The 143,031-nt window shown below is 44.0% G+C and overlaps 7 protein-coding genes across 17 annotated transcripts; 3 read left to right on the forward strand and 4 right to left on the reverse strand.

Annotated features, from left to right (window-relative positions):
* Nucleotides 1-755: 755 nt before the first annotated feature.
* scaf8 (SR-related CTD-associated factor 8) lies at nt 756-21,987 on the reverse strand. 3 transcript variants are annotated; one of them, XM_084676271.1, is made up of 21 exons: nt 21,801-21,987; nt 20,705-20,788; nt 19,198-19,288; nt 11,841-11,885; nt 11,244-11,405; nt 10,878-11,034; nt 10,397-10,524; nt 10,005-10,181; nt 9,616-9,695; nt 9,344-9,464; nt 8,900-9,028; nt 8,588-8,703; nt 8,031-8,224; nt 7,604-7,704; nt 7,112-7,225; nt 6,701-6,857; nt 6,110-6,240; nt 5,164-5,302; nt 4,992-5,048; nt 4,572-4,796; nt 756-4,423 (listed from the first exon to the last, which is right to left on the reverse strand). In XM_084676271.1, the coding sequence occupies exons 6-21, from the start codon at nt 10,954-10,956 to the stop codon at nt 2,304-2,306; spliced, it is 4,068 nt and encodes a 1,355-aa protein (XP_084532397.1). In that variant the 5' UTR covers nt 10,957-11,034; nt 11,244-11,405; nt 11,841-11,885; nt 19,198-19,288; nt 20,705-20,788; nt 21,801-21,987; the 3' UTR covers nt 756-2,303. The 3 variants fall into 3 exon arrangements, with proteins under 3 accessions (XP_084532397.1, XP_084532406.1, XP_084532390.1); XM_084676280.1 differs by having other exon boundaries at nt 19,198-19,291; XM_084676264.1 differs by lacking the exon at nt 19,198-19,288.
* Nucleotides 21,988-22,748: 761 nt separating this feature from the next.
* LOC146299809 (interactor protein for cytohesin exchange factors 1-like) lies at nt 22,749-34,093 on the reverse strand. Of its 7 annotated transcripts, none has more exons than XM_084676351.1 (12): nt 34,061-34,093; nt 31,679-31,721; nt 27,559-27,612; nt 26,991-27,030; nt 26,039-26,208; nt 25,637-25,710; nt 25,188-25,259; nt 25,029-25,093; nt 24,794-24,909; nt 24,358-24,664; nt 23,746-23,933; nt 22,749-23,196 (listed from the first exon to the last, which is right to left on the reverse strand). In XM_084676351.1, exons 3-12 carry the CDS (start codon nt 27,580-27,582, stop codon nt 22,993-22,995), a joined length of 1,260 nt encoding a protein of 419 aa, XP_084532477.1. In that variant the 5' UTR covers nt 27,583-27,612; nt 31,679-31,721; nt 34,061-34,093; the 3' UTR covers nt 22,749-22,992. The 7 variants fall into 7 exon arrangements, with proteins under 7 accessions (XP_084532477.1, XP_084532460.1, XP_084532453.1 ...); XM_084676334.1 differs by lacking the exons at nt 31,679-31,721; nt 34,061-34,093 and adding an exon at nt 29,071-29,271 and having other exon boundaries at nt 24,358-24,520; nt 24,599-24,664; XM_084676327.1 differs by lacking the exons at nt 31,679-31,721; nt 34,061-34,093 and adding an exon at nt 29,071-29,264.
* A 1,142-nt stretch (nt 34,094-35,235) lies between these two features.
* LOC146299810 (connector enhancer of kinase suppressor of ras 3-like) lies at nt 35,236-67,620 on the reverse strand. Its single transcript, XM_084676313.1, has 13 exons — nt 67,260-67,620; nt 54,058-54,221; nt 47,901-48,103; nt 46,519-46,606; nt 42,843-42,884; nt 41,634-41,753; nt 41,417-41,476; nt 40,660-40,728; nt 40,424-40,570; nt 38,896-39,020; nt 37,949-38,136; nt 37,769-37,855; nt 35,236-36,715 (listed from the first exon to the last, which is right to left on the reverse strand). The coding sequence occupies exons 1-13, from the start codon at nt 67,318-67,320 to the stop codon at nt 36,420-36,422; spliced, it is 1,650 nt and encodes a 549-aa protein (XP_084532439.1). The 5' UTR covers nt 67,321-67,620; the 3' UTR covers nt 35,236-36,419.
* A 2,567-nt stretch (nt 67,621-70,187) lies between these two features.
* Nucleotides 70,188-76,713, reverse strand: qpct (glutaminyl-peptide cyclotransferase). Its single transcript, XM_084676425.1, has 7 exons — nt 76,527-76,713; nt 74,006-74,152; nt 73,589-73,870; nt 72,440-72,607; nt 71,873-71,972; nt 71,577-71,693; nt 70,188-71,455 (listed from the first exon to the last, which is right to left on the reverse strand). Exons 1-7 carry the CDS (start codon nt 76,641-76,643, stop codon nt 71,274-71,276), a joined length of 1,113 nt encoding a protein of 370 aa, XP_084532551.1. The 5' UTR covers nt 76,644-76,713; the 3' UTR covers nt 70,188-71,273.
* Nucleotides 76,714-77,097: 384 nt separating this feature from the next.
* On the forward strand, nt 77,098-82,179 carry mocs3 (molybdenum cofactor synthesis 3). Its single transcript, XM_084676411.1, has 13 exons — nt 77,098-77,358; nt 77,469-77,601; nt 77,724-77,816; nt 78,149-78,269; nt 78,802-78,876; nt 78,982-79,099; nt 79,245-79,353; nt 79,457-79,519; nt 79,879-80,042; nt 80,361-80,408; nt 80,981-81,077; nt 81,281-81,388; nt 81,953-82,179. The coding sequence occupies exons 1-13, from the start codon at nt 77,266-77,268 to the stop codon at nt 82,108-82,110; spliced, it is 1,380 nt and encodes a 459-aa protein (XP_084532537.1). The 5' UTR covers nt 77,098-77,265; the 3' UTR covers nt 82,111-82,179.
* A 707-nt stretch (nt 82,180-82,886) lies between these two features.
* prkd3 (protein kinase D3) lies at nt 82,887-117,043 on the forward strand. Of its 2 annotated transcripts, XM_084676390.1 has the most exons (19): nt 82,887-83,127; nt 83,637-84,319; nt 100,853-100,991; nt 104,423-104,554; nt 105,401-105,558; nt 106,309-106,501; nt 106,634-106,711; nt 106,807-106,984; nt 107,133-107,256; nt 107,641-107,718; nt 110,645-110,921; nt 112,166-112,218; nt 112,570-112,642; nt 112,754-112,860; nt 112,952-113,113; nt 113,887-113,985; nt 114,080-114,347; nt 114,903-114,988; nt 115,292-117,043. In XM_084676390.1, the coding sequence occupies exons 2-19, from the start codon at nt 84,032-84,034 to the stop codon at nt 115,463-115,465; spliced, it is 2,667 nt and encodes an 888-aa protein (XP_084532516.1). In that variant the 5' UTR covers nt 82,887-83,127; nt 83,637-84,031; the 3' UTR covers nt 115,466-117,043. The 2 variants fall into 2 exon arrangements, with proteins under 2 accessions (XP_084532516.1, XP_084532525.1); XM_084676399.1 differs by lacking the exon at nt 82,887-83,127 and having other exon boundaries at nt 83,628-84,319.
* Nucleotides 117,044-127,054: 10,011 nt separating this feature from the next.
* On the forward strand, nt 127,055-129,307 carry foxa2 (forkhead box A2). Of its 2 annotated transcripts, XM_084683251.1 has the most exons (3): nt 127,058-127,126; nt 127,844-128,039; nt 128,091-129,307. In XM_084683251.1, exons 1-3 carry the CDS (start codon nt 127,058-127,060, stop codon nt 129,011-129,013), a joined length of 1,188 nt encoding a protein of 395 aa, XP_084539377.1. In that variant the 3' UTR covers nt 129,014-129,307. The 2 variants fall into 2 exon arrangements, with proteins under 2 accessions (XP_084539375.1, XP_084539377.1); XM_084683249.1 differs by having other exon boundaries at nt 127,055-127,126; nt 127,844-129,307.
* Nucleotides 129,308-143,031: the final 13,724 nt, after the last annotated feature.

Raw genomic sequence — 143,031 nt, forward strand, 5'->3', positions numbered from 1 at the left:
AAAAATGCACCAGGGACCATGTGCTCGCTCTCCCTTACCGTGCTGACTAAGCACCTCCACTGGTCATAGCAGCTCTTAATTGGCAGAGCAGTGAGTGCCGTGTGGTGGAGGTAGGCAGCTCGAGCTCCCCCCTCCCTCCAGTCTCCACCCTCTCTTTGTTCTGCTCTGACTGAGGCCAGGCAAAAGCTGGACGGCTGATTAAAATAGGAACTTTAAGTCGCGATGGGAGTTATTTTTCCTCCTTTAAGTGAACGAGAGATCCTGCAGACTAGCTCGTGTCGGCACACTGGAACGACTAGCTGACACCTTTATTGTGAGGTGACACAGAAGTGTTTCTAACATGAGTATCAAAGGTGATAAAGACTCTGTGTGACATGCTTTTAACCTGAGTGCCAAAGGACGCGCTAACGTCTAACGTACGCTCGGTCAGTGAAGTCCAAAGCCCTATCCCATTAGCTCTGGTAGGGACCTGAGAGGATTGTACAGGTGTACGCAACATGGCAGCAACTCCAACCAACCAAACACAGGGCAAGTTGAAGCTTTTACCACACGGCCTACAGCTGATGGAATCCCCTCCGATGACCACAAGTGCATTGTGGGTCAGGGCAGAGGAGTAGTCTTACGACGTATTCATCCTACTGTCTTGTTCAAGGCTTACTAGAGGCAATAGCAGTGTGTGTGTGTGTGTGTGTGCGCACGCCAGTTTCAAAAGTACCTGGCCAGCCCAGGCCAGGATTCATGACAAGAGAAAAAGCTGATGCACCAACCTTTATTTGACTTCACAACTGTGAGTAAGAGAGAACAGTTTGTCTGAAGGGACTTCCAGACTATAGAACCTTTCCTGGTATGTCTCAACAGAAATGCACTGAAGTATTCATGTAGTTAAGATACAAAAAGTGTGAACATGGCTACAGGCCTTCATGCACAGAACAACTATGGAGTAAATAAGACTCGCCCCCCCTATCCCCCTATCACGGCAGAACTGTATAGTGTTGCCAGCTGTGTCAGGGGGGAGGTCACCTGGATGCAGACCGCTTGTGACAGTGCATTGTTGGCCTGTCTCAGATCACAGAACAGTGGACCATGTATGTATGCATGTATGTATGTATTAAGTGGCATCATGCTAAACTATAATCAATTCAAAAAGGCACAATTCTATCTGTAGTAGTCCCCCCCCCACACACCAAAAGCACAGGAATATATACAGGCTAAGATGATCAGAAACTAGACAAAGCAATAGGTCCTGTGGTTGCAAACAACGAGCATTAGACAGCTGTGGGAGGTGATATTGAAGCAGGGGTTTGAAGTGTTATGAGGGTTTTAAATGAACGGACGATCTACAATAGTCTTCCCGGTGCTTATATGCACCACCATAAATATAGGCCGTTTAAAGTCCTGGTGGCCAATTAGGCGCTTTTATGTATCCTAGTTCAGGGAGTCGTCATTAAGCATGGATTAAACAGCAAAACATGTTTATTTAAACTATATTGTAATTGACCTTTCAGTCACCCGTCCATACATCCATCCTCAATGATCCTTTTGTTTCTACGATTAAATTTGTTTGTGGAATAAACTGCATTATGGCAAAGAAAATCACAGACATTTATTGGGAAATATAACAGGTCATATTTAATCCTTTAAAATGTTCCTTTTTTTTTCGAAGCAACTGTACTGGTCTCACTGTACGCACGCTATTAGCATTCTGCTTTAAAGACAAGAAGCATAGGACACCACAAAGGCATTCGATTAAAACGTTTGCAGCAGCATTTCAAAATAAGAGGAGACAACAGGCCAACGAGTGCCTTTTTTTTTCTTTTTTTTTTCTTTTTTCAAGTATTCCGCATATCTGGAGTCAATCCATCCGAAACAGCCAGGATCCTTACAGTCTTCCATAGGAAGCCCAAAGCTCTCTGCCCACCCCACCCCATTTCACAATTATTGAAACATTTTGGCAAGCAATTGTCATGAAAATATATCAAGCTTTAAAACTGGGGGTGGCATTGAAAACTAAAAAAGAAAAGTGAATGAAGAGAAATAAAATAAAATAATAAAAACAAAATCCCCTATCATTTAATCAGCTAGCGAGTCAACTATTTTTTTTTCCTGAAGAGCACTGCTATAGAGAAGAGATAAAATCAAAGGGTCGGGTTAATCAGTCAGTATCGTGTGTGAGATCGACTAGCCAGCCGGGTCCCATCAAGAGTTTGTTTTTGTTGTGTTTTTGTTGTTGTTGCTGCTGCTGAACACGAGTACAGAGAGAAGAGACAACTTTACAAAATGATCTTTTACCTACTGAGTGATGATTATGTCCCCTCAGTGTCTGTATGCTCTACCACTGGCTGTTTCTCAGCAGGGGCTTCCTCCAGCGGCTCACCCACTTCACTGTCTACGTCCTTGGAGGAGCCGCGCTCCTCCTCCTCCTCCTGCTGCTGCTGCTGCTGCCGGTCTGCGGGCTCCGCCAGGCTGAGGGGCTCCTCCAGGCTGAGGGGCTCCTCCAGGCTGAGGGGCTCCGCCAGGCTGAGCGGCTCCTCCAGGGTGGGGGACTGGGCCGGTGACATTGTTGGGGTTGGTGTGGGGGAGAGGGTGGGGCTGAGGGCCTGCTCAGGCACAGGTTCTGGTGAAGGCTCTGGGGTGGGCTCTGCCACTGTTTTAGTGTCCATCCCAGCGCTCCCACTGCCCCAGTGGGGTTCTGGTTCGTCCTGTGGCTCCTCCTCTGAGGCCTTCTCTGGTTCCCTGGCCCACTGGGGGGGGTCCTTCTCCCTGGGGGAGTCTATAGTCTCAGCAGGGGGGCTGGCAGACATGGGGGAGTGCTGGGGAGAGGCCTGCGCTGGGGGTGGCGTCTGGGCTCGGAATGGGGACTGGGCTCCGGGTGGGGACGGTGACTGGGATGTGGTGTCTGATGGGACCTGGGGTGGGGCCTGCGTCTGAGGGGACGCATGGTCCTGGAGTGGCGTCTCCGTCCGGGGTGGGGTGTGGGCCTGGGGGGGTGACTGAGGCTGGGGCGGAGACTGAGCCCGGGGAGGAGTAGTGTGGTCCTGGGGTGGCGTTGGAGCCAGGTCCTGGACCAACGTCTCTGACGGCTTAGAGGCTTGGCTCTGGGCTGGAGGAGTGGAGTGAACTGAGGCCGGGGGTGGAGACAGGGTCAGGGATGGAGGTGAGGTCTTGGTTGGTGTTGGGGTTTGAGCTAAAGGCTGGGGCAACAGTGGGGGTCTAGTCTGGGGCTGCAGTTTCAGTAGCGTCAGGGGCTTGGTTTGGTTGAGGGTGAGGTTGGGGTTGAGGGTGGGGGTCGGCAGTAGAGGGGTGGGCAGCGGGAGCAGGGGCATCCAGCCTCCACGCTCACGCTGTTCTCTCTCGCGGTCTCTCTCCCTGTCCTTGTCCCGGTCTCGGTCCCTTTCCCGCTCACGGTCTCTCTCCCTGGTGCCGCGCTCACGGCCTCGATCTCTCTCCCGCTCTCGCTCTCTCTCCCGCTCACGGCTATGGCGGTTGCCGTTCAGTTCTCGCCGGAAGTCGAACTCTCGGTCGTCCCGATCCCTCTGCCGGTCCCAAGGGCGCCGCCGGTCGTCCAGGTCTTGGTGAACCTCGGGTTCGAAGGGCGCCGTGGCAGCGGAGGTAGCGGTGGCCGTCCCGCGATTCCAAGCCGGCCCGCTTCCACTCGCCCCAGTAGACCCAGTAGCCCCGCCTGCTCCGCTAACCGCTGTTCCCCCCGCACGGCTTTCGAAGCGGCTGGGGAAGTTCTGTCCTGGGCTGGGCCGCTCCTCTTGCTGGAAGCCCTTGGACCCCCCGGCCTGCTGGCCTCTCTGCATGCTGTCCCGCTCGTCAAAGTCCCCTCTGGTCTGGCTCCAGCGGCTGTCTGGGGTGAAGCCTGCCAAGGCCTGGAGACGGCCCACCAGGCTGTTTCTGGCTGGCTGGCTGACAGGGGTCTGGAGCAAGGCTGGTCTGCCTCCTCCTCCACTACCTCCACCAGCACCTCCACCAGCCCCAGCACTAGCAGCACCCAGCGGCTCCCTGTGCTCGGGGGGAGGGGTCCTCAGCAGGCCCGTGCTGGGCTTCTCAGGTGGGGGAAAGCGGTAGTCCTGATCCCCCTCCTGCTGGCTGCTGTCTCCTCCGGAGGAGGAGGGCTCCTCCTCAGCCTTGTCTGCCGGGGCGCTGGAGACCCTGTTGAAGAGGTCCATCTGGGAGAAAGGCGCCCTGGCACGGGCCTGGGCCTGGGCCTGGGCTTGGAGGGAGGCATCTAGCAGGCCCTGCTGCATGAGCAGGGGGAAGCGGGCCCCAGCCCCCTGGAGCAGGGTGGGACGCATGTCCATGGGCAGCAGGTTGGGCATCCTCTGACTGGCCAGGCCTGACTGGTGCAGGGGGTGGGTGAGGGAGGCGGAGGGGTGCATGCCCAAGAGACCCATGCCACTCCGTACCGCGTTCTGCATGCCTGGAGAGAGGGAGGAGAAGAAACAGACATTATATACCAGTACAGTACACAGCAAGCACCCGTATACAGTGCAATGCCATCATGAACATAAGTCATACACCGACAAAAACGGCTCCTGTAACACATGACACGAGGAGCATGTCCTGACCTTGCAGGGTGATCTCGGCCTGGGCGTCCATGCCGTCGGCTGACTGGCCCGTCTTGTCGTTAGCGCTCTGCTGGGGCTGGAGGCCTGCGGGGCTGTACACCCCTCCTCCGGGCAGGGCGGAGGGCATGTAGCTGCCAGGGATGGTCCCTGCGGGGGGGATCATGGCTCCGTAGGGGTTGTCCTTGACGCCGTCCTGGCTAGCGGACATGGAGGGCTGCACCAGGGCTGGAGGAGCAGGGGGAAGGGGACACATGAGCACTTAAGCCTAGCAGGCCAACAACTCAAAGACAAACAAAGCAAAACACTGAGCCAGAGCAGCAGTGAGGGATCTGAACTGGCAACCTCTTAACCTGCTGCCAAACTCAACCACAGCGCTACACCCATCCCCCGTTTACTGAGTCAGTGTGGTGAAAGACCTACATGTAGGTCCGGAGGCCATGCCAGCTGTCTGTGGGACGCCTGCAGCCTGCATGAAGCCTGCAACACAGGGAACAGAGCTGCATCACTGTCTGGCTACAGGCAAGAGGAACAACCACGTGTTGACATTTGGGGGGGTTGGGAGGTGTGCTCGGGAGCGCGTCGGCGTGCCTACCCGGGGGAGGCTGCGAGGCGTTGAACCCTGCTCTGAGGAAGGGCGGTGGAGGACCGTAGCCTGGCGGCGGCATCGCCATGGACACAGGGAAGGATGGAGGCACGAGACCCACAGAGGGCACAGCCTGGGCCACCGGGAGCTGGAGGGAGGGAGGGATGGACAGGGAGGGAGGGATGGAAAGAGAGGGAGGTTTGGAAGGAGGGAGGGAAAGAGAGGGATTGAGGGAAAGATATAGAGGGGGACGAGGAGGAGAAAAGGAGAGAGGGGGGATGGAGGGATGAAAGTGGTAAATGAGTACAAATAACATAACATACAAAATAAGCATTACCAACACCTCATGAGTGATAGTCTGTGAAAAACGGCAGTGACCCCAGGTTAGAGAAGCAGCGAGGTCTTGACCCGACAGCGTGATGACGTGGACGGGCATGTGTCCCACAGATAGGGCCCGATGCTCTCTGAGCTGCGTACTGAAGCCGCAGTCTAAACACACACTCGTCCCACAGAGACCCATGTGCTCGGCAGGGCCCACCCAGGAACAGACTAACACTCTGCAGCGGGCCAGGCACCGCGGGGGGCCAGGACGAGTACAGCTGGGGCTGACAGAGACAGGCGGACAGTCACAGGAAGGCCTCTGGTGTTGTGTTTCACACTGCTGAGACTTAATGAAGGCAGGGAAATAAGTGGAAGTAGGTGGTCTGTACAGCGGCTAGGCGACTTATAAGATACAGATAAGATACAGGTCTTGGTTGAGCTGAACGGTGGTGTTTTAGTGTGTCGCATGACCACACAGTTTAAAGTCCAAGGGGTGTCACTGTTACCGAGTTCTTTGACCACACAAACACATCTGAACATGACTATACTGGGGAGGTTGATGGCAAACTCTTTCCAGAACATGTTGTACATTCCTCCTCCTGCTTAGTCTGAAGTGTGTGTGTCTTCTGTGTACCTGTACAGGCATCATGGTGACCTGCTGGCTGTAGGCCTCGGTCTGGGCGGTGCTGGCAGGCAGGGGCTCCACACTCACCACCTGGCTCGGAGGCTCCTTGGCAGGCTCTGCGTTCTTGGCTGCCTCCCACTCTGCAGCCGGAGAGAGACCGAGGAGGAGGAGAGAGGGAGGGGGGTGAAGTGAAGGGACACCGTAGGAGGGAGAGTTACAGGAGGGACACATAAGAAGGGAGAAGGAAGAAGAGGAAGACATCAGAGGAGGGAGACAGAAAGAGGGAGGGATCCAGGGATCAGAGTTTGAAAACATTCCACAACGTGGAAGGGGGTTTTTAGTGGGTGAAGCCCCTCTTTATCGCTCAAGTGTTGGGTTCCTCTGTGACTTCCTGTACGCGTGGCTTCGTAAACAACTCAGTAAATGAGTGTGGTGGACAAATCCACATGGATAATGCAGAAATGCCATGGATATTTGTGTGGGGTTTGGAGAATGTTTATGTCCTGTTTATACATGCTGAGCTTTAGCACTGAGCCAATAATCCCAGTGCTTGGAGTCTGTGTGGAGACGTGTGTGTGTGTGTGGGTCCTGTGCGCTCACCACTGTTGACGGTCTCCTGGTCGATCATGCCCCCTTCTGCGAAGCCGTCCAAGTCATCCAGCTTGACCTTCTCCCAGGGGATGTAGGTGACCCCCAGGTCCACGTCCCAGAACTGCTTATACTCCTGCTTCACGCCCTTATTCAGAGCCCACGCAATCTGGACAGGACGGATCAAAGTGAGTATGCACGTGTACTTACGCCCTTGGAGACAAGTGTAGGATATGTGACCGGGTTGGTAATAGAACAAAGGCAGAAGGGTAAGGTACATTGGATGCCTCTGAGAATTTCAAGTAGGACCTTATTTCAGCGGGTGGACAATTCCATTTAGTTGAGTAAAAAAATGAGGACCTTGATTTGACACGCGTGTAAATGTGATTACGCTTGGGGGGGGGGGGGGGGGGGGGAGTGTACCTTGATGATCTTGGAGCCAATCTTACAGGAGCCTGTGCTGAGCTTCTGTCTGGCCCGGTAGGCATCCTGCCGGTGGACCATGCAGATATAGGCACAGCCTCGGGGAGGAATCATCTGGAGGAGGAGGAGGAGGGAAGGTGAGGTGGAGGAGAAAAAAATATAGATGAAAAAAGGAGTTTAGGATAGGGATGGGGAGGGAAAAGGATGAAGGCAGAGGAGACGGGGATGGAGGAGAGGAGTGCAGGAATCGGGGAGAGTGTGAACGAGTGGAGAGAGGGTGGGGAGTTAATACAACACCAGGAGGTCAGACCCCAGTAATGAGAAACTCCCAGGCTCTCAACGGAGATGATTAATATTTTCCAGAGGTCCATGCAGTTAGGGAAAGGTCTGAATTTTTAAGGGGGGGCAAAGAGAGAGGGGGAGAGCCGAGAGAGAGGGTTGGAGCCGAGAGAGAAACTGCGAAAAAGAGACAGACAGTGAGGTAGTCCTTACATTGATGGATTCTATCTGGCCAAACTCCTCGAACACGTTGGTGAGGTCCTGCTGGTTGGCCTTCTTGTCCACCTGGCCAACCCAAAGAGTAGTGCTGCACACTATACACACACACGCACACGGGTAGGCAGGTTAGAAACACCACACTCAAACAAAGAACACCAACATGTCTACCAACGACAATTTCAACCCTCTTTTTTACACAATTGACAAATTCTAATGTGTATTCACTTTCTACACAGAGGACAAACTGTGGAAAGTACACACAAAGAAACACCATACCATACAGAGAGTCCTCACTATTAGGGTTTATATTACGATGATGATGAGGGTTAAGATGTTCAGGAGATTCAGAATACACTGAGCCGCGTTGCCAGTCCTGGCTGGAGACAGACATCAGGGTGTGTGACAGTGCCAGCCTCCTTACCGCTGAGGGTCTTGGAGCGGATGGGAGGAAGGCCCTTCTTCTGCCGCTCCTTCTCCCTCTCCCGCGCTCGCCTCTCGCTGGAGTAGGAGCGCGACGACTTCCTCTTGCGGTCCCTGGAGCGCGACCGCGACCGCTTGCGGTGCTTCCGTTTCCGGGAGCCTGAGCGTGACCTGGACCGCCTCCGCTTGGGAGATCTGGAGTGGAGACGACAAAAACAGAGCCAGATAGGAATCAGTTAAAAGGCTTTAAAAATGTACTTGCAAAACACAGGCTCTTAATTGTGGGTTTATGCTGGCAGCTGCATTTTTTAGGCATTCATTCTCTGCTGGGGATTGCTCCACAGTAAGAACAGGCTAATCAGCATACTGGCCTGGTTGTTAAATCATAAGTGGCGACTGTGGCCTATTTAGAATCAACACCATTTAATCTCTGTTAAGTAGGTGTAACTATCCAAACCTATTAACTTGATGGGGGTGAGATCTGGAGGTGCTAAACTCCATGACATGACGTTTATTCACACTGGCAACACATTCAAGACAACACTCATCCATTCAGACCTGGAGCGTGAGCGCGAGCGCGTTCTTGACCGCGTGCTGACCGCCTTCTTGTCGTCTGTTTCAAAGATGTCCTCCTCCATCCCATCGGGCCCCTCGTCCAGGTCCATGTCCATGTCCTAGAACACACACACCGCCGTCAGAACACAGGCCAGGCGCCCGCACAGAACAACCCCACACAACCACCCAACTGTGCCACGCTCTCATCTCACGAGTATCATCATCATCATCATCATCATCATCGTCATCATCATCATCATCACAGGACCATCGGGTGGACACGAGGCAGCGAGGGGTCAGAGTTTGAGGTCGTACCTGCTGCTGGTTGTCTACGGAGTCGTCCATCTTGTTGTCGGACTGGGAGAGCTGTGGTTGGCTGCTGCTTTGGGGCGTGGCCGAGTTCTCCATCCCGTACATGGCCTCCTGGCTCTCCATGTTCATGGACTGGAAGGAGCGGGAGGGTCAATATGACACTGACCTCTTCATTTAGCTTTTTATTCATTTAGCTTTTCATGGGGAAACTAGGATAAACTAGATGGAACATGGACTCTTCTTCAAAAGTTCACAATGACAAGCTATTTGTCATTTGTCATCTATTTTGGCGTCCAGTAAGTCTCAAGTCTCCCTAGAAACTGTGTCTGCTGACCCCATACCAGACTGTGGGGCATGATTGTGTGTGAGCGTGCACATTTGTGTGTGAGTGACAGCGGGACTCTGGAGTGACTCAGACAGTGTGTGTGTGTGGCCCTGCCGCCCCACCTTCTGCTGGTGCTGCTGGTGCTCCATGAGCTGCTTCTGGAACTGCTCCAGGTTCTGCTGCTGAAGCTGCTCCGCCAGCTGGTGGAAGATGGAGCTGTTGAGGGACTCGGACACCATGGGCCTGGGGTCACACAGGGGTCAGACGTTAGTCGAGGGGGGAGTGAGAGAACAGAAAGCGGGGGCGTTTCTAGGTCCGCCGGTTGTTGTTTACAGCGCAGACTGAACCACAGTGGATACATAAGGATACTGGAGGGGTAAGAAACTCTACTCACATCTGAGAAGACGAAGTGTCCTTTTTCACATCCTCGACTCGTTCAGAATCGTTGCCAAAGTCAAACTGACCCAAAAGTTTCTGTAACAAATCGTACATTACAAAACATTACATTTTTTGGGGAATATGACTTTGCAGGCCCTGACCAAGAAGCGAAATGAATCCAAACCAACATTTCAGGTCTGCTTAACCGGCCGCTGCACTTGTTATCCTATAACACCCACGACTAATCCTTTGATGTGATAGTGGTCCCAATTACTGAATCAGTTGTAGTTGTAATAAAACATAGAGCTAGCCAGAATAAATATTAAACATTTCAAGAGAAGTCTGACTTCAATTCAACCATGTGTATACTTGCAACGGAAGTGCTGGAAGAGAGTGCAGCCTCACCTTGTTGAAGGAGGACACCCTCTGCTCCAGGGGGTTGAGGGTGTTAGCGGTGGCGGCGGCCGTCAGCTGAGCGGTCAGGGCCTGCAGCTGCACCACCAGCCCAGCGTCCAGAGCCTGGAGCAGGGAGGGCTGGGGCTTGTGCTGCTGCATCTGGAGACTCTGCACCAGCTGCTGGAGCTACACACACACACACACACACACACACACGGATGAATATGCGGACGCACGCGCACACACAAGATTGACACAAACAAGGTAAGACTGAGAGCCAATAAAGAAATAACCTTGATCATAGTGCTATTATCCAACTGCTACTAACAGCAAAGGGTGACAAGGTGGTTGTGTGTAGAGGGGTTGTGTGGGGTGTGGTTGTGTGGGGAGGTGCTGCCCACCTGCTGCCCCTGAGGGCTCTGGAGGATCTGGGCCACAGCAGCCACTGTGTCTGTGTTGGAGATCTGGGAGGCCCAGTCAGGGAGGCCCTGGACCAGGTTGGCGGGAGTAGCAGGGGTGGCTGGAGTACCTGTACAGACACACAAGAACAGGGTCATTAGAACAAGAACCTAACCTGTAATGTAAGCGAAATCTAGCTGAGCGGAGAAAGGCCACTAATTAGATGACAAAGGGGAAGATAAGGTAAGAGGTTCAAAAGTTGAACCACAAGGTGTCAGTATACAGCAGTGATTAACTGCACTGGTAGGGGAGACACCTTGATCACATAAAAGGTTCATCCAAGGTGAGGCCATTACTCTTCAGCTGTGCTGACCCCTGTGAATTCCCCAAATGTGGCGACTGCAGCCCTGCACACATGTCACCAGTATGATCAATAAATGTTTCTTTTTAGTCTGTCTGGTGTGTGTGTGTGGTCAGACTGACCGGGGGTAGTGTTGTTGACAGGGGCGGAGCTGCTGGACATCAGAGGGGTGACGGTGGGAGGGGGCAGTCCTGCAGCCATGTCCAGCAGAGGTTGGATGAGGTCACTCTTGAACACCGCATTCTTCTGCCACAGGTTGAGGACCCGAACTATCTTACTCTGTAACACACACAGAAGGCATTACAATCCCATCAATAATCAGACAACAGTACAACTCAAGCAAATAAAGCTACAGACAAAACAGTATGTATTAGCAGAGACTAGGACATTAGTAAGGGAATAACAACTTGGGTAAGGAAGATGATATCAGGACAATGCTGACGATAAGAAAATCAAGAACCAAAAACGGCTGGAAATCTGTGACCTACCTTGTCATCTGACGGGCAGCGGTAGAGATTCTGGAAGGTTCCGATGATGTTCTTGCTGAAGCGTGGGGCGAACACGTCCTTCTCCTGGCCAAACTGGTGGCGTGACTGCCTGACTATGGAGTCGATGACATACAGCCCTGGGACCTTGTATTCTGGTTTGCACTGCCAACACACACACACACACAGGCATTGAGGGAGTCCATCAAGGGGTTTACTCACTGGAAATGAGCAGGTTTACTAATCTGACCTTCCCAGATGTTTACCCGAGGAACAAGGCTGAAGAGTCCTGGTACAGATCACAGCAGTAGTCTGATGTGTCTCTAAGGAACCCTCAGATCTCATAATCTTACCGCTCATTGGGACAGTACTATGGAAGTGAATGACTTTGGGGGGACAGGATAGAGAGAGAGAAAACAAGAGGGGGAGAGAGAGAGGTAGAGTAAGAGTGCCAGAGCCACTCATCCCACAGCCTGTGAACCCTCTATGCGCTTCATGATCTCATCATCGGGTACAGACTGCTGTTCCATGTCAACTCTAGTTTCCTAGGTTTCTAATCAGTGGACCTGAAACCTCAGGGCGAACAGCACAGCGACTCACTTTTTGTACAAACTTCTCCACACTCTGGACGACATGCTTGTAGAACTGAAAGACACAAGAACAAGAAGACAAACACTGTTATATTCCAATTACAACCACATTTGTCTCTCAGGGGAGCGTTCTGAGACTGGTTCAAGACCAGTGAAACCTGACTGGATTGTTTGACAGACCGCAGACAGCTGCTGGGGTCAAGTAGAGGTAAAGGAACCTGAAACAGACCCAGACCAAAACGATACACATAACAACAATCCAGACAGGAAACATTTGTTTTGCACCAGCAATGAAATTCTCACAACTTGGCTGGGTCAAAATGCTGTGTATCCAGTGGGGGGAAAAAAACTAAAATTGCAACAATGCACAGACAAACAGCACACCCATCCTGGGTTTTCCCTCTAAATAGAACAGACTGATTCTGAACAATAGAACAGAGTCTGTGAAGGACCTCATTTTCTTGGAGGATTTGTTGATTTTGTAGATCTAACTATTGTAACACATAGGTACACACTTACTGTCTAGACAGCTGGAATAGTAGAATTAATGTTGAGTTACATATTTCCTTCTATGTTTTACATTAAAAGTTATTTAGCTGTTTTAATGGAATAGTGGCAGCATTTGTAGCAGCTACTGTGGATCCACAATAAACAAATCAACTTCATGATTGCTCGCTGATCCATTGATTAGCTTCAAGAATGCTGATTAGGTCTAATTCTATATTGTAGAAATCGGCCTTGAAAGTTACTATTTCATGAGAGCTGTACAGATGCACACACATTGGGTGCTCATAGGATTTGAGAGAGAAGGAAAGCCGGGTATCCAACAGTCAGAGCACATTTCCATCCAAAAAGGCTATGCTAGAAATTACATTATGCTATTATCTCTATTATCAGTTTGACAGGGAAGGTAATTGAAAAGCCTAGGCACGACCTAGACTGTTTAGTGTGAGGAATGTGCAGAATAATTTCACTGGGATTACTATGCTGGAGGAGAAAGGGGAAGAGCACGTCTTTGGGCAAGGAACCCATAATGAAGAGTTATGAGGCTAACTTTGACATTATATTGTGTTTTTCCTCATTTAGTTAACTCATTTTCATCAGTTGATTTAGAGGATTCATTACTTCTTACAGCCTAGAACATATGGCAACAAACATAACTACTGGTAGCAATCACTGATGAAGTGTCTTAGCCTAATACGCACTACAGTCACAAAACCAAAGACACTCTTTTACAAGGACAAAATGAGAGGCATTAAACTCTTGATTGAGATGTGCTGTGCAACCAGTTGGCCTGATTAGCATTGGCCAGGAGCAAGTCCTGGCCTTCCTCCACCAGCAGATGGACCCAAACACCATTGATTGTGAATAGCTCACACAGAGCTGAGCATTTGTCTTCCTTGACCGAATATGCTGAACAGTATTTTCTAAGAATCTGGAGCTCTACTGAACAAGGTTAAGGTATGGTGTACCATCATGTTGCATTAGCTGATGCTTTACTATGAGTGTGTGCACGCAAGTGGAAACCAGGGAGCACATTTCAAAGATACATTGTGAAGAACTACCGGTAGATTAAATGTATTAGGCACTGAGGTCCAGAGCACCTCTCCACCAAAGACTCAATTCAGAGCAAGATCGTGTGTGTGCGCACGCACATGTGTGTACAAAGAATATGCAAATTTAACTTCAAATCAACACTGCTTCTATCAGTGAGTCAATGTACAAAGTTACCAAAAGAAACATCCCTCACATTACTATTGCTGTATGATACAGTCTGAATGGAGTAAAACACTCTTACAGAATGGAAGCTGATGTTCCCTGCACAATTTGGGGGGAACTATTCCAAACCTTTTATTGGTGATGCATTCATAGCTATTGGATTGAACAGTAATTTTAAGGAGGTATTTTCATCGTCCATGGAAGCCAATTCAATGTAAACTTGAAAGTTAAATTGTGACATGCAGACTAAGATAATGCCACTCCAATGACAGCAACCAACCTTGAATATCAAACTAGCCTACAATCCATATGAGACAAAAGTATATAACAAGTAGGCTTCACTGTCCAACTACTCACACATGCAGTCTGTCCTACACAGTGTTACAGGTCTATGATGGTTAATCGTGAGCCAGTCAGGACCGCTACAGCATTATATTTAGCATTGGAGGTTGATAGGGAAACAACAGGGAGATAAACAGATTGCTCTGAAGCATTTAACACACTGGTGGGTTGGGATGCAGGTACAATAATAAAGAATATAACACTAAAAACATGTTATTAATGTGTGAAAAATCTCCAGTCAAGATCAAAACTATGCCACCTGTCTGAGGGCAACGTGTGCCAAGATGAAAAATGGTTCAGCTGAAAACAGAAACTGCCAATGATAACATCCCCTTTAACGCAACACTCAAAAACAGTTTATACGACTGTAGTCTTGGCAACCACTTCTTTCTCAAAAGAGAGATGATGGCAAAATTGACTCACACAACAACGTTAATTTACACAGTAAACAGGACTCGCATTGTGTTGTTTACATTACAGACTTGCATTTTCCAGAAGCGTTTAAGCTAAGATCACCATTCTCCATTAAAGACTATAAGGAAATGTAATGTAATAAAAATCAAATAAGGAAGTCTAGCGCTCTACTTATGCAACCCAAGACCAGAATGATATGTATACGGCAATAAGACCCAGCCCATGGCCAGATTCTCCTCATAACACAATAACATGCTGCGTAGCCTAGCTAGACTGGCCAGCACAGTAGCTGCTGCAGAACCAGTGGAGGCAGGATTCAGAAAGGCCTGCGTCACATGACCGAGCTCCGGTCTGTTCGTGTGCTCTGACTAATATGCCCTGGCTCACAGGCTGCTGCACACAGCTCCTGGTGCAGAAGACACTGTAGATAAGGCAGACAGACTGCAGAGGACAGGAAGAGGAGGTCGGACAGGGGAGCCTGATCTGAGGGCTGGAAGAGAGGTGGGGGGCGGACTGGCAGGGAGACTCCCTGGCTGGGGAAGCGTGTTCTGGCTTGGGGGGGGGGGGGGGGGGGAATTATCCAATCGTATACGTGTAGCATTTTGTATGCAGTGTCACAAAGGGCTTTACATATGCCCAGAGAACAGGACCTAAACCCTCAAACAAGACCAGGAAAAAAAAAACAATGAACTCTATAATGATTTGCACGATCCCACCCCCACACACAATTTAAGCGTCTACGAGTAAGCCTGTTAACACACTGACACACACACATATATATCCTTTGTTGCATCCCCCAGAAAGATAGACTCCCCTCGACAGTGAGAACACACCTTGGGGCCAGAGCTCCTCTGCCCCCCCCCCCCCCCGACACACAAACCAAACCCACCCTCACTATAAATCCCTGTGCACATACACAGTTTATCCTTTGCCTTCAGCACACAGCACCTGCCCAAACCCCAAAAGAGTAAAGCTGTCTCCAGGTAACAGCTCCAGCAGTTGAGCTCTGCTCAGGTTGCAGACAGTCAGTATGTGAAGGGGGGAGAGAGCTGACAGGCAGGTCATGTGCTGGCCTCTGTGCTTCAAGGTCAGTGTGCTCTGACTGTGTGAAAGCCAAAACCTACGAATCGGCGCAGTGCTATAACAACATTTGGACAACTAGTTCAAAGAAATGTGAAATGGTGTTAGTGTGACATCCTGCTCTATCTGTAAAAGCATGGTTGAAGGTTCATGTTCTCAAAGGCAATAGTACTGTACCAAAACACCACCAGGAGGACTGTCCAAGGTGATGAGAACAACTTACTCACATGGTAAACTTATGTTAAATTATAGCAGACACCAGATGCAAACTGTTTCTGTTTGTTGATTAACAGTTATGAAAAGCAAAGAAAAGGTAGTGACACCATCATTATACCTGCTGAAACCTTTTCACTGTACACATGTACTGGCTGCTATTGGCCATATTGCCATTTCTCAATTGCTTCTCTCTATAAAAAAAAAGGTCAATTGTATTTTTACCTTTCTAAGCATTCTTAATCAGCCAAGAGAGGCACTTTACCAGCAGCATGGTAACTAACTGAATCAGCTGAAACTACAGAAGACAAATATAAATTGCACTTGATCTGTGAATGCCTACACTGGCCAAAATCAACCATTAACATGACAGTAGTGCTACAGGGCATCCTGACATCCAGGTAAAGACAGAGCTAGAAAACTGCAGGCTGTGAAACACATTGAGCGTTAACTATAAAATTGAAAAACAAGAGAGTGTGTGTGTAATGTGCCTTTACAATGTGCTCAAATACACTGTATCCTGACCAACAGACATCTGGAGAACTTAAACTCTTCTGGATGTTGAACCCTCTCTCGTCTCATCCTCACCCCCACAAACATTACTTGGTTACTACATGGTTTAAATAATACCCCCCAAAAAAGGTGCTTATAAGAAGGCTAAATGCGGTTCAAAAGTGCTGTGCATGTTCTGAGTTGAGAAAGCCTGACTTCAGTAAATTTACAGACTTAAACTGTGTGGGAAATGTCTTTATAACACAAATATTTTCGTTTTAACATTGAAAGCTGTTAGAATAATAGCAGTGCTATCTGGGGAAGTCTCCTCCAGTCAACATGACTAAGCAGTATAATACTAGAACCCTTGGGATGTAGATACGTGCTCATGAGGCAATCCTACCTCCGGCGACAACAGACCAGACTCTTAAGTCTCCTGTGTACTGGTGGGACCCAGGTGGTGTTACACAACCACTCACCTATTCTACACTTCAAAAGGGTTTGCTGACTGCAGCAATCTGCAGTGTGAGTAATGTGAGTTCAAGAAGATGAGAGCCAAAGTCCTCCTGACAGATAATAGGCCAGTTTACAGTAGCACTTTTTACCTCTCTTTTCATGCAGTTTTGTATGGACGATGCAGATCTAGTCATTCAAAAAGGTTTGCAAAGGACGAATTCTTCTGATGCGATTGTTTTTCAATGAATTTGGTGCATTCAAACTGTTTATTAATTATGGCTGTATTATGACAAAATATAACTTCACATTGAATGTCAAAACATTCAAAAATCTAGATTCATTGGACAAACTAATGAGGCAAGGTTAAAACAAAACTACTCATGAAACTGAACTGAAAAACAATCTCCACATAAAATATGTTTGTATCTCTGAATGAGCAGTCTAGGGAGTCCTAACCAATGACTGTGGGAGAAATCAGACATGGGGCCAAGGTGTTAAGTAGGCTTCTCCTGACTAAGAGTCAGCATTAGCCTTCAGTGCCCACACACAGGCTGTGATTGAAACACTTGAACTCCAGACTGCACCCAGCAGGTCCAGAGAGCATCAGCTGGCCTGTCTGTCAAAACAGTCCCTCTCACAGAAGTGAAAAGGGTCCATGGTGACAGCAGATGCTTGTCATCAGCTCGGTTAATTAAGGAGCGATTCCACTGATTGGACCTAAACTTGTTTGACAATTTTCCCCTTAAAATCATGAATATTCAGGCTTGAACAAGGATTTTTCTGTCTGTTAACTTACTTTGAAATCAAATGTATGCTTCAGAACTGAAATGTTTTGCGTCACCTCATAATATAACCAATGTATCTCTAAACCTAAATGATGTCCTGGTTTGAGTGGACAGTACACTTTTTCTTTTTTAAAGGTTCACTTTTGAGTAAATACCAACTGCTACTTAAATGAGTACACCTGAGCTTACAGCTTTGACTGACTAAAAGACAGTGAGTAAAGATGCACTTGGCATTCTAAATATTCCAACGATCACTGCCACAGACAGAGCCTGTCCAATAGGAGTGGGAATCTTTTGGTACATCACGATTTGATTCTTGGGGTCACAAATCAATAGAATAATTTTTTTTGCGATTTTACATTTGTGAATTGCTAGAAAACTGAATTGCGATTCAAATGTGAATTAATTTTTTGGATTGTCCAAACACAGCCTGCAAACACGAAACAAGACTATGACCAGTTCTTTGGTCCATCGTTTGTGGCAGACTGGGTTGGGTGTCACAGCTTTACAAGTAACAATGTTGTAGAATTGCGTTTACCCCGTCTTTTCAATAATATTGAGTCAATAAAGTTACTTTTCTCAGAAGAGTAACTTCACAAGAAGTTACAGAAATGTCTTCTGATCCACCTTTACAATTCTAAATTGTCTGGCAAAACGTTACTCAAGTTACATAGGTGTTTTATAACAATCTACGACGGCTGTCGCGATGTTCTTGAAGGAGAAGCTTTGCATGACTCACTTGCTCATCTAGATAAAACAGGCGTTATGTCTCTTATGATGCTTCCGCTTTAGCAACAGATTATTCGGTGATCTTTTTTAAGTGCCTGGGATGCGGCACATAGGCTAGGGTCTAAAGAATCGTACTAGTGAATCGAATAGCATTGAGCGGTACTGTAAGATGAAAACCAAGTAGAGTAGCAGCGCATAACAGAAAAATGGATTACCAACAGTTGGAAGTTACAAGTGCACTAATGTTAGGCTATACACAACTTTATCATTTGGATAAATGTTGGATTTTTTGGCCACCATATATATCCTAATACGTGCACAGGGGTCCTGTGCTGAAAGCATCATACTGCATTGGTACAGCACCCAGCCACCCTTGTATATCCCTCAACTGAAAAGTGAGAGGTGCATTAAACTCTGAAAACAATCCCTCAACAACAAGCCAATTCACTGACAACTTCTAACCAACCACCATGAGTGTTGAATCTGCCCAAACAATTCTTCTGTACATTCCTGTGCATCCCTTCTCCGACAACTGTAATTACCATGGTAACAACACTGTATTCCATTTACCTCAAAGTTTAGGTATATCCAACTGAGTGAACTGCATAATTACAAAAAAGGCCAATGATGTAAAGTGGTACTCTAATACCGAGAGAAACACTATTCTTCATCGCAAGGTGTTTAATTATGTGTCTACCACCATAAGCATTCAGACTAAGAGGATTTCACTGAAGATACCCTGCTTAGCTGTAGCCTATAGCTAAATGAGAGGTGGCTAGTCTACATTTCCAGACTACGGCAGAAACCAGCCAAAACAACCATTAATCGACATTACTCATTAAACAATGATGGGATGGCCTTCTGAAGTTGAAAGGCTCTCAAAAAGACCTCCAAAACCCATTTGTCCTTATCGCAGACCAAAATCGACTGGTGTGTTCAAGCAAGTAGCATCGTTAGCCATTCTTCTTAGACAAATTTGATGTGCAAAGACACTAGAAAGCCAGGAGACTCAGGTTTGCTATAGATATCCAACAGCCAACCAGTCAGCCAACCCTGTTCTCTTTGCATGTGGCAGCAATTTGAGATTTATTGACTTGGCTTTGTCCATCTTCCTTGTGAAACAACCCATACTCCTACCTAAGCTGGTTAGGGGTTCTCTTATCTCCCTGTAACTCTCTCCACCCCATCCTCCTGCTTCACTTTCAGTGCTTTGGGGGAGCTGGGAGAGCTGCTGAGGCAAGGGGAAAGAAGTGTTATTCACAGGAAACTCAAGAGGGAGAAACACAAACATCACAGGCATAATAACAAGAACATAAAAGACAAATAAAAGCGCTAAGAACTCCAGAGAGGCTGGTTTGCTTGTTGTGTCGCATCTTTTGAAGGGGAGTAATTAATTACTCAGAAATATGGAAAGACGTTTGTGACGAAAAGTTAGTCGGCTCGGTGAAGTAATGTGGCACCCCAGTAAAAAAAAAAGGGCCTATACCTATTTAATTGATATTTGTTTCATGAATTAAACCTGCCAATGTTGTGCAGGATTTTACTCAAACATTTGGAAATTCTGCATTTATTTTTGATATAATGACAAACCTGTCTCTATTGAAGTTGGAATTTTCTTTAAAACAAAACTAAATGTATGATTGTGTTGTCATCTTTCATACTACCAAAATAATCTGAATAGAATGATTTAAATACATTTCCATTATGTATTTATCTTCAGCATTTTCATAACCAACACAGTTTGAGATTGCTGCCCAACCTGACATGAAAATTGAGTCTGTCAGGTACACAGTGTGTTAGGCTCACATCATCACAGTGTTTAAGCTTCCAAGGTATAGCTTCAGGGAAGCGTGCGACAGTCTGTAGTCAAAAACATCTTCAGCAAAGGTTCTAAGATCAGAAGAATAGGCCTTTTAAGAATTTAAAATTGATGGCACAGGAGCTTTTGCTGTAAATAGGTTTATTTCATAGCATCTGTGCCTATTTAACAGTGCATAGTCAGTGGTCTATCTGTAACGATTCAAGTGATAATTTAGGAGCTAGTGAAAACGTAAAATCTTTAGAACTGCTACTTGAGAAGCCGATTGGCCATGTTAAAAATAGAACATAAGCAGAGTGACTAGAGTTACCTCACTGAGGTTCGAGAGGCTGTCAGAGCAAAATGACAAGGAAAACTACATGGAAGCAGAGTATGCCCCAAAGCGGTAGACTTGTAGAAGGTAGTCAAGTAAAAATGAAGTGTATATAAGCTGAACTAAAGCATTTGTTCACTTAAAAGTGAGGTTATTGATTTGCAGAATAAACAATTTCTCCAAGCAGCAAAGAGAAGACAAGGCATCTTGTTCTGCTTGAAAACAATTGCTACAGTCCCACACTTTGATGTGTCAGTAGTATTAAATATGACCTTTGAGTAAGAGAATAACAAAGTGCTTCCTAGTATTAAAACACTGGCATTTAGATTTTAGTTCTTCATTGAGGATCTAATCACGATGTAGGCAAATTAGTGGGAAAGAGCTCAGAGTCCTTCGAGATGATGATTCACAACGCTGGTAATGTGTGCGCTAAGAGAGAATGGGAGAGAAGCTCCCTATTACTAGACCAGTAAATTTCACCAGTAGAGCATGGTCTCTTTCTACATACTTACTTTTATAGCTTTTATTGCAGACTTGGTTATCTGGGTCATCTTAGCCTTGGAGATGGGAGGCTTGTATTCATTGAGCGAATACAGCTGAAAGATAAACAGCACAAAAAATATATATTTAAACGCCACTTAAGCGGAGTAACCATTTAGAATATAACAGGGGTAAATTATTGTTCATCAAATGGCTTACAGTAGCTTATGTTTCCATGTTGGTTTTTGTAAATTCATATAGCATCGGTAAAACTGGGGCTAATAGAACACATAATTTCAATACTTGGCCAGGCGAGATGGCAGTGGCAACCTGGTTGGCGCTCGCGCTATACCGAGGACAAGTTAGCACCTCGGAATGTCAGCATTATTTCGAAAATATTTAGCAAGAGTTACAGTATGCTTTTTCTAACGCAATTCAATGCCTGAACTACTATAGTAAGTAATAAACTGCATGGATAAAATATCTGGGAGCATCAGAATTCGACAATCGTTCTGAGACAGTAAAACTTGGCCTGCAGATAGCTATAACAAATGCTTTGCCTCGCGAGCACTTGACTTAGCTAAACTAGCTAGCTCAATCGACTAGCTGGCACCCTTGATTTTAGGTTTCATTTTCAGACAAAGAAATTGACACCATTGAAACAATATTAACATAAATTAATGTAGATAGTTAGTTTGGTAAAGTTGCGGTACGTAATAATAAAGACGAGAGGTTATACAATTGTACACACAATTACAAGCTAGCTAGCGTCGTTGTTACGGTGTTGATTTAGCTTGTTAGCCTTAGCTAGCTTGTTGGATAACGTTACTACCTGGTAACAAATACTTTTAGATTTTCCTGGCTATCTATGCTCTTTTATTTATAGACCATTGGATATATAACCAAGATTTGTGCAACATAATGGCAGAAAGGAAAATAACATTTGACGACACCCTGCCACCCTGCCCCAACTTAAACTAGCTAGGCTAGATAACATAGCTATTATGCGGCCTTGTCTGGTTGCCCTTTTCCCTTTCTGGTAACGATAAAGGCAAGGCTGAGAAGGCACATCGTTCTCTGCTATAAGCATCGATTGCATTCAAAATCTCGGCGGAAATTCTAACAAACCTCGCCGTTAAATGCTTTGACGGCCTCCATGATGTTAATTTTCGTCTCGCTGGTGGCTGAGAAATGTTTACTTAGTTCTCCTCAATAACCGGCTTGACGCATGCATGCTCAGGTTTTGGTGAGATGGAGGAGATTGCCAATATGGCGAACAACTCTAACGAAATTCACTAACAGACGAAGGAGAGCAGCGAACCCAAGTGACACACACACGCACTGCAAGTCCCTAACGAGCGGCGACGGGTGGCCAAAAACAGACATTACAACAAACAATATTCATATCTCTTTCATGTTTGTACTGTCACTCACACGAGCTGCTAAATGTATTCCAATGGAAAATCCAGTTGTTAGGTAAATGGTAAAATTATACTGCCTACATATTTTATGCATAAATGCATTCCTTTATTACTCTAATTACAGACACTGACAGAGCCCGCAGTATAAACATTTAAACAGAATCGCTGTAACAGGCTAAATCACACTTTACAATTATTTACAATGTTATTTACAATGCTAAAACAATGTAGAAGATTCATCAAAGCTAAAACATATCCAGGCTTCATTATTCGATTATACTAGACATAGGCCACTTGCAATCTTGTCCATACAACTGGTATTTGCTGCATGAAACAACTATAAATGTAGATATCACCAGCTGTGCTGAATGGTAACACGTAGACACATTATGACACCAACAAAACCGGATCAAATTAAGTTAAAAGCCAGGGTACTTCCAAAGAGAATCGTAGCTACATAAGTTATAAGGCGGTAGTGCTCCTCTGAGGTGTTAATATGAACATACAAAGTCAGAACCTTGTTCAATGCTATTATTTCTAGTACTAAAACACTTACTCTACAGAACAAAAAGTGTTTTCAAATGGAGTGAATGATGGATACATATTCCCAATATGTCCAACAATTCAAAATATCAAGCAATTCATATTCTTCAGATAAAAAAATGTGTCACACAGCCTGAAAACATTTGTGTATCTTACTAAACATTCTTTATATCTCAACAGTAAAAAATAATACTCAAACATAAATTAATACACCAAAATGCTTGCACCATCTCAGCTAAGGGAAAAATAGGCTCATTTAGATCAACTGTCCACATGTGTCAACTTAAGGACCTTAGTGCTGGGTCCAGGCAGATTATGGCAGTGAGTCTGACGATCTTTATGGTTTCTAACAGTCTTTATAAACTGGTCTCCACCACTGGGACATAAATGGCAGCTGCTGCTGCTGGAGCATGTTCCTCTGCTGCCCTCTGGGGGCCATGGCTTTGACATATATCCTGCAGCAAGGGGGTGTTGGCCTCTTTCCACTCCCTGAATCTGTCTGATGTCAGTTCAGGGTCCGCAAGCACCTGCTCAAGTGTCTGCAAGTCTGCTTCCTTAGACTGTCAATAGCAAGAAGAAGGAGGATGAGTACAAGAGAGAAAATAGTAGAGAATGTATAAGCAAGCATTGTATGCACACTCAGAAACCATGCATCTACATTCTTCAGTTACTAAATAATGCTACCAAGTGTGATGCATAGGGGTGTAACAATATATCGTGGAACAACATATTGCAATACAAAATTGTTACAATATGTATCGTAGAGGTATGGCAATATTTTTCCAATATGACGTCCGTTTGATCCTATTGGTTGAGCTAGGAAGCGACCTACTCTGCACCTGCGTCATGCTTGCATTCATTGCATTCACAGAAATTGCATTATCGGAGTTAACTAAATTGCATGTACAACAAAGAAAATGATTGAAAATGTTTAATGTTTTGGAAATAAATCTGAATTAAATTTCAGTTTAATTTAAAATGTTCAAAACATTGTGATACGTATTGTATTGTACACCCAGTATCGTGATACGTATTGAATCGTGAGCTGAGTGTATCGTTACACCCCTAGTGATCTATGTAGATAAAAGTTCCCATGCTGACAACCCTACCTTGAGAGTGCTGTTCAGTGTTCTGATGACGTGCAGTTTGTCGTTAATAGTCTGGTTCTTGCAACGCTTTATAAACGAGGCTCTGAAGTCCCTCTTGGTGGATGGTTTGCGTTCTCCAATTGGGGAGAGACTGGCCTGTTTGAGATGGATGTAGAGTCTCTCCATCTCATCTGAGTTGGTTTGACACTCTGGGAGAAGATATATACAGGGCAGTGTCATTATGGTCTACAAATGCAACCCCCCCCCCCCCCACACACACAAAATAAAAGTACAAGAATAAGATTAACACAAAAAGTATTAAAATTATTTTGGGTTTTCTTGATTCTAGTATTAAAACTGATTGTCTGTTTTGGTCCGTGCCCTAACCATAATTTGCAAGCAAACAAAACAGACATTTTTCTGGTCTTAAAAACAGAAACTGTGATATTACGCAAGCAGGAAGTGTGGTGTGCTTGTGCTTCTCCTTACTAGTCTGATAACAGTCAAATGCCTCAGGCACCCTTCACATGTAAGTAAGTCCAATTGTGGTTAGCGAATGGTATGTTCCCTCTGCAACATCCCCTACAAATTCAACACAGCAACAATGTATTCCTAAGTGTCCAGCAGTCTTACCTTCTCCTGAATTCAGTGCTGGCACCTGAGTCTGACCGTCAGGAATGGCAGTGTCTTCGCCGGCTGCATTTTCCAGAGGCTCCTCTTCTTCTTCCTCATGTGGAGGGCCATGTCTGTGGACCTCCACCGAACACACCAGCGTTTCCCCGGCAACAGGGGTGGCCTGCGAAACAAGGTCCAGCCATGACTGCCGGTGCTTGGCCAGCGAGGAGGCGGAGCTCTGCGATGTCATGGTGCTTACAGGTGAGGATAAGGAGCCATTGGCTTCACTGGGAAGGGGGGAGGAGTAAGGAGGAGGGAGAGTGCCCTGAGAGAAACACAAGTATTGTACGTCAGCATTAGCCAAGAACACCGTCTCTGAAACTAGATCTGAAATTGAATTTGGGAAGAATTAGTCATTAGTGATTGAGCAAAGTTAACTCTTGTGTCAACCGACCTGGCCAGACGAAACACCCACATCCATAGATTGTTGACTCATCTCCTCAGAGTAGGGTGGAGGGGGGGCTTCCGTTGTCTCAGCCTCCTCGTGATCACTGGCCTCGCTGTAACACTCTTGACACACAAACAAACGCATGCACAATCAGTCAATGAAACTGTCTAAATCAACAGAATGGCCCATAGCTAATAAAACCAGTGTTCTGACTGATGTCTACACAAAGCAGAGTCCTTACCAGCAGCAGTGTTGCTCTCTGTTGACTCATACTGAATTGATGCAAGTCCAAGCTTATTCAACCATCTGCAAAAAAAATAATCTATAATAATCCACTCTACTGTACTTCTTAGGCTTTGTTTACACAAAAAAACTCATTCATTGTTGATATGTGACTTACATATTCATGTCCTCGTTGCTCTCTGCAGCAAAGTAAAACATCATGACTTGTGGGTGACAGGCTTTGATGGCACTGGAAATAAAGGGGGGTTAAAATTAGACAGAATTGTATTAAGAGTTCCAAGATCAATGCTAAGATTACTGTGTAATATTAATTTACACTATGACTGTAAGAGAGGAGATAATTCCAACTTGGAAACATTTACATCTTCAAGTTTATTGTGTTGTGAGTGTTGTGTTTAACCATTTAACAGTGTTTTTCTGTAAGACAGGGAATAGGTGATATTTGACAGTGAAACTACTTCCTATAATTGTTTGAGGTACTACCACTGTTTCAGTTTGTGGTTGTAAAACTAGATATTTAAATCTCCTGTGATCTTATGTATTCTTGACTACAAACAAAATAGCAAATGACAGAAAAATAGGACAGATATGAGAGTTCAGTCATACTATTTCTTCTTGCACTCCATAGCTCTGTCTATCATGAAGTCTGTTAGGTTGATGTATCCTTCTGCTTTCTCTGCCTGAAAAATAAAGCACATTTCCAAAACCATTCATAAGACTGAAATATCTTTATTTACTTGAAATGTTAATGTTTATCCAAATGCCTTCAAATACATTTTCACACAAAACCCTGGCTATATTTGTGTATCTAAGACAGTAATCCGTAGGCATCCGTTTCAGTAACTCAGGAAGAAAACATTGACACATCTAGTTGCAGGAAATGACCACATGTCAGTCTGATTCCTTTCCAGCAGCGCTGAAGATAGCAGTGGAACTGACAACTGAAGCAATGAAGGCCTGTGACTGATCATGAGCCAGGCTAGCATTTAGCCTAGCAGAAGTACTCACCAGCTGGCTGGAGTACCAGTACAGAGAGGTCTTCTTCAGGACAAACCAGTACTTCTTCCATTTCAAGCCTAGGAAGCCTTTGCCCTCCTTCTTTCTGTAGAGCCAACCCTGGTGGTCGGGCTGGCCCAGCTCTTTGACCGAGATCCTTCTCCTGCTCATTGTCACATTGCCTGCACATATACATTTGATACATTTCAACATTATATGCACAAGATACAATATCAACTTTGTATCTTTTCAAACATCAGTTTTAATACAGTTTACTTTAGTTGGATAGACTCATCAGTTGAAATGGTCCTTAAAGCACATATACAGTTCAGTGCTGCACAACCCTGTTCCTGGAGAGCTACCATACCATGTAGGATGTTTTCATTCCAAACCTGATCCAGCACACGCTATTTTAATAATGTTCTAGTTTATCTAAAAGTTGCTCATCATGAGAAGAGGCTGCATGGGAACAAATACAACACCCAATGAAGTATATCGTAAATTAATGTAAATGAATCCACTTATGATAACTGTACATTGTAAATAACCCTGCTCACATCAGACCGCACAGCAGACACATCATCATTACTCATGTTGACAGTGCCTACACAGCTACTGACATGTATGACTATGCTACCAAACACAGCAAATGCAGAAGCTCTTCAAGCTAAGTTCCACCTACCTGTGTAAATTGATAACATTGAAATATAGCCAAAGTCTTCCAAGAAATGTGTCAATATTCACGCAATAAAACACAAGCACCAAATCAACCACAACCAGTACACCAGAAGCTTGCTTTCTCTTTCTGTTGACTAAATGCATCTTCAACAAATGGCTCCATGCACTCTCATTTCAATGTGACTTAATACACGCCCACATAAAGACAAATTACAGTCGAGTGCACAGCCACAGGCCCCCACAGACAGCACAGCAGCGGATAATAAGGACTAAGGTGACAACTTACCTCCTCTGGCTTTTCTTCTGGACTTCTGTCTCAGGGAAACCTTGAATAGTAGGAGGATAAAGCAGGTGGTCAGAGGGTTAGCAGTTAGCAGATGCCATCAGGATTGGCTTGTTTATGACACATTGGAGGAAGTACAGCCTGATAGTCCTTCTCTCTACTAACCTCAGCGCAGTTTTCAACAAAGTCTGACTGGAACATCCTGTTTCTCACCCCAAGTGTCAAATGCTTCTCTTTCAGCTCTCTCTGCCTCTATCTCTCTCGTTGACTGCATCCTCTTTTGCTTGTGTGCACCCCCTCCCTTTTCTCTTTCTCTCTCTGTCTCTCACAAAATATGTATGAGCACAGACACATGTATGTCCACATACTGATTGTGAGTCTACAAACAACCGTCACCTTAATTAGCCTGCTTCATTCAATTGGCAGTAACCAAACATCATAGCAGAAGCAGTCACCGGCTCAGCATGTTCCAGAACTAAAACAACTTATAAATCAAGAGCACAACAGACAGCAAAAGGAAAAATTCTGTCAAAAACCTTTTATTTTGTTCCTGCATTCAAATGTTACTTACGGGATTGTAGTCATCAGTAGCCATAGATGGAGCCAGAGATATGGGGAAGGAAGCCTGTTGAAAGAGAGCTATTTCAGCTTATTCCTTGAACTCACAGTATCTAAACAAATTCTGCACATTGTAGCATGTATATCTGTGTGGGGATTAACCTCTAAATTGGTGCTTTCAACACACTGACAGGATGTGATGTCATAAATAGAAAGGGAAATGTATCTGCCTGTGTATTTTTCCCCTTATGGGGCCTGCCACATGTAATCTACAAATGGAAACTTCCCTTGTCAAAAAACACAATTTGAAACATTGTTATTATCCTTCAGAGAATCTATTAAAAAAAACTACAAATGTGACAATGGAAATAATTGTGTAATCATTTCCCAGTGAAGGCTAATCGAAACTGTCACTGTTCCTCAACGATCAATTGAGTCAGCAAAAAGAGGAAATGTTCAATTGTCAATGACAATGTTCATGTTTCATCCACTCAATATGACATTCCTACCTGGAATCCACCCACAGGTCTAGTACTTTACATTTTCAATTCTTGATTTGAGCAGATATGTTCACCTTTACCCCTGGTCTTGACCAATAACATAAACCAGACGTTATCAAATCATTTCTGTTGTGCCCATACCTTTCTGGGGATTATAATATTATGACTCAAATCTGGTAGCTTCTAGAGAGTGAGTGGCTGACCTTCGAAATCCACTCATACATGGCCAGTAACATGGTCATGATGTGCTCTAGGGTGCCGCAGTCCTTCATGTAAGGGTATCAATAAAGGGAGAGTCAGTCCATACAATTACGATTCCTCATGGTTAAAAGTAAGACCCAAGGTAGCATAAGTGGACACCACACAAAAAGCCCAACTATAGTAAACTACTGTAATCTACACGATCGGGATGTGTCTCAAACAAACCAAAGTAAACAATTTCGCCCACTTCCGATCTCCTGATTTCAGTTATAACCACATACCTCTCACTGCTTTGCAGCCTAAACGCAACCACTGGCTTGAAGTATTATCTCGCCTCCACCCCTGTCTCTCATTATTCCTCAACACGTATATTGTTAACGGAAGCACTGGTGACTGGGGCCACATGGTGGTCGCTACTGTTTCAGCTACAGGGTTGCACGTGTAGGCCTAATGGAAACCCTCTGAATAAAGAACAAGATCAATTAGATTTAAGTGGAGTTCAGGAAACTATTTTTTATGTGAATGAAAACGCACCTAGATTGCCTTGAGGACAAGTGAGAGGTGAATAGGCTACTACTTCATAGATAGCACAGTCCATGCTTCAACATGGCAAGGCCAGACTGGCAATGAAGCAAATAAAAGCACTGTGATTTAAGTTAATGAACTTAAATGTCTGTAGATGGATTCTGAAAGTGATTAAGCCTAGCTCTAACTCCCAAATATTTAGCACTAGGCTCAAAATAAGTTCCCAAATTACATGTTTGTTCGATTTACATAGATTTGTTAACTAGGCCAGCTTTCCTTTGTTATGCGAGTAAACATACCTGCAACCAAATTCTGAAAACGCCGATTTTGACGGAAATGCATTGGCGAAGGTTAGCCAAAACTTTAGTAAACATGACGTTTGGCTGCAACACCATAAACAAGAACTTCCCTGGGGAGTGACTCAGGCAGTGGCATTGGAGCGACACCTCCTATCAGTTCCTGTTACGGAGCATGTATCATACTACAGTATGTAATCACAATTTCTCAAATAATAATGATAGACTTTTTTTGGTGGCAAATTGTACTGACCACAAGATGTCACTCTCGCACCGCCTAAAACCTACTTCAGCCAATCTGAACGTTCCACACGTCAAAATCTAATTAAGTTTGTGAGTTATTTCTCCCACCGTGCCAACTTCGACCAATCATCTGTGCAAACAATTTCAACAAAATGTCCATTACCAGGAAAATATTCCAATCTGCTAAACCCATTAATACAGTGGGATAGTTTACAAAATATATTGTTACGGAGGTGCTTCAGGATAGACGAAAGAAGACATTATGTTCACATCAGAGTCCTGTAGGCCCACTTATGGCTTTCTGAGAGGAAATTTGAGAAATCGGAGCTTGCAGCATGGCTATCAACACCCCTCCGCTTCTACTGTGGGGAGCTGTAGTTCTAGCCATAACACAGTCTGTGTGCATGAGTGCTCTGGGGCTGCAGGTTGTGTGTGTAAGCAGGGCAGCAGCTATCTACATTGTGAATCGGATGTGGCAGGCTCTCCCTGTGTTGGGACAGTTTGTGGTAACCAGGCACATTCCTGAATCCTGGAGCTGGGAAGGAAGGCTTCTCACCGGGCTTTTCATATCACATGAATCCCATAGCGATATACTTTCCTTGTCCTTCTTTCCTGATTTTCTCATTCTCTCCATTTCTGGTTTGTTTCCGTCTCCTATTCTTATCCCATTCCCTCTCTCTCATATGCATATCAAGTAAACCTATTGTCCACACCAAAAAACAATAAAACAGGGCATTGCCTTTTCACATGGATATATCGAAGGAATCAGAAGCTTCACACTCAATGCTGTTTCTGGTCTCATTCTTTCTAAAACAAAAGACTCTGTATGTCACATTACAAAAGATGTAACAGACTGTGTTTTAGGTACATGCAAAGACTGCCCTCAGGGGAAATGAGGTAATCTCACCACAGCTCATGTGGGAGCCCCGTAGTCTTCATGAGAATGTGGATTGGTCACACAATTGTAGGCTGAGTCTCCCATCACGTTCCATGCTGGGAATTGTCACGGCACTTAGCTAATATTCCCCCTGGGTCTTGCTCTGGAGCAAGGAGGCTCTCACTGGTAGACACAGAGAAGCTATTCTTTGTGTCCATCTCACACTAGGCAAGGGGGAGCGGGGAGCGGGGCCAGGGGGAGATGGTATCAGGTTCTCTGCTGCCCAGTGCTATGGGACTGCAGGGAGACTAGCATGGCCTCCTCTCCTCCATGCCCACTGTAGGAAGCCTGTTTGTGGTAATTACCTGTTCAGCAGTGACACAACCCCTGTTGAGGTCATCGTGGACAAGTTGAGATACAGTAACTCGAGAGCTGTGTTAATCATGTGCAACTGGCTGTAAGTACACACATGAATACCAACACAGACACACTCACAGACACATATAAAACCCAATGAATACACGCCGACACAAAACAAAAACAGAATGGTTTTACCCGGCATTCATCTTTCTGAAACCCACCATCCATCTGATCAGGTTTGGTACAGAGGGTTGGGGTCAAGGTTGTCTCGTTTGGCACAGTAATAAGTTCTTCATACCATCATCCAGTTTACCAGTGATTTGTTCCCTTGTCACTAGTGACTCTGTGGTCATTTATCTGACCTCGGTGGAGGTGCTATGACCGCCATGTGTGACTGAGGGGCGGACATTAATTCATGGCAAGCTGGGATATTGGGGTGGTGGGGGGGTAGGGATCTCATGTCTCACTGCATGCTGTTGGTTAGGGCCAGGTAATCCAATCCCCACGTCATGCCCAATAAGTACTGAATAGGTTTCCACGACTGCACATTCCAAAGAGGTTTAGAGAGACCAATATGTCTCTATTGACAATATACTTTAGATGATCTGCTTTATTGTACCTAATAACTGATATGATTGACTTTTAAAGAGTTGCAGAGGATGATGTGTGTGTGTCCATGTGTGAGAGACAAACAGATGTGTGTTTGAAAGAGATGGATAAGTGTGTGTAGTGTATAGGAAAAATAAATAAAGGGATTGTCATGGTTGACAGAGGTGTAGAGTTCAAGGCCACACACATTCCTTGCATAGCAATATAGATTCTTTCTTATTTCCTGTGTGTTTATGACCATGCACCAGTACCTGTAGTTAAAGGGAGGGACCCAACCACTAAAGTTATCCAGTCTTCCCTTGAGTATATAACCAGTTGTTTTTAAACAACAACAAATTTGTCCAATCAGATAATACAGAATGTGATGCGCAAATTTGTTTTCCCACAATATGTTGAGAGAGAAGCATAATGGTTGCCACAGAACCCAGAAAAAGTGTGACATCTTTACTGTTCCTTATGATCTCACAATCCTTCTGAGAGCCCCCACCGTATGAGGACAGGATCATGGAGAGTGGTTCTTACCGCTTGGGAGAAGGACCAGGAACGGATGTGTGGTTGGCTGTATCTGGAGAAAGAGACAAACCGATTAGATCCCAGACAAATGACACTTGCTCAAAAATAGACCAATGGCAGGGTCACCAAGGGGTCTACGTTGTAGTGTTAGTGTGATAATATTCACTGTCCACAGATAAAACACTTCACAAGTCACAACAAAGTTGCTTGTTACCCCCTTTATTGACCCCCTGCATTACAAAGGGAATAACCACTGAAGCTTTGAGCTGGCAAATGAGGTGAAGCAAAACTTCCCAGACACATATTTAGTGTAACTTACACACAGGCTCTCATTATATATTATCTATGTTTCATTTTAGTCCACTTTGTAATTTGGCTCAAACAAAACCAACGTTGTGGATACTTTTGGAGGACAGACATTCTTCATGTGCTCTGTCGAGACACTGATGATTGGGCAAACAGCCACAATGCTGTGGTGCTGAGCTTCACAGCAGAGCCTGCCTGACTCTAAATACATTAGATTTACGTCAGAAAACGTCTGGCCTCGCCTTGCAATTTCAGAGTACAAAGTCATCTGGAGTTTGTTTTTCCCGTTCTGACTGATTCCTTAAATTCTACATTCCTCGTCAATACATACGTGCAGTTCACTGAACCCTTAAATGTTGCTTTACGTTATCAGAGGAGATAGGATGGTTACATTTATGACAGGCATTCCTATGTCTACCCATGAATACTTTCTCATGAGGCACTTAATAACCTGTTAACATTATAAAAGACATTCAAATATGAGAAACAGCATCCCTAATTCTTGTCTGAACTTCTCTTTCCTCTAACTCCAGTTTGATTGAAAGTGGTTTCACCAAATAAGCCAGGGCGGAAGGCCGGCCTCGCCAAAGGCAAATTGTTGGAACAGGATTGCAGGAACATATTTGGCTGGAAAGTAGTGGGCCGCTCCAAAATTAGATATTGACATTAGCAACACAGACAGCTCAGTTCCGAACAACTCTCATAGGGCCTCATTAGCTTACCTAATATGTTTATGAGGGACACTTTTTCCCCCAACAATCTTACCTACCTTTAACCGTTTTTAGATTGATAAATAAAATGCGAAGAAGCTGAATTGATATGATACATCTAAATCTCCCTGTTTTGAATCAATGTTATTTGAAGTGCTTGCATTTAGGTTTTGTTTGTAGCAGTCAGAGGCTTTTGCCCGTACAGCAGATGTCATTCTTGTTCAAGAGTGTGACAAATAGGCAGAGATAGCGACAGAAGTGGAGGGGGGGTGTCTTAAAATAGATGGATGGGGGTGGCGTTTAGTCATCAATCAACGTGTTAATGAGGGGACTCACCCCCCCCCCCCCCCCCGGGTTGGTAAGAAAGCAAAGACCCCACCGGAAGGACGGGGGCGATCGCCGTTTCCTCTGACATCACCACCACAATGGCGAGGAGGGGGGTGGGTTGGTCCTATTTATAGAGATTTATGAGGGGGGAGGGAATCAGGATTTGAAGACCGACATGCTTTAATGTTCTTTCAACCAGTTTTGGTGAGAGTGATAAAAAGAAAAGGGTTTATGACAGGGTTAGTGACACTTAGATAGGACCCGATGCAAAAGTAACGTTGGGTTTGTTATTTCTGTTCATTCATTCAATTGAAGAATGCTATGCTTGTGGATGGCATGCTATTAGATGTCAGGTATATGGTTAGTATGATGCTTCCAAGTCGCCTGTCTGTTTGTTATCTTGCAGTTGACACCGTGACACGGAGGATCACTTCTGACGGCATACTTTCCCTGGTAATAAAGACCAGGCCAGCAGACCTCTGCCCAGAACTGTTTGAACAGCCAGATCCTTCAGTGTTCTTGAAACATCTCACTTAAACCCATAGATCAAACTTTTTGAGTGCCAACTGTGGGAGATGCATCTAACACATCCTTAATTACTTTCAAATACTTTCAGGTAATTGATCTGTGTAATTGACCCAGGTCTGCAGGCCACCCACCTTACTAACTAGCTTTAAAAGAGATTCCTGCCTCACAGCTGGCTTTAATAAGGTGTTAGAGCCACAGGCATGTCCTCTCAATTAGCACCATACCCACAACACCAATGTAGATCTGAGGGGGTTGGATAGGTATGGGGGACAGCTCCTCCATTAATTGTAAATATGATCTTCCTACAACCCATCTGATCCCTCAGATATGTCCAGAACTGACTGTTTGTTTACAACCTGTCAAGCCTCACACTCTCCAGACATTTCCCCTAACGATGCACTTGTGATCCTGGATCTTTTGCTGTAATTTCTGTGTATGCACCATTTGTACATCTGCTAAATGAAACTATGCAAGTGCAAATGTTGTATGACGTCATATAGCCGTATTTGGCCATACCCACCTGTTGATGATGTCACTGCTGGAGCGCCAGTTAGACACCTGAGATGGACACAGAGCGTGATGGGTTAACATATCCTCAATCCAGTATATCCTCTATCCTACACAGATGTCTACACTATATGGCTCAAATCATCCCATTTTAGTTTTTAATTATGTTTTAACACTAGCAATATGCATTGCATACCATAATGGGACTAGGTAACTATCATCTTTAGAGTGATCCGATGATGTTTAATATTTAGCAGATTTAGCTTCAAAAAACAGTATCTTCTCATTTAGACATCTGCGTGGCTAAATTGCCATTCCCCAAAGCTTTAGGAAAAAGTGAAAAGCTGTAAATATCACTCAACACATTCAGTCAAATGAAAGCAAATCATCATCAGCACAGAACGTCTTTCTTTACATATCAGCATGCAAGACCTGTGGCGTTATAGGGAACCGGCAAGCGTGGGGGAAGGGTAAAGCAGAGCACAGGTTGTGTTTAGTTCAGGACCGCAGTGAGTGAGCACATGCAGATAAGTACAGACCACAGGCAACCATAGCAGGGTAGGCTAGGGCAGGGTGGAGGAGAGGAAGGGAGGGAAGAGAGGGGAGATTAGAGAAGAGGCCCCAGTCAATTCATGCATGAACACAGAGAAAAAGATAGGATTGGAGGGATAAAGTGAGCCAGACTGATGAGTTGTTGACAGTTGTGGCTCTTCATTTTCATGTGGAAAAATCACTTTTGTCTTCTCAACATGTTTTGAACGTCTAATAGTCTTTCAAGAATCTTTTCCAACAAATATCTTTAAATCCCCCAAAAGAATTAAAAGACAGTATTATATGTCAAGCAAAAAGATATCGGCACTGCATAATTATCTAAACAATACAGTTGCTTTCAATGAAAGTTCAGTGAGAAGTCTAGTAAGGGTGACAGTAGATTTACCTGCAGACAGAGAGAAGGTAACCTGAGCTGAGCTATCCAGTTTCACCATACACTTCAAAAACTAAAGTCAAGTTCACTCTGAGAGGGCAAAGCATATTCACCAAGTGTCTGGTAATTCAAATTTAATACATTTGTACACCAATGTACTGCCTGTCTGGTTGAGATTCCTATAATTTGTACATCTATTAAATACCCCAACATATGTAAGCTTATTATATTAAAGTAAAAATAAAGACATTACAAACAAACACTGTATTCAACTGTACCTTTAATAAAATACTATTCAAATTACAAAAGGCATATAAGGTACAACTGTATTTCTATTGACATTTCTCTTGACATTTGTTTTTGTATAATACTGTCAGTCTAACTCTTGAGCTGTAACACCAGACAGATGCTAAATATAGCATCCTATGCTAACCATGTAGCTAACGGAGAAGCGACCTAGCCAGTAACTCTAAAGAGAGCTCTGACACATCTATGGTTCAAAGGGCTAATTAGTGTCAAACTGCTCTGTGTGCGTGTGTTCTGATCACAGAGCAGCCTGTCTGCAAGCTTGACAAACAAGGCAGTAGAAAGAAGCAGGGAAAGCAGAGTGCATAGATTTGCTGTGTACCCAAAGTATTGGGGACAAACCATGTCACCTCCCTTCTATACCTGGCAGTGCAGCATCAACCTGTCCCAGTGACAGTCCACAACAGTATAATGCATAGTTCAAGAGGCAACCTTTGGCAGTGTGTATTCAACTGACTAGTACAAAGGCCGTTACATAAGAAATCAACAGCTACAATCAAATAATGGTTGAACAAAAACACCTTAAGTTTTTTCCTCTTTGATGATAATCTATTTGAAGCAAATGTAGCACAGCACTTGAAACAGAGCAATATATATATATATATATATATATTAAAAGGAAAAAAAAAACACTGGCTAGTGAAAATCAAAAAACAAGGAGCAGAGAGAACCTCAACAGTGACATGAAGGTATAAAAAATTTACAAAATAAACCATACAAGGCCTTCCGGCCCTAAACCTGAATCATTCCTCCTGTCTGTTCATTAAATTATATTCCTTTTGGTAAAACTACCTCCAAAACACACATTACAAAAGCTTCCCTACAAACTGAAAAGTCCTCCCTCAGTTTCTGTGAAACATTACTGATTGACGGGGTATTTTGGAAGTGGGATTGACACCTTAGGGAGACTGAGGGCAAGGTTAAGAGTCAATGCAACATGGTGAGTTCTAATGAAGCAGGTTTGGTTGAGGAGGTGTGGTAGTTGTAACAACAGGTAGGTAGGTAGGTGGGGGGTGGGGGAGGGGAGGGGAGAGGTGCGAGAGAGAAGTGTGAGCCCACTGCAAAACAGCCAACAGTAAAAATAGGCACGGAGGAAGACACAAGACAGGATACAGGAAGCCCCAGGGCAGGAAGCGCATCATCAGTGAGTCAATAGCTTAAGCCGCGTGATCCAACTGACCAGTAGCGAGGGCTCGGCTGGCGGGCGTTTGGTAGCGGAGGCTACTGGGGTCTTTTTGCCAGGGGTGTCCTGGTAGGGGATGGTGGCGCTGTTGTGCAGGTCTGCGTTGGCCAGGTAGAGGCTGCCCCGGATGTGGTCCACCCCCCTGACCAGCTGTCGTTCCCCGGCTGGCCTGTAGGGGTGCGCTGCTGACGACACCTCCTCGGCGATGGTTGGGATTCGCTCGTTGCTCAGGTATCTGTACAGGAGGTCTTCACCTGCAGGGCAGACCACACACACACACACACTCACTCAGGGAGCTAGTCAACATTGGCCGCGTTTCCCAGATTCATCAAGAAGCTCATAAGAGCTTCTTAACGAATCTGGGAAACGTGGCCATTATCTGTACCAGAGTTACAATGTGCCTGGACAAGTGGGGAGCATTTGCACCATCTATCTGCACTACTTAATACTGTTCCTCACTTTAAACATGGCTTATTTCTCACTTTTATGTAATGTATTTATATTCTTACTTGACTTTCATATTCCACTTAGTTACATTTTGTATTTTATACTCATATCTTCAGCTGTTTGAAATGTTGCTACTTAGTTGATTGGAGTTTAAGCTGAAGACTTTGGCTTTGATTTGACTGAAAATCAAGGGATTGCAGGTTCTAATCCCCCTCTGCAAGTTTCTCTGAAAAGTGTCTGATTAAAAAAAAGACAAAAAAATGACTAAATGTCATAAATGACGACTACATCAATTATTGTTCCATTATACAGTAGATGTTAGACATCAAAGAAACCTCAAACATACAGGTAGCTTAAATGTTCATAACCTAGAATGACCTCCAGGATTCACTAAAGAATGTCTATAAAGCATAAGGGAAGACTACACATTGTCTCTATTGGTTAGGTTGACCATGGAGAGACAGAGGTCTGCATTGGCATCTGGGGCAATTAAAGAATTCTTCCACATCTCACTGCAGAGTAACTGGACCACAAGAAGAAACACATTGTTTGAGAACGGTGCATAGCTAGCTCTGCCTCTGAGCAGACCAAGGAGACCAACGTGTAAGACTAAAGCCTTTTTTTTTTTACAGTAGCTATGGACCAGGTAAGGAAAAGCAGTGACGTTATCAGATTTGACAGTCTCAAGGCAACACACAGAGCAGATCCTATGTTTTGGCAAATGTTTGTGGTTTCTTGCTAAATGTATGCATTGGATCATCTGATTGTATGCAATTACATTTCTGGTGGTTAAGTTGTAATACTGCAGTAAGGGGTGACCTACACGTGTGTGTGTGTGTGTGTGTGTGTGTTTGAGGTACCTTTCCGTCCTTGTGCGAAGGGCCTGGCATAGGGATCCCCCACTCCGAGGCAGGTGTCCACGGGCATAGAGAGAGGACGTTGCTTCCCTAAAAAGCAAGAGCAGGATGAACCAATGCACATCCTTCCCTGATGAGGAAAATGTTCCCCCTCCATTCTTTGACTAATGAGATGGTACTGACCACGAGATTGGTTGTGCTCCCTCATCCTGGGTTGTACCACGTTGGCCTCGATAGGGTAAACCACAGCCAGCTTGTCGTGGTCACTGACGGTGACGCGCCTGCGACCCTCCAGGTCCAGGAAGGAGTTGGGTGACTCTGAACCCTTTGGTTTCTTACTGATGCTGATGTATGAAGTGGTCCTCCCCTCTCTGGAAGGAGGAGACAGCCATTTATAACACAATATCACTTCAGTATGGGTGAAAAGAGAGAGAACAGAGGGAATAGTAAAAGACCATTGTTCCTGTATGTGCCAATCCACTCACTGTAACTGTAGGCAATTACCATCTTTAGTTATTAATGTTGAGCTAGTATCAACAAATGAATTTGAGTTTGAATCGGCTCTCCTCTCTTCCAAAGAGAGAGGAAGAAAAACAGAGGGGGAGAGAGAGAGAAGCAGAGCAGAGTGGAGCGGAGCGAGGAGGCAGATAAAAGGCAGGCAGTTGCATAACGTCTGCGGCGTGAGTGAGAGGAGGACGGTGGAACAGAATGTGCTGTGGGGAGGTGTGTGTGTGTGTGCACGGGCATATGATTTGTGTGTGTGTGTGTGTGTGTGGGGGGGGGGGGGGGGGGGGTTAACATCTAAGGGGCAGGCGAGCCATTAGAGGGACTGCTGAAACACACTCATTATCCCCCAGAACCTCAAAGACAGGGCCCAGTAATGTGGTTGTGCACCCCTGAGCAGCTCACTGTAACTGCTGGTTCTAGCTGCCCTCTCACCTGGTCAGCTACACAACTACTCACACGTACTTCACAAATACCACGGTCTCGGGTACGCCCTCAGGCTGCTTTGATATTACAATCAAACTTTGACCGAAACAGGCCGTCAAGGATGCTGTATGTTAGCATGAATGCTATTTTGGATCATTGAAAGTGTTGGGTACTCTGTTCCTATGGCTACAACTACTCACCGTGGGGTGTAGGGCACTGAGGGAGGAGGGGGGATGTACAGGTCCAAGATGGCGGGCTTCTCCTTCTTGGTTGAACCGTTAGCCGAGCTGGCGGGAGACTGTGCTTTGGTCAGGGACGAGGTATTCTGGGAAAGACAAGACGAGTTTGTTTCTAACATGCCTTTCAGTGTCTACATCTGGTTATACTACTTGCTTCAAAATGTATTTACGATTCTAAACATACAACAGACTTGTTGGAAAGGATACATGAGGCTCCCTACATATGGAAAGTCCTCTATAATAACCTCATACCTATGGGATTTTGATTTTATGATCTCATAAAATCCCGAATGATCAATCCTCCTTCCTTCCCTTTTGCTACAGTTCCTATTTACCACAGAATTCCATTCAAAGTTCCTGAATCCTAGATAAACTAAAAGATCTGGGATCAAAGTAAAGAGACAAGAAAACCTTGCAATTCTACATATTCAAACTCCCCAGTAACTGAAGAAACCATGAAGAGCGGTCTACAAATCTTTCCTGTATGAATCACCTGTGTGTGATCATCTTTGTTAACCAACCTGGAGCCCATCTTATCAAAACCTGAGATGGAACACTTTGATTCCTGACACCTTGTTCAAACAAGGACTGGCTCTCTCCTTTATGATGAGAGATGCTTTGTTCTGCGGCGAAACCCACTCTGATCTGCTATCGTCTCATCTGGCCTTCCCAGGGTAAAAACAGCCTCTGGAGGCATGACGAGGCGATGCCAGAGCCCATAGTTGAGACAGTTAGGGTTACAGCAGCTTCATTGTTCCTCCATTGAATCCCAGTCACCCAGCTAGGCCTCAGGTGCAAGTCAGTGGATAAGAACTATGCCAGGGCTAATTTGTCCACACTGGAGTGAGAGCTGAACATGATCACACATTACATAACTTTATTAACATAGGATTTTGCCTGGCCCCTTTGGAGACTTGATTTTATTCTCCTGTTATACAACCCAGACAAATATTTATACTTTTCAAAAAAGCAGGTGCAACCAAATTGTTGGGGAACTATTGTCGGAGATGAAAACCTTGCGGGCAAGGCCAAATCAACACAACCTGGCCCTCTGGGGATCCCCAGCCAGACAATTAGATGGTGATCTGCATATCTCATGAAATCACTTCTGTATCAGACACTCAAATCCTCTCCTTCCCAGTCAAGCAGATTCCATCTCTGTAGACTCATCCAGCACTGTCTCGTGACTGCCACCACACACACACCATGACACCCTGGATGGAGTGACATCATTAGTTGTTTATTCTTCCTAGTTTGTAGAGAACAAGTTTACTTTGTCTTCCCCAGGCAGAACACACAGGGTGGTTCTCCAGCCAACACTTGTCTGTGCTTGTTGTGAACTCAGAGCCAACTCCCTCTGAAAGGTTTGTTTGACAGTTGGTGCAGTTATATGAACGTGATGAACAATAACTCTGAGTTAGGACGGCTGATAATGAGATGATGGAGGTTCGAGGTGTGTGTGTGTGTGTGTGTGTGTGTGAGGGTTTACCTGTGCTACGGGGGGCTTCCAGCGCATGTTTTTGAGCGGGGCCGGGGTGAAGCCTGTGGTGCCTGTGGGTCTCTTCTTCAGGAGCAGCACCACACCTTTAGGGTCCTCCCTCAGTTTACACACCAGGTTCTTCAGCTGCCAGCCCACCTGGGAACCACACAGGAACACGACTGTTCGTCCAAGTGGGACAACCAGGAAGTGCGATTTGAAGCAGTCACTTGAAGGGTAGTGCTCACCACTGTTTGCTGATTGACCTGGATCACCTCGTCGCCGGCGTGGATTTTCCGCGTCATATCAGCTGGAGACTGGGAAAGAGACATGGAGAAGACAGAGGCAATTAACTACCACTGAACTACATTAAGGCATCATATTTAGAGAGTGTGCATGCTTACGCAATTGAAACTTTTTCTGTTGGATGTGTCTTCACGAGTTTAGTGGCAAAACGTTCCTATTAAGCCAACTATTCAAACCATACACAATATATATCTAGACAGATTCTTACAAACACAACACCCTCTCTAAGAATGGGTGGTTGAATTGGGCGTGCAAAGTATCAAACTAAATAATGAGTCACGATTTCATGATGAATCCAAGAGCACGGTCCACGACTAACGAGTGGAGGCGTGAGAATCCTCAAACTGTGGCAACAATTGTGCCGTTGGCCATTAGTCACCGTGTTTGAGTGGGAGGTTCAACGGTGTGGCAGAAGTCTACTGGGATTCTCCAGATACACTTCTGAGCTGTACATTTGGAGTCTAGATATATGATGATGAATGCCTGATTTAATGCTCTACAATTACTCTGAGCATGAGAGGCTAGGATCAGAACTACCATTAATGATTTGTGAGGATGCCAACATGGTCCGAACTGAAAAGAACTTGACTGAAATTCCACCATGTTGCTTCTAGGTGCCAATCAGGGTTGACTTCACTAATGGATAATTTCAGTCTTAAATTGTAAAAAAAACAACAACAAAAAAAACAGCAAACTTACATGTTCAGTTGTACCAGTGATGACGTGTAGACCGTCATATGTAGACTTGATGTACATACCCTAAAGGAATTTGATTTAACATTTAAAAAGAAAACCTTAAACTCTCAATTCACAAGCCAGATAATTTTAAGACAAACTTAACCAAAAGGCTTTGAACTTGTGATGTTAGAAAGTTGTAACATCGGATTTAAGGGCAAAAACTCCCAGCATTCCTCACCAGTCCCTCCCCAGGTTTAATGTTAGAGAGCTGGACTTCATCCAGACATGTTGATTGGCTCATCAGAGGGTCAGAGGTTGTCCTCACAGTCTGGTCACAGATGCTGTTCAAGACCTTGGACTGCAACGAGAAAAAAAAAAGAAGAAAGAAAGAAAGCCGTCAGCGATAAAAACTGACCGAACCACAAACGTGAAAACACAGTCTCACAACCCTCTGCCCACTTTTGACAACAGGGTGTGATTCCACAATAGCAAATGTCCAATCAGACCATGAATCTAGCCCTCATCTTCCAAAGAAAGTGTTGTGTGGCAGTGTTCTGTGTGACAGAGGAGGGGTCACTTAAGTGTTCTACCCCATCTGTGGTCACTCACACTGAGGTGATTATTCCCATGTTCCAGGGGTAGGACCAGCATGGGTATGAAGGGTCAGGGAGTCATTAGAGTGTCATTAGCTAGCTCTTTAGCTTTGGAACCCCTGACCCATAGACACACGCACACACACACACCATTAAGGACAACCTAAACAATTTGTCATAATTAATGGGGCCTTTTTGGTGACGTTTTGATGAAGAAAAGGCCTTTTCTTCTCGAATAAAAGTAACAAGCGGTGCACTTGAATATCGCTCGCCACCCTGTACTGATGCTTCCACGCAGACATTGAACAACCTTGCATTAGTGCAAATTCAATGTTCTATTCAATTTGAGCATATTAGGCGTGACTCACACTTAAGGCCAACATTAAAAACCAAGAGGGGGGAGTAAGGGGGAGAGATAGAACAGAGACAAAGAGAAAGAGACATTCATAGAGAGAGAGAGAGAGAGAGAGAGAGAGACAGAAAGAAACAGCCAGACAGAAAGACACACATACAAAGGAGAGGCCCCTGCTAATCAGTCAGTCACTGGCCACAGTGGACAGAGTGCACCGGGTACAAACTGAGCCAGACAGGAAGTGCAGTGTCACTACTAGAAGTCTGGAAAGTGTCAGCAACAGGAAACACTGATGGATAGTGAGGGGGATAAGGCAGGAGGGGCTCAACTAAAAGTCTGGGGGATCCTTCTGAGTGCCTTCACTTCAAACCCAGAGTCGGTGCTGAAAGCATGTCACCTAATCTCCATGTAAAAGATGGTCGATTGACCCTAAACGTCCACAGTGACCTTCTCTTGAAGTCTCTGGGAACTCATACTGTAAGGAGAAAAGAGATATACTCACAACTTCTAGAATCTTCTCCTCCATGTCGTAAACGGTACAGTCCTGGGACAAAGAGGACAGCATTGTTAGATACTGTACATGCACATTCTGAACAGTAAACATCAACAGTCTGAAAGGGGCTCTTCTTCAGCTTAGGAAAGTAATCAAACTAAGTATAGGGGGCCGGTAAATATGTAAGCAGATATGTAATCAAATACGTAAATCTGAAATCCGTATACAGCAGAGGAGGGAGATGGAAGGCCACCACAAATAAACATATTTTAGAGTGAGATGACATCTCTGTCTGTCATGTTTATAAACTAAGTGGAGAGTGTAATTGCAGTACAGCTTAGCGTGGAGTTTACAGTAAACCATAGAGAAGTTTATAGAAAGGCGCCTTGCATCTAGACTTACAGTACTCACATTTAGGACAAGCACACAGAGACCTAAACACAGAATTCTTGCTTCCTCAAAGCAATGTCTTTGAGAGACTTGAAAAGATGCCAGTAAATACACATAAGTGACCTATGTGAAGGCCGTCTAATGGTATGCAAGTGGAAAGTCGCAACAGTTACTGTAGTCGAGGGACAGACACAAAAGCAGAAGAACCAGGAGGGGACAGCCATCACTGCTTTGTCAGGAGAGAGAACTGCCACTGCCCCTCCCTCCACATCTCTCTGAGTCCACCCAGACCACAGCTGAGCTAACAGGCCTGTCTGACAGCTGGGAGGACGGCTGTGCATCTGTGTGTTGTGTGTGATAGTGGAGGTGGGTTTGGTGTGGAGTTGACACCTGGTTATAATCAGCCGGTTCGGGCTCCTGTTGTTGTGAGGTCCTCCTGACTGGCCTCTTACTCTGGGTCTGGCCACAAAGCTGCGTTCTTTTGCCACAGGTGAAATGTCTCGTTCTGTGACAAAGACTGCTTCGAGAGGGTATCTGACTAAAAACACCTTTAGTCATTGCTACAATGGTGCACTGTTAAGGTGAACGAAGAAGATTCTAATTTGTAGCCCCCGTGGAAAATGTGTTGCGCATAGACATATCTACAAAGCTGGTTCAGTTGCTCTTGACAAATAATTTGTGCACATCATGTATGGGCCCGGCCAAGCATTTCCATATTCCCCTAGCTTGCACATTCCCGGGGTGGGCTGGGGGGGTGGGATCTATGTGCAAGTTAACTTGCCTGGTTAGCTTTTTGTTTTGTTTGAACCAACCAGATTTGCTAATCTGTCTTGTGAAGCCACAGAAGCTAGCTTCACTACGAGCAGCGTGCTACTCATACTTAAACTACCAAATCCGACAGGCCAAAACATACACTGAGGCCCATCTAATACGAGGGAAAGACCAGCAGTGGTCTCAGTTTACATTTTTGGGGACCAGAACACATTGTTTTCCCCTTAGTTACTTTCCAAAAACGGCCAAGGACGTGTGGCGGTTTTGGAAGGAATCTGGCAAGAACGTCTTAAACACACCAGTACATTTTTGACAAATAGCATGTCTGTGTTTGGATGACTGCATTGCTGCTCACGCCAAAAAGAGATATGCTATAAAAGACACTTTGTAAAAGTGAATACATTACAAAAACATGGACTAAACCAAAAAACAAAAAAGGAGCATCTCTAGGCAGCAGGTTCCAAGTTCCAACTCCAAACCTCAGCTCCAGACTTCGTCACATGCAATGACTTGTTCTTCTCACATGCAGCCCATCCTCACATAATCAGACTATAATGTCTTTCAGAGATAATCCCTTCACGATCTGTCGGAGCCATCCAAATTAATCCCACAACTCCATCAGCGGCAGACCCCAGGCCATCCTAACAGAAGCCAGATACTGAAGGAAAAACAACTAAGACCAGCGTGAGAGAGTTTCCAGCGTGTAGACTGATCCCTCATGACACAGCCTTGCATGCGTCCACACTGGGCAGGGATCAGATGACTCCCTGGTCGGCCTGCGCTCTCCTTTGATCTGACACCAAAGAGGATTTGTCTCGCCGTGCGATGAAGTGGAAAAACGTGGCGCTGGCACAACATCCTGACGCTCAGCTGTTGAGGCAGCAGCCACCAGCCAGGGACAACCATCAGGAGCTCACAGGCACATCTCAAAAGCACATGTGAGGACCCTAGCCTATGACGGAGTCACATCACAGATACTTCCAAAAGAAACGTTACGTCTTCCATCTTCGGATATCTTCATCCAATCACACCAAGCGTGAGCTGCGTCTGGTTTGACCGCCGTTACTCTTCATACCCACTGTGACCCCTCACCTCCTGGGTCGGCCGTAAAGGCAGCCTGTCCACTGTTTTATTGCTGTGTTCTATTGTGTTCATTCAGCCGGGGAACATAAATTGTCCAGGGCTGAAAAGGCACCGTTCCTGGCTGAAGTTCATGAACAGGCCGCCCAACCTCCCCCACAGTAAAACTAATCAGTGTGTCACTCCCTGCAGATCAGCCCTGCCATCCATCAGTGTGTTGCAGGATGTGGAATGGGACATAGGAGGCTGTTCCAGCGGGCTGCTGGGCGTGCTAGCTTCCTAGTCCAGACCCTGACAACTTGATTTCACGTATGATGTCGCATTCAAAAGCCTTCACTCTGGGTGACCGTCCGGACCAGAGTGAGAAGCGTATTCTCTAGTACAAGACAAGCCAGGACTAAAGGGTGTTGTGTTTGCGTCCCAGGTCTAGGTGGGTCTTGATGGAGGGGGTGGATAACAAAACCCAACTCTCAACCCCACCACCCCATACCTAAATTCAAACGCCAGCGTGGGAACTGTATCGCCCCCACCTCCCCTGGACACCAAGGGCAAGACCCCCTCACAGTAAATCACACAGGCGCTGAAATCACAGACATCGGCAAAGCAATCGGCACTCTGGGAAAATAATTTATTTGACGCAATAGTCCTTTCAAAAATGTCACTTGCAGTTACATACGTGATTTTCAGTACGGGTCTGTCGGGCGGGGGGCAAAGGAGGATGAAGAGAACCACTATACCCTATAAAACTAGTCCTTTGTTGCTCAAGAAAAGTCTATCACCTGGGCCTCTTTTTTTCCTTTTGCACCTGACATATTTATAACCAGAATAATAACCTTGAATTTGACAAATTTTGCATAAACCTGAGGAAACCTTTCAGGGCGTCGGAGCCAAATGCCCAATCAAACACGCGTTGACAATGGCAGGGTTTCATGTTGCAAGTATCTATTCCCCCTCTCATCTCCTACATAGTGGATTGTGAACAGGAAGTACACACAGACAGTGGGGTCTCCGGCAGGGAACAACCACAGGAACTACATGGGCTAAGCCAATAAGGCTGCCTGCGGAATGTTGGTAACCACTTTTTTTAAAGAGCGCCAGTTAAAAAGAAGAAACAAACCCCACTGTAAATGTGAAGCCTACGATTTCCGTGAAACTGCCTCCCAGTTGGGGCTCTCCTCATTAGCTAACCCGAGGACCCAAATAACGTGCTCCAAACAAACCATCCACAGGCTATAATGTGTTCAGACTGCTGGCTGCAGGCTTATGTCATGGTTGCCTCGCCACATTTCCCACAACCCCCCTCTCCGCCACTTAATCCTACATGTTTATGCCCTCGGGTCATTCTCTCCACAGTGGAAAAGAGTAGTGGGTTGTGTGTGTGTGTGTGCTTGCGTGTTTTCAGCGATAGCTATGCATGTGCTGTTGAGCTGACAAGCGTGCTGACCTGTTGAACTGTGGTGGTGAGATCCAGGCAAAGCTGAATGATCTTGTTCTTGGTGGCAGTGAAGTCACTGATCCCTGTCAGGGGTGTCCTGCAATGAGAGTGAGAGAAATAGAGAGTCAGAGAAAGAGAGTCAGAGAGAGACATACAGAAATAAACAGAGAACCAAAGGAAAAGCACAGAGACACAGACAGAAGGACAGAGAAAGAGACATAAAGGAAAATCAAAACAAACAGAGACCAAGCCAGAGAAACAGAGACAGACGTAAGGAACATTTACATGACCATTAGGATGACATCCCCAAAAAGCCCTTGATCATGTTGCCATTTCTACCATACTAAATAATGAACTTTCAACCCCCCAAATACTCCAGACATAAGTAATACGCATTCTATCTGATGTACAACATATTTTGAGCTAATCTATACCAAATTCTGAATGGGGCTGGAAAAGGCAAAACCTCCCATTGGGACAACCAAGCGACATTGTATGGCCCACGGGAGACACTAACAGGCAGTTACACAATAGGCCAGCTGAACCCTGCCCTGATGGCTGTCTCTAGGTGACAGTTTGTGGCTAGCCGCGATAGAACTCAGTGTCGCCAAAGCGGCGCCTCTCTCTGCTCTTTTACATCCCTATCCTCACAAACGTACACTTGTGAACTCTAACAGAGTTATTTAATGTGCTCTAGACCACTACACGGTACCCAAATATGTTGGTGGAACCGATCTTATTACACTTGATCTGAAAGTGAACCTCAGAAACAACATCAAAATCATTTCAACTGTGAAGCTCAGTGTGTTGACTTAATAAAATACTACATTTGGTTTGGATGTCACTGACAATCTGGAAGGAAGTGATCTTTGAAATGTACATTTGGGGAAGAAATCAGTGTAGTGCACAAAACTCAAGTGTAGTTTAGAATCTCAATGATTGATTTCTAAGACCTCATGTGGATATTCTCTGGACAGTACTCCACACTAAAGGAAACCAACGAGACTGTATCCAATATCATACATATGTCCATGAAGTGCTTCTACCATGCTCTCTGGAGAGGAAAAAGCTGTGTTTCAACTATAGTTCCTATGTCTGAGAAGAAACCAGGGCTAGATGAATGTTACCCAAGCATTCTCTGAGGGTCATGTAAGATTATTCAGAGCGGTAACAGTTCTTATGTGTCGGAAATGATCACATTTCTGAAACCCCTGTGCTGTACTCCATGGACTTCAATGAGTTTAGCAGATTATCTGAAGCTATGATATTTTTTCGTTGTCTTGCACCAAAATAATTTAAAGGGACATGGAGTAGGATGGATGCGCAAACAGCAAATTTGAATATCAGTGAATTATGCTACAACTTAATTTCCCAGGATGCAGTGGACATACCTGTCCAGCCAGGCCAGCAGGCTCTTTGCAGCTCCAATGAGCTCCACCACAGAGGTGAGAAAGTTGTTGGGGGGCTTGCGCGAGGTGCTGCCGTCATAAGAGGGGCTTTTGCGGCGCTCCGAGGTGGACATGTGCAGACCATTGGTGGCGGCTCGCATCCTCACCACCAGGGCCTTCAGGTTGTCACTCTCCACACCATAGTTCTGGAAAGAGACAGAGAAAGAAGGTAAGAATGGCAGTGAACAAGGTTGAAATCGTTGTCATTTGGGCCATATTTCTTGTTTGGTTCACATCCACCGTTCCACACATATGTAAAAAAGTAAAAATGTACACCAAACAATTGTTGGTTTGTATCATTACAAAACGAACTGTAATGATGAGGATAACATCAAAAACGGGTTATAAAAAAAAAAAAAAAAAATGTTGGCCCAAATTCCCTGGAAAAACATGTTGCTTCCTGCAGAGTTAATGGCTGTTATCAATCTGTGATATGCTCTGACACACATGATTTAAGATGGTCTGTCTGAGCACCTCAGGGGGTGAAATCCCCACATCTTTCACCCTCTTCCATCATCCAATGTTGGCCCGACCCAGGGGAGGTGTGCACGTCCCATCACCTGATCAACCAAGGCAAAGTTTGCATTCCTGGCCCCTGCTCCTTCCTCCTGGCACATTCCTCTTGTCTACAGGCCCTTGACAGGCAGAGCTTAGCTCCTGTCTTCTAGACTTACCATGGGTGTGTGATCATGAGCCATGCTGTGCTGTAATAACTGTTAAGATCTGGGGGATGTGAGAGGGGGTTTGTGAGGTACATGGACTGGTCACACACCGACTGTGAAGGAATCACTTTTGAGGGAATTCTGAGGTGAATGTTGGTTCTGTGTCAGTGGATCTCATGTGTATGAGCTAGTGGCCACTGAGGGAGAAACCATTAACCAGAGATCAATGAAGAGCCCAGCTCAGTTGTCAGCTCTACAGATCACAGTCTGTACCGGCAAAATATCAAGACTGCTCCTCATAGCCAAAGGACTATCTTTATCGTCCTTCCTGGTGTCTTGTTCTTAAACAACTCAAACAATGTTCTGCTTCCGAAGACACACATTCCAAATATGCCCTCGGTTTGATCTCGTCACTAAACAGAACCACATAGCTTGGATTCTGAGGCATGGAAGCCTTCCATGTACCTCAGCGTTGGGTTACTGCATTTCTTTATGGTTGCATTCCTTTAGGTGAACACAGAGCCATGCAAAGCCTGTCCTGTCAAAACACTGGCTGACTGTAATTCAAATGATTGCTTTATCACCTAAGGGACTGCAGAGTACATCTCTATGCAAGTATTAAGAACATAACTGGCTTATGTCCATCAGAATGAGGATGGGGGGGTAACTTTTCTCTGGTCAACTTCATACACTGTAATACTCCTGTCAAGAGACCCAGCTTCTAGACCATGACATCAACTGCCCCATCTGGTTAGTGTCTCACATAATTTAAGGAAAAACTTGAAGTCTTTGGGTCAAAAAGAGAGGGACGGGAGGGGGGGCTTAATTTTAGTCGTTAATTCAAGCGACTCCACTTATAAATATCTCGGAAAGAATGTGTTTTGGGCCAGGTGCCAATACAGGGGGACTGGAGTGGGTCAGAGACGAGAGGAGGGTGTAGAGAAGAAAAAGGAGAGGAAAAAGAGAGAGACCAAAAGAGAGAGCAGGGGTAGCCTAGACTGTCATCTTGGCAAATATCAGTTTCCAGAGTGTTGCATCGCTGCCAGCTGCACACTGCCCTCCCCGACTTTAGCTAACCGCTAAAGTGCTGTGCGACGAGCAGAAAATAGGCTGTGGCTAGCTGGCCAGCCAGCCAGCTACACCTTTCAGAGGACACCTGCAACTCCTCACCGGCTAGCTTTATTCAGCTGCCTGTACATTATGTCAGCCTAAAGTTGTCCCTGAGGAGCAAGGGTACGCAGTAGCCATATGGACAAGTTCATAGCTCATTGTAAATCCACCCTCTTCTCTCAATCTCCGTTGATAAATCAAACATCTTGATGCTTCATAGGAAGTCCTTATGGGACACTTCTAACACGGTCTATTCCAAGAGAGGAGATGTGGGAGAATAGAGAACACGACTGCTCCAGACATTCATCTTCAAAGGGACACAAAACTATTTTGTAGAAGCCAAAGAAAAACAGTTGACACTAAGCTTAAAAGAACCAATTAAGATCCAACAGCTCTCCTGGCTTTGCCATTAGTGGTGAGCTAATCACACACACACACACACACACACACACACACACACACACACACACACACACACACACACACACACACACACACACACACACACACACACACACACACACACACACACACACACACACACACACACACACACACACACACACACACACACACACACACACACACACACACACACACTTTTAAGGCCTGCACAGATGTCCAACACCTTTGTCTCACATACTAGAAACTGAACCCTAACCCAGACCAGGAGTGGTCTGAATCTGCTTAAAATGGAAGTCACTTCATGTTAACTAATTTTAAATCAAAATCTCATCATTTCACACACTTTTTATTGGTTCGCTAACCTAGGTTCAAGATGGCTTGGAAGTAGCTGTTCTGAATAGAACTTTCTAGGGCGTCACAAAATGGATGACTGTCCAGCAGGGGCTGAGTGGTATGAACACCTGACACTGACAGAGGAAAAGCTTTAACACCATAATGTCACCTGCCCTGTCTGGTTAGTGTACCACAACAACAATCTAAGGAAAAAAAGAGGGGGAAAAAAAGGGGGGATTAATTAATGAACACGGGTTTAAGGGATCAAATATTGAGAGTCCTATTCCAGATTTCCAGATGGGTCGGACAGAGCCGAGAGGTAATCAAACACTGTTGATAAGCTTTGAGTCTGGCTTATTACACCTGGAGGACAAATCCATTGTTGGAAAACATACACAACACACGTGAACTCGGGTCACTTTAGTAATATTTACTCCGTTTGGCTGTGGGACAGTGGGGGGTCTATGAGTGGGCCGCAAAGGTGAAGGAAAGAACACAGATGTGTCAGATTTCTGGATGGACTCTGCAGAAGTCATTTCTGTTCGGGGGGTCCCAGTATGATTCATTGAAACGTTCTCCCATTGACTCAAGAGGGCAGTTTGCACCGGTAGCTTTCACCTGGCGGGGAATGGGGAATGCAAGCATCTACTGGAGTCGTTCGACAAGAGGAAAGAAGACAAATGACGATAACCCAGCACACAGTTCTACCGCACCATTAAACAACTGTGCTACTTGCTTTAAACGACTGCTACAGTATGCAAGCCAAATTCACAAAGCTTTGTAATTCAGCACGTTTGAAGATGTAAAATATCCATGCTCATTCTGCATCTGCACGCTGCAAATATGTTCTCAGGCTGACGTCAAGGTCAAGTTATTGGGTGTCTCCTGCCTCACCAGACGTGTATAGACTTTGCCCTTAGCAAGGAGGATATCCTGTCAGAGCCCCCTGAGAGGGGTCTGAGAGGGGTCACACTGCCCAGAATGCAGTTCTGAGAGGAACTGCTTGACCTCTGTGTGCACAGAGAGAGGTTGGGGGCAGCTCAGTGGGTTGTGAGTGTGAGAGGAAGAGCTGGGGGGTGTGGGGGGGTCTGGGGTTAGTCGGTTCTGTGTCACCTTCAAAAGCTGTGACCGTTCAAACTAATTGAAACGAGGGGATCTGGTTTCCTCCCGTGGGTGCTGTTGTGTGTGTCCGTGTGTGAGTGTGTGTTTGTGTGTGACAGAGGCCCTCTCCTGTTAATAAGGAAAGCATAAGGCAAACTCATTTACCCAGGGTTCCTCAATCAGAGGTGTGAGGTTCATTTCCCTTGCCCCTGACACCAGGGCATTCCTTGCACAGGGTCAGGGGAAAGGAGGACATTGGTGCTTCTAAACACCTTTGAAAATTCTGTCCAGATAAATTGCGTAAGCCTCACATGTGCGCGCTAAGCACACACACAAACACAGACACACACACACACACACATCTGACTGGAGAAAGGCCTTGCGCTGGGAAAAGGATTTATTAAAAGACAACACAAGCTGGGAGGTGCACATGGGCAAATTGATGAAGCCCATCGTGAGGAAACAATCTGAGTCTTCGCTAGATCCAGAAGGTTTGGAGAACGGGGGGCACGGCTAGAAATCTGGGCCCAATTACTATGACCATAAAAAAGGAGGATGTTGGACCCCATAGGATGTATGGTATGGTACATGAGGTATGACACGTAGATCTATCAAAGCATTCGAGGTGCCCATGGCCTCCCCTTACAAGTGTTTCCATGTGTCATAGCATGTGTGTGTTTCTAATGGTCAGGCAAAGCAGCCTCAGGCCAATATCTGCAAGCTGGTATCTGCTGACAGCCTCTCATCTTCACAGAGAGTACTAGGAAACTAGCTCATGATGCTTATATCATGCACTGTGTGAATCCTCTAGGAATGTGGACTGTGTGTGTGCGTTTGTGTTCAGTACGGGTCACTGAGTAGGGGCAGTGAGATTTTAAACTGTTCAGCTGCAGGACAGAGAAGGAGTCAGAGGAAAAGAGGGAGAAAGTAAGAGAGAGACACCTCTCAGGTATTGTATTTGCAGCCCAACCATGTGCGGGCCTGACAACTGGGTTAAACCGCAGACCAACATCTGAACTCCACTACCCACAAAACCACTGCGGCGTTCCCAGGCTCTTAGGTGGTGGTCCATTGCCTGCCCAATTACATCAGTTTGTCTGCATGAGCTGGTTGGTTGATTTCCTCTAGAGATATTAGCTGACTTCTCCTCACGAGAACAAATTCCATTTGGCATGCAAGGGAGAAACTTTGTTTAAGTTTGAAATGAGAAGGGTACTTGTGAACTTGAAAAGCATCTCAGATTGTAAAAAAAAAAAAAAACACTAAACCATTTAAAGGCGCATGAGGATCCGAGTAAAAAGTGCTGACAGTGATCAAACCCACGACCGCAATCTGGTATTTTATGACACAGGAAGTGATAAAACTCCAAACCTATCCCATCTGGACTCCAAACCTGGTCCTGTTTCAGTTGCTGCCTGGTAGGGTTCCTGATGGTCTCACTCTCTTTCATTTCTGTCTTCCCTCCATCACAGTGCTCCTTCCTTTTTCTCAAACCAGTATTTCTCTTTCCATCTCTTTCTAAATCCTCTCTTTCTTTCCCAGCCGACTTTCATTCTCAAACTCCCCACCTCTCTCTCAACTCTGTTTACCACTCCCTGTACTCCCTCTCTCTCTCCCTCTCTCAGCTGTGTTCTGAGCCTGACTCGTAGCCAGTAGTGTCGATCCTACAGTGAAGGCCCAGCTCCATCTTCTAAGATGGACAGCCTGTGACCTGGTCAGGTCCCTGCTTAGCTTGAGGGCCGTATGGGGCCTTCCCAGGAGCCACTGGAGCGCCATGGAGTGCTGACGCAGGGACTACTGTAGGAATGGATGCTGACCTGACAACTGTGTGTGTATACACGTACTCGTATGAGCTGGAGTTGATTTGAGATAGCTAGAAAACGAGAGAAAAATTTAAGGGAGAGGAATACATAGTAAAAAAAAAAAAAACGTTTCATTCATCTACACAACCCACTTCTCTCTCCATCCGCTACACATCCTGTCTAACAGGTCGAGCTGATGATAGCTTTTTGCTAATGTTCCAGGGCTGTGCATCCTCCATATTGCATTTGTGTGTGTGTGCGCTGGGATTTCTCTTGTGCGTTGGGTATTCTGTTTGTTTTGGGTATTCTGTTTGTGTTCCACACCCCACTGGGCTCTGTGGGAAGTGATGGGCCTTGTTCTGCATCAGTTGCTCAGTTGGCTGGCAGACCAGTCACTACAGTCTGGGGCTTTTTCAAACTCGCTGTCTCTACGGGGGAAAGAGGAAGGGATGGCGGGAGAGAAATAGGAAGAAAAAAAAGAAGAGAGGGAAACAGGGGGGGGGGGGGAGAAAGAGGTACTAACTAAAGATACAGTAACACAGAACAAGAGAAGAATAAAAGTGAGCCAATGAGAAAGGGAACAACATTTAAAGAGAGAGAGCGAGCGAAAGAGAACAGAGAAGAGAGAGACGACAGAGACCCAGACAGGTAAGCTGGGCCGGGGGTGTAGGGTGTCTGGTCACTGACCAGGGCACACAGCAGGTCCACAGCCTCCAGCACCAGCTCCTGGTGCCCTATGCGGGCCACGCCCAGCTCCTCCAGGTCCTGGTGGGAGATCTTGAGCAGCTGCTCACCGCTGATCTTCTCCTTCTCAAAGTTAGGAACGTACTGCTGCAGGCTGTCATCCAGACCTGGGGAGGGAGGGAGGGAGGGAGGGAGGGAGGGAGGGAGGGAGGGAGGGAGGGAGGGAGGGAGGGAGGGAGGGAGGGAGGGAGGGAGGGAGGGAGGGAGGGAGGGAGGGAGGGAGGGAGGGAGGGAGGGAGGGAGAGGGGGGGAGAGAGGGAGAAAAGAAGAAGGGGGCAGGGGGGAGAAGGGGTGAACGTTAGACTAACCTGCAGAAATTAAACTCTCACATTGTATGGCAATACCTTTTAGTATTTAGTGAAGAACATACAAATCCACTGCCGTTTGGGACCCTAACGTTAGTTTGCTTAACAGACAGGGAAGCAAGTTTCCTAGTAATAACCTGTATGTGACCCCTCCCAATCTGTGTGTACACAACCCAACAGAGAGGTGTGGAGCGGACAGGTGTGGCAGATAGAGCCCAGATAAACACACAGATAAACACACCGTAATCAGAGAACTGTTAAACCCTCTGTTTAAGTCTGTTGGCCCAGTGAAACAACGGATAGCTCACTGCTTACTTGGCCTCTCATTATAGTAATGTGTGTGCGTGTGTGTGTGTTAGTGTGTGTGTGTATAATGTCCCTTTGCTGCTATTTATGTCTGCAATGTGCTGGATGATCTTAAGTATGACAATTCCACCCTGCCCACTCAACTGACGTGTGTTCCAGACAATACTACGGTGCACATCCTCGTGTAAAAGCAATCCGTTCCATCCGATGGTCCAGTGCAATGTTGCTGGTAGTCACAGTGTCTCTTGACAGGAGTATGGGACTACTTGTTTTTCACCAGTCACACATGTTGTGTGAGTACAGCTTTAATGACTCTATGCATTCTTTACAGAGGCATCGAGCACTTGTCAATAATAGGGCTGCACAAGCAAATACTGAGCAATACAAAGACTTTTTGTTCAGAAACACACAGTACTCTCTAAACTGCAACAGCAATGAGAGGGGCGTGCACACACACACACACACACACTGCCCCCATTCGTTGGGCCTGCGAGCCATGTTGTGAAAACAGAGTGAAGAAGGAGTCTGTGTGTATGTGTGCGGGGGACATGGGCGGGCTGGCAGTGTGGGGAGTGAACGCCCTCCCCCCATCAAAGAGGGCACTGAGAGAGGGCAGCTGTGGAGCAATGGCCCTGCGCCCTGGTTCTCTGAAAGGCCTGTCAGCTGCAAGACCCCCTGCCCCCCCCCCCCCCCACACACACACACACACACACACACACACACACACACAACCCCCCACCCCAACCCCCCCCCACCCAAACAGATCCTAATACACGCACACACACACACACACACACACACACACATTAGACACAGAATCTTGGCATCAAAACCCCTCAATCTATCAATTTTCCCATTGACAGCCAAGTAGAGGAAAGAGAGCTTTGGTTTCCTGACATTCTTTCCTCAATCTAGAACAGTGGTGGGTGCTCCCTATATGAATCCACTATGTGGAGCTGCCAGTACAGTATACAGTACATGCACACAGACAGGGTGTGTTCTGTGCTCATCTTTGTGAATGGCATCTCATATCTTCTTCACGCCTATGTGACACATGCTGTGTGTGTCTGTATGAGGGGTTTCCTGTTGCTACAGCAGAGGACTATATGTGTGTGCATGATTACATGTGGTGGGGGGGAAAAAGAGAGAGAGAGATAGTGAGTGTGTGTGTGTGTGTGTGTTAGCCTGCTAGTGAATGGCTCCGTGCTGCAGGAGATCGTGTTGCAGATACCAGAGCAGACTGTTAATCTGTGTGTCCTACAGAGGATCTAGGGCTACCAGAGCCTCTGAATCACTGCCACAGACATGTGGACTTGATCTGCACACACACACTGCAACCACACACACACACACACACACACACTTTCCCACATTTCAACGAACAAAAAAAGAGTGCAAAAGAATCCCTTATCAGACCACTAAAATTGCATTACTGTCTTTAAGTTCACTGGTAACTTCAACTTTGGAAGCTCTAGAAAGGCAAAAATATGTAATATTTTCTAAAGGAATTTCAACATAATAAAAAAATGAAATCCTATAAAACGATTAAGGTCTAGGGCTAGTCAATTTCATTTAGCCTAAAAAATTTTTTCACATTCCTTGGCTTGAGAATTCCCAGGCTAGACATTTCAGGGCTTCAGCCTTAACCCTTCGTTGGACAGAGTTCAGGCTGAGAAGGGTGAACTCACTTCAAAAGGCCCAGAGGAGAGATTAACAGTACTGGACTGAACACAGCCCAACACAAACAGAACCCAGTTCTTAAATGGCGTTAGGAAGAAACCAATGCAGTGGCATAAGAGAGAAAGGGTTCAGTTTCTCTTTCCTGTGCTACCTTGTATGATAAGAAGGCATTTCCTGTGGAATGAATGATGCCTCCATTTTAGCCGTGTAGCTTTGCCAACAACAAGGAAAACCTTAGCAGCCTTAGCTCAAACAAAGAGATAGACTAGACACACTAGTTATCAGAGGCCCCAATGAAAGCATTTAGCAGAGGCTAGAAACATGCAATTTCTTATTTAATTAACTGTCAAGTGCTCACATATTTCTCTACTTTTCCCCCAGACACTTCCCACAACCAAACCCCTCCTTTCCAACCCCGCCTTCGAAATTCCAGGTCATCCATAGGGGTCCAGCCTCGCAGGCCTCAGTGTCTAATTGGGAAAGTTTGAAAACTTCAAAAAGCCACCATGTGTGTGGACCTGTCCCCTCTCATGGACTGAATGGATCCCACACCAGGAGACAGGGAAACACTGGCTCCCCCTATTAAAGTGTATCACACTTCTGTAGGTAGCAGGGGCCCCTAGGGGACTGGCCTGTACCATTGGCACCTTCTGGTCAAAAGAAGGGGGGTTTTCACAGAAGGCTGGTAAAACATTTATAAGGGCCAGATCAGTGGACAAAGGTGTGAGTGTGGGTTTGAACGGTTTGAATTAAGGAAATAAAACAAGGGAGAAAGGGTATCACATCATTGTGAATTATATGGAGTGTGTGTGTGTATTGTACTTTGTGTGTGTGTGTGTGTGTGTGAAAGCCTTTCAAAAGGAAGGCTCAGTAAAAAATAAAAAATAAATGTTTTACTGCCATACCGAAAACAGCAACTGCCACCAATAACAAGTACCAGAGTCTTGTGCGACATGCATCACACTAAAATCACACGTGCATTAAGTGTGGAGTATAGAAAAAAACGATTTCCAGTGATGTGCGTGTGTGTATGTGTTGGATATATAAGTGTCACCAGGACACAGCTGAGACACACTCTAATTGACGTATTGTTCGTGAAGAGCCCCATATGGTTCAGGGACACAGGCTGGGTTTGAAACGGAAATCTACTTCTTAGGTTACAGGGCAAAGCACTTTGACCAAGTGATCAATTTTCAACAGAGATCAACAAACCTTAGCCTGATGTCCCAGCCCTGCAATTATCATCTGCTTTAGTGTGTGTGTGTGTGTGTGTGTGGCACCTGCTGTTTACTGTGGGGTCTTGCTGCATGCCACCCACAAACAAGCCATTCATTTTGGGCTGATTCTGTAAAACAGGTTATCAACACAACAGCTTCAAGTCCAGTTGACGTGCAAGCCTGGCAAGTTTCAGGCCAGCTGGGACAGCAAAGATCACTTGAGTGTTGTCCGATGCTCTTAGAGCTCAAGACCTTGAAACCCTAAAGCTTCCTGACAACCCACACGCTTCTGGCAACACAAACACCGAGTGCTTCCTCTTGCAAATGCTCTTACTATTCCTGTTATAATCTCAAAACTTCCTGAATCACATCCGTACAGAAGCAAAACACATCAGGTTCCTGTCATGCCGCCAGGGCATGAGAGTCTGGTTGGCTAGTGGCTACTGAGGAGTAATAGAGAACTTTGGAAAAGCTCCTGAAAAGTGCTGGTGTAGAAAACTAAACGTAAAGACAGACGGCAGCTGAAATGTTGTAGAGAATCAATTTACACACACACACACACCCACCAAAACCAGGATCTCGGCTACCATGCCTGGTGTATTCAGCCAGGCTACCAACAGTAGAAGGTTCCCAGGGATTTGATTACATGAGAGAGAACGCACTCTTTCACCTCCCACAGAAAGAAATTGCCCCCACCCGCCACCTCCCCCTCCTCTCTATCCCCACTGACCCCCCCCCCCCCCCTTCTCCAACTCTGAGCTCTGTTAAAACCCTGGGTGGCGAGTGGGCAGTGGGAAAGCTAGCGGGGAGTACAATGGCCAGCGCCACTGTAACTCTCTCCCTCTCTTAGTTAGACCCGCTCTGCAAACCTGTGGGGAATCAGAGGGAATTCCAGCACCATTGTTCTCGAAGGGTGTTCCATTGTGGGAATTCACAGCAATCTGGCACAATGGGGCCCTGGCCCGGGCCAGGACTGTAATTAGAAAGAGAGCGAGAAAGCAAAGGAGAGAGAAAGCAAGTGAGAGAGCAAAAGAGAGAGAAAGAGCAAATGAGAGAGAAATGAAAGAGAGAGAGAGAGAAAGGGAGACAGAGAGAAACAATCAGCCATCTCAGAGATGAATGTGAAGGCCTTCTCAGATGCATGATTTCACAGAAGCAAAACAAAGGCTGTGTACAGCAGCCTTACAGCGACAGTTGCACAATGGGGCTCAACAGCACCACTCTCTCTGAACACTAAATGTGTAGTCTACTGAACAAGCTGATATTACTTGTTCAAAACATGCAGAAAGGCCATATTCTAAGGTCCTTTTCTATTTAGCAACCACTGAAAGCACAAAACCTTGTTCAATTGTAATTCAATCAAAGCTTGATCTACTAAGGCCTCAGGTATAACGAGGTACCAGCCAATGTTGTACATCAATGGATCAATTAAAACAGAGGAAGCCTTTCAGGTGATATTTTTCAAAGTCTGACTTAAACGTGGAGAACAACACCCAAGGCTCTCCAGTGTAGCTCAATCTGACGTGGCGGAGATGGATGATGACTGATGAGACGGCTGGGGTCAGAGTTCACACCACCATCCTGTGCCAAGTAGATCCACAGACAGGCCTAGGGCTCTGGGGCCTCCAAACCTCGGACAACCTCACTCACCCTGCGGATGTAGCCTACATTACCAGATTATGGGGTGCTGACTTGACTGATATGGACTGGGTCAGAAAGGTGAGTTTCCAAAGGGCTATGGGGGGAGGGGTGTTTGGGCATTTTGGCTCTTACATTCTCGGTTCCATTAACCTTTGTGAGAGATGGGGTGGGAGGAAAGAGATGGAAAGAGAGAGTGAATATTGCCACAGGCAAACTGTCATAATCTCAACACACCCACTGCGTCAGTCAACTGCAGTTGTAACAGTTGAAAAAGGAAAGACCGGTTCTATGCCTCTGAGTTTACTGCTGGGGTTCCTATTAAGTCTTGCGTCCTGAAGGTGACAGACCCAGCATGGACTGGTCTACTACAACAACAACAACTGTATAATAATACCCCTGACTGGTGTGGCTAGACGTGCATTATTCTGGTCTTAGACTGGGGCTTGGGGAGCTGGGCTAGGGGGAGCTGGGCTTGGGGCTGACAGCTATGGCCGGGGCTAGGGAGGAAGCAGGACCTGGGTCTGAGACAGTGCTTTGGCTTGAACAGGGACTAAGGGTGTGTTATGCAAGTGGCTTTAGAACTACATTTCACTAAAAACATTGTCATCATTCTCCAGGCACGCTGCTCATTACGCGTCACATAAACAACTGCTTAAAAAAGCAACAAAAGCCTGCAAAAAATGTCCCAGATAGGCTTCTATGCTCATATATTTTCTCCCCAGTTTCCTCTAGGTTAGCCAAAGACTGAGAAAAGTTGTGGTCAGTGGTTTAGCGTAGAGCTTTACAGTCCTGCTGCTGGTCTGTTAGTGTTGGAATGGATGCAGTCGCTGTGGGGGGAGAACTGAAAACCATTGTTTCAGAGAAGAGGCGTGAGAGAGCCAGAGTGTCTATCCTAACGTCACTCAAACATACCACCCTCCCGACACTTGGTCTACGCCAGCCTATCCCTTAGGCAGAAACCAAAATTACAGTCTCTCTTTCTTAGTCTCTCCAGATAGAAAGAGGGTGGAGGAGAGAAAGAGAAAAGAGGAGCGAATGTTGAAGAAGGAAAAAAAGGGGAATCATCAACTTGTGCACACCTCCCATGGTGTCTTCCAGTGAGACCTGTCTGTAGGTGATGCCTGGTCTGGGATCAGCGGTCTCTGTACTCCTCTGCTCTGGGATCATGGTTGCCTGGTATGCTGATTACAGACCAGTTAATGGGACCAATGTGGAAACCTACCGAGACCACAACAAAGCCAGCAGGCTTGCAAGGAGGAAACAAGCCCCACTTATTTAGACTGTTATGGACCAACCAGAACTTCTATGGGAGCCTTCTGGTTCAACCCCAAACACAGGCATTAAAGTAGTGAATGGGAATATCTGCTGGCACAATAAGGGGTTGGGGGAAAATGGCAACCGGTTTTATGGGCTTAACGTCTCACAACATCAAAGACTAGGCGTTAAAAAAAGCCACAGGAGAATTAAGAACACAACAACAGCAACATCCTGTTTTACCAGTCTCTTATTAGGTAAGGTCCACGCGCTAGTTGACTGGTCTGTGGCTAAGCACACCACATATAACCTCTCTAACTATTAGGATTTCCTTGTCCAAATCACTTTCTGGGACAGAAATCATCCAGCTTAACCAGGGCACCCACACGCCATCGCATTGAGCGTTCTACCCAGGCTGAACCCAGACGTAAGCACTAACCCTGCTCTCTAGCCCTACCCATGGCTAACAGGCTGTGCACCGCTAAACCAAGGGCTAGAGAGGCTAGTCAGTTGTAAACAAACACAATTAGGGTAGCCATGACGATGGGAGATGGGGGGAGGGTAAAGGAGAGGAGTGAGGGGTAAACGAGGGCAGAGGACAAAAAAGGGGACCGGGTGATGAAGGGCCAGAGAGAAAGGGGGAGGGTGGGGGAGGGGTTACGCAGAGAGGGAGAGGGCTGAGAATGGTTGACAAAAGTTTTGTGAATGGCTTGCATCCAGGTCATGGTCCACAGAGGATGGGGTCAAAAAGATGGAGGGAATCGTAACTGCCTACCTTCCTGTAGGGACATCCAACATTAATATACACAGGAGAGTGAAAGATCCTTGACACAATACAAGTTGTAAACAGAGACATGACACAATACAGGATTGAATTGCTTTTGATTCCATTTCACAGCCATCCAAATTCTCCATACTTGAATTACACAAAGGAAAGTACAACTGAATAGAATCGTCATATGAATGTAACATGAGACACAAGAAACATACAGTACAGAACCAATGAAACAAAGCAAGGCATAGAGATGAGTCTCTCCTCCTCTCTCCTGGGAGTGGGTGTTTGTGTGTGTTTGTGTGTGTGTGTGTGAGTCATCTTCAGGGGGACGTTATCTGTGAGCGACAGCGTGACCAGGCAGTGAGACACCCACAGGGCACGACAGCGGTCCATGCAGTGACGCAGCGTACACACACAGACACACACACACAGCTCTAATCAATGACGTACACTTTTTATTTCATCTCTGAGACCTACACAAAGATGGTCACAGTTATCAGTTATAATATAATTGTAAAAAAATATATTATAATCCCAAACACACAACCTTTTCCAGGTGAGTAATTGCTTGTGGATCTAGGCTTTGTGTTCACGACACAGTCTTGACAGATTAAGAATGAGACTTGCCGTGAATGATAGTCAACATGAATCAGTTGTTGATTGAGAACTGAGATAAAGTGGGACAGAGCAAACAGAAGTACAATAGGTGATAAAACTACACCACATCCCAGACTACAGCACTGAGGGATGAATACAGCATCTCCCATAATGCAGCAGTGTCCTAGACTCTTTTGTCAATGGCGAGTACACACCCCTATTTCCTTAAACAAATGCAGGTGCAGTGTGGCTAAACATTTGAACGTGACCTTTAGAAACACAAAGTATTCCTCCGTTTTCTTTTGTAGTGATGCCCATTCACCAAGCCGAGACAAATGTGTTGTTCGAAACTCAAAGGCGAGGTTTTTCCAATTATGGTTTAGGGCTTGGATGAGGATTAGCTGTACAGCATGAGTTTTAGCAGGGGAGCTAAATCCTCTTGAGCAGACTGACACAAGAGGAGTAGGTCACCTGGCCCTTTAGTAAACGTGAAGCAACAAGTCTAGGTAAAGTCTAGTTTCCTTCAAAGCAGTCATTTGTTGGAAAGGACTTGACAGGGATGTTTGCCCTGAACTGGATGGAAACACAAAAGGGGAACTCCTGGGTCACAATCTTATTAAAACTGAATTGATTTAACAGTAGATAACTTGCATCAATGATACCAGAAGGCTGGCACAGCTACTGTGTCTTATCTAGGAGCCATAAAGTCTGGTCATAAAGACACATAACTAGTCATTTGTTACGGCAGTTATTGGGGTTTCCCTGGAGTCCTCCAGATGTTTTTCGTATCCTAGTAGATAAGGGTTTAGGCCTCTATCCATCCATCATTTCACCACCCTGGACACCAGGGCAGTGGGGGCACACACCACAGTAAACACACTTAGGAGCACGGGGACTCATTCCACCACCCCCCAGCCTAAATGCAGAAACAGACCCCAGTCAATAACAGCTGGTTTGTTTATCAGCACACTGAAAACCAACTGGAGATTTACATTTACATTTAGTCATTTAGCAGACGCTCTTATCCAAAGCGACTTACAGTAAGTACAGGGCATTCTCCCCCGAGGCAAGTAGGGTGAAGTGCCTTGCCCAAGGACACAACGTCATTTGACACGGCCGGGAATTGAACTAACAACCTTCTGATTAATAGCCCGACTCCCTAACCACTCAGCCATCTGACCCACACAGAGATGGTGACAAAATCTAAAGAGAATCGCCCATCACTGTGTAAACACCACAAAGGAATTGGAATAACAACATCTAGAACGCTATCATGGCATGAAAATGAAAGACCCCTCTACTGGAATCCAGCCTGCTGAGAGGTGGGGAAGGGGGCTTGTCTAGACATGTTCTACACATGCTGTAAGGACAGTGAGAGTCATTAGTGACTCACTGATTCACTTATTTGATGTTTGTTTTTGCAGCATGACACGAATCACAGTAAGTCAGCTGAAGAATGCAATGGCTTACTGTGGATTGGAGTGACAAATATGATGACTGCCTGTTTGTCCATTTATCCAGTGAGTCTTTATCATCGGGAGGCTGAAATATCACAGGCATTTAAATACTTTTGCAACTGGTGGCCCAAGTACATAAAAGGACATTGATATGTGTTTGTATTGCTGATTCACTGTGGCGAGGTTTGGTAGCAGAAACGATGGAGTCGGCTGCATTCCAGTCATAGCAGACTGTTGTTTAAGCATAGCTGGAGTTCAAAATGCTTTGGTATCGGTAACACTGTCAACAAAACTCTACACTTCCGCCCCTCGTTACACCAACTCATACAATGCCGTGGCATGTGTGTACTATACAAAACACACACACACACAAACACACTGGAGTGCACAGCGTCTGCCATGACCGCGTGCAGCGTTTGGTGCCACCACAGGTTGGGAGGTTTATTCCCATGGCTTAAGCCTGATGTTTCACAGGCCAATGCTCTTAGGCCAGACTGGGGCCAGTTCTGCTAAGCTGAGATGATCTGGGGAGATTTGCAATGCACATTTGGATTTGAATGAAAGGCAAAAAGGCCAGGTTCAGGTTGGCACGGTGACAATGCGACCCTCTCTCACCTTGCATTGGCATTATAAAGAAAGGGAACGTTGGTATGCAAATGAAAAACTGATGGTAGGCTAGACAGCAAGCTAAGCAATTTCAAAACAATATTCGTCATGTTATAAAAATCCCTGTATAACACCCAAACACTACAGTACACAAAAAGACAGATGTTTTCACCCATTGGGAAAACACAAAAGTCTGCGCTGGGGCGAACACTTACACCAACAGCATCCGACTAGAACAATGGAGAGACACATCTAATATTGATCATCTTGGTTACGTTTTCCCATATGTTGATGGCAAGCTGGTCACCGCCACACTGACACTAAACAAGAGCGTGTGAGAAACAGGACGAACCAGAGCCGGCAGGGGTGATACTCCCACCCTGTCTTTCATCCTCCACCACCCCCCCCCCGCCACCCCAGGGGAGACTCCTCTTACACAGCTCAAGCCCATCTCTATAGAAACCAACCACATATCTCCTCATCAATAGAATGCAACCGGGTCACCTATGAAGGAAGGATGGCTGGATGACAGGAAATTGTGGGTGACAAAGGCTGTGGTTTAACCTTCGAGTGATCTACCGTCTTGTAGTTTCCTGGACTGTGCACAGTAGTGGGGGATGGGTCGTGGTGGGATTTGTATTTTAAGTGTTTTTCAGGTTAATTTAAAAACTTGTCTGTTTACTGTATTATGGAAATTAATTAAGCCTTGACGGTATATCCATGCTGGTGCACTGGAAAACGTTCCTTTTTGGATGCTTGACTGTCACAAGCCTAAGATATGATTTTGACTTCATGAGGATGTGTGCTCTCTGTGTTGCGTCGGTTAACACGCCAGTTGGAGGGCCTCAGTGACTGTTATTGGGATCAAGACCATCAATTCCAACACCTAGCTATCGCCACTTAGGATAAGACCTCTAAAGAGCTCCAGCTGTAAAGTAACCATGCCTGTGCGCGCACAAACACACAAAACCCTTTCTCACATGGAAGCTAATCACCCCATTGACACTGCAACGCTACTTGAAAGGTGACAGACACGGTCTCTCTCTCATACACACACACCATATTTTTTACATGTCTTTCCTGACCTCATAGAAACAGGTGTAGGTCACTAGATCCTCTGCACCCTAATCGTAATTTAAAATGTACCTTCATTTCTCACAATGATTATAAGTGGTACAGGATGGCAGCTGCCAATATTGTGTGAACTAAACATAGTCTCACATATTATATTGCAATATATATATATATATATATATATATATATATATATATATATATATATATATATATATATATATATATATATATATATATAATCGCAATTATTACAGATATTTGATATTGAGTTTTACATAGCTGTGGTCACTTCGTTCCAAACAGAACAGTCAATTTCACTTCAGCAGTACAGTTCTTGTACATGTCCGAGCATTTGGAATGCCACAGAAAACTTGGCAGCCTTTCCTCTGTAAGTGGGAGGTGGATGAGTAGGTAGAGGAAAAAAAAAGAAAGCACGCCTTTAGGTGTGAAACTATTCGGCAGGGTTTTGAGCGAAGCATTCCCTGAATAGCTTCTGCCCTCCACAGTTGAGGGATTACGCATGAGTTTAGGACTATATTTGGAGCATGACTACAGTAGTCACTCTGATCTTAGTCAACTTCTACTGTGTGGGCCTGTGACTGTGTGTGGCAACACAGTATACCCTACCTGTCATTGGGTACATGTTCATGTTTTTCAAAATCCTAACTTTATTTGAGTCAATTTGCAGGGAAGAAGCCTCAGATCACTAAGTACAACAAAAACAAATGTTCACAAAAAAAACCTAGCGTTTTAATTGACAGAACTAGAGTCACGGTTGGACAAAGTCATTTCAACAACAATCCATATATAAAGGGGCCATGCTGTTTAAAAAATGAAGCAACCAACAAACTGGACACACAAAAATACAGCCATTATCACTGAGTAAAACTATATGAGGGCATGTGTGTGTCAGAAAAAAAGAGAAAAGGTGAAGGACTGTGTTTTCAGAGTTAAAACTGCATGTTGGTATTCAATGGCTCTGCAAATCCATTCGAAAGACCCTCCAGAGAAGAACTGCAGAGTCAGCGAGTCCTGTAAGACAGCTCATCAGAGAGCCAGTCTACATTGCTAATCCTCTGTCCATACGCTGAACTTTCCCTGGAAGCACATGGCAACCCCCTCTCCCCTCCCCCCTACTCAGCACTGGCTGTCAGTAAAACACATTCTGCAACTATTAAAAACATTGTTTGACCTGTGTTGTATTCCAGACTGAGGCAATTGTGAGAAAATGATCAAAAGGGTCCTGGATCAACCGTATATCATTGATAGTGTTTAGACATTGTATGGTATATTTAAGCTCTTTAGACAACTGCCCCTAGGCATAATGACTAACTCGGAACAGGTGTCACGCGACTTTTATCTGAAACATGAGTTTGTGGACCATGATATCTATCATGTTCTTTTAAATTCAGTATGCCCTATGTAGCCTATAAAACAGTTCAACAGGTGTAATTTACAGAATGGGTGAGACAGCATTTATGTCGATACAAACTCACAAGCTGCGGTCTCGAAGTAGGACTACATGCCAATGCTGTGACGGCCGGGTGCAGGTAGTTCGTTAAAGAATAGTTGTTCGGTGATGTAATTTTCCTAACCGGCATTCCAGGTTTAGAACAAGTAGTCTACATGCCTACTTTCAGGTACTTTAAGTGGAAAATTAAGTTTTCTGACGGAGGAAAACGTATAGGCAGAATTATGTGGCTCATGCTTGATGATTTGATCCACCGTGCCTGAGGGATATAGTTAGGCTACTATTAGTCAATAGAAGTAACGGATAAATCATACAACTAAAGTATAATAGCCTACATTTATCGTAAGTATTGTTTAATTGATGGAGAAAACAAGATTTCTTTGACAGTCACAGATTGCCTAATTGTTTTCCAGCCGTCACCTGTCAACCCAACGCAAAGAACGATGCCGCGCGCCTCAAATGCTTCAATAATGTATCTAGTAGTAGTAGGCTACTATCCTGGAAACAACGACTAACTGTTAATAATTGTCTCATGCAAAGCAGCTAGGCTAACTATAATCGGAATGGGCAACTGTTTAATGTATATTTAAAGTCTCTTTGACCAACTTTTACGTTAAGGGCGATATTGGCAGTTCAGAAGGGCAGTATCAACGAAACTACAGCCTATCAACGAAACTAGAGCACAGCTAGAGTTTCAGAAGTTTCAAAAGTAGCCTATGGTTGTGAAACTAAACGGTGTCTAAAGTGTACCAAACTTACCTTTCATCCAGTCGACAACTTGCTTTGGTGTCCACTTGGTTATTGGATCCATCGCTTGCATGTTCAACAGTGTTCAATAACACAGCTAATCTATCGAAGTCTAGTAAACAACAAAGCCCGTAGCGCTATCGATGTATATAACACGATGTATAAGCCTGTTTCAAAATCACCGTCGCATGTCTGCTCTTTTTTAACTACAACAGCTGTCTTCTTCCCTTGTTCATCTTCAGAACTGTTTCGTGTTCACTCTACACTCGGGAACACTTTCACACGCATGGTCAGGGCCAGAAGTGTAAACCCCCTCGTCTATTCGTCACTGAGCTTGGAATCGAGTTGCTGTTTCTACTGTTCATTCCTGACCACGCTCATATCAAACTGTACTACTGAGGCGGAGCCACAGTCGTTCAATATAGACATACATTAAACATAATAATTATATCAATATCTACTTTTTTGTCACGCTTCGCAGTCACCTAGGCTTTGAAATAAAGTAGTTGTTTAGGCTTATAATGCAGAGTTTGGTGGCATTTTGTTGGTTTCGATTCTTGTTAATCACAAGTTTTATATTTTACGTAATATAAACGACAAGGTGTGGACACATAATTCATAATTTAATTCATTTTAACTTGAATGACACGCGACTGCGCTCTGTTGGCGAACTATTGTATATCAGCCAGCCACGCATGCTCTTTCTCGGCAGTGTTCTGTTTATGAGTACACTTTTTCGGTGTTCCAATGGCCATAATTAGATGTTGTGGGTTATAATTGGTTGAACCCTTTCTATTCATGTTTTGGGTGTTGCCTCCTGACTTTTATATGCTTTTCCCATTTCCCTGGGGAAAAATGACATGCACATACATGGACACACACACGCACACGGCATACAGTGCAATATCATGAATTCAGTTAAGAGCGATCATGTGAGGTTGATTCAATAGGTCCAATCCTGTAAGTCAACATAAGTGGATGTCTGGTTGCAGAGAAGTCTCAAAGTGGTTCAGACAGTAAAATGTACAGGCACAGGACAGGCAGGATATGTTTGTTTTACTGCCATGGAATAATAAAATGGTCATTGATTCCCGCAATTGGCTGAATTTAGTTGGATGTATACAGACGGTTTTAAAGAGTGAGATAGGACCTTCAGAAGTAGGCGGTACCATCTTCCTAAACTGTTAGACACACTTCGGTAGGGAGAGTCTCCAGTCCTAACCCTGCCGACAATACACAGCTGGGAAGCCACTGTACAACTGCACTGTAATCATCCCCAAATTAGACCTCAGCTCTGATTACACCTATAAGCACATATCAGTTGGCTGCCGGGCAGTAAAATTGTGGAAACCACAATACAGCAGAAGGTGCTATTACTTCTGCTTTCTCTCATCTTCCTTGTTTGAACATGCTGGTGTATTTGCACGCCAAACGGAATAAAGACACACAGCAGGCAAGGTGGGTTTTACAGGTACAGGCTAGACAACCTGTATGGTTGAACTTTAAAAGGGAATTTCTAGAGACAAATTAATTGCAGTTGTTGCATACTAAATGAAAATGTTCACTCCATGTATGCGGTTGTTGCTGTTGTGAACTTGGAAACCAAGGTATTGGGAGGGGAGGCGGGAGTAAAGTCAGAAATGCCTATCCTATTTTCATCGTTTACTCACCTGTAGCAAGGGAGTTTGCTGTTTGAGAGGTATGAACATAACACCTAACATGTAAAAACAATTGGGCATAGTACATCCTTATTTAGGAAAAATAGGGGAAAAAATACTAAAGCTGGAGAAAGTTATTTAAGTGGTTAATTATGGCCATCCTGGGAGATGTTAATGCTTCTGGGAAATGGTCACAAAAGCATGACCAAGAAAGACTGATGATGAGCAGGTGAATCAAGGCTGGTCTAATCATGGCATGACAGTTCCATCGGTACACTCCCAGGTTAAACAACAGAATAGTGAACTGTCAGGGTGTGGTGAAGCCTGCTCAGACACGGTGTGTACTATTAGTGTGTGAGAAAACACATAGGCCCAAGCCCCCAGGACGTAGAATGACAAATGATTTACGTCAACACCATCATAAACTTATTGATGATGAAAACATTTATGTCAACCAGATGACATGAGAGTTAGGTTAAGGTGAGATGGTTATACTCATAATAAATGTTGACATTACAACTTCCAATGAAGGTGCTTAATTGGCCAATTTTATCACATGTAACAGATTCAATGCAAAAAAATCCCTAAAATGGCAACTCAAGGAATTCAGTGTTTATATGTGCTTACTTTAGGAGACGATAACATGTCTCAGCAAGAGATAAGGTGGTTTGACAAGTAGCCATTTAGAACAGTTATACCTTTGAATCTGCTACATATCACAGAATGTGTTTCCTTGTGTTGCTAGGCATCCCAAACATGTCAGAATGCAGAGAGAGACAGAAGAGAGAAAGACAGAAGAGAGAGAAGGGAGTGAAACATTCTCTTCCCAGGGAAGGGTGGTGAATCGAGGGGTATTCGTATACTGTGGAATTCTGGGGAGGTCCTGACAGGATTAGTGAATCATGGGATTGTTGTGTGTGTCTGGGGAGGCCCAAGGAGGGCAGGCCCTCTAGGCTTCACGGTGGGGGGTGAGGGAGGCGGAGGAGGGGTGAGGGAGGCGGAGGAGGGGTGAGAGAGAACTCACGACCAAGAAGGTTGGATAAGACGTTGTGCACTACCCACGGCCTCAGGGTCCACACCACACTGGCTGAGGAGGAAAGCCAAGATTTGTCATCTCCTATTTACCAAAATAATTTCAATAAACAAACACTCTGCCTCCTACAGAGGTCCACCCACAGTATGTTGGTCTGATTGAACCATCCCACTCCTTGCTTGTGTTCTCAGACACAGCTCCCCGAAATACCCACCAGTCACACCATAACAAAAAACAAGATCTTCAAAGCAGCGTATGCAGAAGATCCAGAGTGGGGTTCCTAACTTTCTGGATCAACATTTTATTTCAGGCCGAGGAAGTACATTTTTGGCAGTGTGTGTTATTTCAGGAGCGACATCAAAATGGGACTAATATTGTTATAAAAAACAAACAAGTGAACTTGAAACTAAACAGGCCTACATATCTGACATGGCTGCATATGAAGAACTACAGATGTTCCATCTTATCTATAAGCACACGTTTATCTAAACAGGTTATCTTTATAGACAAACTAGACAGTTAAGACTTTCAGACAGTCATTCTTCATTACACCTACGTCCCCAGTGGTTTTCCTTTGAAGGCCATTTTCTAGGATAGGATTTAACTTCTGTTCATTAATGCAAGAACATGATCCACCTGCTGTTTCATGTGCCAGATGGTCCTAAACCCAATCAGTATTTATATTTGAACAGTCCGGCAAGCAAGGGTACTGTAACACACTCCGCTATAGTCTGTTATTACTATCGGTTGAATACATGATACATACCATGTTCAACCTAGTTGTTACTGTGCTTCTAGATTATCAGCTGTAACACCCCCCAACATTGCAAAAATATGGATGGATAGAGAGAGAGAGAAATAGAGAGAGCAAGTCCCGGTATAAAAATAAAAAGACAAACGCAATAATTCATAAGCAACAAAGAAGACACCAATTGTGGTTTATCTTCTTGACCTATCTTTTCTCCTTCGCCTTCCTCCTCCTTTCACGGCTAGTACAGCCCTGACATTAGCATGAGCACAAAGATGGCTCCTCAGTGAGAGAGCTTGCAGGGGATGTGGAGAAATAAAAAGAGCACTGTGGAGAGAGACACACAGAGGGCCCTGTGTACCTCTCTAGTTGCCGGGGGACAGAGCCTGAGGGAGGGAAAAGAAGCTGTGTTGAGGTCTCTCTGGTTCTTCAGACCCAAACGGTGTGCAAACTTTGGTTTCAGCCAGGCACCCTGATGCATAATTCTGCAAATCAAAGATCGAATGATTATGTGAATTCTGGGCTGAAGGAAAAGCCTGTCGAGCGTTTGGGTTTTAAAGACCAGAACAGATGAAGACTGAGAACCTCTAAGGGGCATTTTGGGGGTTTGAGGGGTCAACGGGTTTGGCATTTAGGTATTCCAGGACAAAGATCTGAAGGATCTTGTTGAGATTCTGGATGGTGGACCGGTCCAGGTTCTGTTCATTGTCGTCAAATGTGTGCCAGACTGAAGGGAATGGGCTGGGGATAAGGTGGAGGACACGCACACCTAAAAGGAAACAAGAATACAAAGATCTTCAGAATCAAAACTGGATGTCTGTGTATGCATGTTTGTATGTATGTGTATTTTGTGTGTGTGTGTCTCTCTGTGTGTGTACGTGTATGTGCACCTCTGTTGAGGAAAGGCATATGGTCATCCTGCACAGGACCCACAGGTAGATTAGGCCAGAAGTACTGAATCTCATTGGGATGGTCCACAAGCTGACCCATAGTGTGCAGACGGCGCTCTGAGCACAGAGGACAAAAACAATCAACCTTCAGCCACAATGTAATACCTGTCAACCGGCCTATTAATGTTGTTTGATCGACCGTCCCTTCATACTGGTCGGGCAACCTTGAGGATTGAGATTCAGGATCAAACAGCGATGCAGAGAGAGACAGAGTGAGTTTGAGTGTAATTATTTACCAATGTTCTGCATCCTGGTGAGCCAGCGGGTTGTGCTAGGGAACTGGTTGCCAAAGCGAGGACTGGGGCCTCCGATAAGATCCAGCAACACAAACAGGTCCTATAAAGTAAAGACAGAGAGATACAGAAGAAGAGGATGAGAAAAAGTGAGAGAGATAAACTTCCTTCAGCTTAGTGTGAGCTAGGTCTCATGGGAAAGTAACTCTGAACCTCCAGTACACTCCCATAAAGCTTTGAGGTGAGGAATGACATAATGTGTTCCACTGTGTAACCGGGTGAAATCTCCTAACACACATACACACAATACTGATACTGTTAAAACCCTTCATCTCCTTTATCACCTTCAAATGGCAGAAGTGGTCAGTTTTACAAAAGTTCTGCTATCTCACAATAGCTAGGATACCAAATAACACACTTTGGATTTATCTGACATATTGTTATTGTAGAAGACAGTGTGATGAATGACTAAATATGCATTTCTCAAGCCTCCCTTCAGGAACTTCTTGACTGGGGTGAGAGAATGTGTTCTCATGGGTCATCTAGCGAGTTGTTGTAGCATTGACGCACCATGCCATGTAATAGGTTGGTGTCGGGGGCCCCGGGCGGGTGGGGGGTTCTTTCCATCTTCTGTGCCAGGTGGCGAGAGCCGTACAGAGAGTCTGTGGACGTCCACTGGAAGAGAGCCTCCTCCCCATCGAAGAACAAGAGCTGCAGAGACAGGTCTGGACTGGAGCCCTAAGAGGTACAGAAAGATCAAGGGAGAAGGAGGTGAGGGAGAAGCAGGTGACTGTTTCAAGAGAGACAGTCACCTGCTGCCCCCTAGTGATTCTAATTAAATAAGGCTATCAAAATACCCCAAAACATTTCCCGTAGAAGTAGCTCTGGATGGTTATGCTCTAATAGGCTGATATAGTTATGGCAGAAGACTAATGGTGATTTGATGATTTATAAATTTCAAAGAATATCCACTGTTTATGGCTATCTGGTGCAGATTCATTTGTATTCAGTGTTTTCACAGTGACCTTTGTCACAGACTGCAGTGCCTCCTGCTCTGCTCCTGTGACAGCTTCTGTCAATCACACACTCCTCCCTTCAGTCAGTGAACCCCAAAGACCAGTAGAGGAATCAACATAAAAACCTTTTGTGAACCCAAGCAGAAAAAGAGCACACTTAAATCTAATTTAAAGGTATTAAATAAGAATGTTATGGATTTTCAACATATCTATCTAATATGTCTATATATTTACATTTACCTGTATTCATTTAGCAGGAGCTTTTATCCAAAGCGACTTCCAAGAGAGAGCTTTACAAAAGTGCATAGGTCACTGATCATAGCAACGAGATAGCCCCAAACATTGTGGGTAGCCAAAATATTAAGCATACATTGTGAAAAAACTAATAAGTGCCAAAGGGAAGAACCATAAGAGCATGTAGTTAAACAAGTTCCAATTGAACAACATGAACCTCAAAAAGTGCTGTAGAAAAGCAAGCAACAGTAAAATATTTCACAGTGAGTACAATCATTTTAAATCAGTATAGTACTTGCAATGTACTGATTTTGTATATTCACATACTTAATTGTATTTCACTTGGGAATGCCAAACATTTTTTTACGTGTTATATCTTTATATTATGTAATATAACTATGCCACACAATATGTAAATGTGGTTGTCTCTTGTATACAAAATAAAATACATTCCAATTGTTGCTGCTACCTTTTGGATCTTCAGTTCCTGGTCCAGGGCACGTGCCAGCTCCAGCATCATGGCACAGGGCACAGCCGAGTCTGTGGCACCTTGGAACTCACGGCCGTGCCACTGTGGTGGGTAGTATTTGGAATCATAGTGGCATGCCAGTACCAAGCGACGCTTGGCAGAGGGGTTAAGGGTGGCAATGATGTTGGTGAATGTCATTGGGCCGTAGGGTGTCTGGGACGTGAACTTGTCCTCCTGTACATCCCAGCCTGCCCCCAGGGAATCTAATGTGGACTTAATGTGCTGGGGACGGAAAGGCAAATGTACGGATTACATACACACACACATTGATCACATAGTCATTCTCTTTTGCAATTAAATCATCAGAATCATATCATCCCCATTTGACGTCAATACATTCCCTCTGCGGATAGTGACCTGCTGCACAGCCAGGCTCCCAGGAGTCCCTGGGTATCTGGTCACCAGCAAGGGCCTCAGATCCCTCTGCCACATCTGGGCCACGTCAGTGTGTGCTAGAGCCTTGGTGATGTCACTGTTGCTCAGGGTGGCAGCCTTGTGCTGGAGCTGGAGAAGCAGGGTTGGTACATAAGAAAGACAGACGTATGAAACAAGGCCAAGAAAGAAAAAAATAAGGAGAAGACAAAGGAAGGAGGGACACAAGCAGCGCAAGGAGAGGTTCAAACAAAAGGGAGACAAAGGAGGACATATGGAGAGAATATATACAGTATATATATATGTATATATATATATATATATATATATATATATATATATATATATATATATATATATATATATATGATATATATAAAAAAACAAGTAGAGGTGAGAAACAAGAAATGGCCAGAGGAGACAAGGGGAAGACAGCAAATAAGGAGAACAAAGAGGTATGAAACAAGGAGAATGTAGAGGTAGGAGAAAGGAAGAGACAAAAGAAACAAGATTAGGAGAGAGAAGGGTTCGAGGAGAAAACAGAGGAAGGAAAGCAAATACAGTTCTAATCCAAGCTTATCCAGTTACATGCAGCATGTCCAACTTTCAAGCCACATAATGCATCATGATTATGATATTTAAGCATTTTACATGGCAAAGTCAACCATATGAACAAAAAGAAAATTGGCAGGTACCACTGCCAATGTCCACTACCCCTTATTTCGTAAACCTCATATTGAGGTCATCAATGCTGTCATCACTCGTCTGCTGTAATACTTGAACATGCAAACAACCGGGAAATATGTTGAAACATTCAAATTGAGAAATGTGTGGTGACTGACTACTGACTATGTGTCGGGGTAAAAACAAAGTGTCGCAATAAGCTTGTTTAAACATGCAAAAGAATGAAATACTGTCTGTGTATAATGAGTGTATTTATGCAATGCACTCAGGCACCTTTTCTGTGAGACTTTCACAGGACACAATAGATAATCAGAATCCACATGAGAGATGAATGAATGAACCATGACTGAATAGGTTTAGATACACTGGAGAGCTGCGGTATCATGATTAGACACATGCCAGTCTTGAATGGGCCACCAGGCTGTGAACATGTTATATCTCTGTCTCACACTCAAATTCCCAAACAGATTTACACAAACACACTGATTAGCATTAGCATTAGTAGCATTGAGATTTCAATAACATTGTTCTGATCCCAAAAAAGCCATTTCACAACATTATTGATCCTATTTCCCTGAACCTCTATCAGGTTCATTTGATCTCAAAGTCCGGCTCCTCCTGCAAAGAGACGCATGGTTGTCCTGGTAACTGACTGAGCCGGGAGCATGGATGCCCAGGGGTTGTCGAGAATCCAGCAGAGACCTCCGTATGAAACATTGTTTCTACTCTACTTTATTGTTCTGTATTGTAATGTCCTCTACACTCTACAGTGGGATACTGTGAGTAGAAAATAAGTGTCATTGTGCAGGCTGGTGTTGAATCCAAAGGTCTAACGTGGTGAAGAGATGCTAACCAGCTAACATGAGTTCTATATGGATCCTCTGAAGCATCACGCTGAAAGGTCAACATCAGTATGAACATAGCATGCTTTTTATCCCAACCCCCATTCAGTCATGCTCGTGACACTCCACTCCATAGGCTTATCAACTAGTAGGGAAAACAAAACAACCAATGAAGAATATTTGACTAGGACTGGATGTAGCTGAATGACCTGTTGATACTGCTTCAATCATGACTGTGACTTGATGATAGGGACCTGGCTAATAGACCAATTATGTGGGTTCAATTAATAATCATACTCCTAGGCTTTCAATCTGGGGGAATGGGTTAACTCTGGATACAGATAAGATTGAAAGGGGTTTACTCTGATCTATAAATATCAAGACCTGCAATTGGAGGATCAATGACGATGGCTGTGCTGTCATAGCAACCAGATAAAGAGGAGACGGGGTGAACAACAAGGGGACTTGGATGAACAGTCTCCCTTTTCAAGATGATACATTTTAGAGGAATTACAAAAAATACTATTATGTATTAAGTATTGTGCATGCTAATAGAATTTACATCTGACTGTCTTAGAGAGCCTTCTACAAAAATAGTTAAACAAGATTTTTCTAAGAAGATTGTGACAAATCACATATAAGTATTGACAAAACTAGACTAAAAAGAAGTGTACCTAAAACATTGGTAAACAAAATCAACACCAAAGACTTGCGACAATACTGTAGCAACAGTATATAGTAGGCTATAATACAACAAATCGGTAACAACATCTAAATGCATGATTTAATATATACATATATATATATATATATATATATATATATATATATATATATATATATATATATATATATATATATATATATATATATATATATATATTAAAAATAATAACTAAGATCGGGTGGAAAAATAATTTAATGCTACTTTCATAAAATTGTTATTACAAGTAGGCTGAAAGAAAAATCCAATAGCCTACCTTTTCATGGGTCCAGGGGACATGTTGTGCTTGTCCATTGATAAAGTCAATAAATGCCACACAAATCCCCAGCACATACGCGAAATGCACAAACGGACCACGGCGACGTTCAGTCATCGCTGAGCCTGAGGTTTTTTTGCTATGAAAATCTCTACCTCTCTCTCCTCTGCAAAGGCTTAACGAATCATGTGAGAGAACATGAGGGAGGACCCAAGGCGTTCACAGCGCGTCACTTATTTATGAAATAGTCTACCTCAAGGCCATATTTATCCGATTGGTTCATGACCTACAGTAGGCTACACCTGTTATAAAGCTGTTATAAGAACGTCTACATATGTTTTTCAAATATTTAGTCCGTCCATGTAGGCCTAATCTAAGTAAACATGTCAGGACTTTTTTCAGATAGCTTAAGAAGCTCCATGTATATCATTTGAAGAACATCTGTTTATGATATACCGTATATGTCAGTAATTATTACACGTTTCGGTAGATGCCATAATCGGATTAATAATCGAATAACAGGATCATCGCGTGCACTTTCCTCAATCAACTCACGAGGTCGCTGGTACAATCTTAACACGTGGTGTTGCTACTCTGCCGTGGTAGACCAGGAAGTAACCATTGCTACAAGTCAGATGACAACAAACTATAGAATCTGAAATCTACGTTTATGTATTTTGTAGCATCATATCGGTTAAAACAGTTTGTATCGTAATAATTTCTCTATTGTCCTGCATCAATGGCGGAGGAGGTGCTTTGCTTGAAAGCAAAACTTAAAGAAAAAGAAAATGAGATAGCTGAACTGAAAAATAAACTAGCACAATTGGAAAAGGTATTGCGCTTTTATCTCATGTAATTAACAATTAACATTCTAGTTTAGCAACACGTTTAAGTCAAAGTGCATTCCTTAACGTGCTCTGCTCTCCCTCCATGTGGAATTAGAGCAACGTGGCAGGGTTGGAACTACACGAGAAAGTGACTGACCTGTCACCTCCGCAACCCAAGACAGCCCTTTCCAATGACGACATCATGAGATACAGCAGACAGCTGCTGCTGCCAGAGTTTGGAGTTAAAGGTAATAACGACAACAATATCCTTGATTTGATCTGTGTTCAATAATAGGACAACTCATCAATGCACAGTGGTCGTGATTTAAGTAGCCTAAATGTTGGCAGCATATGCTCTTTCGCCCTGCAGGTCAGCTGAATCTGGCCAGGAGCTCGGTTCTTGTGGTGGGGTGTGGAGGACTAGGTTGCCCCCTGGCTCAGTACCTAGCCGCAGCTGGAATAGGTACAATGGCATTCTTGTTGAATGTCAGTCTGGAAGAACTGCACTACCTTTCTCATTATAGTACATACAAATATATTGTAGGGTAATAGTATTAAACGATTATTCACTCAAATACCTGATATCTCATATATTTACAGATCCTTTAAACATGTGCAATTCTGCAATACAACAGTGTCAAATAAGCACATAGTACCCTTTCCAATAGAATTACCTAGCTAAAGTCACTCACCAACCCTTTTTGCCCTATATACATTGACAGAGGATAGACCCCCACCTACCCCCAGTATTTGTGTGCATTGTGTAACATCATGTCCTTGTATGTGTAAACCCAGGTCGTCTGGGTCTGCTGGACTACGACGAGGTGGAGCTTAGTAACCTCCACAGGCAGGTTCTCCATGGGGAGGATAGCTGTGGACAGGCCAAGGCCCTGTCTGCAGCACAGGCTATCAGGAGGTAGGCTCCATGCTTTAGTATGTTTCTGGAAGTAACTTTCTGCCATGTAGTGTAGGATGTTAATGTGACCTGGGTCTTGAGAATTACATGACCTACGAAATACTGGGGTCACTTTACTTTTTCTGTGAAAGTGCTCTTCAGAATTGACACGTTTTATCTGCAGTTTGTTTATTTTACATCTACAGATATTCAGTTGTGGAAACATCTGTTTTCTGTTCCTTGCCTACCGATAGTAGGCCAAACTGTGACTAACCTCCACAGCATAGCCAAAACCACTTGGTGGTGCCATTTCTCTAAATAGCAAAACCATACCCTCATCAAAATTATGTACCAGTTCTAGAACTGTCTGTTTGTTTGAGTGAAAACATGTATTCATTTAGCAGACAATTTGATCCAAAACACATGAAAGGTAATGCATGCCCAAGACATTGCTGGCTTTAACGTCTTGAAGATAAATGTTATTTTCTGTAGGATAGTGTACTCATTTGGTGCTGTGGTTATTTATTTGGTCTGTGCTAACATGTGTCCTAAGGTTGAACTCTACAGTAGAATGCATTCCCTACCACCTTCAGCTGTCCTCAGAGAATGCCCTGCAACTAATTCAACAGTATCCTCCAGACCAGAGTTGTGACTACAATTCTCCGGGACACTAAACGGCTGATAAAATGTGTCCATGCAATAAGTGTTGACTCCTTGATGAGATCCTCCTCATGTATGACATTGTGGCTGACTGCTCAGACAACGTTCCAACACGTTACCTGGTGAATGATGCCTGTGTCCTCAGTGGGAAGCCCCTGGTGTCTGCCAGTGCGCTGAGAATGGAGGGACAGGTAACAAGCTAGCATCCTCTTTCATGGGACTTCCATGGCTTATCCCATAACTGAAAAAAGCAAATGACCATCTCAGACATTATTTATTAGGAAGTGAAGTGATGCACTGACAATAGTTGTAGTTTTGTTTACCCTCTGTGTGTAGCTGACTGTGTATAACTACCGTGGAGGCCCCTGCTACAGGTGTCTGTACCCAATCCCCCCTCCTCCAGAGACTGTGACCAACTGCTCTGATGGAGGGGTCCTTGGAGTGGGTACGTCCTGTCTGGTCCATTGTATCTTAGTCCTATTCAAGATGGGGTGAAGGTAATGTGAATTATTTGGTTGTTCATTGGATTGTTTTCTCTTTTGTCACAGTACCAGGAATTATGGGATGCTTCCAGGCCTTAGAGGTTCTAAAGATCGCCTCTGGACAGGGCTGTATCCTTCCGTCTTTCCAACTCCTTGTCAGGCCAAGCCAGTCACTCTAAAATAGCATTTTCTGCTTAGTCATCTTACTGAATGAATGAATGCCAGCTTGAATTAAGCAGGCACACTGTAAGATTCAATTGTGGCAAAGCAAGGGAAGGAAGGGGTGTTTTTCTCCATGGCCATGCCCATCTGATAAAACTCTGCATATAAAAGATGTAGAAAGCTAATCTTTAGTACTGGAGCCTCTGATAAGTCAAAGGAAAAATATAGGCTACATCTACGAGACTGTGAGGAGTGCAGCGTCTCTGAGTCCTTCCGCACAGTGAAACGTACCAGGAAATAGTCCCTTCCTTGACAGGGTGTGACAGCTTCCTGTGGGCAGCAGCTGCTGATGCTTGATGCCCAGGAGGCCAGATTTCGCTACATCAGGCTGAGGCCAAGGCAGGCAGGCTGCCCTGTGTGTGGAGAGACCCCAACCGTGACACACCTGGTGGATTACGAGGCCTTTTGTGGGTCTGTAGCCACTGACAAGGTCAGTCGAACTAGGAAAACGAGACTGTGGTTCAAGCATGTTGGGTAATGTATTTATTTACTGCAGCATCAGGAGATCTGTGTTCTCTAAGTTGCATAGCTGACAGTATCTCCTCTCACCTTGGTGAAACATTCTTCTACATATAATGTTGCCAGCCCCAATAAATACTTCCATCTGTCTTTTATTTAGGCAAAATATACTGTGCAGATTCTTAATAGTACAACAGTAAAGTAGGTTTTCTTGATTTTTCCCTACATTATAGGATAAAAATCTAAGTATTTAGTCTATTATGTTTACCTAATCCATTCTGCTTCCCAGTGCCGCAGACTGAACCTCCTCTCCAGTGACCAGAGAATCACAGTGCAGGTAGAGTATGAGACTGACCATGTCGCCACTTGCTGCTTTATAATGATGATTATTGCATGATTGCTCTGGTTTTTCTCAACATTTGCACACATTCATAAAACTCAGATTATATCTCAATTTGGACCCAGCCCTAAATGGGAAATGACTAGAAACTTGTTTGTAAGGTTTTCCATGTGAAAGAATAACACATCTTTATATTTGGCACTGACTATAATGACGGTGGTTTAGATTAGTTTGTGTTGTGCTGAATTGGAACTTTAATGAGAAATTAGTCCTTTTAGAGGCATAAGATGTAAATCAGGATTGATTGGACTGTAACAGAGGGTATGTCATTTTTGGGGTTTTATTTCCTTTGAACGAAGCTGCACAAAAAACGTCCATCCCTTACCCAACTCAAAGGATAACCCGTTAAAGTATACCTCAGAATATTCTGATATGATGACATCCAAAGCAACTTAAAATTGTTACAAGCCATTTATTCTTTCTTTACAGAACCTCAGGTTTAAGCAGTTATGTTATTGTCTTCTGTGATGTATCAACTGTTGTATATAATCTAGTCTATCACATTTCAGGAATATAAATCCATATTGGACAGTCCATGCTCCCATCTCCTGTTAGATGTCAGGCCTCTTGTGGAGGTGGATATGTGCCATCTACCCTTTTCTCTCAGTATCCTTTTACATGTCAGACTGCCCTTTTGGCATTTAAGCTTGTTTACTTGCCAGGTAGTTATATTAACAGTGGTTCCTAACACAGTGAATGACTTGTTCAATTTAGCTGATATGTTTGCTCTCTGTGTCAAGTAGGTTAATGTACTGTTATTAACTCGAGTTTATATCCTTATGTGTTTATCATCCTTAAATCATTGTAAGACATCCCTCTCTCAAGTTTAGAAGACAGAAAAAGTGAACATGTTCAGCTGTTAAAGGAGAAAATTAGCCAAGTAAAGCAGCAGACGTCGAGTGGATCCCAGGTCCCAGGTAATGTGTGTCCAGGATGTGTAGCCAGGTCAGCACATACACAGGCCCCTTAGCAGCTAGATATAACTAGGTATTCATATTCACTAAACTAAGAAGAGTAATCTGAGTGCTGATTAGGTCAGTGTGTAGTCTTGCACTCCCAGAGTCTTCGCTTATTTTGGACAGCCAATGACTGCAGGTGATGGGGTTGCTTAGCGATCCTTTTCCAAAACAAGTATTGTCATTGTGAACAGCTGGTCAGCCTTTTAGAATTTAATATTCAAGATTTTATTTTAGAACAGACAGAGAGTGTATATTCAGTGTGTCTGCATGTCATTAAAGGGAGGTCTGTCTCCTTCAACAAAAAACACATTAACATACAGTATTGAGATGTCCAAAATAACCATTTATAAAACCCATTTTACTGTAGATAAAAAAAAAATACATGTGGTTTGATTGTAAAACACAACCGCTTTTTATTGCCTTTAGTAGTCCAGACATCATAATTAGAGACCTCAGTCAAATTCATCGTCATTCAGCTCCTTACCATGCTGGACACCTCGCTCTCCTCTCTGTTTTCCACAGTCTATGTCATCTGTAAGATGGGTAATGAATCCCAGAAGGCTGTGCAGGTCCTGGAGAAGATGTCTGGCACTGAGGTGGACAGTATCACTGTGAAGGACATCTCTGGAGGCCTGATGGCTTGGGCCCAGAAGATAGACCCCACCTTTCCTCAGTATTAACTCAGCTGAAGCTCCTCTGCTCTTCCATTGGGAGGATTTGTTCTAATAAAAGTCTTCTTCTTTCTACTAGTTGTCTTTCATCTTCCAAGTTATTTTTCGTTAATGTGTGTGCAACTGCAGTCTTTATCTTTTAAAATGCCAAGTGTCATCAGCAGCTCTCCGTTTATTAGTTGAAAAGCCAGCACAAGTTGAACATATTTATGTGTTGACAATAGGCAACATCTGGGAGCATTCTTCAGGAGCTGACAGAAATATACCTGTTTAGATATGGCGTGATTAGAAAAACACAGTGTTTCCGTGATTTAAGGTGCCGTTCCCTGATTTTGATTAGGGTCACCGCTGCCCAATTTTAATTTGGTCGATTGGGAATACGGAGTTGGCAGTAACACATGCATGTGTGCAGTAGCCTACCAAAATCTTACAAAATGTTGACATAATTACAGTTTGTAAAGATCCCCATTCATCTCACATTAGACCTATGACCGCATGAATGTATTCAGCAGAGTGAACTTTTCTTTCTCATTTAAAAATGTACAGAACCAACATCAGAGGTTACATTTTGTGAAGCCGTCTAACGGAAAAGAAGTAGAGCCCAAAAAGAGCATGCGCAAACGAATGAAGTCTGATGGAGGCGCCATTGCATTTGTGAGACTGTAGTTCACACAAGAATCTCTACTGATGAAAACTCCTTTTAGCGAAGCTAATGAAACTCCAAAGCCCAGTAACTTCTCTATTTTCTCGTCAAACAGGGGGAGTTGTCACAGCTGGAGGGATAATAAGATGCGCATGAATTTACTATATAAACGATGAAAGTTTGTAAGCGCAGGAATCAAAGCAATTTACATTGCGTTTAGCACAATGTTTCCATTACATTTCTTTAGCTACATTTTTGGCGCTGCTTTGTGAGTTTTAAATTGTGAATGAATTCCAGTGTACGTTCTCATCGATTGTTGGAGTTGCAAAGTTTTTGTTGTCCACTTGCCATGGATAGTAAACCACTCATCACAGACTGTGAAGGTAAACCATTTTCACTTACTTTGAGTTTGAAATAAACTAGTTAAGAATATTTCAAATATCATAGCAGTTTTCAAAATCTGGGCTTGTATAACTTGTTTTGCTGGCATTCGTGGACAGTCTTCTGCCAGAAATCCCAATTGAAAGTGGGAGGGTCCAGATGTTGAGAAGCCTTGAATCCAGATGTTGGTTGGTTGTGCAGGGATATGTAAACATAACACGCAGATAAAACCACAACAGGTCCCCACATTTTTGGATTTTGAGGTCTCCCAAGTGCAGGATAATAGACAAGATATAGGCTAATTTGGCTTGCTTTCAACGATCACATGTTTCACATGTTTCATGTGCATAGCCTAGCTGAATATTTAATGTAGCCTACTGTCTACTATGAAGTAAAGCTTAAAGGTGAGCCTTTTATCCAATCCTTTGAAATAGTTTGCAATGGATTACTGTTTCTCAGGCCGGTTTCAAACAAGGTTTCCACCCAATAATACAGTTGTCTTCTTGTTTAGGTTTCCTGCGGTTGGGTCCGAGACCTCTAACAAGGCGAATTGATATCCGTCAAGAATATGAAATCTGGAGGGGAGGTCGTTTGCTCTAAATGTCAAATTATCTGGCTTCCTCTTAAGCCAGAGTTTCCGCTATTGGACCCGCCAACCTGTGCGCATTGATGGGCCGTCAGGCGTCGGCCTGAGAAGTTTTGGATTGCGGCAACATTTTTCCAGCAAGAAATGTCGGTTTGATTGATTGGAGAAAAAGACCATTGCCTTTGATGCTCTCTGGACATCTTCCTTTTACTGAGTACCAACTATTTCATAGTGGTACAATAGTGCCTTCTTTAGCGAAGCATCACTGACATATTTGTCTGAATTATATTGCAGTGAAGAGTATAATTGGAAGAAACCTAATGTCTGCCTGTAGCAGCTCCTCTCCTCCGTCCTTCCCAAGAGCTTACCTCCTTTCACATCACCCAGTTGCGCCACCGACTCCGTCCCCAAGCCCACCAGCACCGATTTACAGCCGACTGTCAAACGGCAGTCACAGCGCGCCAAGTCCCACAAACTCACGCAGTTCATTCCACGGAGTGTCGTTTCTTCTTCAAATTGGCCTCACCAGGGAGACGGTTAACCTGGAAGCAAATGACCTGTCGCTGTCTGCTGTGAAAGATCTTGTCTGCTCCATAGTCGACCAAAAGGTAATTTATCCACACCTGGCCCAATGGATTTTAAATCAAATTACTAAAATGAATATTTAAAAAATATAACTTTCAACAAACAATTCAATGCAAACATCAAGATTGTCATTTTAAGTCAAAATGTAACTGTTAATAGAACTTGAACAATGACATTCGTTCTCATTTAAGTTGTCATTTCAGTGCTGTATATTTGTTTGCAAAGCAGCAGTTTGCAAAGTAGAAAACATCTGTGTTTCATGCACAAAATGGGTCTCCAGCACCACAGGAGTGTGCAGTAAGCCTACTCCAGTTACTGGCCATGGTCTACTTGTTACAGTTATTTACATTGTGGTGCACTCTCACTGGGGAGACAAACACTTAGCCACTTTGTGGTCTACTCTGCTGTAAGACATCTATGATGTCAGGCAAAATCCAGGTTATTTTCCATGACAATTGGTCTGCTGTAACATCAGTGGAATTTAACCCTTGTTTTAGAGGAAGCTTTGGACCACTCACATTCAGACTGACTATTAATCAGCTGTGTCTCCAGTATACCAGTTGACAAAAATAAGCATAAGGTGAATCCCAGGGCATGCCAGTAGAGAAAACTGCAGTTTGTTTACTTAATTTATGCATGTTTATCATAGCTTATAAGTGTGTCTACATGAGCGTATTTGTGTAGCATGTGTGTGCCTTGTGTGTTCTTTCTGTGCATTTCAGTACACAGACCGTAGCTTGTATGTTCTAGTTGGCACTGCTCTGTGGCCTGCTACTGCTACTGTTACTGTAGATCACAAAGCCCCATCCAATAATAATAAGAATGTGTTCATTTAGCAGATGGTTTTATCCAAATGGATGTATACGGCTGGAATTGAAGCTGCAACCTCTTGATCTGGAGTCAAATACACAGCTGAGTTATACCCCTCCCCCAATTAGGTTATAAAACTACTGATTATGGTCAAATAAATCTCCCTCATCTGACTCATCAGTCACCCTCACGTAATCACCTTATGTACAGTACATAATGATGAAATGGGTCTATTTGCGTCCATCATTAATATAGTGAGGGACTAGATTAAAGATCTCACATGCATTTTTCCATCAGCAGTAATGAAGAAAATATGGACTCTGAGTCCAACAGGTGAGATCAGTTGTTTGGATCAGATTAGATGCAGCGGGAATCACTGATGAAATACTTGTGAAACCCAGAATTTAAGTACAGTTGAACTATTTCCTGTGTGATGCAAAGCTTGTTTCTTCTCCTAGTGCACAGAAAACACAGTCAGGAATGCTACAATGTGCTCAGCTGACCTACTGTATTATCATACTGAGAGCTAAGCAGTAGTATAAGCAGGTTATATGCTGTAATGTCTGGCCTGCTGTAGGCTTCAGACTATCTGCTAATTGAGCAATACCACAAAGTGAAAAACACTGTGGGATTCATTTTGCGTGCCTTGCTTGTGTCCTTTAGTTCAGTATAGGCCAAGTTCACATTCCTGGGATGCAGGGTAATGTTGTTGTTCTTTATGGGGTCTGCTGATCCTCGCTAGCCATTTATGAGCTGCTCTGCTGTTACAGAGCAGAAAATCTGATCAGCGCTTATATTGACATGGATCTCGTAATGTACTGGCATGGTCACACAAAGCAGTTGCTGGGAAAAACTTTGCAAATATGATAATTTGAAGAAAATGCTTGAAGAAAATTGTTGAGTTATCTGTGCTCTAAACTGAGGAATTTGTATCAGCTGCTTGCATCAGAATTGGGTCACATTTATTATTTGTCTCATGTTACAACTTTGTTATGAATGATACCATGACAACCTCTAATTACAGTTTATTTACATCAGTCTTCTTAATAGACTAATTGCTTTACACTATTAATCTAGTTGTTTATTAGTATTTACATGTATATAAATATTTTCAGTATTTTCTTCCTAACTCAAACTGGTTCTGCCTGACTGCAAACATGAGTAGTGCACCGCTCTGTGTCATTCTTAATAGGTCCTCCCATATGGCTTTGATATTAATGGAAAATATGACTGTGTTCTTTCCTCCCCCATCCATTCCATCCTCATCTCCTTTCTCATTCTGAAATATGCATGACGACCATTGGCCCTCGCCCTCGCCAGCTTTCCCAGCTGAGATGCTCTGACCCCCCCTCCGGCCTTCCCAGAACTCCTCCACTCAGCAGAAGCTGGCGGGTTTGTGTGCCTGCAGGGAGTGGGACAGGAACATGGTTTTATCTGCTCATATCTCAGCAGAAGGAGTCATGGCGGAACTGTGGTCCTGTGTGTAGTTAGTGTTTCCTCCGCCCAGGGAGGGTCTGCAGGGTAAGTGATTCACCAGCCACTGAGCCGCGCAACAAGCATGGATGGATGTCAGCGTCTGGATCTGATAGTACAGCACATCATTTTCCCACCATCAGCAAATTTTGAACTCCCAGTTATGAATTTTCAGCTGTCTTGATCTTGTGCTTGGTCCTAGTTCAGTTCCAAGCCCTTCGTCTGAGGTTTGTTTGATGTGTTGGCATTTCCTGTGTGTTCAGACTGTCTACTTACTACCTTATGACAAATGCGTTTCAGTATAGGTTTGTAACCGAATTATACATTCGAATGAAGCATTTGCGCTAACACAGATGTAATTTGAATTTGTCAGACGTCTGGTAAGGGTTTAGTGGGTGTCTCACACTGTACTGTATATAACCCCTCAATGTCTCACTGTTGGCATGTCATCTTCTGGCCGAACCCTCCCATGTTGAACCCAACTCATTGTTCCAATTGTTCCAGTTGACAGCTAGACCTCATGACTTGGCCTCCACTCTGGTGTGGGATGACCCTCTCCCCTCCTCACAGTCACAGTGACTGTGACTGGCCGGCCAGTCTGTTAAGCATCTTGATTGCAGGGGTTTGGATGGCTTCTGCTTCCCAGTGGTTGAAGATTTAAATCCACAATAAGGCTCTGATTCAACTTCAGGTTACTGTGTTTTTCTTGAAATCTTACAGTGTTTTCTGAACCAATGCATGGAATTAAATTGATTCAGAATGATTCAGACCATGCAGGCTATGACCCGTGTGGCCCCTACGGTGTGCGAGTATCATGCCACGCGTCAATGGAGATTGTGAGGGGGTTCATGGCAGTGGGACAGGGAGACACATCCAGAAAGGCACCTGTCGGCCCAGAAATGAGCTTTCATGGCACCCATCCTGCAATGCCAATTCAGACTCTGCTGGCCCTGCTGATACTGTTGAATTGGGGTCTCAGTGTGTGATGAATGGCTGGGGATAAACAGTGATAGCATCCGCTCGCCGACATTTCCTGTTTGGTGTAGCCCAAGTCCTCTCGTGCAGCCAGAGAGGGAGCAATTGTGGGACAAAAGTTCGCGACTTCTTGAGAATGACTCCAGATCAGCCAGCCAGCAATGAGCTGGCCAGGCCAGCCCAGCCAGAAGACATTACTCCTCACCCCGGCATTTCTGGAGGATGATGTGATGTTGTTTGAGGATGGCGTGGATTTGTGGTGCCATGAAATTAAAATATTTGAAACATAACACTGTTTCTGCAATTCTCAACATCTGCCAAATGTTAAAGGATGTTGTAATGTTCATGGCATGCGCCACATAGCTTCATATTCTACATTTATGGCATGCTTTACATCCTATAATGGTGCAATTAAATAGCTTGTGTAGTTTTTTGGTTTGGGCAAGGGTTGGTAACTGGTTGAAGCTTTTCAGCGTTTGATGTACAATAGAGAGTTTACAATCTACCTTGGCCTCCAAGTTAACAGTGCTCTCTCTGTCAGAGGGGATGATAAAGCTTGCTAGAAGGAAGGAAATTTGAAGTCCTTTTGGCAAAGGCCTTGGAAAAAAACATAAAACTTTTCCCTCAAAAGGCAGTTTTATGAACATTTTTACCTTACTCCTTGTCCCTAGGATATTCCTGTGCACATTTTTGAACATACTCATTGCAGCTGCAAATACTGTAATGTGGAAAGCTTGCCTCGCACACGTTTCCTTACTGGTTAGTGCAGTAACTCCCAGTGTCTGGTTGGTCAGTGCAGTAACTCCCAGTGTCTGGTTAGTCAGTGAAGTAACTCCCAGTGTCTGGTTGGTTAGTGCAGTAACTCCCAGTGTCTGGTTGGTCAGTGCAGTAACTCCCAGTGTCTGGTTGGTTAGTGCAGTAACTCCCAGTGTCTGGTTGGTTAGTGCAGTAACTCCCAGTGTCTGGTTGGTCTGTGCAGTAACTCCCAGTGTCTGGTTGGTCAGTGCAGTAACTCCCAGTGTCTGGTTGGTCAGTGCAGTAACTCCCAGTGTCTGGTTGGTCAGTGCAGTAACTCCCAGTGTCTGGTTGGGGCTGAGGGTTGGACAGCTGTCTCTGTAATTACCAAAACAAAGACCTTTTGAGAAAGGAAAATGCCTTAACCTCAGAGCTGGGAAACATGAAACAGCAAGGTATTTTGAAGATTTTAGAAAGTAGACCTTTTAGTAGCATTAAGCGGTACTTTTACAGATTACAAACAGTATATTTTGGTGTTTTTGTGTATGCCTTTGAAAGTTAATCGCCTTTAATTACCTCATATACCACAATGACCATATAAGAGGAATGATCACAAATATTGGAGAGAAACACTGCTATGAGGATGTTAAAATGCTTTTCTGGTGCACTTGATCATCCTACAAGGTCACGCGGGGCAAAGATCCCAACATGTTGGGTTGTTGCCCTGGTAACGGAGACTTGGGAACAGGTTAGTTCCTGGTACTGATTGCTGGGAGGGAGGGAGGGAGGGAGGGAGGGAGGGAGGGAGGGAGGGAGGGAGGGAGGGAGGGAGGGAGGGAGGGAGGGAGGGAGGGAGGGAGGGAGGGAGGGAGGGAGGGAGGGAGGGGGGAGAATGAAAGAGAGTGAATAAGGACTGGCTGAAGGAGGAAAGGGTGAAGCAGAAGTAGTGGAGGGAGAACAGATGGAAACTGGCAAGTACAATGCTCCCACTGGCCAAGACTAACTGAAACACACAGGAAATAAATCACCTCCTTCTCCTCCACACATAGGGTTGGACAACCGAGCCCACATCTGCACGCTCATGGAGCCGCCATATTTCTCTCTGGGGACCCGGCTGTTCTGAGCCCTATGTGTGATATACATGAGGCCAGACATTTTCTGGAAAGCAGATTCAGCCTCTTCTCAGAGAAAATATAAAGCTTCACCCTCGAGTCGGAACAGTGTCAGCGTTAAGACATATTGGATTTGCTCATTTTTTGCTCAACATGTGTGAAGAGTTCATAAGTCAGCATATTCACATATTTCATGTAAAAGCCATGGTTACAGTATAGAAATATAGAAACATAGTAATAGATGTATGGTATGATGCCTTTACGTGTATCTGCAAAACCTAAAGTAGTTGTACAAGAAATGTTGCTTTTCCGTGGCAAAGTAACTTGCCAATTTACTGTATGTTGCTGGCTTATGAGCCTGTTTGTGCTATAAGGATATATGTGAGTCGATGATTTGAGGAGGAATATAGCAAAAAAGCTAATTGTATTTTTAAAGGTACAATAGGTAAGATCTTTCCAGAAAGAAAATATGTTTTGTCCCCTATTCATGTCGTATAAGCTAATGAGGCACTGTGAGAGTTGTTAAGCAACACAGATAGGTCAGTGCTGAAGTGGAATATATATTTTTCTTTTGTAGCTGCCCTCTACTTTTCTAGCCAATTATGTTTCAGCAATCCTGTTTCAGCCAACCGCCTTCGGTGAGGCGGGTTTTCCTCCTTGGCTTATTTTGTGAAACCACTGTCAATCAAACTGGAGCTAAGTGCAGTAGTTCAAACAAAAATTGCAGGGCGCCGTTTCTCTCATTTGAATTTATTTTAAAATATTACCGAGTGCAGCTTTAAAATGAACTGAGTCATTTGTCCCATCTGCGGTTCACATGTCTGGAGATTCATTCTCTTCAAATGCAGATCGGCATGGCAGAGAAGAACGTTCAACCGCAAGACTCGCTGAGAATGACAGGCCGGAGAGGAGAGGTTCTCCCTGGAGAGGGAGGACAGCCTGGCGGCAGGCAAGGCATTGAGGCCTGGTTTGTGGGCATACACCCGCTGGTGCCTTGGAGTGTGGCTGGTTCCAAAACCAGCCGTGGAATTCACCCCACCACCAATGTGGGTTCCCTACACATGGGGAGCATCTGGGGGCTGCAGGAACGCCCTTCACCAGCCTGTAAAATTGAACAATGGTGGCTAGAGAAGGAGATAATCTAGCATTACTAAAATCTCCATTATTTTTGATTAAATCTGTTGAAAATTTAATTACACTGATGTAGCAGCTACATAATCAACATCAAACTGCATTGTTTTGGACTCAAACATGGTGACCTGAGTTTTACGGTCAGTGATTGATGAAAATACATTTGTCAAACCTAGAGATTGGACAGTTTATCTTTTGCAAAGACAGACATTTCCTTTTGTCTGGAGTTATGGTTTTTCACTTAAAGGAATGCGGCCTATGACTAATGCTGAGGACACTTATTGTACTTAACTGTGGCGCCCTGTCTGGTCTTCTAACTGTCTTGTCAGACCAAAGTCAGGAGTCTGACCTTAAATGCCCATATCTCTTTACAGTGGAAACACACGGTAACTATATTATACCCCTCAAACTCACTAAAGAGGTGAAGGAAATCTACAGATGTCATAATGTCATAGACTCACAACAATGGAGGAGCTGTAACTCCCCCCCCCCCCCCCCCCCACACACATAGACACACGCATTATGTGTACTAGGGACAGGTTCCCCCAATGAGAGCCATACAGAGCCTGGGGCTTCTGCGAGCCTTCGGTATGATCGATCCCTGCGTCAGCAGCAGGTTGAACGTGCAGTGCTCCGAGGTGTTTTCTCAGCCCTGCCTGCCTCTTCCTGTCTGTGGGCTCACTGAGTGATCTGTCACGCTGATAACGAGACGGCAGAGGAAATGCCTCGGTACCCTGCTAGCAGAAACCCTGCTGTGTCTAAACAGAGTGAGGGGGCCTGGAACGGCTGGGACCTGCCACCGAGGAACTGCTGATGCGATCTCTTAACAAGAAGCAAGGTGAAATATAGAATATGTTGAGTACCAGTTGAGTATTGCCTGAGTTTACTTCTTGTTTTCCTTCATTACGATTTTTGGAGCAATGAGTGATTAGTTGTACTGTTGGTCGCTGTGTCCCGCCAACTAGAAAGTTCAGTCACACTTAAGAGTAGAACCTCTCCCAGTTTCCACAAAATTCCCTCTGTGGTCAGTAGAAGAGAACAGTGTGTTCAGTCTTGTATTTAGTTGTCTGTGTGGCTTGGTCCACATGGCTTGTCTGCCGACCACTTTTCAGTCAAGTGTTTTCAAAGCGCCAGGAGGAACTGCCCTCTGCCTCTGTGAGTGAGAGAGTGACGAACAAAAGTGAATGGCTGACGCACACGCTCAACACACGGAGCCTCAAACCCCACATCCACATGCCTTGGACATGCTACACTGTTTAGCTGTCACAGGTAGTTCAGCACATGAGCAGCAAGACAGCATTGGTTAGGAGTCACTTCCCAAAAATACCAATTTCTGTGTTCAATTTGGGCCTCAACACTTCACCATAAATCCCATGACCTGAAGCTTAGTCAAACGAGGAGAAAAATCTCCTTCTTCACCAGTGTCATCGCCGCATAAATCTAATACTGCCTTCCCCTGATTATGTCCTCTGTGAAGACCAGCCACCTGACTGGGATCCCCTGGCTCTGCTGCAGCCAGAGGGGACTGATGAAGAAGTGCTATATCATCTTGGTGGGAGTCTATAGGAGGGTCACTAAGGGGCTCTAAGTCACAAAGCTGAGGGCCTGTGCTGGAGCACTGACTGAGATCACATGGCCGTCTCTCTGCCCGTTGTTTAGATCCTGTGACTCATCCTTCCTCTTCTCCTCCCAGCCTCCGGATACACTCTCTCTCACTCGCACATGCACGCACATCCACACATTCATGGACACACGCGTGCATAGACACACACATGCAGACACACACTCACACACACAAACTCCAAAGAGTGGAGTTCTTTGCATGTGTAAAGACAGTGTCTGAAGACCTAGTGGCGACCTCATCACAAGTGCATTGCAGTTGCCAAGAGCTGTGTTATTGCGCTGGAAGCTCATAAACCACAGTAGTAGTATGGAGCTCTTTGTCTATATCCATGCTGTAAGGCTAGAAGTTGAAACCCATGTGGGTGAAATGCGCTGTGGTTTTACTTTTTAAAACTGTACTTCACAAGGTTACAATATGAGACCCCCACATACTGGAATTGGGTCCTTAACAGGATGAAAAGTATCAATCTTACTCATGGAAATGAGGTAAGGGATATGTGGCCAAATGGTTTCTCCTGATAGCTGAAGCAGGTCCACTCTGGCAGGTGTATGGCCTCTCCTTATGACAACACTGGTTTGTGGTTTGGAGGAAGGCCTAGGCCTATAAGCTCAGCGGTTAGCACTGGGCTTTCACCTTGTCAGCGCTTGGTGTACTAATACCTTTTATAGTTTGCAACGTAAAGAGCGCCACACCAGCAACAAATGAGTTACATATGAAATCTTGGCGAGATTTCAAAATGTGCGGCTGCTTTTCCCATCACGCGGGGCAGGAGGAGCCGAGTTGTGGTGATCACACTGTTCTCGGACCAGGGGCCAAAATGAGAAGACGAGAGAGTGGCCGGCGATAGTCGGTCGGACAATAAGTTACTCTGTCATTATGTTGACCCTTGATCCGCCGAGGACAGGAATGTGCAAATGCGGCCCGTTGTGTTTCCCCAAGTCCTGTCAGGAGTAGAGAAATGGGAAGCGTTAGAGCTGAATAGAGCTAGCACTCGTGCTATCTGACAAAATTGATGGGCTTTTCTAAAAATACTTTTTTTTTTTTTTTACAAAGGCTTACATTTGGATACCCAGCTACACAGAGGCATTATTGTGTCCAATATAACTCCAAATATTGTACTTGTCTTTTCCCTTTGATTTGAACAATTTGAGCACCAGTTCGCTCTCGGATAAGATGGTCATATGAGCTGAGTGTCTGATTCACCACACCACGTCGAAGACGTGTCCCTTATGCTACAGTCTGAAAGAAACAGCCACTCTTTCAGCACACTAGTTTCTTTTCCACCATATCTCTTCAGTGGACCCAGTCTGGTACCATGATGGATGTTCTCTCTGTTATTTCTTCCACTGGTGGGGAAAAGTAGCTGCTTAGGCCTAGTCTTTCAGCGAGTGTCTGTGTAAGTGAGACGGAGGAAGAGGGAGAGACTACACAAAGGGTCAAATCCATAGAGCAACATAGAGTAGTAAACACAGATGACATTGGAAGTAGAAAAGAGAAAGGATAGGTCCAGAGAGTGTTACTACAGCTTGCGAACCAAATAGGAACCATATGGGCCTGCATTACAGTATATCACAGATGGGCATGTGTGCACTCCACAACCTGCCTCTCTGCTCCAGCTGTACGGTTTTTGCCCTGGCCCAGGCCTGCAAACAGGGAGCAAATCGTTTTATGTAATGCAGTGTCCAAATTATGCCTGCCTCCCTTCTGTCTTTACACCCATGGACTCTGGGGAAGAGGGGAAGGCCTATAGCAGATGACATGGGTTTGCAATATGGCTGCCTGATTCCTATGGAGTAAGGGAAGGAAGGATCTGTTAAAAGTGAGAGATCGACCTGTGGAGATAATCTCTGTGTTACACAATACGTCCATGCCATAGGGAAGCGGAATGCGTACATGTTACATGCGTTATTATCAGATTAGCAAGGCACCTATCTTGGAGAATGGACAGTAATCTCTGGAAGATGAGTGATTTTGAAAGTCATGACTTTTGTTGTTTTGATAGCTGTGTGTTCAGGACGCCAACTGCCACACCCAGTGTCGGGGTGCATTGTAGAACATTCTCCCATCTTAAACAATGGCTGCCCCATCGTAGCCTGTCAACAATGGTGTTGAAAGAATGGATTAATTTTGCCGTCATTCACAAAGGATAATTGAGTTTGTGTGCGTGTGTGTGTGCGCATGTCGTGTGTGTGTGCATATTAGGGAATGTGCACATATTTTTTTTCTGTAATTGTTCTTGTTGCACTTAAATGAATGATATGGAAAAATGTTGCTCTCTGGTTGACAGAAAAGCACAGTCAACAGAACACTAGAGAGACTGCTGTATGGTGTGGTTTTGTGAAACATAACAGATCTGAACTGAGACCAAGGCAACCAGACAGCCAATTGAGATGTTATATTTTCAGTTTGTGTACTAGTCATTTTTGTTGCTTGTGGGCAAACCATAAGTTTATGTTTCAAAGTGTTTTTCCATTCTTACTGCCTCCTTAAATTCCTTCTAAAAGTATGTATAAGATGTGGGAGAGATAAACAATACTGAACATACTGGACTTGTCAATCACAAAGTTATAATTTTTTCAAACATCCAGAAAATAATGTTTTAGGTTTATGTTAATGCCAAGTCAAAGGGAAAAGCTTTTTCCAATTCCTTCCAATTAAACTAAACAAACTAATAAAAATTAATAAAACAAACTGCCCTCGAGCCAGGGAAAAATTATAACTTGAACTAAATTCAGCTAGACGTGGTTAATGTGACATACACAAACCAATTAGGCCTACTTTCCCTGTGATTCACCTATGCACAAACAGCTTTTCCAATGCATAGTTTGGACAAGTTCAATACATTTTTCACAGATGTGGTGCCAAGTTCATTTTATTCAACATTAAAACACTTCAACACCACTGAAACATAACTGCGTGTTGCTCTGGACGACAGCTGTCTACTTCAAAGTTTGATGCTCAGTGTGGAATAGGATCTGTACCCGGTGAGATTGTCGAGTATTTTTAAAGCCCTCATCAATTCAAGAATGATTCACTGCCTGATAGACGGTACATGTATCCAGTATTTATGCTTACCCGTAGTCCTAAACCATGACTTCATTATTACTCCAGTCAAGAGGGGTGGTAGCAGGAGTCGCCATCTCATCCCTCCTGCTTCTAGCTCTGTGTGGTCTGGTTACCTAGCCCCGATAAACAATCACACAACACATCTATGAATGGGTGCTTTTTCAGGGGATAGAGACACTGTGTAACACCCGAGTCTTATGACACTGTCTGTTTCTCCCCATCCCCTGGCAGCATGGCTCAGAGAACTCTACATTGATGAACCCAGACCTCTGCTGGTATTGAAGCCAGATAGCATTGCCATTTTATTGTATGGAAGTAATGGTGCAACTTGCATTCTTGCATACTTACTTCCAATGCATTGTATTCATTCACTAATAAAAAAATACAAATGTCCAGAAACCAGTTTGTGGATGTCATAGCGCATTTTCTATATATTCCCTACTCCGAGTGCAACACACACGCTCTGGTTACAAGTCTTGGTTTGATGATGTGACGATAGCTTGTGTTGCAGTGGCTGTCCATCACTGTGGAGCTGGCTAGACTCCAGGCTCATAAAGGTGTCAGCCTGCTGGGGTCAGGCAGCATCCCTTCCTCCCTCTAATCGTTTGTGTGTGTGTGTGGTCAAAGCGCACCACAGCCCTCAAGCTGAGCTACTCTGTTACCACCCACCCTCTGTCTGTGATAGCTGACACCTTCTGACCTCTCCCTCGCTGTGCGCACGCATGTACACACAAACACACACACACACACACACACACAATGAGCGCAGCTAGGCAGTCACACATGGCGCACACGGCATACAGAGGCAGTCTCACTCACAGACACAGTCTCCGTTTTCCTTTTCACAATCGAAAGAGGAATGAAATCTCCAGAAGTTTTTCATTCACGGCAGATCAGTCTTGTCGGGTAGAAGTCGATTTTCCATGTCTGTTGTCAAGCCTATTTGTTTTTGGCTCTCAATGAAAAGGCCCCATATTTCACATGTGCCCCCACCCTCTCTCTCCTCTTCCACTAACAGGATTTAGCATATCAATGGCAGATTAGTCAGTTTAAGAAAAGCTTACCGCTGCAAAGCTTTTTTCCACTCTGCTCTCCAGCCTGATGCCCGGACCTCACACACAGCCGGGCCATGCCGATGTCTTTGGCGTGTGTGTGGTCGCGCTGTCTCTTTTGTGCTGCTGTAGGACTCAATGGTTGTGTGTGAAGCTTTAGACCTACGGTTTGAAAATGGGAAGACTTAAGTGCTGCTCAGTCACAATGGTACTTGGTCTTGAGCAATGTGTGTGTGAGTGTGTGTATTTGTCTACACATGTGTATGTGTGTGTGTGCTTGTATGTGTGTAGGTGTGTGTGTTTGTGTGTGTGTGTGTGTGTGTGTGAAAAGAAGACCAAAAGAAAGCATGTGCGTGGATGTGTTTATGGTCTGTGTGTGTGTGTGAGCTGTCTGGATGTCTGACTTTCAAATGTCGACTGTGTTTTTTGTCCACATAGCCACTACATTTCACCAATACGTTTTTTTCGAGCAGGGAACTTCTCCATTGTTTATAAACACAACATGTTACAAGGCTTTATGAAACACTTCCAGTAAAGCAGTCTTTTCACCATAAACCCCGCCCAGCCTTAATTTACCAAGAAGCCAGCCTCCGACCATCCACACCATCCACTCCTCTCATCTTTTGACCAATCCTGAGATCTTGCTTTGTTCTGCAGTATCTACCTTAAACCAGATCAATGAAGGACTTATTTCTGCTACTGTTATGTTTGTGTAGCCCCTAGTTGTGCAGTGTAATAGCTTGTGCTAGCTTGCTGACATAGTCCTGGGTAAGTCCTCTCCAATACTCAGGCCTGCTGCCTGGCCTGCAGCTGCTCCCCTGCTGGAAGAGGAACCATGTAGGGTGGAAAGTGTTGCAGCGGGGAGCCAACAGGAGGTGACTCCATCTGGACAAGTCTGGGGCAGGGTTCCTGGTGCAGGAGTGGGGAAGTGTGTGTGTGTGTGTATATTGTATGCGTGTGTGTACGCACGTGTGTGTGTGTGCTTCCGTGAGTGTCTTTGTGTGTGTTTGTGCGTGTGTGCATGCGTGTGCTTGCCTGTGTGTTTGCTTCTGTGAGAGAATGTGCGTGCATGTACAGTATGTATGTGTGTGTGTGTTTGGAGAGCAAGCATGTCAGATGTGTGGAGGAAAGCCTTGTTATGAGTTTTGACTGGTGTCAGGAAGGATGTCCCCTCACCGCGGTGGAGAGACTCATATACCATTAATCACTTCAAAGTGTGACAGGGTGTTAGGATGTGTGTGTGGAGGGCAGCAGGGGTTGGTTTTGGAAATGTTCCATTCTGAGGCGCGTGTCCTTGTTGATCGTGTGTGTATGTGTGTGTGTGTGTGTGTGTGTGTGTGTGTGTGCCATCCAGTGTCCTTTTCAATAAAGTTGTAGAGCAAAGACCTTTGAGGAGAAGCGAGCACAAGAAAGCAACTTTCCCTCTCTCTCTCACTCTCTCAAACACACACACACACTCACACAGTGGCTTCTCTGTTTCTGGAATCTTATGTATGTAGTTCTCAACACTCCTTGCTCTACGACGACGACATCTGCATGACCATGTCTTATCTCACAAACATAGGCGCAGAGAACTTAACAATAGGGACATTGTTGTAATTGTGTTTGTGTGGGTGTGTGGGTCTGTGTCCTTGCCTTCCGCTGTCCTCGTCCCTTTGACCCCCAAAGTCCTAAACTCACACAGTGTACAACTCCAGTCCCCGAGTCACCTCGGCCTGGCAGTCAGGCTGGTCAGACTCGCCTAACACGCCAGGCCCTTGGGGAACCGTGTGCAGGGTGATGGATACAGTTACATAAGACCTCACAACAGGCTCTTTGTTTGTTACGTATGAGGGACAGGGGAGGCTTTTTAGACGTTAGTGTTGTTTTTATTGGAATGGGTCAATTACTGCTGCTTCACACAGTCCTGCTGACTCCTGGCCATGTGTTGGTGAGAACCAACATGATCACAATTTCTATCTATTGACGCAGCCTAATTGGAGGTTTTGGCATAGAGGTTTTAAATATCAATATGGCATGGTGCTTAGAAAAGGGGGTTCGATTTGTTTTATCAGTAGCTGAGAGACAGCATATGATCTAGATGATGTTGTCAAATAATGGACGTAACCCCCCCCCCCTCCCTCACACCCAACCACACACACACACACACTCACCCACACACTCACCCACACACTCACTCACCCACACCATCACTGGCTCCCCCCTTTCCTGCTGTCAAAGTCTGTGTCCATGGTTCAGCATTTTAGGGGGTCCAGGTGTCCTTATCACCCGTGCCCAGTCCTGGTGCCAACCCCTGTGCCCAGGGGCCTCATTGGCCATGATGCTGCGGCTGGCATTGTTCAGCGGTCATTGTGTGTGACCCTGGCAAGGGAAACAGCTGCACAAGGTGGACCTTCCATTATCCTAGCTTGGCAGACATACAGAGAGGATCATGTCTTATGTGAGGGTGATGTTATTGTGTGCGAGTGGGTGTGTGCCCTGATTACAGTTTGCGTGTGTACAGTATGTGTGTGTGTAGCCATGCAGCCGAGACCCCTTTGAAGCTCAGCCCCAGGATAGCCTCCTAACATCCAAACATCCATCTAATCCCTCCACTTCCTCTCTCTTCATCTGAGCCCCAAGCTGGAGATCATGACGATGAGCCATGCCTCCCCTCGACTGGCAGACAGTGGGTCAAGGAAAGTCACTATCCTTCCACGAGGGGGGGGGGGGGGGGGGCAGGAGGACTGAAGACAGGTGATGCTATGCCTGGCACAGAGTTGTGGGTAGGATTTTCCAGCCTGTGTCCAGCAGTTAGGACACAGTTTAGTGTATATGAAGTACTACACCAACACTTTGGGTTTTTGTGGTATTATTAACCAGTAACATATCTTGTGGTATAATTATGTTGCCTTATTACCTATTAACTAACACTCATTACAAGCCTGGATCTAAAGTGTTATCAAATACTGTAGTGTGTGCGGCACATGTGTAAAAACATCTTGACATAATCAGTGGGTCTTGGGAGCAGGAAGTGACTCAGTATTGACTCTCTTCACTTCCTGGCTACTGATTCTCCTTCACATCTATCAGGATGTTTACCCCCCCCCCCCCCCCCCCCCCCACACACACACACTACTACGTTTATATACTTTTTCTCATGATCTAAATCTCTCTTTATTGCTCACATTCTGAGCAATACCTGGCAAATTTAAACTTCATACAGTGCCCCGTTCTCAAGATAATTGAGCCATAATCACACACACACACAGATTCCTGCCTTTATAGTTAGATATCTCTATCTCTCTCTCCCACTCTTTCTTATTCTCTCTCTAACACACTAGTGTCTGTCAACTGGGCCATTACCTCATACCCAGCACTAGAGTTGCAGAGTGACCCGACCATGGCCTGGCCTGGCCTGGCCTGGCCTGGTCTGGCCTGGCCTGCTGGTTACATCAGAGCTACTGGACAGACCTCTTTATGTGATCTCAGAATGGGTGCTCTGAGCCAAACAGCCCAGCCACACTCCAGACCACTGAATTGGGGCTGGCTAGACTGGCCTCATATGCTCAGCTCATAATCAGAACACTAGTCACTGACGTTACACAACAGATAGAGGACGAGGACCCTCTGGGCTTTCTCTGGAGTTTAAACATGATTTAAAAATCTCTAGCAGATCCATCTGACAGAGGAGAAGCAGGTGACCTCGTGATAGAGGGTCTCTGAGAGATGTTGAGACAGCTCTTCTTAGATGTTGACTGTTGACTGTAACAGCTTTCTAATAGGCAGCTTGGGGTCTGGGAAAATATCAAATTAATGCAGTCTGTCAGCTAACTGCTTTGGCAGTGTGTCGGAAAAAGTGTGATCCTGTATTGAATGACCATTTTCATGGTCTTTCCTGCAGCTTGGGTCTGTGCATTCCTCTAAAGGGTGTACAAGGTTTTGGACATGAGCCCCTTTCCTGACTGAGTGTGTTTTGAATTCTCCATCGACCACGTTGACTCATGACGTAAACCAGGAAGAGGTTCATAATGGGAGCAGGAGTGCGCGTGTGTTTGTGCATGTGTGTGGTAGTCATTGTGGTGATGATGACTCAAACTATCATTCCTAGTTGCCTGACAGTACTACCTGCTGCTTATTTGCACACAATGACTAAATTGCACTACATACGGCTATGGCCTCAAAGATAATTTTCCCGACTTTAGCACAATCCACTTATGTTACTTTTTTGCACTGTTGAAGGAGCTGCAAAGCAAGGATTTCATCCTGCAAAGTATTCATTCATCCTGTATTTTATTTATTTGATGAAGGTTTAGGTTGGTTGAGGGGCAGTTCTATGGGCGTATGTGAAGCCCTCTGTGACATGCTTGCGTGTAAAAAGGGCTATACAAATAAATGTTGATTTAATTTGATGAATTCACCTGATTTAATTTCATTTACATGTTTAATACATCACCATGTATTCATCATCTTCATCATCACCATCATACTGTCAGAAATATGCACAGATCTTCTGCTGTACTTTCTAATGCGCTATTTGACCATCGATTTGGTGAAAATACTCATATGTAATGTAATCTTCATCCCTTTCCTCCCCAGTTTCCAGAGTGCGGCTTCTTTGGCATGTACGACAAGATCCTGTTCTTCCGCCATGACCTGACCTCTGAGAACATCCTCCAGAGGCTGATGTCAGTGGAGGAGATCCATGAGGGGGATTTGATAGAGGTGGTCCTCTCTGGTGAGTTCTGCACCCTGTCAGGACCGTTGGCTGTGTCTATTATATGTTACTTACTGTACCATTACTGTTCACATACTGTAGCAACCCAGGGGACTTGAAGGCCCGATTCACAATGAAATAGGACTCAGAGACATTTGGCGTCAACATAAATTGTCCTTTGACAACGGATGTCAGGGTAAGGGTAGTGGGTCAAACTTTAAATCAGGATTCTTCCCGTCCGGGGTCTGTTTGCCTTCATGGGGTGTGGTCCTGTGGGGGTTAAAAGCAGAGTGAGAGGTCAGTCTTTTCCAGCCAGTCTCTTTGCTGAACAACGCTCTTCCAGGGTCGTCTCTCTGGTCCTTTGTCTCCCCATGTGGCCTTGGGCTGGCTCCCTTTATGCCCTCCCCTGATCACCTGATGGGCTGCAGGTGTGACCAGTGCCATGTGCCAAGTGGCTGGAGCATTTCAACAGGCAGATAGACTCCTTCTATCACCTCTGCTAATCTAAGCCTATGGACCCGCCCTCTGTGCTGGATTGGTTGGACTGTTTCCCCTGGTTTGCTACAGTACATAGAAATGATGCTGCGTATTTCACAGTATTCCTGCCTTTCCTCAATCCGGTCTCTGTTCTTCATTCAATTGTCTGTACTGTATTTTTGTGCTTAGGAATTGTTGTGCTTTATGTGGTTCACATCAACCTGTGGTGCGGAGCTATTTCACCTCACAGCTGAAGGCTTTGACAGCTTGTCTCCTGTTCTCCTCGCTGTTAGTGACAGTTAGTCACTTCCTGTCACCAGTGATTCAGCTTCCTGTTAGAGACAGCATCTAACCCGTTGTGGCTGTTAGCTCAGTCTGGTCTGCTCCGGTTTCCATTGGGAGGCACCTGACCGCACCTGTTCTGGATATCCCCTTCTCTCTGGGGGACTGGAGCATTGTGTTGGATTCAGACGGGGAGGGACTATGACTGTTGGATCCCATAAAGTAGAGGATGTAGTCAGGAGACCATTGGTTTCCTCTTTCTTTTTGTGCTTTTCCATTGGTTTTCTTTGTATTTCTTTCTGTCTATCTCTTACTCTCTCTTTCTCTCTCTCACCCTTTCTCCCTCTGGTCATCTCTCTCTCTCCCACTCCTTTCAACAGGTGTCAGGTGTTTACATGTACAGCGCAGTAGTCACAACAAACAGTATTACCTTATCTTGCTTTCCTATGTCTGGTAGTGGGTTTACGACGTGCCAAACTGGTGCAGCGCTACAGCAGACCCTGAATCTCTCTGCTCTTAAACAACACAAAACATCTTGCAGCAAACATCAACCATCTTATCCAACACTTTGTCTTCTGTCATCGTGGGCTAAGCTTGTCTCTTATCTGTTTGAGGGAACCTGTTGTTTATTTCTGTGGCCTGGTGTGTGAGAGGAGAACCAGTGTTAGTCTGGATCTGAAACCTCCATCCCTGAGAGAAGGAGGAGAAAGAGGGGCTTGTTTTTGGCACAGGCCTCAAAGGCGAGAGCTTGTTTTCGCTGCAGTAAGTGATTGTGGAGGACCTACTGAGTGTAAACAGGCTCAGAAGCAGGGGCCAGATCTGGAGGCAGAGTAGACACTGAATAGCCCATGCCCTGCTGGGGGGTCTGTGTGTCCTGTTTTTATACTCACTATTCCAGAATCCCCACCCGATCTTTTGTTAAAGAAGATTCTTGACGACAGCAGTACTAGCTCAACAATGCAGGTTTTAACTCATATTTGACAGCGCGTGGAAACTTATAAGTTATGGATAGCCCTCAAAACTAAAAACTAAAAACATTCATAAACTAAAAACATTCATATGCCTTACAGCTTATGGAAAAACACCTAATTCACTCAATTGTCTGTGTTTGATGCAAACTAGCTCCTGAGGCGTTTCACGCAGTACAGACTGTAAATAGTCGACCAGTTGTTTCACAGTTGTGTTTGGGATGGAACATGAATGCCCTCTTTCAGGTCCCTTTGCCATAGAGCTATGCTCAGCTTGATCGCATGTGACTTTCTTTAGCTTTTCCCTACTTTGAAGTCGGACCCAAAATGTGCCCAACAGCCTTCATATTTTCCTGAATTGAGAAAATCTGTTTCACTGCTTTTTGTTTTCTCATGTTTGGATGGGTGTATGTGTGTGTTAACTCGTTTACAGTTGGTAAATGGTACAGAAGGTTGCTTTGAAAAGAACATTAATGTTAACACAAGCTGTCATACAGGATGAAGATGAGTAAAAAAATTTATTTGATTTACATACATACTGTAGCTGCCTCCGTAAATTGTATTATTGTTTATTATATCTAGTTGTAACTTTTCATCTGTAACTACAGAATCCATTTAATATTGTATTGACCTCACAATTGACTATCTGCATTGGTCCTGCAACTAAGGTGTGGGAACTCTACTGCGCATTCTCTCGTTGTTTCTGCTCAGTCTTCATGCTCTCTCCTGAAGATTATGGTTTCACTGGTACACAGAGCTTTTAATCTAATTGGATGGAGGTCACATTTGTCGTTTAGAATAACCTCCTGGTGTGGGGATCAAGAAGACAAAGGAACACCCACCCACAGTTATACACATGTAGTACAGCCGTACACACACACACTCACAATCACACATAGAACCACAACCAAATAAACAAACAATTATAGCATCACAGCACGGCGGTTAAACAAAACTTCCAACTAAACTCAAGTTTGAAAGTTAATGGTTCCCTTGTTGGTCAACCGAATCCCACAGTCAAATAAATGATTGCTGAGGACTGTGAGAACAACGACCGGCATCGCACGTCCAGCCCTGCTCTCTATGGAGACTGCAATCACAGAGGTTTGCTTGAGACGCCTGACTCACAGGCCCATCTCACATGAGTCCAACCCATTATGAACTAACAGTCCCATCCAAGGGTGACCTCAGAGGGCTCCCAGACCCAAACCAAACTAGCAGATGGAGCGCAGCTCTCCTGCTCCCCAGGCCTCTTCTGTGCTCCTTTGGATGGAAAATGAAGGAGAAATGTGCTTCTGTGTATTCAGGCTGAATTTCAGCTGTTACTTTAACTGGATCCTAGGGATCGTTGAATGTGTGACGGACCACCGCCGCTGTCTCCATGTGTATTTCTTGGTCTCGACTGTGTCCTTGTGCCCGATCCCTTGGAGGAACCGATGAGAGGATGACATGTGTGTACCGTTGTTGTGGTGGCGCCCTCTACTGAAAGATTGTGCTATAACACTCAGACCCGTGAATGGAAACCATGTGCAAAGTTTGAAAAGGTCTTTCTGTTTCAACAGAAAGCACTGCATTGCCTTCTAATAGCTATGCATGTTCTTTTCTTGTCTGTGCAATTTTTTTTCATCCCTCATTGGGTTGGGGTCTCTGTATTTGATTTTGGGGTTCGTGTTCTTTTCCTTCAGTTGGGTCATGTTTGGGGTCTGAGTTGTCTGTGGTTCTCAGCTCTAGCCACCGTTGAAGACTTCCAGATCCGTCCCCACGCCCTCTACGTCCACTCCTACAAGGCCCCCACCTTCTGCGACTACTGTGGTGAGATGCTCTGGGGTCTCGTCAGGCAGGGCCTCAAATGTGAAGGTGAGCGCACACACACACACACACACACACACACACACACACACACACATACACCAACGCTCCAACACAGACAGACACACACACACTAATGTGAGCGCGCGCACACACACACACACACACTCATGGTAAATATTCTCATGGTCACACTTACACGCACGTACACACTTAGATACACGTATACACACCCACACACCCATGAGTGTTTGCACACAGAGCCCCTCACACATAAACATATGCAGATGCATGTGCAGAGACAGATGCTGTCTCTGCACATGCCCTGTCAAGGGAAACTGGATTGCACATTTCTTGGTAGAAAATGTGTGACTTCCTCACGTCATTGAAGCAGGCCTTTTGAAGTGCAAACCCAAGATGGTCTTGTTGGGGGAAGCGTAGTGTAGTCATGCCAAGGCTAAGTCTCATCCTTCCAAGAGTCCTCAGAGACCATGTGCTGCTCCTCAGGCCCTGGTGGATTCAGTTTGTCACACACACACACACACACACACACACACACCTTCCTCAGGGGAGGTAAACTGGAATGCAGCGAGCCCTCAGATATAAAAGAAGAGGCTCTGTATGGCACAGCACCCAAGGAACTACAGATTCACGTGGGAACGATAGAATGAAGACTTTTGAAAGTTTTTAATGTTGGCCATAACTTCAGGACTGTTTGCTTATGTCTTATTAGTTAACGGTAACGCTCTTTGAGGTCTCATCAATTAGGCCCCCTTGTGGCCATTTAGGATAATGATACTGGAGAAAATATGATCGTAATGATAATGAACAGCGCTAAAATGAGCTGCAGTTATCTCTTGTAGTAGCTGCATGACCACCTCTCTGTCCTCCTAGGATGTGGCCTGAACTACCATAAGCGCTGTGCCTTCAAGATCCCCAACAACTGTAGCGGGGTGAGGAAGAGATGTCTGTCCAATGTGTCTCTACCTGGACCCTCCCTCTTCATTCCTCGGCCTATCCCCACTGAGAATGCTGTTGTCGTCCTGGAGGAGGTGAGTTCTGATTGGTCAGTTTAACTCGTTAATTTGGTATGATTGTATAAAATAATCTATAGTTTCAGGCAAGCTTTTTATCCCTAAATCCTAATGTAACTGTGAATAAAGTACACTGTTCCAGCAGAACCTTCTTTATGTCCTCCAAATGTTGATTAAAATTGACTGAGGATTTACTTTGACCTGATATCTGTAATTTGACTGAGACTGCACAAAATCTAATTTCCAGCCCTTGAAACCACACATTCTGAGGAAGGCCAAGCCAAAATAGTAACTGACTTTTTTGATTCTCAAATCTCTCAGAGTATCTTCTGAAATACCACAACGATGCAAAGTATTTAATTCAGCCAAATGAGCATCACATGCAGTACTAAGTACTAATGGCTTACGAAATGCTTTTTGCATAAGCTCTGGTTTGATATGGAATATTTTCCTTTGTGTCCTTGGCTTATGAAAGGTCATTAGGAAAAGTAATTAGTCTGATGGCATTAAGGCCTGGGTCAACCTGGATTATGTTTACGTACAGTGGACTGTCATGTGGAGGCTTCTGTGCTCTCCAGGCTGTTAATGGTTTCCAGACCTCTGGATGATTTATTAATACCATCTACAGCATTATAAACAGAACCACTCAGTTCTTTTACAGTGCAGTCCGGTTAATATGGCTGTCTGTGTGACTCCCCTCCTTCATCCTCTTGCTTCGCTTCCTCTTCCTACTCACCTCCTCTCCTTTTTTCTCCTGTCGCCCCATAGCAACGTTCCCACCAAGAGGCAGGGAAGCGGATCCTGTCCTGGAGTGGCCGGCCTATCTGGATGGAGAAGCTGGTTCTGGGCAGGGTCAAGGTGCCACACACCTTCGCCATCCACACCTACACACGCCCCACAATCTGCCAGTACTGCAAACGCCTGCTCAAAGGCCTCTTCAGACAGGGCATGCAGTGCAAAGGTTGGTGTGTGTGTGTACAGTGTGTTTAATATCTATCTGTATTATTTTCCGTCTAGACCCAGCGCTCTAATGAATGAGATAGGATTCATCGTTGTCATCTCTTTCACTGACTGTAGAGTTTCTTCTTTCCAGATTGTAGATTCAACTGCCATAAGCGGTGTGCATCAAAGGTACCTAAAGAGTGCTTGGGTGAAGTTTTCTTCAATGGAGGTAAGCTGTGTCTGTTTTTGTATGGGTGAATGTGTGTGTCAGTGCATATGTCTGTGTGTTTATGTGTGTGTGTGTGTACATGTGTGTGTCCTCAGAGCCCGCCAGCCCGGGGCCAGACTCCGACAGCACCATGGAGGTGGACAGCAGTGATGTGGACAGTGGGCGTGGTCTGGATGACTCAGAGGAACCTTCCACTCCAGATGAGAAGATGTTCTACATGGACCCTCCGTTCCTGGACAAGGAGAAGGACGAAGAACCCATCAAGACCATCAGGTAAGTCTGTCTAGGCTGTATAGGTCACATTGAGGCACCGGTCACACAATCACTGTTACATTCAGTCAAATGTAGGGTACATTTAAATAATTATATTATAGTATATTATTTTATGTGTGAGTTCATACCACGTGTGTGTGTTCTCCAGCCCCTCCACCAGCAGCAACATCCCCCTGATGCGGGTGGTCCAGTCCATCAAACACTGCAAGAGACGCAGCTCCACGGTGGTTAGGGAGGGCTGGATGGTCCACTACACCAGCAGAGACAACCTGGTAGGACTGCTGTACTCTGGCACACCAAGACATGAGATGAATATATCAAATGTGTTATAACAAGGAGATGGGTATAGCTTAGTGGTAGAGGATTTGACTACAGATCTAGTCGTACATTCAAATCCCCTTCTTCGTCTGTTGCTTTGGATGAATACTAAATGAATACATTGTTATTATTATGATTATATAAGCAGCACATCCATTTAACACAGCCTTACTTGGCTGTTAAACCAGTATTTGTGCTGTGTTTGTGGCCACTTAGAAGTGTGTTAGTGAGGCACTGTGTTAGTGTCAATAAGTAAGTACAGGTGTGAGTAATGGAGAACTAATGACGAGTCATAACAAACATTTGAACATTTAACTCTATCTGCTGCTGGTCCACAGAGGAAGAGGCATTACTGGAGGCTGGACAGTAAGAGCTTGAGTCTATTCCAGAACGACACCGGGGCCAAGTTCTATAAGGTGAGAAGGACCTTCCATCACCCTGTCTGGACTGTATGCCAAACCCTGGAGGTTCAAAATGCTGTACAAATACATAGTCCATTTTATTTATCTTGTAAGCATCTGGTGTGCTTATTAAGAGTACCTAAAACCTAATATGTGTATGCAATTATTGTAAAGTACCATACTTTGTGCCAAAATAAACCAACATAATTTGAGTGAGGAGGTTTGAACAGTGTTAGTCACTGTAAGGGTGTGCACGTGAGCTACTAAGTGTGGCCGTGCTGAGGTGACTAGGCGGTGTTGCAACTGTAAACTACTCTGAGTACAGTGATACACGCCATGAAAACCCCCCAGTCTGAACCTTGCGGTTTCTCTAACAGCCCTGTCACAGTCAACAGCTCACAAAGTCAAAGGAGTTTTGCTGCCATAGTTAGTCAGTATCTGTCTCATTACCAAGTCCAAAGGGGGGTTACCTGGGTGAAAGTCTTGATTGATTTTGATATTAAGGAATCTCCAGACCTTTAATGGTCACTTTGGTGGATGTTTTGAGGACATTGATGTCAAATGTCAAAGTCTAGTGCTTCCTTTTATTCAATATAAATCCAAATCTCTACATGAGGACTTGGTTATCTGAATCCAAGTTCAAGAAGCTGTCATTTGCATCAACATAAAATGGCCCACATAAGACAGGTTCAACTTCTTGTCAAGCCCAAAATGTCTTACATACATTTTACTATGTGTGTGTTTCATCAGGGCACAATGTAAAGCAGTGTCATTTGGTATTTGCAAGGCTGTAACTTCAACTTGAGAGTGTGTGACACTTCCCTCTCTGTGCCAGTGGCCAAACTAGTCATTATCCTGCCACAGGGACTTCATAGCCTGAGTAATTAGACGCCAGGGGACAGAGAGAGACAGCAGACCTCACTCCTGCTAGGTAAATGCTTCCACATGTGCTCAAGTGTGTGTGTGTGTTTGTGTGTGCGCCATTCCTCTAGGTTGGGTATTTTCACAATATCTGTATTTGTTCTACCGTGTGTGAGTGTTTTTGTTTGTGTGTATGTGTGTGGCTGTTTGACTTTTACACCTCCACAGAGCACTCCCAGACAGTCATCCAGACAATGAACACTTGAGACGCATTTATTTGCATCTTTTTGTAGTTACAGGTATACATATTCAATTGTCTGAAACTGAATCTGTCAAACTACCGCTAACCATATTCTAATTTGAATGTTCTGGAATGTACTCATACAGTCACATAGGGAACTCAATTTGTCTCCCAGTGTTACCATGGTGACATACCCTCCTGTGAAGCTCCAGGGTGTTTTTAAAGGCTCTGTAATAGGGTATTTTATTATCAACTTGGCACTCGGCACTGCGTAAGACGTTGACAAGGCTAATTGAAGACTAGACGTTTCTTTGTAACTGTGTTTTAGTTCCGCCTTCAAAATCTTACATGGGCTGGTCTTTCTTTTTAGTTTGTTGCTCGCTGAATGTCATCCACATCATAGTTGGACTGACACTGGTAGTTTATCTGTCATAAACTTCTGCTAGAATACATATAGGGTCTCTTCTCTGTAATCTCTAGTGACTGGCGAGTGGCTCCCATCTAGTCTTCTCTATACCCTTAATTTGATTAGTTGTGGCAGTGTAGTCACAAAGTCGCCAGGCATGGCAGCCATTTTCTCCATTTGGATGCCATAAGGGCGAATCCTTTTGAAGATGAGACCCCTGTACTTGTGGTTTCTTTCCAAGACCCTCTAATAGGGGTTTGGGGGCTTCCTTCTGTCTCTGGGTGATTATCGCCCCAGCACACACACACACACACACACACACACTCCTCTCTTGAGGGACTGTATAAGAGCATGGTTGCCGTGTCTTGTTGCTGTGTGCGCGGGGTCTTGCGGCTGATGAGAGCCCTGGCTGCTTGTGTTCAGATGAGGCCTCCAGCTCTCCCTGCCTTCTAATCACTGTGGCTACGGTGCTGGAGATTTAGAGAGGCACAGAGCCCCTGGTCATGTGACCTGGGCTCCGCTAACCACAATCACTTCATTTGATACCCTGTGTTTGAGCTACCAGGAAAGAAAAAGAGGGGGGTGGTAGAGGGAGTGGGGTGGAGAAAAGGGGAGGCTTCTATTGGTTGGGGACTTTGAGACTTCCCTCCTCTATTTCCTTCCCTCTTTTATTTGACAGAGTGAGTCTGAGGAGAAGGGGGGACTTTTAAAAGTGTTCTCAGAGCGTTCTTTCAGATTGCGTGTGTGTGTATGTGTGTGTGTGAGAGAGATACAGAGTTGTAGACTGCACTCCTCGACAGTAACCAGGGATCTATCTCAGACTTTGTTTGGATGGGTGCTACTCTGAAGAAGGGCTATACTTTCAAACTACCTGTTTAAAAGCTTCATTTCTACAGGTAATAATAACAAATGATTCCTGCTTGTTTTGCTAGTCTGTGTATGCTCGCCTTGTTCTGTTGTGACATTATGACTGATTCAGCTTGATTTCTGTGATTTCTGAGTCTCAGTTTGAATCTTTGCTGACTTGTGGTTGAGTCTTAGTCGAGGTAGGGGCACAGCAGAAACATTTTCAAGTTTTGTTTGTGGTTAAGGGCTTCTTGTTCTGTTATCGTCTTCATCATGGCTAGCGGTGTCTTGCTCTGTCTGTCACTTGTCCCTGTTACCCTACAGACCTCTGTAGATCTGGTTGACTCAATCTGGTTATCTCTGATATGATGTTGCTTCATCTTCTCTTCCTCTCATTTCGTATTGTCTTTGTTTTACAAAGACAGTTTTACTCTCTCTCTCTCTCTCTCTCTCTCTCTCTCTCACTCTCTCTCTCTCTCTCTCTCTCTTTCTCTCTGCAGTAAGAGGACCTAGGACCTACCCAACTGCCTTGTGTTTAACTTTCCACCCTCACTCCTTTCCTCCGCTCTCTTTCTCCGTCCCCTCAGGAGATCCCCCTATCAGAGATCCTCCAGGTGGAGCAGGCCAGAGACTATAACAGCCTGGCCCAGGGCAGCAACCTGCACTGCTTTGAGATCCTCACCTCCACCATGGTGTACTATGTAGGGGAGAACAACGGTGGCCTGTACCACAGTCCGGCGCTGGCAGCCTCCGGCGTGGGTGTGGAGGTGGCGCAGGGCTGGGAGAAGGCCATCCGGCAGGCCCTAATGCCTGTCACGCCCCAGCCCAGCGTGGCAACCGCCACCGGGCAAGGCAAGGATCACAGTGAGTAGGATAGTTCTGTTTCTAGTCCTAGTGGTTGGTCACTTCATGTGTCGCTTTGCTTCTTGTTTATGTGAGTCCCCAGTAACATCAGACAAAAAGTAGGCACCCACTGAAGCAAGCACTGGGCACAAAAGTAGGTCAAATGAGTCATGGAATTTAGACCACTAGGTGTGAGCAAGACTTGGATTTGGCCCGTATGAGTCCCTCTTGAAAGTTGCTGTCACTAAGCAGTGTATTTCCCCCTTTAGTCCTAGGTGATTTTTAAAAGTGTAGGTCAAGTGAGGTGAGAGCCTGCAGTGAGTAAGCAGTAAACAGTGATGCACTCTGAAAGGTCTGTATGCAGGTTTGGAGTGAGACAAGTCAGGGTAGGAATCTCTTTTGTCGTCTCTGGAAGATGTTGATGATGGTGACGTGATGATGATGATGAGAATGGTGGTGCTGGTGTCTGAAGCTGATGACAATGATGATGATGATGGTGATGATGAGCAGTTTATCACAGCTTTCACCTACTCCAGAAGTGTGACTATTAAGTAGTATTGTCTGTTGAATGATTACACAGTGTATATAGTACCATAAAACACCTCAGTTTAATTATTCTGAGAGCCACAGAGGATTTCATAGGCATTTTTTCATGAAAAAAAAAAAAATAGTGGAGTGAACCTTATTTTAGATGATGGGATTGTGGAGACCTGTGACAGGAGAAGAGAAGGAGAGGAAAACATGTATTGTTTTGAACCATATCACTGGAGACCATTTGGTACCTTAGTGACACACTCTTATTATATGTAAAGGTTCATACATAATGGAATCCTACATGCACCATTTACTCAACCACTGACTGATCTTTAAATATCCATGCATATAAACTAGACTATTAGGAGAGATGCAAAGATTATTGGATTTTTGACTTCATTCCAATTTAATATTTATGTTCAGGGCAAGATTCTGTCAAGTGAATGTACTTGATCTTTGAATTATCATCATAATACAACTGAATACATGATGATTTATCTCATGATACAGATGCTCTCATGATTCATACATTATCCCTGGAATTCTACACATATTTTGTCCATTCAATTACACATATCTTACTTAATCAATTTGAAAAGGTAGTTATTGCACAGGAATATCTATTTTTTGGGCTACTGGTTATCTTTGCTAACACCTGCATAATGTTAGCTATGCATCTCTTATTGCAATTCGTTAAGAAATAAATTAGTGTTCATACTTCTCCTTTCTAGAAGAGTTGTCAATCAGCATATCTGTATCCAACTGCCAGATACAGGAGAATGTGGTGAGTACAACTTTTTTTCTGACAATATTCAACAATTTCCCAGCACTGTACACTGTGTGTATGTGTTCTGTGTTTTGTGTGTACGTGTGTTTTCCAATGCTCATTTGAGCATAAAATACGGAAACCAAATACAGATACCAAATTTCAAACATTTTGTATACGACATTTTGGAAGTTAAGGATACTTATTAATTATTCTTTTTTTGACTGCTATACTTCTGCATTTCTTTAAATAAACCAGACTGAAACCAACTACAGCAGTAGCCTTTACTGTTTTTGCTGTCTGCATGCCAACTTTTGCACATAAACATGAAGTCACACCAAACTAACTGGTTTGTATTTGTTCCTACAGGATATCAGTTCTGTCTACCAGATTTTTTCAGATGAGGTGCTGGGGTCTGGCCAGTTTGGAATTGTGTATGGAGGTATGTATCTAGCCTTGTTGCAACCACTTACTGTAGGGCACTATTAAACAAGTACCTCACTTCGATCTGCATTAATGAGACATAAATAAAACCTTATATGTCAATGTGTAGGAAAACACAGGAAGACTGGCAGGGATGTGGCCATCAAGGTGATTGATAAGATGAGGTTCCCCACCAAGCAAGAGAGCCAGTTGAGGAACGAGGTGGCCATTTTACAGGTAGATACGTAGAATTGTCAGAAATGTTCAATTTACGATCAGTTCAGTTGATTTTTTTTTTTCAAAGAGGGCTAATTTGGTTTGTTTTTAGAACCTACACCATCCAGGCATCGTCAATCTGGAGTGTATGTTTGAGACCCCAGAGAGGGTGTTTGTCGTCATGGAGAAGCTCCATGGCGATATGCTGGAGATGATCTTGTCCAGTGAGAAAAGCAAACTTCCAGAACGCATCACCAAGTTTCTGGTCACACAGGTCCGTATCCATTTCCTTCTAGATTCATCTCTCCCTGTCTCTCTTTTTTTATTTCTCTTTGTCCCCGTTCTCAATTCTGGGATTTTTTTATTTTCTCAATTTTTCTCTAGTTACTTCTCTATTCTTTATTCCTCTTTTCCCTTAGTATATCTGTTTTCTTTCACCTTTTCTCCCTCCCTCCCTCCTCTCCCTCTCCTAACTTTGTCCATTTTGTGGTACATTTATCTACATAATAGCCTCCTTCTCAGCACTGGGTCTGTTGATTCTTGTGGTGCAAGCATCGGGGGGGTGGGGGAGACTGTTTACAAGATGGACCAGGTCTGAATGGTTTTGTGGCGGCGTTCCACCCTGTGTTACAGCCTGAAGTGCTCTGGTGGCTCTGTGGCCTGATTACAGAAGAGAGAGAGGGGCCCAGGGGCCAAACAGGAGCAGGTCTATTAGGCACGACCCTGTACTTAACAATTAGCAGCAGTAGACCCTTCTCTGATGTGGTCTCCTTCAGACTTCTGTCATAGCCAAAAGCCAGGCGCATTGTGGCTTGGTAGCAGGCCCTTGCTAAACATACTTCTGGCATTAGCCTGCTATACATATGGTTTGGGAAGATGAGATGTTGAGATGAGACATCCATATGGAAAAAGACTGGTTTACTTGAAAAGGGTTTTAAGATATTCATGCAACTCTCATTATCCTTAGCATTCAATCTAATTAAGGAGTTATGTAACAGTGTACTGTTTGAGTGGGTTAACAGGGGTTCGGGTTGTTGTTTTGTGTAGATTCTGGTGGCTCTGAGACATCTACATTTCAAGAACATTGTCCACTGTGACCTGAAGCCTGAGAACGTGCTGCTGGCCTCTGCTGAACCCTTCCCTCAGGTAAACTGTGTATGTGTGCGTTTGTTTGTGTGTGCCTGTCCTTCTTCAGCTTATCTGTGCTAACACGTGCGTTGTCAACGTGTTTGTGCGACAGGTAAAACTCTGTGACTTTGGCTTCGCCCGCATCATTGGCGAGAAGTCGTTTCGGCGGTCGGTGGTCGGAACTCCGGCCTACCTGGCGCCTGAGGTGCTCCGAAGCAAAGGCTACAACCGCTCGCTGGACATGTGGTCCGTGGGCGTCATCGTGTACGTCAGCCTGAGCGGCACCTTCCCCTTCAATGAGGACGAGGACATTAATGACCAGATCCAGAACGCTGCCTTCATGTACCCTCCTGCACCCTGGAAGGAGATCTCAGCTGAAGGTATGGATGCAGGACCAGTTCCATTTTCTCCAGAATGTTCCCATTGTCCATGTTTCCTTTTCTCTACTCACTCCTCTCCCATCGTCATTCATTCCTTTAAGTGTTCTTTCCCTCCTTTTTTCAATCTTTAGTCCACCTTGGACCTTTCTATGTAACATAGTTAAAGATATGTGTCCAAATCTTGACGAAGATGGTTTAAAATGTATCTGTGGTAGACCAGTACTGAGATATCAGACACTAGTACTGCATTGTGGAGGTAAAGTAAGTCTGACACTGCAGCTTCAGACATGCAGCCTCAGTGCTTCATCGCCCACCCACACGTCTGGGCCTGCCAGTGTGGTTTCACCTCCTGAAGTGCTTGGAAGTGAAACCCCCTCTCTGACCTTTCTGCTGTGTGGTTCAGCCTACATGAAAACACTGACAAATCTCCCCTACTGCCCTTATGCAAAAAGTATACTCCCATGTTCTGGTCATAGTTAATTCCACAAGTTATTGCTTGACTTCTATAGTAGTCAGGTTCTTGTCACTGATAGCTATTTTTGGTGTGTTCCACAGCGACAGATCTCATCAACAACCTGCTCCAAGTGAAGATGAGGAAGCGGTACAGCGTGGACAAATCTCTCAGTCATCCCTGGCTTCAGGTAACACACACCCAGCCTGACAAGCACAGCAAACGTTACAGTGTAAAACATGCAGGACAGTGTTTTACTTTCAGTGGGTCTGATCACCTTGAATTTTCCTATGTCCGCTGTCACTGTCAGCTTTAAAGTAGAATTGATTATAGAATGTTACTTTTAATACCAACTTCATATATTATTTGCTATATTATTACTTGTTAACTGGAATTTAAGATGGTTGATACCAGTGTAAGTCAGGATGTTCTCCAGACTAGAGCAGAGGTAGTGTTCTGCCTGTACTGAGGCTCTCGATCCCCTCGTCTCTAGGACTACCAGACCTGGCTGGACCTCAGGGAGTTTGAGACGCGACGCGGTGAGCGCTACATCACCCACGAGAGCGACGACACGCGCTGGGAGGAGTACGCCGACGAGCACTACCTGACCTACCCTAAGCATTTCATCATGGCTCCCAACCTGGACGACATGGAGGAGGACCCCTAGTGGGCTGGAGGATACCGTGCACCGCGCGTGTGCTAATAAGAGGGACATTTCTCCAGGACTTTCTGCTGGTTGATTTTATAGACATGGGGAGATAGAATAGCTTGCCTCCAAAACAGGTTGCCGTGGGAACAGTCAGACACCAGATACTTGTCGCTGAGCCCTACTGGGAGATATGGACACGGAGCCAGAACCCAGCAGTGAGGTGTACTGTCCAAGGGTGCAGACAGGGGGCACTGTCCGTCCACACAAAGGAACACAGCAGCACACCATGGGAGACATGGACATTTGAGATTACGTCATTCTTGTTTCAGTAGTTCAAACCTTTGAGTGGATTTCTTGAAGGTCACGTTTGTCGTTCATTAGGGGGCAATACAACAGCTCTCAAATCCAAAAACATAGCTGTTGTAGTAATCATTTGTATGTTGTTTATCTGTGAGGGGCTGAAACAGTGAGCTGGACCCAGGAGAGTAAAGGGCACTTATTACAAGGGATTTAAATCCATAGAGAGACGAATGCGTGGGTTATTTACAACTACTTACTATTAATTAACTCTTGTTTCCCTCCCAATACTGTTTTCCTCTTTTGATGGCATGAAACTGGAACTATCATTTGTATGTCAGTGTTAAACATGTATTTTACTAATTGGGTAGATTTTTTGCACTATACTATCATTGAGCCTAACAATTTTAAGACATACTGACATTTTTGTAGCTGCTACAGTACTTCACATAGGAGAATTACTGTAAAAGGATATAAAGGTATTCAAAAGATGGCAATGTGTCTGAAATTGTACCATAGCAAAACAAACTATTTAAGATTGCCTCTCAATCCACTTGAATTTACAATGTTATACTTCATTCATTCCAAACAGAAAAGCTTTTAGTTTGACATTGCACAAGCATGCACAGTGCCTACGGTATATCTTAAAAGGCTCACTGTGACGTTCCAGTGTGTTTCATTGTGTGAAAGGATCTGAGGGGACTGAGTGAGGAGTTAATAACAGTGGAAACCCTTCATGGTTCACAAACTAATACGAGTTTAGGTTTACAGTCGAATACTAAGCAACCTAAGCAACTTTTTCAGAATGCATTGGCTGAGAGATATAGATTACAAAGAAGTTTAAATGTACTGATACTGATCTGAGCTTTTTACAATTGTCCATGTTTTTATTATCTTTGTACGCTGGTCTTGAGTGTGTCCACTTCACTGACTCCAGGGCTGGAATCAAATGTTGTGTGGTGTTCTGTTGATCATGTTGTTAGTCTCCTCTGAGATGACCAAAGTAGCTGTAAAACAGAACAGTACAGTTTTCTTTTCTTTCTTTGAGTGGCCACCCACTACATTTCAATCCATGGCCCATATCAAGCAGTGAAGAGAAATACAGTGTAACAGTAGGCTCTTCCCAGGCCAGATACTGTATAGTTCCAGATTGGAGCTCTAGCATGAGTGTAGTACTTTGAAAGGAAGGAGAGGGTACTCTCACCATTATCCCTTTACTGTTTGTGTTGCCGCTGGATTGGCAGGTGTGTTTTGTATATTTTAGTACATACAAATTGAATAAAAACGTTACTTCTTGAATTAACTTTTCTTTTTTGGAGAGGGGGGGGGGGGGGTATTATTCTGAAATGATTTCTACTCTACAACTATGCCTATAATTCAAGTTTGCTTTGGACTCTTCCCATACAGTATCAACAGTTGGAGATCTTGCTGGCTCGAGTTTGAAGCTACAGTTTGTACCAACGGGAACTTAAGAAAAGAACAAAGTTATATACAAGCGTAAATGCAAATTGACCAGAGACTGGGTGTGCACTATGTAAGTGCACATGCTAGTGTTTGTGGGTCTATGCTGTGTGTGCGTGTGTGTTTTTATGTACAGTTTGTGTGTATGTGTGTGTGAACGTATGTGAGTCTACACGTTGTGGTTACCCGAGTAAAATCCCAGATTGAGCAGCTGGATGTGATTGTTGTCCCGGAGAGCTGAGCAGCCTGCCTTACCACAACATCATTAAAGAAGGTGGGGGGATTTAGGACGACTTTGATATGAATCATGGTAGATGCTATCAGCCTTAAAGTAGCAAATGTTCAACCTTGAGTCGTACATTCAAAGTATTCCAATAGATCTACCCTCAACAGGCCCATTGTGCACAGTTAAAATCTCAATACCTCCATTTCATAGAAAGGTCAGCTGTCATTGGTTTAGCAGATTCTTTGATGGGTTCAACTCTGAAGGCACTCATCAGCCTGACCAGGGTTGATCATAACGACTGCGCCATTGGATATTCATCTGCTAATAACTGCTAGTGGAGGGGGGGGGCAGCAGTCAGGTCTGTTCTCTTTCTGGAGGGGATCTTCAAGTGCTCTCTAGCCGGTCTCCTCCTCTGAAATTGTTACAAGATGTTGGCTGCACCGCAAGGCCTACTGACCCCGGTGACCTTCTAGGAGGGAGGGTGAGAGGGAGGGTGAGAGGGAGGGTGAGAGGGAGGGAAGAAGGGACATATGGAGGGGAAAGACAGGGAGGGAGGAAAAGAGGCAGGGAGGAAGAAAGGGAGAGAGGCAGGGAGCGAGGGAGGAAGTAGTTTTGCACACCTTATCAGTATAGATAGAAATAGCAGCACAAGTCCTAATAGATGCAGATGTAATAGGTACTGGTGCTAGTAGTAGCAATGGTGTGAGCTTGAAAAGTCCTCTTCTTAACTATAGCAGTAGTCAACTGTGTAACACATGGATGAGAGACAGGTCCATAGCGTTCAGTCAGTGGCCTACAGACAAGGGCCGGGTTTCCCAGATTCGTTAAGAAGCTCCTAATGCAAAGAGCTTCTTAGGAGCATTCTTATAAGCTCTTAGCGTTAAGAGCTTCTTAACAAATCTGGAAAACCCGGCCAAGGTCCTAATGTGGGTCCAATCAGTTAGTTTTGTGTGTTATGAAAGTACACTATCTCCCTCCACAGGCTAGTTACTGAACAACGACCGACATGCAACTCCATGATTTTATTCAGGTCTGTTGGAGAACAGTTCTCGGTATGACCACCTAGTGTCACTATATACAAGAGGATTATAAGATCTACAAAACAATATCAATCATCAGAAATAAGTGTTTTGAATAGAGAAATGTCAGTTAAATAATTTCCCTTACCATGTCAGTTTGAGAATGGAATATAAAAAGTTATAGAATAGAATTTGTACAGCTGTATCCTACAGAAATTTTGTGAAAGGTCATGATGACATAACAATAATAATTTTATGATTATCACATGATGAGGACTGCACAGTAAAATCTCTCAAACGTACTGCTGTCTAATACAATGAATATTGTTGATTTTAAATGCATAATTCACTGTCTAATGCCTAATCATTGACAGTGAGAGCCCTTTCTCTCTGGATCACACAGACATCTATCAAGGTGGGGCAGATCCCTGTCAGTGTATATTTGTGAAGCAGCTTTGCTCAGAACATTGACCACAGCTCCCTTGTCACCTCTTGGGGAGGTCTGTGTGATGTATTCTCATTCCTCCACCTCCTCTCCTCTCCCCTTCCTCCTGTTCCATGCTGGGTTCCCATGCTGCTCCAGACCAAACAAGCAAACAAACACAACAACAGTGAAAGTGGTTCACCAGACGAGATTCATCAGGGCTTGGGGAGAGATGGGCAGAGATCTTGTTGACTCTCTGGGTCAGTTCTATTTCATCGTGATGGTATAAGAGGCCTCTGAGGACAGCTCTGCTCAGACAGAACTCTATTTGACTTCAGCGGGGATATAGTCCCCCCACCCCAGTTCACACATCACCATGCACCTCCAGATCTACACACGGTTTAGTAGGCGTCTGGCCGTAACTTTGATCTTGGGTGGCATTTATCCAAGCCCGATCAAAAATGTGTAGAAGTTATCAATAGGACTCTTCCACTCCAGAGTTGCTGGTGAATTCAAATCATCCTATCATAGGATTAAATGCATACCTTCTGTGACAATCCTATGACTAACACGATGATGGACCAATTTTATAAATCAATGTACAAAAGAGAACCACCTAGATGGTGGTTGAATAAAGTGGTTAAATTAAGTTTCAACCCATCACATTCCACTTTTTCAGTCCTGGTTGTGTGTGTCATGAGGACACATGGCATAAGACACTCCTATCTCCTATCTTTAATACAATCTCTCAGCTGACTTTATTTATTTTTACTATCTGATTATTTCCACAGTTAGGCCCAGGTGACAACTGAAGGCAATAGCAGATACATTTACACCATAGCCTATGTGTATTAGAGACAAAGATGCCTAAAAAATGGCAAGTCACTGACAAGATCAACTTTCAGTTCTCTGCACTGTTTACCAATCATCACCACCAACTTAAACCAGCAGTCTCAGGACTTGCATTTAAACAAAACTTAGGCAAATACAATTAGATTTATGTTAGTGGATAAATGATCAATTCGGATTTCTACACGGGTAACATGAGCCATGTTTACATTAATGCCATTTAAACAGTGTAACGTAATGCACTGTTGGTTTCTTATCTTACTTCACTCTGTTTTTTGTGATTATGACTGAGGTGGGTGGCATTATATCAGTCCATTGTTGTTGTTGGAGGGAACCTGGAATGGTTTCCTCATCTGGGAAATGCAGATGAGCTATATATCGACATGTTTGGTTTGCTGACCCCAGCTGTGCCTTGAGCATCCCCCTTTCCTGGTTAGGTTACTGTGTGGGGCCACCACTCGTACTCCCGCAACCAGGGGCAATACGCACCCCTGAAAAGGGCTGGCCATTGACCTCTCAGGCAAGTGGCAATATTTGCTCACCTGAAATACACACATCTTGCCAATTGGGGCTGGGGTGGGCTGGTGGGAAGTGCTGGCCTGATTTGGTCCCCTTGGCCAGCTGTGGCCCAGAGAAAGGCAGGGCCAGGAAGTTTTGTGGGGGGGCTCCCCTGTCGGGGGGCTGTTTAGCGCTGGCGGCCCTATTGTGTTTTATGTGAACCGGGGGCCATATTTGTTCGAAGCTGCAGGAGGCTGATGAGGTGCTAATCTGTTGAGTGGCTGTGTCATTGGGCCTCGGTTGCCAATAGCCTGTTAGCTGTCAGGGCCTGTAAAAAGGCACAATTTACGGGGCCTCCCCAAGACTCTGCCAAGGGTGTTCACGGGTAAGCAAACACAGATTGGACACTTATGTTGTGGCTCTGGATGGGAGGGCCAGGGCTCTACCCTCTGGATGGGAGGGCCAGGGCTCTACCCCTGGGGTGACACGTAGGCTACTCCCTTTGAGCCCTCTTCATGGGCTGTCAGCCCCCACAAAAGTCTTCAGTAAACACTACAAATGAGTCATCTACATATGCATGGCAACCACCCCTGGATACAGTCAGGAGACCGTCGTCCAAACTGTACGAATTCTTCTCAACCATATCAACTTAAATATTACCTCCTTGTGTTTAATAGAATCACTAAAAAGTCCAGAGATGGCTGAACGTTATTTCCTCCTCAGAGATATCGTGGAGAGCTCTAAGGCAGGTTAAGATCACCGCACAGCTGTCACAGTGTCAGAGGTAATCCCAAACTTGCCCACTCACTGGAATACAGATAAGGTAGCAGGTGCCAGCAGGTTTAATGGAAAAGAGTGCTTGATGGAAAAGGGAATGTAGAACTGATGTAGAACTTAAACGTGTTTGATTTCCAAAGAGGGAAAGATTGTTTCCAGGATTCAACTCAGTGAATTTGTGAAAGACATGCTGTCATTGTGGGGGATCAGAAATACGTAGCAAATGCTCTTTGTATGATTCAATGTAAGGAGTAGGGGCATTCACTGACATTTTGTAGAATTATTCAGTTGTAAAAATACTGTTGAATGTACTAAACTGTAAAAAACAAGTTTGAAAGTTACTTAGTAGAGCCAGTAATGGTAGATATGCCCTGGTTCAATTTTCAATCTACCAAATTCAAAGTCCAAGTTTGCCTTCTTATCTGGGCTTGACAGCAGTGGGATATGGGAGCATGTCGTCTGTGTCGTCTGGGCGCAAATGACAGTAGCTCATCATGGATTATGGTGGTGGCTGATTGTAGTGATATTTAGACACAGTTCTTCCCATGGGAGCTCAGGACTTTAATTAACATACCACTACTTGGCCCCAGCCAAGTTTAATTGCCTTCAGTCTGTGATTAAATGTGTATTGACTCTGCAGTTGGCCTGCTAATGAATAACAATGTGCTGATTCTGTGATATTAAACCCTTATGCTCCAATACACATCCCATTCAGATGGCTTTACATGACTTTAGGGAAACATGTGGCAGTTTGTTGCATTACAGCTGTTCCAATCCACATACCATTGAATCACCTCAAAGTTCTGAAAACCAGTCATAGTCATACACACACTTCTCTCCAGCTTACATATCAACACAATGTTATACTTCAAATGCCAGCTAAAATCACTAACAATAAACAAGTATTTATTTTCACTGTGGGAAGAGACGCACCTACAACCTGTGTGGCCAGCATAATGCTTCGGTTTAGCAATACAGGACCATGCTTCAGCTACCACTTCCTAAAACCATGATTCACACCGTACATTGTTTACTATCAACTGATTCTAGTACCCCTGAAAATCTGGGATCCCAGGCTCTCCTCCTGTGGTCCTTTGGACGGTTGTCTTGTTTGATACAGCCAGGCCACTTGTCAGTCATGCCCTTTTCCAAGACAAGAGAAAAGTACGACAAATACAATGTGTATGGCAGGCCCTAGATACAGCTCACACTGCGTGGCATTCCTGAGCCCCATCCTTCTCAATATCAAAAGGTGCGTATTTGAGGAAATCCTTACACCATTTACGCTAGTGTTTGCAGCCAAACCCAGTGGGGTGGGCCCAATAACTGCAGACCCAGGTCTCCTCCCTCTGCACCCCACAGTAATGGCTGCCCTTCGTTTTTATTTAGCTGGGTGTGTGTGCCTTCCTAGTCCAGTTGCTTTCAGATTCATTTCCAGGTAAACATACTGTGGCAAGCCGCAAACCTGCAGCCAATAGGCGTTGTCACAGCTGTGTCAGATAATGGCGAGTCCAAACTCCAGCCCAAGCTCTGGAATGTTTACTGTCTCCCTAGGCAGCAAACATTTTTGGGAACTTTCCAAAAGAAAGGGGCTCTCATTAATTATTTTATTTTCACAAACCGCAAGCTTAACCCTTTGACCTGCAATGTTTTGTGTGAGAAGAGAAACTTGGAAACAGAAACTAAAAAGGAGGAGAAGCTGAAGTGAATCTTAAGAGTTTGTTTCAGAAGCTCACAGGGAAAGAAATACCTACTTTTAAAATGAAGCTTTTAAGTAACACATTCTTGCCAACAACTCCTTGGTGTTTGAAGGAATGTCAAACTGCTCCACCTCGCACACAGACAAACACACACACACACACACACAGAAGAGAACCACCAGTTCGCACCCTCATGCACTGGCTTCAGAGAAACTTGGAATACTCCCAAGATGCTATAGTCTTTACTGTTGTCATTGCATGTTTGTCTTTTTGACACTCATACTGAGACGTGTTCACACATTCATAGTCAAGTGAAACTCTTCCATAACTTCTCAAACCCATGTCTGGTATGGCAGAGCCAGAGGGCCCTTATTATTGTGTCCTCTTATAAACAAGGAATGTGTACCAGGATGTGTGAAAACCAACAAGTGCATCATTGCCATTAATAGATCAATTATTGAAACAAAAACCTGTGGAATTGCAGTCCTCATACACAGGAACACCCTCTTCCATGCTGTTAAGACTTGTAATTGTCAGTGAGTTTATGCTTTGCACCAACAAGCAGAAAGTGTATCCCAATTACTTTCATATAGAAAGATCCATATCAGCCTATGGGATCGCGGAACGTTTCAAAACCATCCAGATTTGATGCAAAGACATATTATACAGTGCAACATAGTGTGGATGACATGTAGCCAGCATTCCTTATACATGCTAGCAGACAGGTGAGAACTAGATCCTGGGAAGTAGCACTGTAATGGCAAAGCCTACACACTCTGCACAACCTCCATTGAGCAACACAAGGAACAATCAGAGACTTGTCAAGCAGCTTAAAGAATGTTTATCATAACTGCATATAATCACATTAATATTTTATAAAAGGATAAAAGCTCAAACCATGGAAACATTTACTCCCATCTCAACTGGATCAATCATTTATGGAAATAACTTCCTGCCTACGGAGAGGTCCTTAAAAGTTCAATACATTCAGAAAATATGTGAAGGCATAATCCTTCTGGTTACCTATATCTGGAACTGACTGATTAATCATAAACACATAATTGTGAACCTGTATCCTTAACAGGTTGTTCATAACCTGCACAGTCAAAAGAGGAAGTGCTGTAGCTTGGGAACCTGACCAATATGCAAGCTCATGGTTTATTTGTTCTGACCCGCCTGGTCTACAATCTACCCAAAAGCTCCCACGTTACCCCGCTCCTCATCTCCCTCCACTGGCTACCCATCATGGCCCGCATTAGATTCAAGACCCTGGTACTGACCTTCCGAGCAGTGAACAGGACCACACCCGACTACATTAAGTCTCTCCTGCAGCCTTACACCCCCACCCGCAACCTACCTCTTCCTCAGACAACCGCCTGGGGTCCCACCACTCAAGACCGCCCGGTCCAAACACAAGCTCTTCTCCTGCCTGGCCCCCCAGTGGTGGAATCAACTCCCCACCTCCATCAGAGACACAGACTATCTCTCTACCTGCAAGAGAAGGCTCAAGACGCACTTGTTCCGGAAGTACAACGGTACTTAGGAAAGGTTTGCTGAACCCAATACTAGTTTCCTCAAGGATTACAATGACTCTTGCTCAGAGACTTGTTGCTCTTGTTGGTTAGTGGTATTTAAACTGTTGTAATCGCTGCGAAATATTCTATTTTAGTTAATCTTATTTTTATTTCATTTTTACTGTTGCTTGCTTTTTCTACAGGTACACTTGGACTTAGCGATTCATGTTGTTTAATTGTAACTTGCTTAACTACATGCTCTTATGGTTCTTCCCTTTGGCACTTATTTTTTGGTTGTTTACAATGTGTGCTTCTTGTTTTGTCTACCCACAATGCTTTGGGGCTATCTTGTTGTTATTATCAGTGACCTATGCACTTTGTAAAGCTCTTTCTTGGTAGTCACTTTGGATAAAAGCGTCTGCCAAATGAATAAATGTAAATGGCAGATGGATCTAGCCACCCTCACATTCAGACAGATTTTCCTTTGACTAGCAAAGTGCCGGTCCAATCATAAACGTTTCTGATATGGGGCGGGTTTAATACTAAGACTAAACAGAGAAGCCATCAAGGCATTTTCGTAAAAAAAGAGAATCTATAGATCCAAACTCTACATTTCTATACAATTGCGTCGCCATCCAGATGCATTTTGGTCTGTGCCCTTTGACGTTGGATATAAAAAATTAATTGAGAGACGAATACTAATTCGCGAATTGGTCTGGCAATGCCAGGCTAGGCCTACTACAGTTGAGTTTCAGATTTTTAATAATTCTGCGTGACCTTCACCCACATGGACCTGTGAGGATACTATGTCCGATGTAACTGATTAACTACAATATCAGCTACATAGAAAAACATTGTGCCATCAACTATGCCAACCCACAGGTTATAGTAACTTGGATGCACAGGGATGTACCTGGTAGGCTATCTACCATAATGTGTAACCCTAAACTTTACCTATCCCCATACAGTTTTAAAGGGTTAGAGTGTTACTTCTTCATGGTGCCTAGTCATTCCTTCCCCCAGATCTAAAACAATTGTCGTCAAATAAAGATATGTATATGTAGGTCCTTCCGCCTTGTAAGACGGACTGTAATGTATCCTGACGATGGAATCCACAAACCTAAAACACATGCACGCTCGGAGGTTCTCATGATCTAATTTCCAAGTTAAGCAGACTCTCTGTTAGTCCCTCGTCAACATACCACGGTTTACTCGGCCTAAATAATGGGCTCCACTCATAGTTATGTTCTTACGTAAATATGCTGTCAAATGGATGTACAATCAACGGCACGTGGCTGGCCCCGCTCTGCACACTCACCTTGATGTTGGTGCGGTGTTGTAGATCAACAAAGTTTTAACCCCGCTCTCTGTCTTGGTGCAGTTGCCAAATGCTTGATTGTTTTTTAGCTCTTATATGTTAAGTATAACACTTATTATAGTCTATTTGAACATTTAAACAGACACACATGTATATTATGAGGGAAGCAGGTATAGGCTAGGTCACGTGCTGCGTCACCGTAATCATATTAAGAAAATGTAAAACAACCATAAGAGGGCGCTATGAAACTTGAATTTAAGTGTGAATTATTCTTGTCCAAAGATCATAAACCATTTATAAATATACTATTTTTAAACAATTACGTAGAACAATGGGCTTGAATTTAAAGATAAGTTAAATACGATACCAGCACATTTAATTGGTCCTATAACTATAACAAAAGGCATGGAATTGGCAAGTTTTGATCAAACCTTCAGATATTTCACTGGACACCAACCCACACTGCTGCAATTCAGCTTGATATCAAAGCTCATTTAACATTATACCAATAATATTTCCCGTGTCTAGACCATTTAAATCACTTGTGATCAAACACATTTCTCTCTGTTCAATGTGCGTACAAGCGACCATACATAATCAATAGTCCACACATTGACCCTCACACACAAAACATATTGCAGCATGTAAGTAGACTATTTCTGTCCTGAAACCTAAATAATAATCAAACGAAATGTGTCAGTTTAATAATATTGAAGGCCAAAACCTAGCTTTTGGTAGACGAATGTTGTTAAAACCAGCCTTGTAAAGAACAATGCGAATTATTGTTTGTTAACTAATTGCTTTCTTTTGTTATGCCACATTGGTAGAATTCTGTGTCAGACCTGTTTTCACAATCTATCACTTTCACAAAATCAATATTATTTTGAAGCCTAGTCATAGCCGTAGTAAATAGGTTGTAGGGTATATAGAAATATGATATAATGTACATAAAAAATAATTACATAATTATTTCAGTAAAAAAGAGGGTTATTCAACGTCAGACAACCTTATTAGTGAAATTGTCCAAACAACATAAGAACATCGAATAACTGGCGCAACAACAAAACAAAGACACTACAATACGAAAAAAGACAGAAAAGAATTCGTATTCTGTTTCCAGCTAAGATTAGTCAATAATGAATATTTTCCTAAATTAGGCTACTGTTCTTTTTACACGATGCAGGTGTAAGATACAATTGGGGGGCAAATCGAGGAGTCTCACGTCTAGGTGTGAGGAGATTATTCAAATAGGGTAAGCGAAGAAGTTGGGATTGGAGGCTCGCCTGGCGCAGAGAGCTATATCATTGCGTTTACAGCCACCACTGAGCGTCATTTGAACTCCAGTCATCATCAGACGCTTTTCAGCGCCCGTGGGCACGGCTGGCTCAAAGACACACATGCGCCAGTCCTTCACTAAGGAACACACCAACGACCCAATACCCTGTGGTCCCAAGTCACCGTCTGTTGGAGAACGTTTTTCCATTTCTTCTGCGGGAGACGGTTTGTAAACTATTCGGAACTTCCATGATGCTAGGAGCAGTTAAAATGGAAGGACACGAGCATACAGACTGGAGCACCTACTACGGAGAGCCTGAGGTGGGTACCTTAAATATATTTTTTCGTCTAAAGCCGATCCCATTTTATACAACTCAATATTAGCCCAGAGATAATATTAACTTTGTGATCAAATATTGACTTGAGGCGCCTCCAAATCCTCCCCCATCTCTACGCACTGCACTATCCTAACAAAGTTGTGCTTGACATGTAGGAGAAACTTTTAACTCGGATTATAATTAAGTCTACATCCATACGGAATAATATTTTCCAATATTTCTATTAAACAAACATTTAAACAATTTAGAGTAGGAAGACGGATTCAAATATCTTAACTTTAAACGACGGTGCAGTCATACAGTCAGTTCAAACTCGATCTCAAGAACAACTGTGTCGATTTTGTCTTCCTATTTACGCCGACAGTACGTGGCAATGTTTAGTTTAATTTCTGTGTTTTATCTATCTTATTCACGACATAATATCATAGGATGACTTTATATTTATATTATTATTATATTTAGTCTAAGCTAAACATTTATTTAGAAATGTCCCCAAATGACAAGAATCAAACCAACCTCACTGTGCGCACGGATTCAGGCACATTTTAGGTCACAGGCCTGCGATCTCTCCTCTCTAATGCTTTATGTATTATAGTGTATTTAGGCCTATAGGCCTATGGTATTGCAATTAAAATAATTGTTCCCAATACGAAGGAAATTCACGTTAATTAAATCACGTGTTTTTTTCTGACATTTTCAGTGTTACACCTCGGTTGGCAACATGAATACTGGCCTGGGAATGAACTCCATGAACACCTACATGAGTATGTCGGGAATGAGCTCAACTGCCAACATGACGGCCAACACCATGAACATGTCTTACGTCAACACTGGCATGAGCCCCTCCATGACTGGCATGTCACCCGGAGCCGGAGCCATGAATGGAATGGGCGCGGGTATGACCGCCATGAGTGCCGCTCTCAGTCCTAGCATGAGCCCTATGACAGCGCAACCCCCCTCAATGAACGCCCTGACTTCATACACAAACATGAACGCCATGAGCCCTATGTATGGACAGTCCAGTATCAACAGATCAAGGGACCCCAAAACATACCGCAGGAGCTACACACATGCAAAGCCCCCCTATTCTTATATTTCTCTTATCACTATGGCTATCCAACAGTCCCCCAGCAAGATGCTAACGCTGGCAGAAATATATCAGTGGATAATGGACCTTTTCCCGTTCTACCGGCAGAACCAGCAACGCTGGCAGAACTCTATTCGCCATTCCCTGTCATTCAATGATTGTTTCCTCAAAGTGCCTAGATCTCCGGATAAGCCCGGCAAGGGGTCGTTTTGGACCCTTCATCCTGATTCGGGAAACATGTTCGAGAACGGATGCTATCTGAGAAGGCAAAAGCGGTTTAAGTGTGACAAGAAGATGTGCAAGGAGTCCGGCCGTAAAAGTTCGGAAGGTGGATCCAACAGCAGCTCGGAGAGTTGCAACGGGAACGAGTCTCCCCATTCCAACTCGTCCTCAAACGACCACAAACGGTCACTGTCAGATATGAAGTCCAGCCAGGCTATGAGCCCTGAACACGCGGCCTCGCCAGTGTCCCAGGCGCAACATCTCATGTCCCAGCATCACTCGGTTCTGGCGCACGATGCACACCTGAAGCCCGAGCACCACTACTCCTTTAATCACCCGTTCTCCATCAACAACCTCATGTCGTCGGAGCAACAGCATCACAAAATGGACCTAAAGACGTACGAGCAGGTGATGCATTACTCCGGTTACGGCTCCCCCATGGCTGGGGCTCTGTCCATGGGTTCCATGGCGGGGAAAACAGGTCTAGATTCCTCATCAATACCTACTGACACATCGTACTATCAAGGCGTATATTCAAGGCCAATCATGAACTCCTCATAAATCCTTGCGCCATCTACGGACTTTTGAAAGCGATTTGTACATTTGTAAAAATATAGTTTGTGCTGATGTATTCAGATATTTTGACGTTTCCCTTTGATTTAGGTGTCAATTTTGTTTAGTAGCCTGATTATTTCTAAAGGGGATGTTAATAATGTGACAAAATCTGTTCAAAAAGGCGGCTTCGAGAAAGGACCAAAAGACAATTTCTGTAATATACATCTGTATAACTGGATTGCTAAATGAATTTAAATGGATTGCAGAATTTCTTCAATAATTTGTGTAATTCCTATTTATGGCTTGTATATGTGTATTCTTGTAGTTGACAACAAGAACAGAATCTATATTAAAGTGTTATTTGAATTTTATCTGAACATATGGTAAATCTTCTTACATGGGTTGCCTGCGCAGTTGGTTCACGTAGACTAGCAACTAATTACAATAATGAAAATAATATTATAACAATAGCATGGTTCCCCCTTCGAAATATCCATTATCGTTACAACATATAATATATTATAATAAAATAATAAAAACAATAATATAGATAATTCTATTAATAATATCAATATGTATATTCTTCAAATTTTTCTTGAAACTTCAGAAGTTCCTTTTATATTTCCATAATGGTCATGGATGAAGGGGGTATGATATCATGCACTGCACAATCATCAGTATGTAGGCCAATATGAGAATTTGCAACACAACATAATTTAGATAATTAAATAGAGAGATTACGAAATGTAAATTAAAAACGTGGATGAATTTATGGTGTAACTTTAATACTCATAGCCTACATATCGATCCATTACCCGACAACGGGACTCTTTAAGTCTTGGATTGACTTCACTATAAATTATTTATTGTCTGGCAGAGATGACAAAGTCGACATATCGGCCCTTACACGTTGCAAACCCATTCAATATACAACCACATTACAGTCTAAATAGCCACAAATATGATCTTGAGGGAGACAAAGGGATTCCACACCGAGAATTACTCAGTTTGGGGCACAACATGTAGCCACCAACAGTAGGCTACACACATCCTTACCTGCTTTCTTGGATTCATTGAGATCATCTTTGGGGTCAAGATACTGGCATACATAACAACATCCCAAGTGCACAATTACATAAGTGCAAGTCCCTTGACAATAGGCTGCATTCATTGCACATCCGGCTTGTGTAATGCCATGATTAGTTATGGCCTGTTTCGTCTCAAATGTATACATTTGTAGAATAGTAGGCCTGCTGATATCATAGGCTACTACAAGTGTCAAAATTAAGACAAAGACACTGGTTAGGTGCCTCGATAATCTCTCGCAATCTTTCTCTCTCTTTCTCTCTATACTGTCTAAAAAAAAACACACACAAACACACATGAACGGTTGTGGATCTCCCGTGGAGTTAAAGAATGGAGTAGCAGATTTGGGAACAGTGTCGGCAGCGATGCCTTCATTGTCCTGTCTCTGTTGGAGTATTGTCCGGGGTTACTTTTAAATTGCTCAGAATCTCCGCTGTCATTGAATCTAAAGATAAGATATGCCGAAATGCATCCAAATACTCACATACAATCACAAGGTTTTTCTCCCCCATCATTGTTGAATCATTGTGGTGATCTCAAATCAAATGGCAGAGGGTTTGTGTTGTGCCTGGGAAAATGATAGTCTTCCCCTTCTGAACACGTATAGTAAAGGCCTAAAGCATGCGTTTACTCTCCAGTCTCACTCTCAAATCGTACTTTAAACAATCATGATCTGCAAATAAACAAAGACAGTAAACAAAGTATATGCCGCCACATATAGGAAGTGTACATGCACAACCAAATTGCAGGAGTGCAAACTTTGGGAACATCACAGCTCTGTAAATTTGCACAGACATTAAATTTCGTTCAATTCATTTTAGACATAAGTAAGCAGATTTTTTTATAGCTTACTGATCGATATCTCTGTAAAATAATCTTCTTTTTTTTTAACTAGCGGGGCAGTGAAATCTTTGCTTTGTGCTAAAGTCAACAGTGACAGAGTTTGAGCTCAAATAAATGCCGTGATGTCTCTAGCCTTGTGCAGAAGGATGAAGGCGAGGTTGTACCATGGGCTGCGGTAGCTTGACAATATGCAACGACTGTGTTACAGGTATGGGCTTTCAATTTTATCTTTCCAAACTTTGGAGCTGTGGATTGACAGTAGGCTGAAAAACGAGAAAGGGTTCTTGCGTAGGCCATATTGTATTTCACGACAACAGGTCAAAGGATTTAAAAGGCTGAGATGATTTGCAAGTTCTTTAACAGGTTGATTTGGATTTCGGTGTCTTTCAATATATCGCAATTGATGGATAGGTCTCAGATCGCGACTGCACCGGCCCATTGCCCATAAAACACATTATTTCAGTGAACTTTAAGCCAATGCTTCGATTCTGGAAGGCTTTTGCTCTTTGTTTTAATAAATTGCATCATACTGTGATTCTGATATTTTTTAGTCCAGCTGCAGAATTGTTTTCCAATACTTTGTTTGTAATAATGATTGTCAAGCGAATAATTCACCCAATTCGTTGATGTTTTGGGAAAATTTATTAAATTGCTGCTACAGCCTAGTTTCTGAATCAACAGAGTAGCCTACTTTTGTATTTTGTATTTTTATTAATTAAAACAATTACATAATAACAAAGCCGATAGAGTTGAACTATAGGTTAAAGCTTATAACTTCGAATTAACTTACTATTAAACCACGCCTTCAATAATAATAAAACATTTTTTATTAGGCCTAGCCTACTATAAAACAGCATGGTATGGGCTACCTAAACAGTTTGATACAACAAGGTAGTCCAAACTGAGCGGATGCCCCCAGGACCTTTTTGAATAATTAATTCGCTCCTATCTTACATAGATATAGAGCCCTTAAAATACCTATTACCCATTATTAAACTAGCGTATGCCGCCGCTGTTCTCCTTGGATCCTTTGATGGAGGGGATGACCCCAGTCAAGCCTTCTTCAGTGCGGACTGAAATGAGAATGCCCTTTTAGAGCCATGGTTCAAAGGTAACTGGTCGCAATCTGCACGAGATCACCCTCACCGAAGGTGCTTGGGGATTGCGCGTCACTACAATTGGCGTTTATCTTTTTATTTTTTTTACCTGCAAAAGACATGGTCTCATTTCAGGTTGCCGTGGTATTGAGATATGGTGTCTTAGGCTAGGACTAACCTTACCTTTTGTTAAAAATAAAGTAGACGTTACACACACTAACACACATACACACACACAAACACACGGGGATTCAAATGTCAGCAACACAGAGAGAAGCCTTTGCAATGGTCCTCGCCATCACATGCAACTGCTTTAGTTGTTATAGCAACAAGATCAGAAATGGTGCTGCTTGTTGATCCATTTACTCTGGAAGCTCAATTTAATTACATCGCTTTGCATTTCTTACCAGTCATACCATTTGCATATTTCTTGATTAAGTTCTGACTCTCACAGGGGCACAATGGCGTTTAGCTTTGCTGGCATTGGAGTACGTTGTCGTCAAACTTGATCGAAATTCCTTCGCACCTGTCAGGATTTCTTCCTTCATCCATCTCAAGTCTGGTCTCTCTTTGAATAACTTTTCTCTCCCAGTCATCAATGCTGAATGGTCTATAGTTTTATAGTACAATGACATTTATAGTAAATTATTAGGCTTTAGGAAATCGTCATTCAAAACTGCAGTCATAAGCATGAATTTAATGGGTTTTTTTTCAAATATATTTTATGCGCTGACCATTGGAAATCCTACTGAAATATAGAATAAACAGTTTTGTTTTTTTTGTTTTACAATTATTACCTATTAAGACTATTTGCTAATTATTACAACCTTTGAATGTTGTATTTTATTTGGCGATCTAAAGTTGATCAATATACTGACTTTCCACAGCGGTTCATAAAATCTGCTTATAAAATGTGAGGCAAATATGGGACTTGGCCTGTGGTCTACAAATTTTGTGGGCCAGTCTGTCCTGGCTAGAGGGCTTCCACGCCACAAGTTTTGGTTGAACTGTCAGGGCTCTGGAACACCCAAGTAGAATGGTCTCCAGGGTGACCGCGCGACACCAGTCTAACAAGCTGTAATTCTGTTTTAGCCTATTGCAGGGGTGGGACCGTCCACACTACCGCGACTTAACTCCCCTTTCACGAAAAATACTCCTAATCCCATATCTTAGCAAGGGAAACTGCTATCCCACAGTATATTAAAGCACAACAAAGTCAAAACTCAAAGCCACCCATGGCTTCTCAGCAGTCAGTTTCTCATAATGATTTACAGCCGTCATGTCTACCAATCGTTCTTCAATTAGGCTAATGCTATTGTTCTATCTTTGTCAATTTTTCAGTTAATTAACAACGGCCTGAATTATGTTCAGTGCATAATCTGAATTTCAAACCAGTGAAATGCAAGCCTTTAACTGTGAATGTAGAGCAACCGACTGATACTATTTAGGCTATTTATGATCGTTAAATGCTTTTCCGAAATGTTGTTAGGCCACGTTATTTCATCATAATTGTTGTTGTAAAACACTAGTGTAATAATAGCTTATTATTAATAATAGTAATTAATTAGTAGTAGCCTAGTGTTAGCCTGTTTGAAGCCTAACCTAGTATTTAATCACTATTGTTTTGATGTCACCATGGCATTATTAGCCTATAAGGTATTGCTATGATATTGGTTAATTGTTGTTGTATTTAAAAAAAATATTGCTTGTATTGTTTTGTTATAAAAACAAATCTAATGGAAAATAGAGCCACCCTTCATAAATAGTGACAGACCGAGTGCTAAAACATTCGACTGTATTCGTAAAGAAAATGATTTGAAATAGGCCTAGGCCTATTTGTGATTTTGAGAGCTATTCTTAGAGCATTGTTTAGAAAGAAAACTTGTAAACAATGTGTATTGTGAGAAGCTTATTTAATAACAGCAAAATAGCATAATAATAGCACAATTTGACACGAAATTAGGCGACATGATGTTGTGCTCCGAATAAAACGTAGCTACAGGCCAGGGGTGCCATGGTACCGGTTATAATCTTAATAACTTCGTTTCCTTAAAATGAACTGTGATTATCGATCAATAAACGTTTATTTTCTTCATTTTCTTCATTTTCTTCTTTGAAATATAGTTTATATTTCCAGGGTACAGGCCATTTACAAATGTCTCCGTTATCCTGGTAATAGCCCATTGAAGTAGACACATACACTACCTACTTCTCAGGGTAAAAAAAGAGCCCAACTTTTCTCTTCTCCTGACAAAGATCTGTGGTAAGCTTCTGATACTGGGGGAAATATCCCATCCACACAGATAACCATCAGGGATTAACTGTCTTGTTGTGTGTCCCATACTGTCCCAACCATACCTCTCCACTTGACACTGGGGAGTACCAATGGGGGATTAATCTATGTACTGTTGGCTCTTGCTTTCGAAGGAGACTCTAATTCATATTCACTTTTCTCCATTCAACAAACTTTCCAGTCCTTTTTCAGCAAGCCAGACTTCCATGTTTGTCTAGTAGAGAGGGATGGGTGAAGGCCAGTGAGTCAGCCCGCAGGACTGTTACGCTGGGAAAAAAGACACGTGTGTGAGATGGACGGAGGATGGATGTGGGTTGGAAGGTATAACCGGTGGCTCTGATGTGTCTGTTCTCCTCTGCCACTGCTGTGATACATTCCTGACCAGAGATTCCTGTTACCCTGGGCCAGGCCAGGCCAGACCTGGAGGTCCTTCCGTCCTGACAGGAATTGCCTGGGAGTCAGGGGGAGCAGGAGAGGATTGGTGTGATGAAGAGATGGTGAGAAAGAGATGAGTGGAAGCATGTATAGAGTTAGAAAGATGGGGAGCATGAGAAAAAGGGAGTGAAAGCATGAGATGGAGAGAAATAAGAATAAAAAGAGAGGGAAAGGGAGAGGGAGAATGAGAGAAGTAAGGAGAGAGAAAATGAAAAGGAAAGAGAGAGAAATGGAAGGACTGAGAGAGAGGGTCTAGTCAACAATGTCCATTGACTACAGAGGCAGCAGCTGGTGGGACAAGCAGTGACCTACAGGCAACCTATTCAGGGCAGGACGGGGTGCCTCTCACTACCCCTCTGCTTTTGTATACTGGAAAGTGGATGGATGGTCAATGTTTGTCCATGTAAAGTACTGCACTGTAGGTGCTCCGTCGTTGCCAAAAGAGAAACCCGACACCCTTCTGTTCACTAATACTGACTGAAGACCAGCTATTGTCTACTCAAAATGTGTCATAAAAATGTATATTTGATATCGGACATCCAAAGATTTTCACAGCCATTTGAAAGCATGTTTATATGCAGTAGTTTTTCCCTGCACATTGTGTAAAACAAAAGGATAGTGTGTGTTGTGATGACAGACAAGGCTGTAATCTCGAGAGGGGTTAAGGGAGGCTCCAGCATTCTAGGAAGGAAGATTATCTTCTGCAGGAGATACTGTATACGAAGCACAGAAGAGCTGTGGCAGGATAATACATGTGTGATCAACCATGCAGCAAGACACTTTAATAGATCAAGATTAGTGGGGGTAAAAAGTATGACAAAAGTATGACCAAGGTTGGAATGGATAAGTGAAATGTGTGTGCTTGTGTATATAAGTGCCATGTTTATTCTCCTGCATTGCCATTTTTATAACATGTAGGGAAATCCACGGCCACGTATCCCAGTGGGGTTTGACCTGAGCCACAGAGATCAAACTTTGTCCTCACAGCCGACATCAAATAATATGCCACTCAGCTGTGGTAAAAAGTAACCAGCTCTGGTTGAGATTGATCGGACAAGCTTTCTTTATTCCCCCAGAGGCTTGCAGACCTCAGACTAGGCTTGTCACAGTTCCCGACAGTGTTGAAGGATATGTGTAGCTTTCCTGCCATGAAATCATATCATCTTTTTAATGCCTTTTCCCCCCCTCAGTTTTTCAGCCCAGCAAAGACATTCACATGCACATGTCCATCACATGGATGCCAACCTTTTCCTGTCTCCTATCCCTGGAAGTGGAGAGACAGGGCCTCCCTGGCCAGTCACAGCGAAGGACACCCAACTCATTAAAAGTTAATGAAACCTATAAAAGCGTTGCACCAGCGATTCATTTAAACCCCCGAGCCAATCTCCGATTCCAGCAAAGGCAAACAAGCCTGTGTGCCCCCAATGCAGCTCTCGGAATAACAAACTACGTAATATTTTGTCCTTGCATATGTTCTTCTATGCAGACGGGCCTTGCGATAGGCTGTCCTACAATGGGACTCCAATTTGCCACTCGCCAAGACTGTTCTGCAGAGGTGAATTCTGTAATCTGCTTCCATGTTGAATTTAATACCTTTGCTTTACACAGCTTTGCTTGTCGGTAAGGCTGGCAGACAGATATGCCATTTCAACATTCATGAGAATCACTGACATTCAAATAATGTGCTCATTTCAATACGGTATGAGTGAGAGGTAAATCTGTGTGAAAACCTCTATTTGTTCATCCTCACAGGCATGACAGGGTGGAGAGCTGTTTTGATCTGTGAAGATAGACTACCGGTACATTAAGGACAAGCTCTTTCCTCCTATGGTTTGCTTCTCTCTGTCTCTTCAAAGTGGGGCCCTTACCTTAAACTATTTCCACTCTCATTTATTAACAACCAATCAAAAGTTATAAAGTTCCAATGCTGTGCTTGTAACCCAGTATCATTGTTGAAACTGAACATAGAACAATCATGTTCTGTCATGTCCCCCCCCCCCCCGCTCTTTCTCTCGACTTCCATCTTTTTAACAGCCCCCATGCCCCATCATCCTCTCCCCTGAGGATCCAAATTAAATTCCCCCCATGTATAGCACCACTGTCAGCCACTTAATTAATTCACATACCCTGACTTGAATTAAATGAATCCCCAATTTAATCCCATATAAATGGCCTCTGTCGTTCATCACGTAGGAGAGGGATGCTCAGTTGAAGGGTCTGGAGAAGCTGGATGGTGTCTGCAGAGTATCTGAGCAGATTACTAAAGGGGTGTATGTTTCCCCATACAGAGTAGTCCCCTGATACACACAATTTAACCCTCGCCTGTTCAACTCTGACAGTACCAGTATGTTGTATCATCTAACATCCTGTCAGACTGAGAAATCTGACAGCAGATTTATTAGTCATGGATCCATCTTCTTATGATTTGAGACATATATGGCTATATGTCTGTTAAATATATGGTATTTAACACACATTTCCATATATTTCCATATCCCATATAAACTGTTTGGTTACAGTTACACTGTAGCTGTGCTTTTAGACCTTCCAAAACCAATCCATCTTTGAGGTCATTATTTCTTTAACAGTTGTGTTACTATGCTGATGCAAAGTTTAGATGGAGTCACGTTCATATGCAAAACAAAGTATTAGTTAAAGTGGAAGACCACTGCATTGATTGATTACATACATGTTGGGTTCATAAAGGAAAGCTGTATAAGAAAATGTATCCATACAAAGGTCTGCGTCATTCACTGTGGTGAAATATTACTAATGCTTTAACAATGCAAATCAAGTGAAACGTAGACAAACACTCCGGTTTTTTCAAAAAACTGGTTCTGGATGGAAGTCGAAACTATAGTTGGCTGCTGTTGACATTGTAGATGTGAGACTCAGATGTACCTACAGCTATTCCATGGTCTCATCTCTTTTCTGTTTATAATTTCAAACAATAATTACGTAATGTTTAGAGCTTTTGTGGAATTGTTAAATAGACATTTATAAAAAATAACCCAGGAGCATTACATTTTTAATTGTCATAATAAGCCAGCATTTTTTAATGCTATTTTTGCACATGAGAATACGAAAATACATGAATTAATGACTAACTAATCAGTGATTTTGTTTTTACTGAAACTGACAGAAGGTTCTCAAATGATTTAACTGTTTGGACTGAGGTTATCAGCATGATCGACCGGCTATGTTTTATGGAGGCACCTGAAAGCTTGCTCGATTTACTGCCAAGAGTGGCTTGTGCACCACCTATGACAGATTTTAAAAAGCAGCACAAAAGTTTTCTATTCATGAGCAGTCCACAAAATCCTCGACAGACGCCATGACCCATCACCATTCATACCATTGTACCGTGGTACTAAATGCATCATTTGTGTTGCCGAAAACCATCCAGTATGTATCCAATAACAAATGTTTGGCTTCTAAAAGCCCATGTGCAGCATGGCATAGGGGAGGGGGCTGCATAATTTGCTAGGAAACATTTTACCGAACATTTGGTGATAAAAACGCCCGTCGGCCCCAAGGCTTAAAGCAATTAATTCAGGATCCTGACATAAACTCTCCAATCCTTTGACAGCTTGGAGCTGAAATAAAAATGCTAGTTCTCCTGGGAACGGCAGGAGATAGCCGGCTCTTTTCTGGACTGTTTGCTCACTGGCCCTGAGAGCAATCTTCCCCAGTCAGAATGAAATGCAAGGACACAAACAATGTACCGCCGAGAGAATGGGAGATGGGGAATGAACAGTTTGGACTATTTGCTCAGCAGAAGGGCAGCCACAATGGCCGGCCCATGGCTTTCCCATGCATCAAGCCTCTTAGTCCTAGGCTTCTCTTTGTTGCTTGGTTTCTTCTCCATAGCCAGATAAGGGCCCAGCTGCCCTATACTTTGAATTCCTATTGTAGGCTAGTACTGTATGGTCATTTATCTGTCCTCATGCTGCCTGCCATGACATTGTTGCCTAATTGAATGGGTTATCAACCATGTATCTGCGTGGCTAACGGCTCACCTTAGCATGTGCAGTCGTTTAAGAGCTGAATCCCTCTCTCTGCGATAAACAGCAGGGAACTGGTTGGGGAGGGGGATAACGCCTGACCCCTCTTCTCTCCATAAAGGAGGCAGCACAAGTCAAGCGTGGGGTGCAATAACAACACACAAGTGCTCTGAGTACGTGGAAAATGGAACACTTGATGTCTCGCCAAAAACAGGACTTAATTTCGAAGTAAAACATATCCTAACATGAAAAAAAGGACATGGGCTCATAAAGACTGAAATACAAGAATATACACCCAGGAATCACTTTCTCGCATTGAGAAAGATGAGATCCTTGTCTAGCCCACCTCTGAGAGCTGCAGGCGGCCCTTGAGTGAGAGATGAGATGCGGCCGTATGACCTTATGCCAACTTGAGTTAGTTGACGGCAGAGTAAATAATCCAAATGGCAGTCCTGACTGAGATGAGGATCCATGTTGTGTTCTATTGTTTTGGTTTGTTGGTTTGTGTTTGCATTTACATTGGCCAGTTCTAGGTTGAATGTGTATTCAGACCCAATGCTTCCAAAGTCTGCTTGGCAGGAACTGGAGGACCAGGACTTCCCAGTTGAGAAAATGAACAATATCTTTTTAATTGATGGTGTAAATGTGTATGTATCTCATACATACACGTTTTGCATGCAAGCCCTCTCTCTCTCTCTCTCTCTCTCTCTCTCTCTCTCTCTCTCTCTCTCTCAGAAGAGGCTTATTAAGAAACAGTTTAGTCAGTGTTTTATATGTAATAGTCCAAATGGTCTTTCACAATTGTTCATCAGCAAGCATGTCCACCTTCAGGTATTGAGGGCATCAATAGATGTCTTGTGTGGGACTGTGTGAGCCAGGCTACTTGTGGGGTGGTGCTGGGTTTGGCATCTCTCTCGACTTCACGCTCCACTGATGCTGAAATAAAGCTTCGTTCAAGACATTTCAACACCGCTTAAGGTTGTCGGCAGCCGTGTAATTTATGACTTCTAAGGACTTCAGTTTAGGGTTCTGTACAACCTACAATTTTCCCAGCATTCAAGGGTGGAGAAAGACCAAGTGAGTCATACAGGCTGAAACGTACAAGGCTCCTCAAATTACGCCAGGCAGTGTCAACCTTGGGCTAACCGTGGTATTGTAATATGTGTCAGAAAGCACTCACACAGTGTTTATGTTTCCTGGCTCTCAGGTCATCTGCCATAAGTTGCAGCCATGGCCATGTTTGTCCTTTGTCACCTGTATGGTAGTCCAGGGCCAGCCCACAGTCACAGCTATCACTATCAAGTCTTGTAGCTCTAAGTGGGTGGTCACAGAGTTAATTGGTTGACATCTATTGGCTGTTTATGAAATTGACAACTCAAGGCAAGGAACTTCTTTGTTTCTTTAAAACTTGAATAGGGAAATTATTGTAGCAGCCACATATTTCCATGCACCATCTGAACATTTCTAATATATATTTATTATGTTTAAAACGAAACATTAATCACAAATAAATCACAGTTTTTTCATGGTAAAATGCTTAATAAGCTTAAGAAAAAAACTATTTCAGTTTTTGGCTGCAATTTGGCCGCAAGCGTTATTACATAAAGTAAAATGAATCAACCAAGCCAAACATAATTCCGATTCTTAAGGTTTTTCATTTTCTAACGTATTCAGATACTTTTATGTATTTATTTTCTAAAGAAGGATATTTATACATGTAGTACTTTGAGTATAATAAAAGTACATAATAAATGAAACATTATTATTATTATTATATATAAATTATATAACATATTTTTTTGTATTTGAATGGTGGAGAGAATTCATAATAATAACAACAAAACAAATAAATGGTTCATTTAAATAAGCAAGCGATCCCTCAGTGAATTGCTCCTCCCAAGGTATATTACATTTTTCCTTCAAGATTCACGGGAGTTTTTCCTTTCTTCCTCTTCTTTGAGGGTTTTAGATTGGTTTAGGGATTGATGGGCATATGTGAAGCACTTAGCTTGTAAAAAGGATTGTACAAATAACATTTTGATTGAATTTGATTATTGAAATTTACAGTTTTTAATTACATGTGTTAGCATTCTAGAAATGAATTGAAATTAAAATCAATGGTTATTGTTTAAATTATTTTGGGAGTAAAAAAATATTGACTAATATTGAGCATACATTTTATGAAGCTCAAATATAATTCAAATATCAAACAACAAAGGCCGACAACAGTATTGTAATCAAATTCCTTTATTTCGAACAGCAGCTAGAATTTTCCTTAAGGCATACAAACAAACGTCTTGATGAATGAATAAAACAATTGTTTTGATTATATCGAAAATGTCTAGTTACATTCTAATTAACATAATTGTGTTAATGATATGTTATTTCAATGTAATGAAAGCAAACAGTTTAAATATAGTGGACAAATTTCACTCTGAAGAAAGATTTTCACACTTTTCAGCTACATCGTGATATGTTTTAAAACTATAAACTGGTGGTGCAAACTTGTAAATTTAAGGTTCAGAAACTAAAACAAAACAATATCCTATCATCTCAATATTATTGGACGGCATTTGCTCTTTCAAGCTCAATAACATTCAGTTTTCTCCTTGAATGACAATATTGGTGTTTTGTTGTCCCTCTTTACCTTGGGTCTGTTAAACACACTCAGCACTCGGGACAAACAGTGCTGGCTATACCATTCACATTACCTCTCTCCCAATGTGTGAGCGTCAACACCCTGTAAACACCTTTGACACACATGCTTGAATGTGACGGGCGAGCTAACTAAACATTCCTGGGTGTTCCTCCTCCAACTCTACCACTCACACACAGAACGGCTTTGACCTGTCTCCCATGGTCCAAAGCACTCTCTCTCAAAGGGTAAAGATCATCCTACTATACCTATAACTTCAGTTTAATCATGGTCATTCATATATGTTTTTTTTTAGATCTAGTATTGTTTTACATCAAGGGGTAAACATACACCTTGTGTAAACATTTAGTGGCAAATTGTGTACAGTTTAATGTCAAAGAAAGTGCCAATACATCCTAAAAAGCTTATTCTAAACTAAAATGTTATGTAGGGACCCAATGAATCCCTTTCACACTATATGTGACGCAAAAGGGGACTGAATAATTTGCGGTTTTGGGATTATAATTCCAGTCGTGTGTTTATCGGCACACTCCAGTCTGTTTGAGTGTTTTTGAGAACCGGGCTCCCTGAGGACGGATTGCAGGCATCATGGTATAAACACACATCAAATAAACAAGAGAATGGGTTTGAAGCAAGCTGTGTCTCACTGGGCTCTGCAAAGTGAATCTGCAGTGTAGGAGAGGAGGCCACAGGGAGTGGAGGTATAGCCACTTGTGAAGGTTTGGATAACACAGGCCGATTAATCAAAAATACACGTGAAAACACATGCAGATGAATGCTTACAAACACACCTGCATGCTCATGCCCCCACCCCCCGCACCCTTCTGTCCAGGGTTGTGACCGTCCCATGGCACAGGCCAGGTATGTCAACTATGTTTGCCAAGCCATCCATCACCTACCTGCCCTCCTGAAACAGAAACCTTTGTTTGAGCCATACAGTCGTTAAATCCATCCTTTGACTCTGCCTAACACTATTTATTTCCCTATAGCTGAAGTAAAGTATTTATCATGACCCATGGCATGTTCTTTATTTTTTTTTACCTTTGTTGTGAAGCAGACATTGCTAATGTATTCAGCTGCTTCAGATGATGTGAAGTGTAATTGTACTGTCACCAGAATAAATGGTGAGTTACAGATTTGGGTCATCAGTAGGCCTTATCACTGGTGAGCAGGTTAAGTAAATAAATACGGTTGAAGACAGCACATACAGTGTGTAGATTAAAGCCAGTGTTATGTTAACAAACGTAGCAAGCATCTTATTCCCTAAACAGTTAAAGTTATTTCAAACATAACCTAAAGGAATGAAAACTGTGGTCTGGTGTAACATTGTGTTCTATGTATTTCAAATTCACAACATTTTATATCATTTTTCAGAAGGAAAACATTGGCAAGTAGCAAGAAAACATTGAGATGTGACAGGATGTTAAATAAATATTTAATTGAAGGTAGCGAGCCGCTCAGTTCAAAGGAGTGCTATGATAAATCCCTCTTAATACAAGCACTCACTCAAACTCAAATGAGTCACCTTGACCTTTTCATTGAAACGAGATAATGTACCAAATTTTGTCGGCCTAAGTAAGAATACGGCATGAAAACAAGATAAAAAAAAC

This window comes from Hypomesus nipponensis, chromosome 3 (assembly GCF_054491055.1).
Source record: "Hypomesus nipponensis isolate SF chromosome 3, ASM5449105v1, whole genome shotgun sequence".
Classification (NCBI taxonomy): domain Eukaryota; kingdom Metazoa; phylum Chordata; class Actinopteri; order Osmeriformes; family Osmeridae; genus Hypomesus; species Hypomesus nipponensis.

Excerpts from the sequence above, each read along its gene's own strand:
- LOC146299809 (XM_084676327.1), bottom strand. The coding sequence starts at position 29,166 with ATGGTGTTGCAGCCAAACGTCATGTTTACTAAAGTTTTGGCTAACCTT. Across the intron at positions 27,031-27,558 it reads CTACTGATGACTACAATCCC|GTTTCCCTGAGACAGAAGTC; the intron begins GTAAGTAACATT and ends CTACTATTCAAG. Across the intron at positions 24,665-24,793 it reads TGGGTGTTTCGTCTGGCCAG|GGCACTCTCCCTCCTCCTTA; the intron begins GTCGGTTGACAC and ends TGTTTCTCTCAG.
- qpct (XM_084676425.1), bottom strand. The coding sequence starts at position 76,643 with ATGACTGAACGTCGCCGTGGTCCGTTTGTGCATTTCGCGTATGTGCTG. Across the intron at positions 73,871-74,005 it reads GGAGCCTGGCTGTGCAGCAG|CACATTAAGTCCACATTAGA; the intron begins GTCACTATCCGC and ends TTCCGTCCCCAG. Across the intron at positions 71,694-71,872 it reads CACCAGGATGCAGAACATTG|AGCGCCGTCTGCACACTATG; the intron begins GTAAATAATTAC and ends CTCTGTGCTCAG.
- mocs3 (XM_084676411.1), top strand. The coding sequence starts at position 77,266 with ATGGCGGAGGAGGTGCTTTGCTTGAAAGCAAAACTTAAAGAAAAAGAA. Across the intron at positions 79,354-79,456 it reads TGGAGGGGTCCTTGGAGTGG|TACCAGGAATTATGGGATGC; the intron begins GTACGTCCTGTC and ends CTTTTGTCACAG. Across the intron at positions 80,043-80,360 it reads GGTCTGTAGCCACTGACAAG|TGCCGCAGACTGAACCTCCT; the intron begins GTCAGTCGAACT and ends TCTGCTTCCCAG.
- prkd3 (XM_084676390.1), top strand. The coding sequence starts at position 84,032 with ATGTCTGCCTGTAGCAGCTCCTCTCCTCCGTCCTTCCCAAGAGCTTAC. Across the intron at positions 112,643-112,753 it reads GTTTGGAATTGTGTATGGAG|GAAAACACAGGAAGACTGGC; the intron begins GTATGTATCTAG and ends GTCAATGTGTAG. Across the intron at positions 114,989-115,291 it reads TCAGTCATCCCTGGCTTCAG|GACTACCAGACCTGGCTGGA; the intron begins GTAACACACACC and ends CCTCGTCTCTAG.
- LOC146299810 (XM_084676313.1), bottom strand. The coding sequence starts at position 67,320 with ATGCAAGCGATGGATCCAATAACCAAGTGGACACCAAAGCAAGTTGTC. Across the intron at positions 40,729-41,416 it reads TCACTGGTACAACTGAACAT|TCTCCAGCTGATATGACGCG; the intron begins GTAAGTTTGCTG and ends TCTCTTTCCCAG. Across the intron at positions 40,571-40,659 it reads AGGTCAATCAGCAAACAGTG|GTGGGCTGGCAGCTGAAGAA; the intron begins GTGAGCACTACC and ends TGTGGTTCCCAG.
- foxa2 (XM_084683249.1), top strand. The coding sequence starts at position 127,055 with ATGATGCTAGGAGCAGTTAAAATGGAAGGACACGAGCATACAGACTGG. Across the intron at positions 127,127-127,843 it reads CCTACTACGGAGAGCCTGAG|TGTTACACCTCGGTTGGCAA; the intron begins GTGGGTACCTTA and ends TGACATTTTCAG.
- scaf8 (XM_084676264.1), bottom strand. The coding sequence starts at position 21,830 with ATGGAGGCCGTCAAAGCATTTAACGGCGAG. Across the intron at positions 10,525-10,877 it reads TGTCAACAACACTACCCCCG|GTACTCCAGCCACCCCTGCT; the intron begins GTCAGTCTGACC and ends GTGTCTGTACAG. Across the intron at positions 9,029-9,343 it reads ACCAGCAGCACCAGCAGAAG|TCCATGAACATGGAGAGCCA; the intron begins GTGGGGCGGCAG and ends CGCTCCTTCCAG.